Below are 144,179 nucleotides of genomic sequence, written 5' to 3'. Positions count from 1 at the left end.
ATAAACAACAAGCAGCCCTCGAATTAACCCATGGCACCGACGGCATATTGCAGTGGGTGCCCACCCCCATTGCCGCAATGCCCTCAAAATATGTCCTTTACCGACGGCAGTCACTTGCCGTGCCCCTACATGAAGTTGCCGTGGGTGCCCTAGCCGGCCAGCCTTGCCCCTTCATTATAAAATCATTAACAAGTACTGGTTAAAACCAAAAAAAATTGTGGAAAATTAAATCGAAAATCTTGAACACGATCGCTATTTTGACCATCGTAACCACAGAATTGATCATAACCCAGCTATCAATCACAGTATACACAATAGTTTGTTGTCAATTAATATTCATTACCCCTACGTAAGCTTACATAATCAGCCAATCACATCGGCTTTTATACATTATCTGGTTGCTAGAAATCTGACTTCATTTTCTCGATTGGTCAGAGAAATACCTTCAGCCTACTATCGACCAATCAGAAACGCTGTCAGTAACTATTAAAGATTCCTTGTGTAGTGAACAAAATCCGAGCGCTGGGCAAATCAATTATTGATCTCTCGATTAGCAAACATTGACTTCCCATTGCAAACAGATGGCGATCCCCCTTCCGGTATCGTCTTATCTTGTACATGTGAGCCCATCTCTAGATATGTTTTGCACGAAATAGTTGTTATCCCGGCAAATTTGATCAATATTATTACCAAAGTTACAGCTGTTTCGAGTCAGTTTTGCAGCTCAGAACTAGGGATTGCAAAATTTAAGTAAATTAAACTGTTGATTTTTTATTGCTTTGTATTATTTAAGCAGTTTTTTTGAGCAAGCAGGTTAGTTTTAGTGTAAAGTTGAGAGTCGAATTTTACTTTGGTGTCGACTGTCGAATTCAGCTGACAGCAATGCATCTATTCGCTTTTGAAAAATTGCCTTGGTGCCCTTCTCAAATTTTCAACAGTTGCCTTGATGCCCTTTTGAAATATTACAAATTGTCGTGCTGCCTTGCCTTTTCAGTGAAAATCCAAGGCAATTATCAACTTGCCCTAAAAAAGTTGCAGTGCCCCTTCAGATCCTTAATTCGAGGGCTGACAACAAGGTCAAATGTAAGAAACCCCACTGGCTATTTTGGCTGTTTAACATGGAGTTCTATGGGGGATTTAAAGTCATGATATGACCGAATGTCGAAATTACTTTGTTTACCGACAAACACAACAAATTTGGCCGATGGGACTTATGTAAACTTGCAAATATGCCAAAAATTCAGGTTTCAACAAAATTGACCAATTTCCTATTATAAGATCATACATTATGGCTTTTAAGTGCAATACTCCCTTGTGGAAGATTTAGCTAGTCTTCCACAGAGGGAGTATGACTTTCAAATAGAGCAGCTAATTAGAGTGACCATGGTAACTTCCATTTGAAAAATTCCAGAACTGTTCAGAACAGTGAAAATTACAAAAAATTAACCTCACAAAAAACAAACCTGTTGCACAGTTCTATATGGGTTCTATTGGACACACTGCACATCACAAAAACTAGACATTATAAATTGATACAAAAATTTGGAAGTCATACATAACATATTCATTTTTAAATCACTTCATGAGGTAGCAAACATTTGTCATAACTATGTAATATGAAATTATGGATAATTGATCTACATGTACAAAATTCAATCAAAGAGAAGACTCCTTGGTGATTTTATCTTACAACACATCCATGTATACTATGGTCAGCTTATAATTGGTCAAGATTGTTAACATCATGATTGGATATAGAATTGTTAGACTGGTGTGCACACAGTTGGGTTCGGGGCCTATGCTAGTTGCGCTTTGCGTAATGCGTGATTGGCACTTGCATGTGAATTTACATGAGTGCAAGTTGGGACTTTATCAACGTGTGCAGTAACAATCAAACAATTTTTGCCAATTCTAAGCCAAACACAGTATAAAGATTGGTGCTCTTTATATTTGAAGGTCCCTTCCTCATCCCTTTGAGCATGGTGGCATTTTTGTAATCAGAGAAACTTTTGGCCAGTTTTCACACATAAGTCTTCATGCATATTCCCTTTGCAGAGATCGAGATATTAGCATTGTTGTCTGATATCAATGTCCTTATACAATGGAAACTCATTAACATGAAATCTATAACACTAAATCCTGGTAACTCAAAATGCTTTTCAAATCCCAAGCATAAATTTTATATATAATGAAGACACTATAACATAAAATCCAAGGACTGCCTTTTGAGAAGAGCGAGAGCACTTAAATCTGATATAGGAGAGTGATTTTTAGCTCTCCTTAGTTAACCATTCTCTCCTTTCATTCTATTGTAAATGCTCTAAACAACTCTCCTTGAAGGCTCCAGAATGAGCTATTTAATCCTCTCCTGCAAATTCCAAAAGACAGTCCCTGCATAACCTAGAAAAATAAGACCATTTTTTATATCACATGGAGCTGAACCCCAATGTTCCAAGGCAGTGTCTTGGCTACAAATACTTTGCCCACCATATGATTTGGGCTATTCCAGTTGATATGGAAGACATGACCTTAATCTTCCACACAGGCAGCATGAATTTCAAATGGGGTTACTTGAATAGGTGACTCCATTTAAAATCTACACCCCCTGTATGGGAGATTAAGGTTGTGTCTTCCATAAAGGGTAGAGCGTACTAAGTACCATCGCAGGGGTTTGAACCCGCAACCTTTCGCACCATAGTCCAATGCCTTATCTATTGAGCTATCTTGACTGCTATAAACAATTAAATAACCAGACCTCTACAGCATATTGGTTGGGGGTTCAAATAGTTCAAGTATGTGTTGCTATGGCCTTAATTTGTAAATCTGATCTACTTAAATCCATGTACAATTTCCATCAAATTTTTTAATTTCATTATTCTTCACCCAAAACACTGAACTAATCAGGAAGGGTTTCTGTCCATTTTAAGCTGAAATAACGAGGTGACATGAAAAAAAAACCTCACTGGCTATTTTGACTATTTAACATGCTGGTTCCATGGGGGACTTACGTCAAAACACAATTTTACTTGTTGACTGACAATTTACACACAATGAGTTTGGCTGGTTCCATTTTAGCCTTTAGGAGTAAGTTGGGATATGTGTAAAATTATAGGAAAAAATCAAGTTTGGGTATAAAAATACAAAAAACATTTGTAAGATCGTACATTTTGGCTTTCCAAACATCTTTATTATATTATAATTTAACCGCCTTTTTTTTTGCCCGTCCCAGTAATAAATCCAAAATTCACATATCTTGAAAAGATGTGGTCAGAATCAACTAGAATTAAACAAAAAACAAAAATAGTACAAGGCTAACCTCAAATAACCAAATCCATTATTATTAAATCCATTAATCAAACAAGACAACATTTCTGGATGACATTTGTCACCACCTGCCAATATCTTTACAGCCAGCATTTAGCCAGAATCCACATGGTTAATTCTTGTCAACAAAGCTGTTAGAGTGAAAGTTGATTCTTATACACTTTGAGGTCCACACAGTAATTAAATTGGCAAGAACCAAATGATTATTGCAAAATGTGTCAACAAGAGTCACCACTGATTCTCAGACACAATTGTATCCCCTTCTCATACCATCTCCATTCTTTTGTAGAATAATAGATACGGTGTAGCTGTTGTGAAAGAATTGTTGATTGGATGCAGCAGTTGATGAAATTCCTGGTCGCTATAAATGGTTACTCTATCATCATCAAAATGTCCCCAAACTTCTCTACTATTGTCCCGATCAATGATATCTGTGACATCATCATAGGTCTTTGTTACCTGACGGACTGGAATTCTTGAATAGCAGACATAATGGCCACTGGAACTAGACACACCACTGTGCATGACTACGGCAAAGAGGGCGTATTTTTGCTTGCGTTGACGACACTGTTTGGTACACCACTGAGTAAGACACAAGGTAAGAGGTGTTGCCAGATGATCGTTGACTTTAGATATGCCACCAAATGCCAAACTGAAATAGAATGAGTAAAAAGAAAACATGAATCACAATTTACATGACCTTAATTTCCCACACAGGGAGGATTTCAAATATAATCACCCATTCAGGTAACCCATTTGATATTCACACTCCCTGTGTAGGCGACTATGGTCATGTCTTCCACAGGGGGTGTATGGATTTCGAATGGAATAGCCCAATAAATGTAGGTCTTTGGCTCAACACCCACTTCATATTCATACCACTGGAATCGCAATAATGCCTAAAAAACAAAATTGTTTGATTGGCGTAACTCGACAGACCCTAAAAATATTGCAATAATGCAATAGGCCCTACTACCTACCTATCCTATTTATTTTCTTTTTATGTTACGCCAATCTCTTCCTTGCTCTAATGATCCCCCATTTCATTAACAAGGTTAGATGTATATTGGTGCAGACTGCTATGGAGTTGTCAATTGCTAAATGGTCTTGCACTCAATATTTAGACAAGTATGGGTTCTATAAAGAAGAACCCACGGCTATATGTGACACGATCTGGTCCATGTTAGTTAGCCCTGTGATTATAAACGTTTTCATCTGTTTTTCTGATTTTAATCATATTTTAGGACAAGTAACAACAAAATCAACACTTAATTCTGGTTACAGACACCAGGAGATAAGCTTACCTTCCAGCAAATGCACAGAATCGCTTCAGCTGAACAGACAAAACTGGGGGTAGGGAGCCAAACAACATGGTTCTCTCAGCCTCTGTATGGTGACGACATGATTCACAAAAATACTTGTTTTCAGCTGTCAGTTTCTCTGCACAAGCAAATTCTGATAGAGCCCACGAAAGAGAGAGGTTGTTGGAGCTACCTACAATAGATTTTAAAAACCACCTTCAATGTTTAACAGCAGGATTTTGTTTTGTTATGTAGTTTTCAGAGTTCCTTCACACTTTAAAATTGCATGTAGCATGTGTACTGCATAAAAGGCTATACCATTTGAAATCAACACTCCCCTGTGGCAGATTTAGCTTAGCTTTTCTTCTACAGAGGGAGTATTGGTTTCAAATAGAATAGGCAACTGATATTTGAAATCAAAGCATTAGCCAGAGGGGTGTCTTTAGGGTGTCCAAAATGGTCAAAAATACCTTGTTCTTCCTATTTACTCCATTATAAAAATCGGAATTTTAGGGTGTCCAAATTGAAAACAGGGCGTCCAAATGACATCTGGACATCCCTCTGGCTAATGCCATGTTTGAAATTCTTTACATTGCTTTACTGAAGATATGATGGGTAACTGGGCTAAAAAAATTGGGGTCAACAATTCACAACTTCCATTGGCAAAAAATAATTCTGTCAGTACCTTAACAAGTTTGTGCTCCCCAAGCATCCCCCTCCAGTTACGTTTTTTGGTGTGTGGCCTCTGACACCCCTGCTATTGGTATTGATTTATCTCTAATCAATTTGTATCATCCACCTGTTGATCTTACCTCCAATAGCCATTATTGTCAGTCACTTACCTGGAAGCTGATCCTCTTCATCAGACTCAGCCACTTTGTCCATCTTCTGTACAGGCACACTGATATCTTGGAATTCTTCTCTCCTCTCTGTAAACCCCTCACATTCCATACATCTGGTTCTTAACACCAATGAACCTTGAAACATTTTCTCCACCGTTTGTAATTGCTTGTCTACATTACTGACAGTTCCTAGACACTCCACCTCGCTCTCATTGGTTGCTGCTCTATCAGTTTCCTGACACCCACTCTTATTATTGGTGGATGAGGCACTTTCATTGGATACAGTTTTAGTTTCATGACACACACTGTTCTTGCTATTTGTGGATGTGGCTGATTTTGTTGAAAGCTCGGATACAGGTGATTTGGAGTCTGCTTTAGACTTGGCACTTTCTTCTGATGAATTTGGCAAATGAGGTTGACTTTGATTTGAGTTATTATTTGTTTGATTGTAACATACTACTCCATTTGTCTCAGGTTTTACATCAGATATACTTTCACATTTGCCATTCATAAGATGCTGGTTGGTGTCTGTCCCATTTTCAGTTCCATTGACCTCATCATGGTCTTCTAATTTCTTATACCTGATACCATTCACAGGAGTACCATCTTTCTTACTAAAACCAAACTTACTTAGAATTGTAGGCTGGTTGAATGGCACACGGATTCTCCCCAACCCAAGCCGCTTTTTAGTCTTTCCTGAGTTTGCCTTATCTTTTGTTTTCCCATTTGCATCCCCACTTCCATTAACCACTCCTGCAGGATTCAGTTCATCATTACTATTCCCATTGATGCCATTCATATATTGGTCACCTGACATTCCAGTTTTATTTTTCACCACAGAGTCGCTACTAGGAGTCAAAGAGCGTGCTTTCTTTTTTCACTTTTCTTTGTGGAGTTGAATCTTCATTAGACGCTTCTGAGTCTCGTGATGATGATCTTCGTTTCCGTGTCTTTACCTTACCATTTCCATTTACTATTCCACTTCCATTCATGCTTCCACCACTTCCATTTGTTATCGACGATTCAGAAGTCTTTACCTTTTCATCTGCAACCACGGGTGTATTAGTTTCATTTGTTGATATTTTGGACAAGTTTTCAGCTGCTGAATTTTGACATTTTCTATCATTTCTTAGTTTATCATCGGCATTTTTCTCATTTTCAGATTTTTCTGGAGGACTTTTCACAAGAGACAACTTAGAATGTTTGTAGCGTTTGGGATTTTCTTTTTCTTCTTTAGCTATTTGCAGCAGTTTCTGGGATGCATCTTGCAGTTTACTTAGCAAAGAGCAAAGTAATTCTTGTGAATCATGCTGCAAGTAGCCCTGAAACATTGGATTCAGCTCCCTGGAAAATAAACATGAAAGATTCATTTTTATATTAAACATGAACGATTCATTTTTATATTAATTATTATGTTATGTCATTTTCACCATTAATACAAAATTAAATACATAATACACATCTTGTTTTACTAAATGGTTTCCCTGTTCTAGGTTTTCAATTTCAAAAACAATCCCCTCCACATAATGCTGAGGAATTATAGAAAACTTTGTGCCGGGCGATCTGATGCTATTAAATGTGTTTTCAATTTCTGGTTCATTCTAGTCACCTACATGTACTTGTTATATTTCCTGTTACAGTAGCTTGGTTTCAGATTCCCCTCACTCTCTAGCATTCCTCCTGCCCCCTCTCACATTCTTGTCTACCTTCTGTCCCAATCCCCTACTATATCTCCCATTAAAGATATCAAATTCCGCAGTTAGCTAAAGCACTTTTGTACATTTAAGGCCATTCAAATATTTGCTGTACAAATACATCATATTACATTGCATAAAACATGTAAATAACCTGCTCTGATTCTGAAAGTATGAAATGCTATCGTTGGTGCAAGCTCGCATTGCTGTGTTACCCACTAGCACTGTACGGTCCTGTACCAGGCTAAATATGATGGCCATTTGTAAGTAATAAGCATTCCATCTTCCTTTTGATGTTCAACCTTGTCTTTATCAGATGATTTTACATTTGCCAGTTGTCTGTTTTGTCTGTTTCAATAATGCAAAAATCTGAATTTTGATTAATTTTAGAGTCTTCTGGTACAGCAAATTGCTAAATGGGCCTTTAAGAATAAGTTGTGCAACCTACCTGAGAGAATCAAGGACCTCTTCAGGATATATACTCATTTCTTGGTCTGGTGAAGGGTTGATGGCAAATTGCTCTTCTTTAGCCTTCATCTCATCAAACAACTACATTATAACAAAAAAAGAAGAAAATAAATCAAATTAAACTTGATTTTTTTCTTAATTCTGATACTTGGAAGCGGACAAATTTACAGGTATGTTTCTGGGGTTGTAGCTACAGTGGGCGCCAGGCGGTGGTGGGGGAAGAGCCCACCTCTCAGTTTTGGAGCCCACCACTCAGCTGCAATTTTGGCATTAGAGCCAACCACTCACATTGCACAATTTTGTTGAATGGCCAAATATGCAAGATTTTCATCAAATGCTACCCAACACTATAAATGTCCTGGCTACAACCCTGCCGTAATTCTTTTTCCCCTGCAACTGCCAGCACATTCATATACTTAGACATGGTGTAATAAATGTTTACAATGTTGTCTGAAACTGTCATTTGATCACTTCCTTTTTGCTACCTGGATTATGCTACTTGCATTCTGTTTTACCAAAATTGCTCACCAGTGGCAGGTATTTTATGTTTGGGCAATTCCATTTGAGGTCCACACACCCCCTATGGAAGACATGGCCTAATCTTCCACTCGGGGGTAGGGGTGTAAATTAACGGTTATTTGTCTAACCGTTTTTAACTGACCACAATCCGGTCGGTTAACTGTGTAAACGTATGTTTTCGGCGACTTCGAGGAACCACTGGACCTACCGTATTGTCTGTAATAAACACTCTCCCTCTGATAAACACCCCTCCAATTTTTCAATGAAAAATTGACAAAAATGCAAACATTTCCAATATCCAATTCCATGCCATATCGTTTGACTTTGAGTAAGCTTAAAACTTGCGTCAGTCATATCATTGACGATCGCTAAATTCAATTGCATGGACAAAACCTACTACGACTCAAACTTCCATTCATTTCACCAGATTATTGCTTGATGATGCACTTACAGGTGTAAATTTGTTGTATTTACCACAAAAATATCATTAACCACACTGTTCTGTGGCGCCGCCATTATTAGGTACGTGTAAATCCCTCCTTTCTACAGGAGCACCATCGGGAAATTTAACCAGATTTTAAAGGTTTTTTCACTGTTTTCAATTCATTTCCAATAAAAACGCCCCCTTTTGGAAAAAATGCAACGCCTCAGAGGCGTTTATTACAGACAATACGGTAGGTCCAGTGGTTCTCTTTTTTTTAACGTTTAAACGTTTAATGATTTTCCTAAACGGATAGTGCATTTTACGGTCGGTTAAACGTGAAACGTCATTAATAGAGTATGACATGAATACAAATTATCAATTTTCATATTAAAATACAAAACATCTTGAATTTTTTTTTTCTTTTTTTTTTTTTTTTTTTTTTAGGTCAACCATGAATGATCCTAGCATTTAGGTCTAGGTCCGGGACACTACAAAACCAATTTGGTACCGGGCAGGGTATTTCCTGCCGGTAATGTAATCTGGTGTTGATTTCAAATAGAGTCACCGATTCAGGTAACCCCATTTGAAATCTATGCCCCCTGTGTGGGAGATTAAGTTTATGTATTCAACTAGAATAACCCATTACATTCTAAACTCATTCAGGCAAGATAAAATCATATTTTTGGCAATGTTTAGGACAGGATGATTGAAAATACCAGAAGTTAAAAAACCCTAGCTAAAAGGGATAAGATGTAGTTGATGGCTAATGAGTAAAATCAACTGATTAGTAACAAAGGAGTTATGACAAAAAATATCTAGAACTAGGACAAGTTTACCAATTTTACCTGGTTCAACTTGATCACTAGTTGAAGTAACATTCTTGAATCCTGTGACTGCTTCTTTTGTTTGGAGTCAGTTTTGCTTCTTGGACTGGTGTCATCTTCAACATTCTTGGCTACCTCTGCCAGATTCCTGAGTCCGTCACAAAAACCTGGTGTATAACGGAGAGCCTGGAGAACACTGTAAACAAATAGTAATGGAAATAATAGTGTAGTGGTGATTCAACAATCCAAACTTACAAATAATGTATGCAACTATGCATGGATGCAGTAAGACACAGCATCATTGTTGATACAGATTCAATCATACGAGTGGATTCAATCATGTTTTGTCGTTGTTCACCACCAAGTTGTGTCCAGCCCATCTGTGTGGTTTATTCGCTCGTTTAACTGCCTTCATTAAGTAAACCATGCAGACAACATGGGCGCATCATTGCTAACCAGTGCATTACATACATTACTACATGAAACAAGCACATCACATTTCTAGAATTTATTTCCAAAATTAGGGTTGGTATTATTTTGTAGAGTAAAACAAAACAAAACCAACTTTTTTCCAGAATTTCCAGATCAGTCAGATTTATGATGACAATCAAAGTAACTATTTTGTAACCTATATGATTTGGTTATTCAATTTTAGACCTACCTGTTGCAGTTGATGTTTACCAGATTGTTCCAAAAGTCACACAATTGGAGGTAAGGGAAAGGTAAGACCCTATTTTTTGTGCGGAAAAAATAACTTTAGGAATTCATGGAAGAAAAAAGCTCTTACCGATTGACAAACATTCAAAATATCTCTTCAAAATAAAAGTATGGAAAAATAAGCCCTTCTGTAAAAGTTGATACCCCTGAAAAATGAATTTCACGCATTATGAGCAATGCTTACAGGCCAAGTATTAAGTACCAGTAGCCAGCTCTTTTTCCTTGGTGTTTAGGGAGATTCCCTTGACTTAGTTTAGGTAGGGACACAACTCCTCCAGCACATCGAGTTAAAATTCCCAGCTCCCAAAATACACATGGTATGTCTCAGTGCACATCACCATGGCACCGCTGGGTTTGAACCAGCAACCTTCCAATCACAAGTTGGGATTCCGTACTGCTGCACCACCATGCCCACAAATACAGTTTGTCTACTCTGAAGTACAAAGTGACAACGCTCGCGTATACAGTGCGTAAAACAGTGCACAGTGCTGCGTCTCTGCTGAGGTATGTGTGCCTTCAAAGTTGGCACAATGTGTGCGTCCACATTGGTACTTTGTCAGGTGCGGATCCAGAGGGGGGGGCGGAGGGGGCGTGCGCCCCCCGTAAAAATAGCAAAAGTAGGAAAGATGGGGCGCGCGCCCCCCGTAAAAACGGGAAAAGGGGAAAGGAGAGAAAGAGAAAAGGAGAAAAAGAGAAGAGAAAAAGAGAAGCGAAAGGTTAAATTACGCATAATTGAGTAGGCCCGTGCCTAAAAACTGCGCAGTCGGGTCGATTGAAGGCCTATAGGCGTGGGATAGGCCTACACCTGTGATTATTTTAGGCACTTGCATGAAGGTCCTCGGCCCAAAACCACGTGAAAATCATAGTACTGCGAGCCCGCTGATATAAAGCTCTGATAGGCCTATAGTGCAGGGCCCGTCCAGTATTAACCTGGTATTAACACGGAGTCAATACTGACATCAATTCATGCATGCTTTAGTAGGCCTAATTGTGTGTCTCAAGTTTTACAAAGTGGCAGCATGGTCAGTGGACCAGTGTAACATTTAAAATTTTGCAAATAGAATTCGGGCCCTTTTTTGTTTAAAGCAATGATATACGTATACCTATGGTGTTAAAATGATGCACCAAATGGCTTCAAGTGGACCTTCATTTTGCAAAATTCCCCCCTCAGACACCCCTACGTATGCGTAAACAACTGGCCGTTTTCGCTTTTGTTTCGGACACCCATACACTTTAGGCCTATATTGTTCTAAGTAATAACTTGAATGATTAGGCCTACAGTAATAGTGAATAATGGTCCACGAATGGCTTCGATTGTGCCTTCATTTTCACGTTCCGAACTTTATCTGACTAAAATTTTGTACAATAATAGTGTCAAAATTTTCCACCAAATGGCTTCAATTGGTCCTTCATTTTGCCAAATTTTCCAACTTCGGAGGGGGAACATCCACCCTCAGACACCCCCTGCGTAGGCCCTATATGTATAAAGAAGTTACCCTTTTCTTTATGCTTTGGATACCCGGAACTTTATGTTTAAAGCAATTGAATTTATATAATAATATTGAAAACTTGTCCTCGAATGGGAAATAAGCTCTCATGTTCATTCACAAATTTTCCGCTCTTTCAAACTCATATTTCTTACACAATAATAGTGTCAAAATGGTCCTAGAAATGGCTTCAATTAGGTCTTCATTTTGCAAAAGTTCCTCACTTCTAAGGGGGGAACATCCCCCCTCAGACACCCCCCTGCATCGCGCAAGCAATTGAACTTATATAATAATATTGAAAACATGTCCCCTAGTGGGAAATGAACCGTCATCATGGTCATTTCAAAAGTTTTCCGCTCTTTCAACACTGTTCAAACTCAAATTTCACATAATAATAGTGTCAAAATGGTCCATCAAATGGCTTCAATTAGGTCTTCATTTTGCAAAAGTTTCTCACTTCTGAGGGGGGCATATCCCCTCACACACACCCTCAAGGCCGCGCTAGCAATTGAATTTATATAATAATATTGAAAACTTGTCCCTAATGGGAAATGAACCGTCATGGTCATTTCAAAAGTTTTCCATCTTTTCAAACTCAAATTTCAATAATAATAGTGTCAAAATGGTCCACCAAATGGCTTCAATTAGGTCTTCATTTTGCAAAAGTTTCTCACTTCTCAGGGGGCACATCCCCTCAGACATTTCTGCGTCGGCATAAGCTGACGCGATGATCGCTTTCATGCCATATAATTCCTCACCCAATCTCATCCCTATTTTGCGCCCCCCGTATTTTTGGTCTCTGGATCCGCGGCTGCTTTGTACTTCAGAGTAGACTGACTGTAGAGGTAGCAGGACTAATTTTAAACCTACCTATTGAAGTAGCAGGTGTTACCCAGATTATTTAAGCCACAATATGGAGGCGGTAATTCCTGAGGTTCTTCTGACTGGTTTTCAAACCTGAATGTATGGAATTGAATCAAAATCAACTGTGTTAAAATAAATGTATGATTAGATTTAAAAATCAATGTTAAGGTATGTTGTCACTTAAGCTGTAATTGAACTTGTTTGAAATTCTACAAAAATAAATGTATGCACTGCCGATTTTTATAGTTTTATATTCAAATTTAAAAATTTCAAATATTCAAAATTTATTCACAATTTTTGTTCTCACATAAAATTCATAATGTAACAAATCACATTCAATTCATGTAAATATACACATTAGATAAAGAACAAATTTTAAATGAAATAGGCAAATTTATAATTATTTATGAAAATAAATTAGTATTTCACACAAATCTAGAGACAATTGAGAAAAGTGCATATGAATGCAGCACAAAAGCTATTGCAGTTAATATCCATATCCATACACCCCTTACTGAAGATGTGATCTCCCACACAGTGAGTGTAGATTTCAAATCTAGAGTTACCTATTCAGGTAAGCCCATCTGAAATTTACACTCCCTATGTGGTCATATGGTCATAGTCATTATCTATGTGGAACATTATGGTCACATCTTCCATCTTAGGGGTGTATGAATTTCAAATAGAATAGCCCAATATCATAATGAGTAAACTTACAGATGATAGTCATTGGTATCATTTGTGTTGTCTATATCTGGTGGAGCATCTTCATTCTTCTCATCATCATCAGTTATATTGCGATTATCTTTCCTGGTTAACTTTAGTGAAAGTCTAGGCTTCTTCTTGACTGGGCTTTGGGTGGCCATTGTTGTAGCATCACACCAACAGCTAAATACCTTAACAAAATATGGAAATAGTCCCAAACAAAAATGTTTGGTAGACTCATAACCGGTGCGATCTTACCTTTCCGATGTTGATTAAGATACTTCTTGCATCGATCCCGAGATGCGGAAAAAAACCAATAGTCATTTTGTCCCACATAAATGAATAAATAACAAAACCCCCGATCCCCGAGTGGACTCACCCATTCGGTGACGTCACACACGATAATCATCCCTTATCCGACTTGGGCAGCCCTACCGCCAAACTTGTAGGGGCGGTCGGGGTCGGGATAATCAACATCGAAAGGTAAGATCGCACCGGTTATGAGTCTACCAAACATTTTTGTTTGGGACTAGACTCAGTACACCGGTCGATCTTACCGCTTCGATGTTGATTAAGATACTTCTTGCATCAACATCTGAAAGATCGATCTAGCAAGTAACCGACGGATGGAGGTACAAGATTGGCCAGCATCTGATAAGGATCGGAGAGTGGGTAGCATGGTAATCGCGAGGTCAAACTATTTCCCCCCTCACGGCCGGAAACAGAAAGACTACGTGAACAGATAAAAACCCTGAACTGAAAGTTCAGTGGTTAAGAATAGAAACACTGGTTCTTACCATGTTGGAATTCTGATTGTCCGCAAAACACCTGATACCCAACCACCATATTATCTCCGCGAGAATAGCCCTGGAGAACTTATCGCCTGGTCGTTGGTTTACGCTTTTGTAGTAAACCGTGGAAAAGGACGACGGGTTCTTCCAAGACACAGCCTGACAAATCTCTTCTATGGGGACCCCCTATGGTAGGCCCACGAAGATGAGATAGATCTGGTTGAGTGGGCCTTGGGGCGGCGCCTTTTGCCGCCCGAGTCCACCAACACCTGGACCAGCCACCGTGCCAGAGTCTGTTTAGCGGCTGGACCGTGCGGTTCTGCGTGAGTGATAAATAAGCGGTCATGAGCCCTCTTAAGGTTTGTGTTCGGCCAAGGTAGTGCTGTAGCGCCCTCACCGGCACCACAACCTGTCTTCGGCTATTGATTTAACCCTGCCCAATACTGGGAGGAAGAGGGCGAGTGTCGGAATGTACCGCTCATTTTTGCAAGGAAATCCGGCGAAGAAACAGCGTCGCTCCGTTGTTAGTAAATACGGAGGCTGACGTCGAGACTGCGTGCAACTCAGAGCAGCGCCGTCCCGAAGCCAACGCCAGAAGAAAGGCCGCCTTAAGAGTGACGTATTTAAGGGTCGCTTTTGACAGGGGCTCAAAAGGGGACCCTTAATATACCCAAGACTGTGTTGAGGTCCCATGGAGGGACCACCTTCCTTTCGGGCGGGCGCCGTTGAACATACCGTCGAGAAGAAGACTTAGGGACCCATCTGAATTGATAGTCTAACCGCCTTCAAATCCTCGATGAATCGAGAGAATGGCTGACTTATAGTTGGCTATCGTTTGCCTGCTGAAGTCCTGACCTGAACTTTTCTGTCAGAAAATCTGCCACTAGAGGCACAGGGGCTCTAGTGGGAGATGTATTTTCTCATCGCACCATGCGTAGTAGGGAGCCAAACGCTGACTATACGCACGGAGGGTAGACTCGTCTACCCCCGGCGATGCGAGAGAAGCAGCTTCTGATGAAAAGCCTCCCTCCGCCGCAGACGTTCCCTGATAAGGGCCATGCAGCTAACTGCAGGTGCTCTAGTGGTAGACTTGGTACCTCTCCTCCGGCATCCGGAGTAGATTTGGTAACTCGGGGAGTACTCGCGGCTGAGCCGCTAGTAGATCCACCATCGGTCGAAACCACAGGTGTTTCGCCAGAACGGTGCTATCAGAATGACGTTGCAATCCTCCCTCCCGATCTTGGTCACCACCCTTGCGAGCAGTGAGATCGGGGAAAGCGTAAGCAGTCATTCCTCCCCAGTCTCACGGACAGAGCGCCCACGGCGAATGCCTGTGGGTCTGCGACCCTTGAGCAATACACCGGCAGCTGATGATTTCGATGAGATGCGAACAAATCTATCGAGGGGGGGTACGTCACCTCGCAGAGCGTCTGGGCGACCTGCGGAGCAAGGGACCATTCTGTAGGTCCCGACACCTTTCCTCGTGACAGATCGTCCGCGAGGATGTTGGTGACTCCCGCTATGTGCATCGCTCTCAACGTAATCTGCCTGGCCTTGCACCACCCTATCAGGCGAAAAGCGTGCAGGCATAACCGTGGTGACCTGGTGCCCCTTGTCTGTTGAGGTAGGCCACCACGGTTGTGTTGTCTGTTTGGACAACGATATGAGATCCCACGATCACCTTCTCGAAATGCTGGAGAGTTCTCTCCACTGCCCAAAGTTCGAGAAGGTTGATATGGAACTCCGTCTCGTGGCCGACCATAGGCCCGAGACTGAGTCTCGTGGATGTGGCCCCCAGCCCAGCTTTGACGCTGTCGGTCGTCACCACGTGGACGCACCGCTGGTGCAGGAAACCTGACACCTTGAGTCAAATTGGGCTGATGGGTCCACCACCAGAGTTCCTCTCGCGCGATCTCCGACATCGGAACCGCGAGGGATATTGGGTGACGACTGGGCCTGTAAAAGGCTAGAAGGTGTAGTTGTATAGGCCTCATGTGAAAGCGGCAGTACGGTACGAGGTCTACCATACTGGCCATAAGGCCCAAAACCTTCATCCATGCCACAGCGGGTGCCCCGCTCACTCGGCGAAGAGTCGGGCACACCTCGCCATGTTCGTCACCCTCTCGGTGAGGGCACCGCGATCCCTCCTTGAGGTTGATCTGGGCCCCTAAGAATAGTGGGTGTCTGCGTCGGGACCAGATTGGATTTATTGACGTTGATCAGAAATCCCAGGTCCCGCCCGGTACGGACTACTAACTCCACGAGACACTGTGTCTCCAGCGGGGTGCGTCCGTAAATGAACCAATCGCCCAGGTAGCAACACATGTTGACTCCCCTGCGCTTCAGGTACGCTGCCACCGCCCTGACCAGGAGTGTAAACACTCTGGGGGAGGTGGACAAGCCGAATGGCAGGCATCGAAACTGGTAAGTTTGACCCTGTACCTTGAAGCGTAGAAACCTCTGATCTTGAGGTGCGATCGGCACATGCAGATATGCGTCCGAGAGATCTAGCGATGCCGCCCACATACCCTTGATGGGGCAGGCTAGCACCGGCGAGAGTCTCCATTCTGAACCTCTTGGGCCTGATGAACTCGTTCAACGGCTTGAGGTTCAGAATGGGCCTCCAGTCGCCGGTCTTCTTTGGAGCCAGAAAAAAAGTGCTCCAAAACCCCTTGGTGAAAGGGGGGGTAGACCGGGACAATCGCTTGCTTCGTGAGAAGCTGAGTGACCTCTGACAGTAGTGCCCGACGCTGGGGGGCCGTCTGGCGGCACTACCGTGGACCTCTGAATCGTGCAGGCGCACGTGGGGTGGCTGGTAAATTCCAGCCTGTAACCCCCACTGACCACTGACAATACCCAGGCGCCCGGTGAGATGGCATGCCATCTCTGGGCGTAATGCACAGCGGCCGCCCACAGGGGAATCCTGTGGAAGTCCAAACCTGCCGGCATGGACTGTCGACCGCCCGTGCCCTCAGGACCGATCTGGTTTGCCACCCTTAGAAGAACGGCTCTTCTTAGGGGCTTGCCATACGGTCCAGCACTACTCTTGCGCTTCCCAGTTTTCTTGGGAGGTGCTGGAGTAGCCTCGGGCTCGGGTGTAGTCTGTGGTGCTGGCGTCCTGCTGAAGCCGGAGCTGGCGCTGAAGAACGCTTAGAAGACTTCTTCTTCTTGTGCTTCTTCTTCGCCTTACTGCCCTTCCCTTGGTCAGGGCAGCCTCCGACTTCTTCAGAGTGCTCTCATTGGTGGCCTTCTTTGCCCGGTCCTCAACCGTAGCGCAAAAGGCCTGTCCAAAGAGTAGCCCCTGTCCCACCGAGTCTGACTTCTTCATTGCATCAGCAAAGTCGGAGCCGTAAGTTGACTGGAGGGACAGACAGGCATTCTCCCGTCGGCGAGATGACATCCTATGGGCTAGGCCCATAGAACTCTCGTTGAGGTTAGCTGTTAGCACCGCTAACAGATTAACCTCGCGGAAGAGTTCCGACGTTGCCCGTGGTCGCTCGCTACCTTCCTACCGAGGTGCTCGGCAAGCGTGGTAGCGACGCTAGAGACTCTGATAAGCGGCGTGCTCGCCATCGATGAGCTTTAGCTCCTCCTCCCACTGGGGAGAACGACCCGCGCGCCTTGGCCGCCAGCGGCAGGCGCTTGGCAACGCGTCTGGATCCATGTCAGGGACCCTGAGGTAGGTTTCAGTAGTCCTCCTGCGAAACACGCAGTGGAAGCGTGCAAGCACGCGGCGTCGAAGCTCCAGCGAGCCTGACAGCCCCACTGAAACCTACCCTTGAGGTCCGCCGGGAATGCAAGTGCGGGCGACCCTTGTGTGGACGCCAGCTAGCTGGGCATCCTACTGAAAGATGCCCTGGTCCTCCTGAACGGACTCCTCCTGAGGGAAAGCCAGGCCCAAACCTTGGGCCACACGGCTCATCACCTCAGCGGTGTCCGCAGGCAGACCATTGCTAGCGAGTTCCTCACGGGAAGCGGGGAAGGATACCTGAAGCTAGCTGCACAGTCTCATCAGACTGTGAGTCGCTACTGGTTTCATCTTCCGACTCCTTTCCCTCGCCTTCAGACTCTGACTCACTCTCTGATGAGGAAGAGATCTGACGACGGGCATCTGAAGGTGGACAGGGAGGTGTCGCCACCGTGTGGCTAGCCAACTGAACACCAGCAGAAGAGGGAGTACTCCCGCTAGACCCCGAGATGCTAGCTATAGCACCCGGGATCCGCGACGCTCTCGCTGCTGTCGCCCTAGCCATAGCAGTGTGCGGCCTACCCTGAGCTGTATCAGGGTTAGCCACTCGCCGCCGGGTTGGGTAACAACTGGTGGTACTGCTTGCCCAACGCTAGGCGGCACTTGCCACGGTGGTAGACCGTGGAAGAAACCACCCTGCGGCGGATACCACGGGCATACCCTGTTGGTAGCTGACCCTGAAAGGATCCGCCACCAGGGAAACCCCATGGAACGGCAGTACCAGTACCGCCTCCCCCCCCCCCTGTTGCCACAGGGACTGTGGTAACCAGGACGAGTACTGCGGTACCTGCGTGGTTGTAGCGTAGGTGCCCGGTAGGGCTCCCGGCTGCGTACCACTGTACCCATGCCTCACAGCGTTCCCCGCTAGAGGATCAAGCCGTGTGTATGGATACCCCGCTATACTGGCTGTCCCTTGGCTAAAAGGAGCTTGCCTAGTATCACGGGTAGCTGAGCGTGTATACCCCCGATCAGTCACCTCGCTACCTGAATAGGCAGTATCAATCAATGGAGCCATGCTCCGCTGAATAGATAGTGATCGATCATAAGAGGGTAATTGACCCATTGACTGTAATGGATCACCACGCTCTGCTGGCTCTCGAGGACATAAGTGGGTTGTTGATCAGCCAGGCTGTTCAAACTACCTACCCTAACCTCTTGAGCCTCGCCTAAGGTCGCTGTGTGGCGGACCACTCACGGCAGCTATGGGCTGCGTGCATAGTGGCTACCACTGAAGTCAAGCCGTAGCTCGCCTCGGTAGCTGCCACTGTTTGCACTTGGGTCGCTGTCCCGTGAGAGACTGCGAGCCCAACCCCGTATAGCCGCTAGCCAGTCCCGGAGGACAGCCGGCAGCCATTCCAAGGCCCAGGGAATCACTCGGCGGTCCCACCATGGAACGCTGCCGTGTGACAACCCCAGTTGGTTCTGCTAAGACTACACCTGAAGCGTTAGCCCCGGTATCGTCTCTGCTAAACCCATGCGTTTTCATTCGACCCTTGCGGGGAACGAAAGAGCGTGCTGCGTGCCGTGGATCAACCCAGGCAAGCCCGGGTTCCACTGGCACGCTGCGCGTGCTACAGACCGCCGAGGCAAGTCCGCTGCACGCTGTATGCTAGGATTCAACCCAGGCAAGCCCGGGTACCCTTGGCATACTGTCCGTCGCCGGCTACTGCCGCGGGTGCTAGACCCGCTCGTTCGCCAGCAATAGACGGGTGTCCACCTGCAAGAAGCTCGCTAGAGATCTCACTGGTAGACTGGTACTCGCCTGTTAGGGCAAGTACCGCCCTGCTGCCTGCTACTAGCTTAGACGTTAAGTCAGTGCTTTCGCTGGCTGTTAGGCCTTCGGGCTCGCTAGCAGTCCCCGGAGGGTCCGCCTGCTTGCCCGGGACCGGCGCCCCAGAGGTTACCTTAGCGTGGCCCTTGCCGCCTCGCTAGTACCTACCATATCAATCTTACCTGTAGGCTTCTGTTTCTTAGTCTTCGTCTTCTGTCTGTGTCGAAGACCTAAACGAAGCGCTACTTTCTAAATCCTCGAAGTGGATGTCCGATAAGCCTATGCAAAAGGAAGCACACTTATTTGATTTAGAGCAATCCCTGGGGAGTAGCAGAGTGGATGCGGGTCCCACTCTGGCACAAGGGAAGGGCATGATTGACAAGGCCTAGACATTGTAGTAATCGGGAGCGTACAGCACTACCCCGAACACAAGCTCAAGCCCAATAAACAGACCCACACGCACAGTGGCTGACGCTGATGTAGTGGTATGATATAAAAATATATATACAAAGGGATGAAAAACTGAAAACCTTTTGGGGAAGATTTGTCAGGCTGGTCCTTCGAAACCCACGAACTCTTAGCAGTAACTCGTCATCAGACGCGCACTGAAAGATATAACGATAGAGCACACCATAAACATAGCGATAATCACTCACCATACATGTATACACAGTACTGTACAAACATCTATTGTAACTTACTAGTCTGTTATAGTTGTTTTACGTGAGAACAAAAATAAAATGGCGTCCTAAGGGCGGCCATTTTGAAAACGTGTGTCCCGTGATATGAACGGAAACACACATACAAGCTAAGTTTTTGGATCGTTTTGTCACTTTTCTAGCGAAAAATGTCGTCAAAACTATCTCCCTAGCGACTATACTGGTTGGTTTTACCTCAGTGTAACAAACAAACTGTATATCTCAAATCCTTTGGTTAGTAATGATACTTAGCGTTGGTAAAGAAAAATCCACACGTCTATCTCATTTAGAAACCAAGGAGGATAAGGGTTGATTATCGTGTGTGACGTCACCGAATGGGTGAGTCCACTCGGGGGATCGGGGGGTTTTTGTTATTTATTCATTTATGTGGGACAAAATGACTATTGGTTTTTTCCGCACCTCGTTATCGTTGCAAGAAGTATCTTAATCAACATCGGAAACGGTAAGATCGACCGGTGTACTGAGTCCATATGTGTTCAAAGTCTAAATTCTCAACGTTTGAGAATAGGCCTCTACGTATCTTCATGATCTTTTATATTTTATGTCCCTCACACAGTTGTAGTAATTCTACAAATTTCAAACATTTGAGGACTTGTTCTCAAGTTGTAGCAGGTGCCACAGGGTGTCTTTGTTACCGTATAAATTGTTTTCAAATTATAAATGTCGCAAAATATTAATATTGAGAATAATTAACAACCTGTTTGACCTCTCCATTATATTCATACATTGCTCACCTGTGTTTTCATATCATATTTTGTGGTGAAAATGATTACAAATGGTCGAATGTCATAAGGTGGGCATGCAAAAAGGCTCGCGGTGTTACATTTTTCGAAATGGAGTCGCCAATAAAATACTATTTACATATAACTTCACAACCCGTTGGCCTATTGAGATAATTTTTTTAAAAGGTGAGACTGATGCATCACTATGTTGTGAACATATCCAGGCACATTGAACAAAATCCTTTCAGATTTACATTGCCGCTAGTGCGGTACTAACGCTGCTACTTTGCAATTAGCAGAAGAGGTCGATATTGTCCTTCTCATTATTCAACAGTTTACATATTACATTTTACATGCTATTTTTCAACCGTTTATGATGTTCTATAAAGTATAATTCCCTGTGTGAACCTATACGTGGTAACAACTAAAGTACATTAGTCATTACAATCGTGTAAAAACTATAATTTAAAAAAATGTTGAGGGCATTCCTGAAGTAATTTAGTACAAGGAACTTATACGATGTCCTCATTCACAAACTGATACTATCTGTCCATCGTATAAGACTGTTACCGTACGGCAATGTGGTGAAGGAATATTACACAGTCAAGAATAGGCTCCATCATCTTTTGATTATGATCCCTCCCAGTCTCCCGAAACATCACATAACGCAGAAAAAGTAAGGCCAACTTGCCTAGTTTTGCCAAATTTTGGCAAGAAATATCTCTGTGTAATCCTATGTAAGTACCATATCACATCGTTATCGGCGATCAAGGTTTTTTTTCTTCTGAAGTTTGGTTGGTACCCACCACCAGCGTCATGCATGTGACGTGACACAGCTAAAATAATCCACCGGGAATCGGGGATCGTTAAAACGTCAACAAATTTCAAAACACAGAAAGCAGTAAACTTAATGGCGAGCGGTCCGAATTTTGAGCCATACAAGTTTACGTGGTGAACTAGAAGTAATTGCCAAAACGAACAGCATTTTTTAACTAAAAATTGGTACCGTACCGTACATGCGTATGAATGATTAGAGGGTAACATTGCCTACAACATATCAAAAATATTTTTTGTAAATTTTGACCATGTAACAGAAATTACACCACCTGCACCTTGTCTTGTTTAAAAGGCCCATTCAGTGTCAGTGTAAACATAGCCTGCTAGTGGTTTAGCCGAAAGCCGTGTATTTAAGGTGGTTATGGAGGCATTATAAAAGTGCTCTAAGCATGTTTTAAACAGATTAATTGAGTAGAGCAAAGTACACTGATCAATATGCCTTTTGTTTGGAGTCAATCGGACATACGGTTTTCAAAATATATCAATTTATATTTTCTTTGTATCTTATTGTTTTTATCAATAATCAATAAAGTTAATGAGCTAAAATGACTGGAGAAGCTCATTAACATATAATTTTGCCAATATTTTGCTAAAATCCATGCATAAATGTTCAGGGTACTTTTATTTTGCATAATTTTGCCTGAAACTTGGTCAAAGTGTTTCTAATATGTTCTAATGTATTATATAGTGAAGCCGCCCCCCTAATTTGCATATTTGCATAATTAATCAGCATTTATGCAAATTAGCTCATTAATTATGCAAATATGCAAATTAGAGGGCGGCTTCACTATATAATACATTAGAACATATTAGAAACACTTTGATAAAGTTTCAGGGCAAAAGTATGCAAAATAAAAGTACCATGAACATTTATGCATTGATTTTTAGCAAAATATTGGCAAAAATTACATATTAATGAGCAGGGGTAGCGCTAGAGCTAAACACTCCAGTGTCCGCAGGGACCCCCGAACTTGCATAAAATTAAAAAGTAGGGGGTCCGGAGTAGAGTTTGGCGAGTCCGAGTTGCACAAATACAGCATAAGTAATATGTCTGCAATAGCGCTAGATTGAAAAACCGGGGGTCTGCAGGGACCCCTGAACATGCAGAAAATTGAAAAACAGGGGGTCCGAACTCTATTTTGGTGGGTCCGGGACCCCAAAAAGCGACCTAGCGCTACCCCTGTTAATGAGCCTTTCCAGTCCTTTTAGCTCATTAACTATATTGATTATTGACAAAAACAATAGGATACAAAGAAAATATAAATGGATGTATTATGGAAACCGTATGTCCAATTTGCTCCAAACAAAAGGCATATTGATCAGTGTACTTTACCCTACTCAATTAATCTGTTTAAAACATGCTCAAAGCATTTTCTAATTTCTAGAAAATGCATCCAATACCACCTTAAAGGGGCATTTCGTGATCCACAGCCTCATCCCCCCCACTTTTCCCAAAAAAAAGTTGCGATTTTTACACCACTGGATACCTCTGGCTACATTTATACCAAATATAGGTATGCTAGGTGAATTCAAATTTGCCATCAAACTGCATCATTTCATATATCAAATTAAAGCCCTTGAGTAAACAAAGCCAAAACTGAAAACCATTTTTTCATAGCACTTTCCGTAGCAAAGTTACATCTTGTCAAAGATTGACTTTCATCAAAAAGTTTCAGCTAGCAAAATTCCCCAAAACGGCATTTCGGGGTGTTTCTAGATCTTAAGTCTCATTATGATAGCAGTTTTTTTTAATGGAACTGCTATCCAAATCCCTCTAAAATTCCATGTGCGGGTGACTTATCACCATAAAAAATCACATATTTGGGTCAAGTGAAGTATAGAAAACATATTTATGTAGGTTTCTTTCTTCGGGCACTTGTTTTAAATTTCTATGTAAAAATGCATTTACATTGTCGGCGAATTTGGCTGACTACATGTAGCAAATGTGTTAACTAAGGTTTGCCTGGGTTACCTACCAAATATTTCTTGCAGATTAATTCGTTTAGCAAAAATATCGCCAAATTTGAATTTCGTTCTGGTGCACCAGAACGAAATTACAACACATTGTCTATGGAGCAGTGTAATACACATAATCATACATAACTCGCAAACGCAAAATCGGAATCAACTGAAATTTTGGAAATAAGCTTTTTTTTTTTCGTGGCAGGGGTGGAATTTCGGCAGGAGTCCGAGAGTCGACTCTCGCAGAGACTCCCGTAAAAGTCCTATTGCGAGAGTCCATGTGGACTCCCGCTGGGAATGATCAACAGGCCTTAAAACTCAAAGCCTGCAAAATATAAAGGAAAAGTCGCCAAAGATGCAATGACATATGGAAGTGAGAGTATGATGACACATATATATTAAAAACTTAACTTTGTTAGTTTATTTGTTAGTTTGTTTGATTGAATGCATTTTACGTAGACCTACATATAATACCTTTTGGACTCCCGCAAGATTGTACAACGAGAATCCATTTACGGGAATCCATGGACTCTCGCATAAAACTCTCTTGCGAGAATCCACTTGACTCCGATTTACCACCTGCATACCTGCACCAGTGCATGTAACATTCCCTCTGTGCATGCAGCTTTTCACTACCTGCCTGCACGCGTGCATGTACGATTTTAGCGCTAGCGATATGACAAGGCAATATACAAAAGTAAACAAGCAGTCAGTCCGATTTGGAAAAACCCAATCTATTTTTAGCGCAACATCCTGACTTCATTAGAAGGGCTGGCGTCAAATCGCGCAATTGACAATTCCCGATACCCCTATCACGTGAGAACTGTCACTTTTTTCATTGACTTCCCTAGTCTTCTACACAGCCAGTTTGCGCCGGTCTGATACTTGTCGATCCTAACGAACATTCGAGATAGCCACATACAGTCTGGTCCGAGACTATGACTTCCCTTAGGGGCTAGCGTAATGTGACGTCATCCACCAATTCCCGATACCCTCGCACATGTAGAAGCTGTCATTTTCATTTCATTGAAAAAAAGAACCGAATTTAAACCGTGGGAAATATTTGTTTACGTCACGGAAAATAATCATAATAATGTCCAGCAAAAAAGGAAATAGCTCAAAAACACTTGCATCATTCTGAAATTGTGCACCTCGTCGGCGACTAGTTCTAGAACAGATGAAGCCACAGCATCCAGTGTTTTGGCTAAGAAATCGGCGAGTGATCGGCATAAAAATGACAATGACAATGGAGCCGGGAATATTATTACAAGCTTAACTGACAATGATCGTGATTCAATGTGATTTTATGTTTGCTTTAATTTTGGTGCATGCACACTTTTTGCTGTGCATGTAGAAATTTTGGGCTACATGCACCAGTGCAGGTAGGAAAAAATTTGTAAATCGGACACTGCTCCTGTGCCGTGGCACTTTACGAAATTCCACCCCTGCGTGGATATCTACCGGTACTGAAAAATGTCATAAAAAGAGGATGCTAGGATCACGAAATCCTCCTTTAAGACAAAAATAAGGAATTTACATGAATCTGTTACAATTTAGATACTGATATGCTGACAGTATCTGAATTAGCTACATGCATTTGAATGGGGCTTCAACTTAAAAGTTAATCAATGCAATGGTCGATTCATGGATTGGGCTTGGGCATTTAAATGCATCGCGTTATGCCAGTGTACAACGTGTCACAATTTATTACGTGGCTACCTATAATGAGAATTACTTCATTTCAGTTCCTACCTTTACATGAATATTTTGCTGATCGTTGTGACTCTCAAAAACAATCCCAAACTTTTCCCTGTCAAGTCTATGTTTGCCGCCACATAAAGGCCGCCATTGCAATTATGTGAACTTTGACCTAATGATAAAACTTTATCAAGTCAAGTAAACAGAGGGCGGCAACTTCAATATTAAAAGGGCCAGGGGGTGGGGTAGCCAGAGAATTTGTGGCGGTCTTGTTTTTTGTATAAAAAACATTTTATTTTTTTAAAGACACATGTGGGGTCAGTGGTTGACTGGTGATTTAAAATAAACGGCAAAAACTGGACAAAATTAGACAAAAACTCATATGCCTAGTCATAAAACACAACTTTTTAATGAATTGGCAACTTGAATTGAGGCCCGCAGCCATGACCGTCATGCACACTTGAATTTTTAACCCGCGCCGAGAGGGTAACTGGGGGGGGGGGGGTGTTGGGTGTCCTAAGAGTTCAGATACAAAAAAAAAAGCAAACATGATCACGGCCTAGAGCACGAGCGTATATAAATGATGAAAGTCATTGGTCCTTGCCCGGGGGTCCTTGGCCTCGGAAACATGTCGGCCTCTGTCCTTGGCCTCGCTCGGACACCACACACACACACACACCCACCCACACACACCCCACACCCACACACACACACACACACACACACACACACACACACACACACACACACACACTTTACCCCCATCAAAATGCAGATTTTGGTATCAGGTAGGCCTAAAAGTTCATATTTTTCTCATTAATAGGCCTAATAATAAATTGAAATTAGTCATTCCAAATCGGTATATGCCTATTTCCAGAGAAAAATTTCAGTGGTATAGGGGCCTACTGTAGCTTACTGTGGTATACAATTCCGACAGTTTTTTGATGATATCTTCAGAACTACACCGATTTAAAACTCCTAATTTCAATATGTTAATGAGAAAAATAGGATCTCTCATTTGATATCAATTTATTACATGATCATATTGATTTTAGGAGCCAAAATTGGCAGCAACACCTTTTAGGAAAGGGGGAAACTCCAGTGAAATTGGTAGCTATTGCATTTACCCACTTCTGGCACAGAGCAGTCGATATGCCATAACTCCTTTAAGTAGGGATGACCATCAAAATTTCATGTTGCCCCTATTGCTATTGTTGTCTGGAAAGAACTCATCAGCAGAAGTATTTTGGTGGTTAAATGGTCAAAATCGGTCAAAAACTTTTCGAATTATGAATTTTCAAAGTTTCCCATTCTGACCGGTCATTGGAACGAAATAAAATGACAAAGTCCAAAAATAGCAATGGGAGCAAAATTGGTATAAGCATATACCTTTTTATATTTCATTATTTTAAAGGGGCATTTCGTGATCCACAGCCTCATCCCCCACTTTTCTCAAAAAAGTTGAGATTTTTATATCACTGGAAACCTCTGGCTACATAATGTTTATGTACAAAATATTTCTTGCAGATTAATTCTTTTAGCAAAGATATCGTGAAATTTGAATTTCGTTCTGGTGCACCAGAACGAAATTACAACGCATTGTCTATGGAGCAGTGTAATCTAATCTTACTATAAATAGGCTAATGTTGTGTGTGTGTATGTAGGCCTATATGTATGTATGTATGTGGTTTATGTAAAAGGCTCCGTCAGTTTCGATCCAAATGTCGCCAAATTCATACGGGAGATCGAGGAATATACGGGAAATTGCCTCGACTTTATTTGGTTGAAATCGGTCAAGAATTGACTGCAAAAACAGTGAAAATATGGGTAAAAACGGGGTTTTTGTTATGAAAATCAGTTACCAGCCTGCGCGTCACTGCAGCTGGCAGGCAGCGCGTCGGCGCGCGAGCGTAATGCGCACTACGCCAATGCGCGCGTAAACGGCGCAGAGCCACGCGACTTGCGAGCCAGAGACCAGTGGACATGATAATACAGAAAGAAGGAAAAATAAATAAAAATTAAAGGACAAAAAGGTACATGGACGGGTCACGGGATTATGATAAAGATGAACACGTCCGCATACACGCTCTGAGAGGACGTAGGCCTATACGGGAAAAATATGTGTGTTGTATAAACAAAATGAAGCGGTAGACCTATACTATAAAGAAAAATGAAATTAAAATGACAAAAGAGGTAGTACGAGTAATTGACGCGATTCCAAATACAGCGCGCCACCTACGATCACGCCCATGTCTGGGATCACGCCTGGCTGATCTACTTCGCGCAGAGCATCATGGGTAAAGGTCGACATCCATGAGTCGTCGCGTCGACGATAAACCATCGACCCTGGAAACAGAAACGAGTGTTGCTATCGATTACTCAAATTTGCTTATTTACGTTGATGATGATCAGCTGTTGATTCAACCCTCCGACGGTTTTTTTTTTTTTCATTCCTGTCTCCTTTTTAAAGTTAATTTCGACAGTCATGGTTTAGGCCTACCTCTGTTCAGAGTGTTATGCCTATTCCCACACAACCTTATTTTCAAACTTTTCCGAACTTTCCGAGGCGCTTGGGAAAATACTTTAGGCTCTCGTTTACAAGAAAAGAAAACACTTTCAGGTCTTTAAGTAAGTAGGCCTATAATAGACTTGATTAAAAAAATATGATAGGGGATAGGCCTACTTCATGCATATATACTTAAAAAATTTAAACCTTGTTTGTTTTAAGTAAAGTAGGCCTAATTCTCAATATTTAGAATAACGAAATATTCAATACATATTTTAACAGCATGAACAGCGTAAAGCATTTATTTTTTTAATATGGTTTTTTCTGCCTCCTTTATAAAGTTTATTTTTGACAGTCATGGTTTAGGCCTACCTCTGTGAATGTTCAGAGTGTTAGGCCTATTCCACACAAAATAATGGGCATCAATTAAACCCTTATTTTCAAACTTTTCCGAACCCGATCCGAGGCTCTTGGGAAAATACTTTAGGCTCTCGTTTACAAGAAAAGAAAACACTGAAAAATATGATTGGGGATAGGCCTACTTAGACCCTCATGATAATATCCTTTAAATACCCACAATTTTTAAACCTTGTTTGTTTTAAGTAAAGTAGACCTAATTCTCAATATTTAGAATAACGAAATATTCAATACATATTTTAACAGCATGGACAGCGTAAAGCATTTATTTTTTAATACGATTAAAACGTTTTCGAATTTCAAATGTACTCTATGATCGACCATCTACGGTTAAAACTCGATGTCAAAAATGTTGATGTCTCTGATGCTGATCGACCATCTAGGCCTATAAACCCGATGTCAAAATGTCAATTTTCGAGTTTGGGTACATTGTAGGCCTATAATAGCAAATGCTTTTGATGCAAGACAATTTCAAACAGAAAATTTAATCTAAAACGCAAATTCGTGCCTTTTTTATTTCTTGTTTGGATAACTTTTCCCATAATTATTACCATGCGTGATACATGATTAAGATAAAAGCTTTTGGTTTTCAAAAATGTTTTGAACGCTTGTCTTATTTGTATTTTTATTATTGTTTTTCCTAACCTAGGCCTATAGATGTTTTACATTTATAACCTTATAAAGCATTTTTCGAGTGACGTTTGAAACACTCTTTATAGCATGATGTAGGCCTACTGTATGACCACGAAAGGTCGTAGATTTAAAAGCCATTTCCTTCGATATATAGCCCTATAAACAAAACACTTTGGCCCCAATGTATAATGTCGGGAGAAAATATATACTTGCACTAAACAAATAAACCTGTTAATTTTAAAATAAACTCTCGTGGTGCAGTTCTGTCAACAAAATTACATAGGCTCAGCCCCCTCAATAAATTTGGCGCGGGGGCTCGAATAGACCTACCCTTCTGTGTGAATAGGCACGTTTTCATTTTCATTTAGGCCTATAATGGCCTCCAAACTACATTGTTAATCATGTTAAGTTATCTTGTTTTTGTCAAAAAACATCAACTGCAAATTGTCCGTTATTGTACAGTAGGCCTATATCCTTCGCCGTAAATCGATGTGTGTGTGGGGGGGGGGGGGGGTGTCCCGGTTCGCCCCTTCAGTTTCAAATGAAGCAGGCCTAAACAATGTGTTCACCCCTCCAATAAAGTCCATCCCCAGATTTGACCTCTTTACTATAGGTTGAGTCCTTGATCCATGGGCCTGATCCATTATTTAATATGCAAGAAATGTCGATCCTCCGAATTTAAACCTTTCCAATTTGGCCAAAGTCAGTGCCGTAAAGGATGGGCTACACTACAGTTCAGTTCTTTTCATAGTGTTGACTTATAATTTCATGAGAAAGAAAAGGAAAATGGGAAAGATTTTAATCTTTTCCATTTTCTTTTTCTTTTTAAAAAACATGTATAGGCCTAGGCCTAGGTGTTTAAAATTGTCCAATTGAATTAGTCGAAAAGGTTTTTGATTTTTCAATGTTGTGCCGACCGATAATATGACTAAAAAGAAACTCATTCCAACCAACGTGTGTTATTTGGGAGTAGGCCTAGGCCTACATTAAGAGTAAATTTCCTTGGGTTATGAATTATTAAAGGGGAAAGATGAAATAAAGATGGTATGACATGCAAGAAAGCGGAAGTAAAAATAAAATATGAAAAATTAAAAGAAACATGAATTAATATTAAAATCGGACATGACAATTGTCAAATTTAAACCTTAATTGTGACACGATCTGGTTCATGGGGGCCAAAGGAGGCATTTTTGAAAATTGTGTAACCATTACACGTACAATAGACTATCATTTTAAACTGAAAACACCAAAGGTCTAGAATACTTGGTTCTAAAGTTATGAAGTTTTTGCATGCATATTTTCTTGATATAGGCCTACCTTAAAATAATGATCTTTTAAAATTCATGTACTCTTTTGCAGTTTGAAACTTTCTTCATCTTTATTATTATGCTAGAACTCTATGAGGTATTGTTGAAATGCATTAAAGTCTCGAATTGAAATATTAATAAAAAATAAATGTTATTTTTATGCGGTAGGCTATGCCTACAAAGTGTTTTATTGCGATCGTAATTTTTTAATGTTTGATAGTAATATAATTAAAAATACAAATTTAGGCTAAAAATAAAATAAAGACAAATCAAACAATTACAAATAACAAAAACGGCAAACCAATGTGATGCATGTTTATAAGTAATGCCGAGTATTAAGAATCTTTTTAAAATTTACTTGAATTTCTTTGCTGTAGGCCTATCCCGCGCGGCGGGCCGCTAAGCGCCTTCGTGCAAAAAAAACATCATTTTTAGAAAATGTAGGCCGATTACAAAAACGCAACACCTATAGTATGGGTGTTCTTAAGTATGCTGGTGTTATATTATTATCGTATTGAACAAGCAATAAATTCAGAAAGAATTAAAACAATTTATTCTAATAACCAAAATAAAACCTATGCGTTTCCATTAAAAAAGGACAGGCCTAGGCCTATACTTCGCGTTGACTCGCGCGTATCGGGCTGAAAAGCATCGTAAAGTTTAAAAACAAAAAAGGGCGGTTTTAGAAAATGGGATAACAAAAAGTTAACACCTAGTAGGCCTATCAACATCAAGTTTGCGGGTTTTAGAAAAGATATGTGAATATCAAAGTGCAATATTTCACTTCAACACAGAAAGTCTCAAAAAATTTCAAAATGTACTACAAAACATTGTGTTTTTAGAGTAATAATCACAAACATGGTCAGCTATGGTTGATGAAAAAGGATGTCGACCCCAGACACGGAAATGCCAATTTTCACTGCCGTCGTTGGTGGCGCGCTGTATTTGGAATCGCGAGAATTAGGCCAACGGGTTAAATTAACTAAATGAAACGGGAACGAAACAAAGAAGGAAAGAAACTAATCAGGAAATGTAAGAAAAAAAAAGAAGCTATAATAATGATAACAGAATTAAATAAAAACATGGAAACGGGAAATCAAAAGCAGCAAATAAAAAATGAAGCTAAAAGGGAAATGTAACAAATAACATGATTCAGAAAAAAATGGGAACGGGTTTAAATAAATAAATAACATGGAAACGAAAAATCAAAATGTATCTTTTCGATGATTCTACCTGTCCAGTAATTCTTCCTGTTATAGTGAACGCTCCCATATACTCATCTAGCGGGGACCCGCGCGAAGCGCGGGTATCCCGCTAGTCTAGCTTACTATAAATAGGCTAATGTTGTATGTGTGTATGTATGTATGTATGTGGTTTATGTAAAAGGCTCCGTCAGTTTCGATCCAAATGTCGCCAAATTCATACGGGAGATCGAGGAATATACGGGAAATTGCCTGGACTTTATTTGGTTGAAATCGGTCAAGAATTGGCTGCAAAAACAGTGAAAATATGGGTAAAACGGGGTTTTTGTTATGAAAAACTGCAGCTGGCAGGACTGAAGCGCGTCAGCGCCGCGTGCGTAATGCGCATTACGCCAATGCGCGCGTAAACGGCGCAGAGCCACGCGACTTGCGAGACAGAGACCAGTGGACATGATAATATCACAGAATTAAAATGACAAAAGAGGTACGAATAATAGGCCAACGGGTTAAAGTAACTAAATGAAACGGGAACGAAACAAAGAATGAAAGAATCTATTCAGGAAATGTAAGAAAAAAAAGAAGCTAAAATAATGAGAACAGAATTAAATAAAAAACATGGAAACGGGAAATCGCAAGCAGCAAATAAAAAAAGAGAAGCTAAAAGGGAATTGATTGGAACAAAATAGCCCCATGTAGAAGAAACTGCAAGATGCTACCAGGGACGGTCTCCTCCTTGTATGATCCATCATAACAAGTATGATAAGAGACTACAGGCTTTAGGGGGAGACAGATTTATATAAATAAAATGTACCTTTTCAATGATTCTACCTGTTCAGTAATAATTCTTCCTGTTATAGTGAACGCTCCCATTTACTCATCTAGCGGGGTATCCCGCTAGTACACATAATCATGCATAACTCGCGAACGCAAAATCGGACTCAACTGAAATTTTGGGAATAGTTTTTTTCGTGGATATCTAATGAAAAATGACATAAATAGAGGATGCTAGGATCACGAAATACTCCTTTAATATAATATGCAAACATTAAAACAAGCATATTGTGAAAGTATCAAAGGGGGTTTCTTATGAAATGGCACTTTACTAGTCAATAGCATAAATTATTTCTTCAAACCGAGGCACTGAAATCATGCTTTTAGAAAACATTTGCCAAAAATCATCCAAAATGGCCGAAATGTCACAAAATCAAAATATACACTACACATAAAAATAAAATACTACTAGGCCTACAAGGGATTTTCAACATAGGAATCCAAACAATCAAGTACCAACATGCACAGCTTTGTCCTTATATCATTTTGTGTTTTTAACAAAATGTTATCAAATCTCTACTTTGATTGGCAGCTGCATTGATAGCTGATAATGCCCCAGCCATTCAGCAAGTGGCTAATAACAGACCATGCTAACCTTGATAGGCTTGAATGAACACTGACATCTGCTACAAAACCATCACACCAGGGAGCACAGCACTTTAACAATGGAGTGAAAGTCTCATTATTGATTTAAGGCGCGGATTTTTAAAAGTTCAGCTCCTGTGCATGTATAGCAGCATGTCAGTGTAGATGGTATAAATATAAGAAAATGTTTAGGGGTTGAGATCAGGTGAAAAATACATCAAATGAGCACAAAACTTCACATTTATGTTCAGAAAGGTGTCTATTTAACATGACTCGAAAGGTGTATGGAAATTCCAAAGGAAGCTGGTGATTTAATTTGTAACTCGAGATCTACTTGTCCATTTTTTTAACCTTTTTATAGAGGGTATGATAGAGGTAATAATGGCAACTCTGCCCAATTACAGCTCAGTAGGTCAAGGTTTTCACCTGATCTTACTGATCTGAATATTTTGTGCCATTCTGAGCAGTGCTGTACTTGGCCACTGGCAATTAAGCGCACTGTGGCGATGGACCAATTTTGATTCACACTTACAGGAAAACCAAATAAGTTATGTTGCTGTAATTTGCAGGATAGTTACAAAACATAATTGGCATTAACATCCTCAATTTTTACAAAAAAAATCATGAAAAATAAAATGAGCTCAATTTAGAAATGTCTGTGCGAGCAGTGCACAGTTGAGCTCCCTGCATGTTTATGGGAGTGTTCTAATCAAGTTGATGGTTCATTGGTCATCCCTATTATAAGCTTTGCAAACATGAAATGTAGATTTGTTTGCTTTTTAATCTATCATGCCAATCATATACTAGTACATTTCTATCTTGTTTCACCATCAACAATTATTCAAAACAAAATCAGTACAAAACACACATACTTTTTATTTTCAATTTTCTGCTTTATTAATTAACCAATCAGTTTCCTAAATTACTAGACAAATGAACTGATTACACTACATCACATGCAAAATTAAAATTAGCTTTAGCTGTTAGTACAAAGTAGTAAGCTTACACCAATAATTGACAAAGGGATACCCTAAGTATTATCACAGAGCTGTGTGACAAAATGAGACAATAAGAGCGGTAGTATTCCTGTCACATAATTTGACCTACTCAGGCCAGAGTCAGTGATTATGAAAATTAAATTATCATTGTATCTTCAAATAAATTATTTTATAATGCTGAAATCCTACACCTGTCGCATACTTGGTTGTACAGTTGCATTATTTCCCAATATTTTCCCTATGCTTTTTATTGTATTTTGGTTGTTTTTTTGTTCATCATTTTGCTAATATTTCAAATTCACAATTTCAGCCTTTTGGCCTAATTGGATTGGGATATTTCAGTTGAAGTCCATACACCCCCTAAGGAAGACATGACCTTAATCTACCACACAAGGAGTGTGAATATCAAATTGGGTTACCTTGCAATTGAATGGGTAATTCCATTTGAAGTCTATGTTCCCTGTGTGGGAGATTAAGGTCATGCCTTCTATAGAGGGTGTATGGATTTCATCTGGAATAGCCCATATAGAGCATGATACAATGTAACCAATAAAGAAATAAAGTATTATTTAGTATTATGCAACAGATCATACTACCTGATCCAATATTAATTGAATGAACAATATGACATTCTCATGATCACAAATGACATCACACGAAGTGGACAACATGCCCAGATGTCTGACCATTGGAATTATAAGCAATTTGATAATGTTAACAATTCTAATGTACATCAAAAAGAGAATTAACAAAAGCTTACTTTTAACATCTTGCTGCAGTTTATTGATTAACTTAAAGAAGCAATTTTGCACATTTTATTTTACCTTAATTGTTTTTCTTTTGCTTTAGAAACATGAAACATGTATGATGTAATATCGAAAGAATAATTATCATAAAGGAATTATTATATAATTCCATAATTTGAAATTGACACAAAAATTGTATGTATAAAATTGATATCCTAAGATTATTTTAGAAATTTGTTTTTCCAACAATGGCACTTAGTGGACATAGCCTTGTTATACTGTCATGATGTAAAAATATCTAAAATATTTTAGTGTACTGAACAAGGCTGTAAACTTCATCAATCAATTACAGAAAAATATTTTAAATATAAAGTGTTCTTTGCAGCGATTTACTGTATGTTACACAAGAGTTTTCAATTTGTATGTAAAAGATGATGTACATTAAGACACACGATCAACTTTGACACAGTCCATTATCTATTTAATTTGAAAATGCTTGTACATAATGAGACCCTTCAAATCTGGGCCCTTAACATGGTTTATACAAGTCACATACAGATATTGAAAACACCTTCAATGTAGAAAACAATGCCCATTCAGATTACGGGGCACACTAATATTATGTAAATGTTTTCAACAATATCAAACTTGAGCTAATACCGTAAGAAAAATATCTGACATTTTCCGATCAATGATGAAATCAAATTGTTATTGAAACTTGCTATACAGATTGTAGCATGACGATATACATTAACATGCAAAACAATTATTTTACAATTCTCTTCACAATGCCAACATTTTGCTCACTTCAAAACCAGCAAACAATTCAAACCTGCAGGCTGAATTTAATAAAAAGTACAATCCTGCAGGCTGGATTTAGCAGAGTAACAGATGTTACTTTTTTTAAAAGGAGTGATAATTATTTCATTGGCAAAATTAATGAGTAGAACATGTTGTTGGTTTCTGATACAGGTTGCACTGAAACAAAACTGATTAAATATCACTTTCTTACTAAAATACCAGAATTACCCAAGGCTATTCCAGTTGAATCCATACATCAACTATGGAAGAAATGACCTTAATCTTCCACACAAACAGGGTGGATTTCATATGGGATCACATGAATGAGTGACTCCATTTAAAATCTACACCCCTGTGTGGAAGATTAAGGTCATGTCTTCTAGGAGGCATATGGATTTCAACTGGAATAGCCCCAAGTCTAACAGGGCAACCTAAATAACATTTTGAATACACATTTAGAGCTGTTTCATTTGGACTTGGGATAAGGAAACTATATCACATATTATATTTAACATCAAACGTAATTTCATCATCATTATCATGGAAGCTCGCTTACTATTTGGGAACAATATTTAAGCAATACATAAATATAACATGTCAGACAATCTTGTTTCTAGCTTCTTAAAAACTCACATCCCAGCACTTTTGTTGTATATCAAAATAAAAACACAGATAAATTGAAACAAAAATGGAATTGACATCATGCTGTATCCGTCACATGACTTACAAAATAACAGTGCTTTCCTGGATACATTTAAATATGCTTGGTCGGGATGTGATGAAATGGTTTAGTCATCTACAGCTATTAAATCAGGTGTCTTACCAAACCAATTTAAACATAAAATTAAATTAAAGTAGACGTTTGGAGAACGGATTACCATAAGCAAGCAACAACTGGAATCCACAAAGAACTGCCAGTGAGGGGCAATTAATATTTAGTCTACCATCACACTCTCGAAACTAGAAACAATTTATTTGACAATGTAAAGTTACAATTTACAAATATAAAATATAATCAGATAAATATTTAGTAAATGTAATTTCTATGTTACATGACAGATTGGACAAGCAGGCTACACTTTTTACATCTTCTATTTACACAGAAATGGTCAACTCAACCATTATTAAATGATTTGAAGTTAATAATCGTTAATATTTTTTTACAAATTTGATTTTTATAACCATAAAACCTGTCCATTGTTTTTAGTAAATGTACAAAATGTAAATTATCCACATTTAATGTGACCAAGACAATAGTTTATCATGTAGACTAAGATGTTAAATTCCCTAGCCTGTCATGCATTTCATTTCATCAAATTTTATGAAAATACAATGTACCCGACATCCAACTTTGAACAATATACAAGTACAAAACAGTTAGATACAGGTAGTTTACGATATTTTTTATGTATCTCTAAAAACTTGTGACAACTCCAAATATTAACATGTCATTTGAAATGATCATACGGCTGTGATCCACCAACTTCAAGATAGAAGTAAGCACTGTCAGGGCTGTAGCAAGCAAGGTGGCCAAGGCTACTTGAATATTTGAGCAATTATATTGATCTCTTAATAACATTATATCAATTTGGAAACATTAGCTACCCTTATTCTTGGTAGCCACTCAAATATCTTTTACCTTACTACTAGAGCCCTGACTACAATCTATTCATTCGATATGCCTACCCCTCAGGCCTACCTACAATCCCGGACAAATGATGGAACAGTTTGACATGGTTATGTGATATGTGCTCCCATTCAATGTTCCTTTGATCATGTCTCCCTACAGAGTTAAAGTAGTAGTTAAGGGTTCTGACTTCACACTGAAGAAAGCAACAGTTTAGAATGTCAAATATAACAGAAATATGTTTAAATGTTCCAACTATATTATTTTTGACCCGGATTGTAGTTCCACTTAAGTGTTAGGGACGTGGAGTGTTGAGTATCAAACCAGTATGATGTTTGTAAGCTTATACAAGAACATGTGTTAGTCTCATCATAAAGTCAAACTGGTATGCAAATCGATTGAATAGATAAGACCACAAATTTCACTTAATATTTTTGTAACTTGATGCTCGGAACAACGGCGGTATACCTTAAAAATAAAGACCTGGCACTTCTTTGTCATTTTTTGGACATATCAGGCAGAATGTAATGCACTAAGTTTGAATATGTAAAAGTCTTCCTTTTGTTCAGATAATGTAAAATGAGTAGATCATGATTCATACAAGCATATCTTGGATGAATACAACATTATGGAAATCAATCAAGTTCAAGTGTTTGTGATTGCGAACTTCAATTGACATATACTATGAATAACAATGGAAATACAGATTGAACAATGGACTATTCCATTTGAAATGGAATATATCCTGTAAATCACGATTCACAAAAGCATATCAAATCTTGGATGAATACATAGAATCAAATGATTATTCATAATATAATCTGATCCAAAACACTGCCTCTCATTCAACATTATAGAAATCAATCAAGCTCAAGTTTTTGTGACTGTGAACTTCAATTGACATATACTATGAATACGTTGTAACAATGGAAATACAGGTTGAACAATGGACTATTCCATTTGAAATGGAATATATCCTGTGGAAGATTTAAGAAAAGTCTTCAACAGAGGGAGTATATTGTCAAATGTTACCAACTTGGGTTAATTATTTTTTAACCAATATTCCCCTTGAATATGGCTTTACTTATATCTTCCACAACTGGAGTGAGTATTTCAAATGGAAGTTACCCAATTGCCTATTCTATTTGAAACTCACACTCCCTCTGTGGAAGATTTAAGCTAAATCTTCCGAGATTGTAGCTGAATCTTCCACAGGGGAGTGTAGATTTCAAATAACAGTTTAATATCTACATTTTCGTACATCAAAAGTGCTAACAGATACAGTATACACTTATTTTTGGCAAAACGATATAAAGCAAAGGTTCCATGATGAAGACATATGACTATTACTTTTTTAAATATAAAATACACTCTTAGATTTGCCCTTAGCTTTCAAATGATGATGGTAAACAGAGTTGATAGAATGATTAACATAAGGAACACAATAAATGTGGATTTACAAAATCACACACCAATATAATACAGAATAAATTATTACCAATTAATAATGGAATAAATTATTACTGATTGATTATGATTAATAATAACAATAAATCTTTACAATGTTACTAGAAGTTTATCCGCTTAAAACTATACATAATCAACTTAAGCCATTGTATAGCATTTTGTTCAACTGGTTGTTATACATACATGGACCCCTGATGGTACTAGCCACAAGAAAATTTGCTCAAGCCAGATTCAAGAGTAGATACCCCTCGAGTGGTTGGAGGGGCACCACAAGTTGCCAGCCCCCAGAGAAGATAACCTTACACTTCCCACAATGCATTTGTTATTCAGTTCAATTAACATGTAGGCCTATTGATAGTGACAAGTAAGAAGTACCATCATGCAAGATGCATTTTGTCACTATCAACCAATGTTGCACTGACTAGCAAATCCTGAGACTAGTATACTAGTCTCAGACCAAATCAGTAGAGGGAACAAATGCATTGTGGGAAGTGTAGGATATCTTCTCTGGCCAGCCCCTATCCCATTCAGAGGTGGCACCCATCTTCTATGCAGGAACGTTGATAAACTTCTCACTGATATTCTACAACAGAACAGACTTCAGTTAATAATTATATCTTATCCTTCCCAGAATCCTTTGCAATTAACATGATACAATCATACATCACTTCATTTCATCAGATGACACTCCAACTACTTTACTTGTTCCATTTATTTTTAAGTTGAATATAGACTGGCTAAACATGGGTCAATAGTCATGAAATATACATAATTTGCAAGATCTGGATGTGCTTTGTTCATTAAGGTACCTTTTGGTTACTATCGACCCATGTTGCACTAGATAGCAAATCAGTTCAGAAAATTGAAATGGAAGAAATGCATTGTGGGAATTGCAAGATATCTTTTCTGATTGTATATAGAGTTACAAAGCAAATATCACATTACCCTGTAGTTAATTACACACAAGAAATAACGATACCATATTTTAATGTACATACCACATGTTGTAAACAATACGAATCATACATGCATCATCATCATCATCTCTTTCATCAAAACTATCTTATATTCTCTTTGTACAATGGAAGATCTCACTTCAAGTTATATTTTAAAAATTTGTTGTAAGGCAACATACAAGCGGAAAGACAATAGGTTGTCTATTACAGGCTATCCGGATACAAACAAGAATCAGATTTCAACTTATGAGACTTTCTTTTAATCTAGTGGTACATCCACGGAAGCAGCAGAAAGTGTGAAGCTTTATTAGAAGTACAAACAGATTCAATATTTTCTGAAATCAAGCTAACAGAGTCATAAGTAAAGCCTAATAAATTTAAACAGTCTATGATGCTGGAAATCCTCCTATCAAAATTGTAGGACTCCCCCAAGATATGAATAAGATTAATTTTGCATCAAAAGATAAAATACTGGGACTGCCTTTTGAGAGGAGTGAGAGCAATTGCTATTCTACAGCTCCTCTAAAATTTGTATTTGCAAGAGCTATTCTTAGCTCCTCTTAATGACTTGTTAATATCTTTACATCTTTACACTTTAATGGCCACAGGTGCAAACAACTCTTCTAAAGCTCTTCTTGAAGAGACCAGAAGAGCATTCTACAGCTCTTACCTCGTTTTCAAAAGACAGTTCCTGAAATATTAACAAAATAGTTTAAGAATATCCCAAAATCAAGTTGCCTGATGACATTGTTATAAATGGCAACATGAACTTGCAACTATTCATTTAACCAAATTGTTACTAGTTCAGCTGAAGTGGAATTCAAACATTTTTGAGAGTTCATAACTTGTGCATGTAAACTATAATTAGAAAGACACATTTGCTGAAATCGGATCCTTTTTTATTTCGAACACGCTGTAAGTGAACATTCTATTAGGCTATTGTGGTGAGCTAAAATACTAGAAATGCTAAGATGTACTGTGATCTTTAGAATGTAGTAAACCATGATCACTAGGAATGGTGGGCAAGTCCAGTTAAAATCCATTCACTTCCTATTGCAAGACATAACCATAAATCCTACACAGGGGGTGTAGATTTCAAATGGAGTCACCCGTTTAGGTAAAACCATTTGCAATTCACTGCGTGTGTGCGGATGATTAAGGTTGTGTATTCCACAGCAGGTGTGTGGATTTCAACTGGAATAACCCAATACATGGTTGGATTTATAGTGGTTTATAGTAAATATCACTCTTCAGTTTTTCATCATAATTATAACCCTCTTGCACACCGTTGTTTTACAATTGGCGTAAAATAAGTTAGAATAGCACTGTTTTTAGGGTTATGTGTTCAGACGTTTTACAATAGTTTCACTAATTTCACTATTTCAAACACAATTTTATATTTCATTTCTTTTCTTTATATGAGAGAACATCTTGCTTATCAGAGAGGGAAGAGATAAAATGAGACACTTGTAATGTTTGACATTGAAAGTATCCATTGCCATGACAACAGCTGCAATGATACACCATAGCAGGCATTTAAATAATAAGATGACTTTTGGTGTGAACGGGGTGGGGCTTTGTACAAAGGTGGGTACAGGGATGTGCAGCAGATTTGAGGTGCATTTTTAGGCTTTTTGGTGTAACTTTTTCAGAAAACATATGGTGTGTTTTTTTCAAAATTGTATTAAAAATCTGGAAAAAGTGCAGATTCCTACCAAAATAATTTTTAACATAATTGTAAATTAGTACATTTTTGGGTCTACATTTTTAGTTAAACTATAAGTATAATTTTACAATATGTTTTCTGAATCCCAGACCATCCCTACCCGACTCCTTAGAGTGTCAACATATCAAAAGTAGATGGCCCAACAGATAGTCAAACGAAATGCACATCTGTCACCATAACAGATGAATGCATATAAATCAGTTCATAAAAACATTCATCTAGAACACCTAGATTCATCTAGAAATTAAAACAACACATTATACATGACTCATATTCAAGACAGAAGCAAGTCCCAATAAAAGCATTCTGCATGTAAACACCATACCTATCCATCTGGCTTCACATGAAGTGTTGGAAAGTATTGTTACAGAAAGAGAAATGCAAATGAATCAAAGAAATAAACCAAGGGCAAAGCAGCAATCTTTGACCATCATTTGCCAGCAGCAATTGGTGGTGCAAATCACCAAACTAAATCTGATCTGGTCATAACAGTTCACAGTGCAGCAGACAACCCATAGCTCCAATTTAACATTTAAGTACAATTATCCAAGAGACAAAATTGTCAGAATGAATACATCATTCTAAAGCTAGTGAGTCTTCAAGTGTTCACCAACTCACTGTAAATTATGTTCAATTGATTTTGCAATCATTACTGAGCTGCAAGCTACTTGAGCTATGGATCTAATCACTGACAGTGTTTGCTGGTATCCCTAATACACTATAACCTTTGCAATTATTTGGAACTGCCTTAGCACATTTTAAGCAAATCATTCATGATTGATATACAAAATCTTGAAATTGAACAAGCGAGACATACATTAAGTTCCAACAACCTTTGATGTTGAACAAAATAATGATTTCAACCTTTGCTGTTATTTAATCTGAAATAAATTAATAAAATTGGCAGACAGCATGATGGCATAATTTGTATAAGAACAGTCTCTCAACATCATTCATGCTCTGTTTACCAGTACAGTACGTATTACTTTCATAATTTTTCCTTTAAAAAGGGCTGACTTTTCAATGTTTTTACAGAAAAGGGGTGCAACCCTGGCTAGAGTTTCTTTGTGATGTTGTTCCATTTTCTCAGGCTCCGTTTCACTCATTGCAAATACCTATGATTTATAAATTCTGACAATTCTCAAAATCTTTTCCCCTTTATGATCATAATTCTACAAAATTTGCACATAAACTGCATTCATCTGAGACAAATATGCCTGGGCTAATTCATTTAAGTGATTATTGATCATTACATTGCAAAAAAAATCTTGATATTAATGGTATGATGCACTTGTGAAGATCAGCTGTTTACATTATTCAGTTTATAATAATTATGGCAATAATACTAACTAGCTGCATGAAACAACTTGACCTGTGCTTCAGATATAGGTTGACCTACATGTACTCCATGTTATTTCAATTCTGCATTGATCTATTAATAAGTTGAGGGACTGAAATGTTTTTACTTCTCCTTTGTTATCATTGTGTAACAATCTATTTGTATCAAAGTCTTTTTAGATTGAATTTGAAAAAGAAATTGTGAATCAAGATATATATCACCATCACCATAATGGATAATTATATTTTGACACAATATGCTCAGTTTCTTGGCCGTTGGTGATGTTGATAAATTGACATCTTCATGTGATGTAATGAGGCACAATGCGTCACATGTCAGGGAAATCTATTTGGAAGCATATAGCAAAGTAAATAGACAACATGAGTAATAGCTGAACGTTTCAAAACAGCAAACTCAACCAATATGTGTTCAGGTCCATAACCATAACTAATTTTCCAAGGGTAGAGGGTCTATTCCAATTATGTGAACCTTTTCAGAAAATGCTTTCTCTGGGATGGTCTCAAACCTCTCAAAAATACTCTATCAATTATCTTACAACAGAGCTTCTGGGAAATATTTACCATCTTTCCCCATAAAAAGTAGATTTTCTTGATTTTTTGGGGTTGTGGGGTGGGGTGCAGCAGTTGTGGTGGGTAACATATGGAGAATCTGTAAAGTTACAATATAAAAGACAAAAAATTTCCCCATCAAATGTTTTTGAAGCATAAATTGCCAGACGTAGCTCAATTCAGCACCCACATCTAACCATTAGCAACACTACTTTAATCCATTGTCCATTTCTTAGCGTGTTTTTGCAGCAGGTGCCAACAGTCGTTTATGAGACGACCAATAACACCTCTAGCTTTGTCGCTCAAAATGCCTAGCAATAAAAGTGGCAATAGCTTAATGGAGTATCAGTGTATATCTCTATGGGATATTCCAGTTGAAATCCTTACACCCCCTGTGGAAGACATGACCTTAATCTTGCAAGGTGTGTGAAATTCAAATGGGGTTACCTGAATGAGTAGCTCCATTTGAAATCTACACCCCCTGTGTGGGAGATTAAGGTAATATCTTCCATAGGGGTTGTATATATCACCCGGAAGAGCCAATGATAGCTTCACATTTTTCAAGTCATTGTTACTTTAATGCATCATCAATGAGGATGTATGAAGAAAGCTACAAATAGGATTGGATTTTTCCTAGTAGTTGATCTCAGTTTTATGGAGGTATTTTTGTACTTCCAGCACAGTATTGGAAATTTGAATGTGTGAAATGTTTAATATATCAGCCTATTGTCAGATGCTGAAAATCTTGTGGAGGGGTGAAAAAGAAATTTTTTGAACAAAAATAAACAAAACATTTTTCAATAGTGACGTATTAGGCCAAATTATTTTTTTCACATTTTTTGTTACAAAAATGTTGGTAAAAATATGTTTTAAAATCATTTGTTGTTAGAATTGTTTACTTGAAATCGGTGAAAATATTTCATTACGTGTATCAGAACATAGGTTTTGAAAGTTCTAAGCACCACAACATTTCTCAATCTTATTTTGACCACAGACCTAATAAGAAATAGTGCCTAGATGTTTTGACTGTGTTTGAGTTAGGTGGTGCATTCCTAATTGGATTTTAACATCTTATCTTCACAAGCTTTGAGACATACCTTTGTTTTAGCCTTATTGGTAATGCGTCAGTGAGCGTTTTTGAGCATAAATATTAATTAATGTAACAAGCAAGGAATGTTTCTCTTAAAACAAAAATGAGGAAATAATGATTAATGAGTTTCATGTGCACTAACATCAAAGACTTCAATGCCGACCATGGGATCTCTATCAATTTTGAAAATTCTTCTAGTATGTTAACATATCAGATGATCACCCCATTAAATGTATTCATTCGAGCTCTTACACTTAAACATGAATTATTTTGAGGTTTGTGAAATTTGACTAACCCCATTAATTAGTAATATATTTTTTGTCCACACTCTTTATTTGCCATTGAAGGTAGAAATATTTAAAAATATTAAGTAGATTTTAAAAAGATTACCCAACAGTAAAACATTTTAATGTTACATTTTATTGTTAAAACAATTATTTTATATTTTGAAATGTTGCAAAACATGAAATCTCATTCAGCATGTGAGTTTATTTATTAGTGACATTTTAAAGCCCAACTTGATGTAAACAATGTAACCTTTTCTCAACCCACTCACTGTCTCTTCCTATCTATTCAATCTTATGACCCATTTCAGATAACACAACTAAAAAGCCTACTTATCAACCAATTTGTGCCCTTTTATTGCAAGTTTCTATCACTTGTTGGTATTTTTTGTTATTTACTATCTATCAATGATGATAGAACACAAGCTCTGATCGGTGATGCCTGATGCTGTAGTTTATCTCCCAAAATGTGCTACATTCACACACAAAACTGTTGCTTAAAAGTTTAAACAGTGCTGCTTATAACGTGTGAATGACCTAAAGAGCAGTTGTTTAACACTGCTCACAACCCATAAATGAGATTATTCCCACCCCTGCCTGTGTGGCCAAGATTGCCACTAAATCATGAACAGCCATCATGGATGTGCAGTAAAAGGCACGTTCAGACCCGAATTATTACTCGAGTTAAATTTTTTACAACCCGTGATAAAATACCACAAATATTTTCACTAACTCGACTGATTGTCCATACATAGCTTACCCCGACCTTTTAACACGACCTGCTGACGTGAATTTACCACAACCATTTTGTACCCAGGGATAATTTCCGGAAGTAGCGCGCAGGTTCTTAAAGTAAATATGTAATCCGATTGTAAACCAATTCGAGTAAAATTCGCAACGGAAAATGGAAAACGTAATGCAAAACATTTTAAAAGAATTTGATTTAACTGTTGACAAAATATTTTACCAAAATGTTTGCCCAAATATAATGTTTTAAAAACATATTCATGATCTTTATATAACCCGACATTTAAATGCTATTAAAAAGTTTTGTATATTAATGTATTTGCAGGGTCATTAGGCCTACACTCTTCAGCGAAGAAAAAAACGTACGCCTTGATTCATGTAAAGTAGTTTAGAGCAAGAACTGACTGAACGCAGATGGTTAATTGTAGTGAGGTCAAATCTGCAGATGTTTACCTCGACTGTTACCTCTAGTGCGATCCACACAGGCATCAACCTCGACTGTTCCGGTCGGGTTAAGGATTTACCTCTGACTTTTTCAGAGGTAAATCAGTCGGGTTAAGGTCGGGATAAGCTGCCCCGACTACTGTCCAGACGGGCACAAACTCGACATTTACCACGAGCTTACCCCGACTGGGCACTTTACTCGAGGTAAATACCCTTTACTCGAGTTAAATACCCTACGTCTGAACACGGCTAAAGGTGTTAAAAACTGTTATGAGGAATGAGGAAAAATCATTTGAAATGTTTACAAAATAATTGCAGTATATATTTTCCCTCACTGGCATATCCAAGACGGCTGCCATGAGCTTATACCATCATCGGCGCTGTGAGCGAGTGTGCTGTGTGAGTCATGGAAGTGTTATAGTAATTTAACATTCAAGTTTAATTTAACATTAAAGTTGTTTCAAATTGACAACTTATTACCTAATCATAAACAATTGGGCACTTTTTAATATCATAGCCCGTGTTTTATTAAGAGTTTTGGCTCCCCACTCCCCAGTCCATAAACAAAACGAAAACCACAAGTTGCATTAAACTAAATTCATACAATTTGCCAAATTTTCATGAAAATCAGGATTTGAAAAATATCTTTGCCCCATCTGAAAAATGTGATTGACACAGACACAGCACTAACACTAACATTACATATCTAGGCAACACTGTGTCTCCAGTCTATGGTCTGCTATGGTGATTAGTCAATGTTGGGTATTAAATGTACATGACCAGTCTGCTGAAGCGATTAGTTTCATGAGTTTGAGGTATTGGGTTGCTGGAAACAATATCATCATGCTGTCTATTTATTGGGATACATATAATGGGTTATTCCAGTTGAAATCCATACACCCCATATGGAAGACATAAGCATAATCTCTCACATAGGGAGTGTGAATTTCAAATGAAATTATCCATTCAGATAACCCCATTTGTGTGGAAGATTAAGGTCATGCCTTCAGAGGGTGTAAGGATTTCAACTGCAATTGCCCATTTATGTAGTCCTGATGGTATTTATTGTATACAACAATCTTTGATACACAAGATCGGTAAATTAATTCTAAAATGATGTGTAGGGGTGCGTACGTGTTGGTCGACAAACGAGGACACACACCAGATTTTTCACCCTAAACTGTGGACCTACTTCCAACCGAGGACTGTCCTCGGTCTCAAACTGCTGCAAAAGACCTCAAATGCATGCTAGATGCTTTAAACGATATTTGCCTGAAACCGAGGACCACACGTGTAAAAACTACCGTCCGCAGGGTGATGGCTAAAATTCCGTTTCGTATTATACACACAAAAAATCAGCCATTTTAGTCCTCGGTTAGATAGCAAAACACAATGTCCACGTTTGGAGGCAAACACAGACAGGGGTGTGTGTGCTTGTGTGTAAATAAGCGAAAACATACCTTTTGACTTTTTGACATTTTGTAATAAATCTTAATCTTACAAGAATTGATGAATTGAAGACCCAGAAATAATGTATATCCTACCCCTTGCTCTAGGCACCAGCACTGCAAGTAAACCAAACAAGAGATTATTTCTCTAAGGTACCTCTAGCTCATCTTAAAATTACTTGTTACCCAAACTTAATTTGATACCATAAATTTGATACATGCTTACCACTGCAAGGAAATTACTATTTGTAACTACTCAGCTCAGGTAATAGTTCAACAATTTCCTTTTATGATCCATCAATCACAGTCATTCCCTATGGGTAAAGTAATAGATGAATACTTGGGATGCTATAAGTGGTGTATCTTTAAGGCTGCTTTGAGTACTGTTGTATTAGTAGGGGGAGGGGCACAGATGGATGTGGACTTATATCATATCTATTCTGCAAACAAGATTGCCGACCAGAGAGGTACACTGCTGCCCAGCTACTTTGTGGCTACTCTAGACCAGAGTACCAGTGCAGTACCAATCCAGTACCAGTGTGTGCACTACATGCAAATGTGGACTTAACCCTTCTAAAATTAACTTTTTGCAGGCTAATTTTAACAGTTGAACACAAAGTGGTCACTTTGTACATTTGTCTTTATAATTTGGACCTGTTTGGGTACGTCCAGGTTTTTCTCTGAGAAGTGGACCTTTTTATCCAGTTGGGATGAGGAGACGTCACACCCCATAGCTACACGCCTGCATATGCTCTTATTAATATCATATACTAGTATCAGCATTTTTTGTCCCAGTCATGAAAACAAGTCTTGAATATGGCATTTCAATTTGAAATCAATCTAAAGCAGGCTAATGGTTGACAATCATATCCAGATGTGCATGTGTGAAACATAATATTGTTCACTTCTGTAAGAAATTCAACCAAATCTTGTGTACAGTACAACCTTGTGCTAAGAACAAACCTTATATTAGAAATGATAATTAACTTTAAATCTCCAAAATATCACTAGATCAGTACAGTACCCTTTTCATATGGAACTGACTAGGGTTAATTATTTTGAAACATACACTTCCCTGTACATCACTTTACATATCATCTTTTACAACTGGAGTGAGTATTTCAAATGTAAGTTACCCAATTATCTATTTGAAACCCATACTCCCTCTGCATAAGACTTTAGCTAAATCATTCACAGGAAAAGTATTATAGATGTTGAAGGTATCTGCTATTTTATATAGCATGCACCTTTAAATGATCATTCCTAATTTGTCCCTAATACAATTTGAAACCATTTTCTGCCCTCCGGTCACATTCCCTAATAATATAGGTCAACCTACCAAACACACAGCCATTTCAGTGTTTATATCTCTGCTACCACCCCCACTTGATATATAACATCATGGTAATATATAAATTTGTGTCAAATATTTGATTTTGCATCAATTATATCATAAAATTTCAGTGGGTCGTACAGCAGCCATGGTTAAAACCAGCAATTATAATAAACCATCAACCACTATAATGATTGCATTGTTATTTTTGTCCTGCACTTGTTTGACAATATTCATGAAATTATTCCCAAACCTGTGCTAAAACAAACAAAAATTTGTTTAAAAATATTTGTTTTGTGATGGTGATCCCTTGTTGTTAGCTGTCAAATACATTTGGGTGGTGACGACGAAATCAATATATAGGCAGATTCTGCCATAAGAATGAGCTACATTTGGTTGAGCCATCTGCGGCAGTCTACAGTCTATCAGTGCTATGCTTGCATCATGATCACTTCAGTGGAGTGAGTGCATATACTGGCTGTAGGCATACCTATACACGCACGTATGCCCACAGTATTGATACTATCTTCCACACACTATGCATGCTACCATACCCAGCTGTTGTAATGGTCCATCTCGATTTTGTTCATAAAAATAGCAAGAATATCTCTCATAAATTTATGAAAATACATGAAATAAATAAAACCAGTAAAGCCATGCAATATATGGATGGATTGATCTGACACAGAATGCTTCTTGTTCTATTTTTTTAAACATTGTAATTTTTCATTCTGATAAAAAAAAAGTTGGTTATTTGCTCTGGATTTTGCTCGCTATAATTTTTGTTCTAATGATTGTTTATTTTATTAATGGGGATCAATGTATAATTTAGAACTTGATACAAAAAAAAATAACATGTATTATGTGACACAAAATATTAACTAAGTAAACACATATATTTCTGTTTTGTGCATAAATATATACATACAACATAACATAAAATATACAGAACCTGTTAAACATAAAGATACAAGCATATTACAAACCAATATATACATATGCATACGTAATTCTGTTAAGTATATGACCTATTGATGTATGTAAAAATGAATTTATACATGTAATTATTTAATTGCTATGAACAGAATTCAATTTCATGCAGAAAAATCACTGCCTCCTATATGCAGAAATAAGGGGAGTACAAACATATTAAACTGAGATCAGCGTATATGAACCATTCAAAAAAGACAAATCTGGCATTTGATATATGCACAATTTCAACGCTTTAAAGCCATAATATACAATCTCTGTCCAATTTATATTTTGTTATTCTTTGTCAAATATTATGAAATATTATTAGTAATAACTCTCAGGAAAGTTTTCTTGTCATTGTAAGCCCAAATAAAAGGTAAAATGAAAGAAACCCCACTTACTATCTTGATCGCTTAAATGTGGTGTTCTATGAAGGATTTAAGACATTAATTTAAAATTAATCTGTGTTGTCCTACAAGCACAATGAATTTGGCCAAATCCAATAAGGTATAAGTAAGGACATGTGTAAAGATTACAAATATGCCAAAAAATCAGGTTTCAAAATTCATTTTCAAAGACTGTTCATTATGGCTTTTCAAATTAACAAATTAAATTTATGGCTTTACATTTACAAAGTAAGTGCCATAAATGGGTCATTACTTGTAAGAAGAAAAAATGCTTTTACCAGATATTGAGCATAGCCAGTCTGAGGCTAATTCAATAAACCATATATGGAAGGTGTCTTCAGGAAATAAGTAAACCAACTATTTGAATATAAGTATGTACTGATATATATTGTTACACTCTGCATGGAAGATATGTATAGAAGTATAATATAACACCTGGTGTGCTTTATGCCAAACTAATTTTATTTTGCAACATAAAATGGGACACATTATTGCTACAATATTTTGCTACATATACACAAACATTAGTTTGCTGCAACAAATACAGCGTTCAAAGACATTTAAAAAATAAACATGGGTGATATATCTCTGTTGATCAACATTTAGAATAGCTTACAACACACTAAATCAATTTAGTAAACATAATAAAAAATATTAATAACATTTTAATAAACATAACAAAATATTAGGGTATTACTTATATTATTTACACCACTTCCCCATAATAATTTAGTAGATTAGGAAATACCATGGGGATACTGGTAACAGCCCAGATGTACACACATGCATCAACCCTACAAAAATGGGGCTATTTGCATATGGATTAAAAATAATATTACTATTATATACAACTGTACTTTTAAATACAATAAATAAATGAACCTAACCCAAACCAAACCAATATACAAATTAATCAATACAATTGAATGGATATCATTTACTACCAAAATCAATGTACATATTTTATGTGCATCTGTTTTTTACAATATAATATAATACTAGCTTGTGAAGCAAGACCGCATAGAAGTAATTTTTTGGTTCTCATCCAGAGGATTTTTATGAACTGATGAAGGCTGTGTTTATTTGGGTTTTTTACAACTGGAAAATGATGAGGCAATTTTAATTTTTAGATTTTGAGTTGTAGAATAATACAAAAACAGCTTTCAAGTGATTCACATTACTTACTTAATTTTGTTCCTCATCATAATGAATTGATGAAAATTGAAAAGAAAAAAATATAGATCAAATCCAATAAATGATGCGGATGGAAAGAGCCAAAAATGTAATTTTTTACAGCCTAAAACAATACATGCCAATAGGTACTACAATATTTTTGCAACAATGCATTACAAGCAGATCACTTATCATATCAAACGACTAAAGAAATCATAAACTGATGATGTTACAATATGTAATTTTGAATAATTATTAGCTTTTTGAATCACTATGTCACTTGTACTTCATATGTATGTTTACTTTGTAAAGCGCATTAGTCTTATTGGAAATGCGCTCAATAATAAATAAATCTTCGAAATAATAATAATAATAATCACATCACATGTACACAGCTGGGCTCCCAAACAATCCTTGTATATTAATACATCATAATGCCACATTTTACTCAAATGGCAACATATTTTCCAATGTATTATAAATATTTCATGTTTTCCTATCATAAGTTTATCTTGGAAATATTCAATTAGGTTTGCTAAAAAGTAATAAACAATTTAATAACTGGATGACAATAGTAACCTATGGAGTTGTTAGTAAAATTTTTGCAATAAACATGTCATACTTGTATACACTGCAAGGAAATGAGTTGTATATGGCCTTCTCAATTCAAAAACCATACCTTAGGGTATCATAATATTTTACTTCCAACTTTTTTTCCCTCCTGAACCTTTTTCCTCTTATGAATGTGAAAACATAAAAGTGTAACATATCTCTCGCTGCAGCAGGCGTGTGGGGAAGCAATTTACGTTAAAAGCCTACGGTTACGAGCACAGATTACCGCAGCACGGATTAATATTCCGCCAAGATTTCTCAAAGCAAACAAGCTACGAGGGTTGGTATTAGGCCTCTAGCAATAACAGATCATGGGGTTAAATGATAAAGTGTGCTTGTATTACTTGTGTGAAGATGCTCACTATGGTCTGGTTGTGTGGCAAAGGATGCATAATATATATCGCTTGAGAACCATCATAGTTGGTTTTCATCAGATTTCATGTTCATGAATGCATTGAGTCTAATAACTATGGTAATAGGATGTTGACAAATGTAGTATTTGAGTTTTGAGTATGTCCCTGATTGTGCACATTAACAACATTCTATGAAATTGCCTTTAATTGAGTAAATAAATTGCAGGACTAAATTTGGTATCTGACCCAGCTTTTAGCAGCTAGCACCTGCAATTTAAAATACTATATTGAACATATTATTTAATATGATTGCAATGCACTGCTACCATTACCAGCTGATCAATACCACTAAACCTGTCTATAATTGTGCAGTCTGCATGATTGATACAAACATAACGTTTTCAAAATAATATGTCATAATTTGAGGGGTTGTAAGGGTGCAGATGTGTGGGGTGGGTATTGTGGGTAGGGTGCTGATTTATACGATAAAATTGTGTTGTGCATATAGTGTTTTGAGTGTAATACAAATTTGATTGTGGTACATCTTGCAAAACAATTTGCCATATTCACACTATATACTATTTGTCATTCTCTCCTCATTTGTTTGTGTTGTAATATATCCAGGCAAATATCTACCCCACACCCACACACCATGGCATTAAAGAAGCACCCCAAGGCCTGGCTTTCAAGCCTAGAATTATCTTCAAGTGTAAACACCGAACATCTGCCAATAAATAAGCTCATTTCAACAACCCAGAATTACACAGACGATATTACCTACCCCTATTACCATCCATAGCATGACATGCCGAGACATTTATTTGTGCAGTGTAGTACCCAAGTGACCAAAAATGCACTCATCTGAACTTTTTATTATCCAATAATGGATGGCATTGACTTGTGATGTACTTCAGTGAGATCCCGTGCAATCAGCGGCTAGTCGTTAACGCACACAAAGCAGACAAATGGGCGACACAAATATTGGTCAACTTTTGGATAAAATTTGATCAAAATGAATTCATAATAGTTCTAATACCATGTACACAAACTTAAATGTTCAGATTTAAACAAGTATATTTCAGTTAACTAACACCAAAGTATGATCTCCATTTTTCATCTGAAGGAAAAAGAAACATCCCATTTTTGACATCTCTTGGTTGGAAGAGGTTAAGAAGATTCCTCCTCCCCTGACGAGTAATTAAACAGATGTGCGCTTCACAGTTTGCCATACGTCCACCAAATGCATCGTTATTGACTTGACATTTTCAAAATCTCGTCATGAGTTGATGCTTAACTAAAACAACATGTCATGGCAGCTTGTTGGATACTTAATAAAATAAGACCATGCCTGTATCTAACTGTAATTGAGCTTTTATTACAAAAGCAAAATATGTAATCATAAGCTCCCATATAATTTTGACTTCACAAGTTCACATCCACAAAAATCTAGTTTAGCCAACATTCTCCATGATTGGAAATCTGACAGAAATGAGTAATTTGGTATCAAATGTAGGAGGGTGCTTTTCATCGTTTGTAAGGACGCACCTAAAAAAAAAAAGTGTCACCGAGGACACCTACAACCGAGGACATCCATGGTTCCCTATACCTACCAACCAGTGTATTGCAAATACCAAGCATATAAGACCATATCTCATTTGCAAGTGTAAAGTCATGTAGACTAATGGTTGGATAGTAAATGTCAAGTGAGTTCACAGCCTGGAGCCCAGCTTTGGGTGTGTAAGGTCTTTGGTTAGATAGGTATGTAGGGGTGGGGGTGTGTGTGAAGGTAGGGATGCTTGTGTGTATTTATTTGATTGTATGTATGAGTGGCCGGGTATTTCTGAGTATCACTGTTATGCAACCTTCACTTTGCTATCTACTGAAGATAGCAATGTTTGTCTCAAGTTTTTATTTGCCCATGTGTCTTTGCATGAGTGTGAAAATACAAGACAAAATCTTCTCTTTCCTAACTAAAATCTCATCATGCCACTATCATTTCCATTTTCTTTTCTGTTTTGCTTATCTTAATAAAAAATCAAGAAAAGATATTGTGGAATCAAATGCCATTTTAAGCTCCCCATCCATGTTCCCTTGTGGTTTATCATTATCTTCACATCATTTTCAACAAGCTGACATTTATGAATCAAATATGTTGACATAGTACCTGTTAGTGTCTGCTGCATGACTGACAGTCAGCTCATATATCAGTCTCAACAAGAGAAATCCAAACACATGTCAAGCTGCAGCTTGCAGGTGTTTTCTTATGTAATTGAAGTATTGTTCTAAACTCATCAGTGTATATATAAGGGCTGTGCAGTTCAAATCCATGCACCCCATATGGAAGACACAACCTTAATCTCCCACATAGGGATGTAGATTTCAAAAGGAATCACCCATTCAGGTAACCGCATTAAAAATTCACATTCCCTGTGTGGAATATTAAGGTCATGACTTCCATATGGGGTGTATGATTTTCAATTGGAATTGCCCATAGTTTGACAAGTTTAGAGGTCTTGGTGAAGTATGTGCATATATTATGTGTGCATGCATGAGGGTGTTTACTTATGTGCATATGAGTGGTTGATAACATATGTTTAGTGCATATGTACAATGTGTGTTGCATAATAGTAATACTGATTAAAACTTGTCAGGTATCATGATAATCCTTACATGAAGGTAGCTTACAAAAGACAGCTTTTCAAAATGTTCACCAAGTTTCTGAAATGTTCCAAAATATGTTTCATTTATGACAAGATTTAAAATCTGCTTAACCATGTAATGATGCAGTGAATAAGCATTAATATATTCAATACATTTCCACCTGTTTACAACTATCATTCCAGTTATTTTGGTAATAAAGCCTGTGGAGTTTTGTATGCTGGCACCTACATCACGCACACAGTGTCAATGGTCTTCACTTGAAATCAGTGCCACAGGCCAAAAGAGCTTTAGAGGATGATATTATGATTTGAACACTTGTAAAAGGCTCGCATTTCTCAAGAATTGACACATCAGTGTTACCTCAGGAAACATCGTTATTGGACTTTAACAAAATATGTTACAAGAAAATATGTTCATCTCAACAAGAACCCTTGAACTACAGGCTGTCCCAAAAAAGATTAGTACCAGTAAATGCTACAATTTCATTGAAGTTCCTGAATTATTAGTATGATGTTGAAGATTAATGTTTCATTTTGGAATCAACATTGGGCTATTCCAGTTGAAACCCATACACCCCCTGTGGAAGACATGACCTTAATCTCCCACACAAAGAGTGTAGATTTCAAATGGAATCACCCATTCAGGTAACCCCATTTGAAATTCACACTCCCTGTGTGGAAGATTAAGGTCATGTCTTACATAGGGGTGTGTGGATTACAACTGGAATATTCAATTTTAGCAAAGATGAATCTTGTACTGTTCAAAATATTGACAATTATGGGTTAGTTTAAGGAGCTATCTGCAATAGCTGCCTAATAAATACTTGATAATTTGTGTCTCAACACCAGTGGATGAGGTTGATGTCGACAAATACAAATTTACTGAAGGTGCTGAAAAATCAAAAAATCTCCACTTTCGAACCATATAATTTTTTCTTCATAAAATCCCTGTTGACATGTTCAAAAAAGCAAATATCAATATACCTTGCACCATTATACCATCCAAATTTCCCAAAATTAGCTTAAATTTGCATGAGCTACAAGAACTCATTAATGAGCTTTTGTTTGTAAATTGTCGCCATAAAGGGCACTGAATAAAGCCCCATTTTGGTTCTGGAGACTACGTTTTATGTCCTCAAAATCTGGTCCCGAGCCTGCATTTTTAAATCTAGGCAACACTTTCCCACCAAAACAATTATTTGAGTAAGGTAAGCAATTTCATACAAGATTTACAAGGTGAGCAGACAAACTTTACACACAAGCAGGTTGGTAACAAACAAATCGTTCTTATATGAATTATTCATAACTTGTGTGAGCCCGATAGCTATGTTTTAATCTGCTCTATAACTTGATTTTTACAAGTGTGGCATTTGATCGTTGGTTTAAATTTCCCTTGCTGACATTTGCTCCCCTACTTATTTGAAGTGTAGACGACATTAAACATATTTGCCAAACTATCTTTTTTTTTAAAGAAATGTAAAAATGTTATGCTTTTAAATTTAAAAATTATGAAAATGCATTAAGTCAAAACATGATTAATATTAGTATGGTGGTTCTTGAGAACATATATGATATTTTAGAGAAAAGCTTGTAATTTTGCACACTAAGCATGTCAAATGCACAATGGATTCAAATAGGCAGCAAATGAAAGATAAAAACAACATGTTTAGTTCAATTGTGTCCACTGAGATTCCTCTGACATTTTGTGAGGCACAATATTTTGTTGTTGTTATATTACAAGGGAAGCTGTACAATGCAATCATGTCGCCTAGCAACAGAAATATCATGAAATTTATTTGAAATAAAAGAGCCATTGGTAATGATGTTTGAGTCACTGTTATGGAAATGTTTTGTCAATTTTTTTAAAGCATTCACATTTGTTTACAAAAGGAAAGGTTCAATCTTTTTGCTGCAAAATAATTTCTAATATCACAACCTTAATCTCCCACATAGGGAGATTTTTTGCGTTATCAAGTGTGCTGCCAAACACAAACAAATATTTTATTGTTATCATGATTATTTTTGTAAACATATTATGAGGTTTAAACCCACATTGGTATGGTTTTTAAATCAATAGGTCTAGTCTGTAAGAACATTACAAAACATTTAATGATATCATTCAATTTACTATTGTTTATCGAAATGGTTGTTAGTATATAATATCTAGTACCTTGAAAATTGTTATGAAGGCAACGTTAGCTACAGTCAAGGTTATTTATCTTGGAGGAGAGAAGGTACAAAATTGAGAGTCAAATTGAATCAACATGGACCAGATTTAACATCACAGAGTCAAATTTATAGCAAAATTAGCATTTCACATGTGGTGAAACTAAGCAAGATGAGTTCTTGGTAAATTGAACAGAAAACACACAGATTGAGCAGAAAACACACAAATTGAACACAAAACACCCACATTGATCAAAAACACTCAAAAGTATGTATTTATTATATGTTAGTTTTGGAATTTTTGTCTATGAGCAGTAGTTTTCAAGTGGGTAATTTATTGCATTTCAATTAAATTTTTTGTTTGTGTGTGTTTTGTTTCACAAATTTAACTTTTATTGATATTTGCAAATTTGAAATTATGCTTTTGAATTAAACAAACCAGGGAAGAAAATTGAAACTTTACCAGTAATTAGAAATAGTCCACATTAGAAATAGTCCACATGTGCATGCATGCTCAATACTTCTACCAAATGTGCTCCACAACTGATCAACTCATTTTCCCTGATCACATTTCTTTTCATATCTAGTCCTATCAATTTGTCCTGATCTTAAGTCTTTTTCAAAATGGTTGTTGTATAAATGTACCTTGACACAGTCTCTACCAAGATAAAAACCCAGACAGGTAGGAATTGTAGTGTACTGTAATAATGATATGTAGATTACATTTGATCAATTCTATTTAGTTCATCAAATGACAGTGCTCAAAATAAAGCAGCACATTGTGCTAATCCAGATGGAATCCACATACCCCCTATGGAAGACATGACCTTAATATCAAACACACAGGAAGTGTAGATTTCAAATGGAGTTGCCTATTTGGGTAACCCCATTTGAAATTCACACTCCCTGTGTAGAATATTAAGGCTATATCTTCCAATGGGGTTGTCAAGTTTCATCCCCAATCTTCCATGTTTCAACTTCAGTTTGAGCTTGCAAAACTGACATGGCCTTAAGAATTTCGGACTGCATCTGAAAGGCGCTTGAAGATTTTTGAACACTGTCCAGGGAACCATGTGCATTACACTGAACCATGTTAACAGGGCATCCATAGCTAGTTTAGGAACAAATACAAAGCTATCAATAAAATAATATTTGCCTGTACTTTCTAGCCTGTCACTTCCTAACTCCACCAGAGAATCTACTCATTTAAACCTCTTGTCAATGGGTCACTTTATACTTGCATATCAGACTCATAAGTAGCAACTTGGCCAGAATAGTCAATACAGTTCAAAATAAGATATATTAATAACTTGCACTGATCCCTAAAAAACTATAAAATTCTCCTTTTATCAAAGTTTTTATCTTGCAAAATACCCTGCAATCATTTGTGTAATGGTATCAAATCTAAGGGCATTCTGTGGTGGTACATGGTTATAATAGTGATATATAATATTTATGTTGACAATATCATGAATGGTGCAGCACATTCCCATATATGGTGTTATTACAATCGGTACAAACCTATAGGCTAAGTGAAAAATACTCTCCATATCACTGATATATTACACAGTACTGCTGCTGCTACATGAAAGGTAGGGATCTACACACCCCTTCTCCCTCTCCCCATAAGGCAACGGATAAAAACCCTCCATGGGTCTGACCGACCCAGATTTTCCATTTAGGATTTTTGCATGTTAAGTCAGCCATTTTGGGGGCAAAAAGTAGATTTATTTTGACTGAAAAAAAATGTGAACAAAGCAAAAAAATTGCAATTTATTTACAGATGTTTTGGAGTCATTTGCAAAAATGATAGAAAAAAAACAATGCCAGACTGACCCTACTGGAAAGGTCTGTCCACCAGTAGAACAGGGTTTTTTTCGTCGCCTAAGCAATCCCCTTCCCCCATAAGGCCTAAATGTAATCTATAACATGGTCCCAAATTTCTTCTTTGTCCTAGTTTGATATGACACTTAACATATTACAATGAGACACTTATCAAATATGAGTTGGTGACTCAACATGTCAATTGTAGCACCGTTGTAAATACATCGTCGTCATCGTTATCATCACACTGTTCTTTATCTTCCCTGTGATGTCAACTCGTCTTCCATCATAGCTTAGGCATCAATTTACCCCTGTAACTAAAAGATTCCTCCTTAGATGAGTTTCCTTTTTCTTGCTTGATTGGCTGCGCCCATATCTCTTGCATGTGCCACGCCCTTGCTATGAGAAGGTAAAGCAGGCCGCTAACTGTGGTGAGCGCAAACGCCATCCACGCCAAATAAAACGACCAACCGTACTGTAGTAAATAGTCATCAGGAATTGCAAAAGTTCATCCACTTCGTTTGTTTCATAACTAAAACTGATCATGTATAGCGCCATGCATAGAAGACCTGTGATAGCTGTGATGAAAAAACAAAGAAATCAAACAAAAGAACATGGTCAATATTACAATATAATAATGTATTCATGAAAGAAAATAGAATGTTTATTTAAACATATTCAATGTGTACTTTTGAACATCAGTGGTGCAGTTGTTAGACAAAACATTTTCTACAGAAAATCCCTGAACAGCACTTTAATAATTAATGCTGTAAATTGCAAAAAAATAAACAACAAACACTCACACAAACATCATGTCAAAACATCTGAGAGAGCTTGTACAATTCAAAAGGGAAAAATACTTCAGAAAGAATGTAAACAAAACAAACGATCCTCTGAAGCACAACCGCTAGCGATATCAGATCTATGGGAATTGAATGACATTGAAATTTGTATAGCCAAGCGGGGCTGAAAATTAACACTCTCCCGCAAGCCAATGATAGGTAATTTTGCTATCAAACAGGTAAAATTTCAAATATACACATCCATCAACAATTTATATAACAATTTTATAACTGTAGTCGAACTATTAGGCTAGTGATTTTCTCGAGAGCCAGTAACTTTGTTTTAAATTATTAAAAGTTAAGATAAACCTCCACTGCTAAGACAACCAATTCAAACATAACATCTGCAAACAACCTGCTCCAATTGATTCAAGCAACCTTTTTCTTCAAATCCTCCCAAGATGTCAAAATTCTCACTCCATATCATCTACACTGCTATTATGATGGGGACTAGACACACTGGGCATATCCACATGAAGGGCTTTTTACCTAAAACCATATTATAACATTTTCAAACAAAATAGATTACCATTTCTTTGCCATAAAATGTTAGCTTTTACTGTCAGATATATCCCCTTTTATTTTTGAGCCGAACAACTACGGCAAAGCAAAGACAATTGGAATTTACTACCAGCGCACATGTCGCCAATACGTACCACTTCTTCGGTCGTGTTGTGGTACGACCCTTTGTTGTGTATATCACCCTCCTGCACGCCGTGTACGTACTGTGTGTTATAAACATCGTGTATGCGTTAGACTAATAATTCCATCGTAATAATAAAGCGCCGGTTCTGGCGTTTTATTCAAAATCTCGGATTTTGACAAAACTACAGCACCTAGAGTCTTGATTTTTGCAGGGTATATTGGTTTCATAAAGTACAATTTAATTGTGTAAAAAAGGAATTTTAAAAATTCAGTGAGGACGTCTTCCTCAGCAAATGTTATAATATGGCTTTAAGCAATATGGTACTTGAGCAAAACCTTGGGAACATCTGCCATGTTCCAATCCCTAAGTTTTCCCCCAAATTTATACCAAAATTTATCCCCAAGAAATTTAGGGGATTCCACAATTTCCCTGAGTGGTAATCGAGTGATCCTTAAGTGCTACCGCCATGTGAACGATAGATTTTTGAACGATAAATTCTCGTGTGCTGAGCATAACCTATGACCTTGTATTAATTATATTTGAATTGAATCGTGTGGACACGTACCCGGGAACTGACTTAGGAATCCCAATCCTCAAGCACACCGATCCTCAAGGATTCTATGGCTATCTGAACACGACTACCGTAACCAATATTGGCATGTTTAATGACATGCTTTTTACAGTTGATTGAACTGTTATGGTAATCTTTCATTACTGGACTAAGCATAACATATCAATTGCATTTCCAGATGTTGACCTGTCTAGGTTGGTCAGAGCGCACCTACATTATATGTGCGCCGCTATAACGTGCAACATACTATATTATAGGCTATATTAAAAACAGAGTAGGTCTCTATCTATTATCCCTAGAAAAAGAACAGTTATATCTATACAATGTCAGTTGTAACTTTATGTTGTTCTGAATTTGATGTTATAGGCTAACTTAACCAACCTTTTTTATTGCAGTTGCTTGATACTTGTGTGTGGTGGGTGTGTTTGGTTTCTCTGACAAACATTACATTTCACTCATTAAGTGCGGACCCATGGCGATCATGGACGTCCACCATCGTGAAGAGACCAGCAGCAGGCTCTAGATGCTTAATAATGCTTATGGGGTATAGGTCCCCCATGGTAGGTGTAATACCTGGTCCACATTTTGGCGGTTAAATTTCATATCTTACCACAAAAGTTCACGCTTTCAATAGCAAAATGTTAGTGCATAGAGATCCACAGTTATGCTGTAAACTACATAGGAGGCTCATAGGGTCCACGTTTTGTCGGTGAAAACATGTAAGGTGTGTACTGATGAATTGTTCACTTACGTGAGCTATCGGCTTGCGGTAAGGTGTGTAAGGTGTGTGTTTGTTTGTTACTTAATATTATTGTGCTTCACAACTGGAGATCCACTTGATTGATGGATGATAAGTTGTGCATTTTTTAACAGCCTCCATGTCTTTGGAAGCATTTGACCATTGTGGTACTGTTCAGTGTTTCAATAAAAAAAAATCTTACAACTCAATATCCAGTCATATCCCATAATTTTGGCAAAGTCTAACAATGACAGCAGAATGACGCAAAGCTCACTGATGCAGGTATTTCTCTTAAATAGCCAAAACTTAGTGCCACCACAACCTGATATGAAAAGTAGACGAGCATATGGCTTGACAAGATGAAATGTAGCAGAAATTGGATTGGCCTTTTCCACCTGCCAAAATGCCAATGGCAGACAGGTAGCTTGACTGCTGGCAATCCAATGTCATACACACTAAATCTATACCTAATTGGTTGATAACAACTTCACCAGTTTCCAGTTTCCTTTTTCTTTTCTTTTTTCTGCAAAACTTTTCTTGAATAAATAAATGCACCCTACAGAGCTTGCATTTTACAAAGCTACTTTAGTTTCACTGCCAGAATCTAAACTCAAACATGATACCAAAATCTTTTTAACTGTGATTTGCAATGATTTCCACAAACTGAGGACTTTAATGTATCAATTTCTACTACCATAGCCTTAAAATAGGCCTACTTCATATAAAATATCAATGCTTGTATTAAAGGTGAACCTCATTGAAAATAAAGTTATATATCAATGGAAAGCTTACGATGCCAGGAAGCAGAAAAGAATATTTTTTATTTGCCTAACGCACCAGGATAGACATAATCTCCATGCAAAGATTGGATATTGGCACCCCCTAAATTACAAAACTAAATCGTTCAAATTGGGCGCTTTTCGATGATGACGCCAGCACGGGGACACACAGTTACTTCGGTTTGATTGTAAACACAATGTCCATGCATTACTGTGGCATGCATTGGGCCAATGCACGAACTCTGTCATTGTCAACTTACTTTACATGAAAAATATCTTCAATAAAATAAGAATAACATGAAGAAAACATCATGATCAAATCAAGAATGAAGTTCCTGAATAAAGTGTGTGGATTAAAAAATGGAAAAAGTGCTGGCTGGGGTGATTTGGGATAGGCTAAGCCATCCACGATATGCAGGGAATATTACAGTAAAGCACGAAGAGCGAAGATTCGCCGAAGAACCGGAATGAAAACAGATTGCAAAAAATAACTGCTAGTGCTACCAGTTCAGATCGTCACACCAAGTTGAGATGAACTTATCACAATGAGAAAATGAAGGAATAGAATAAGGTACATGTACGGGATTTTTAATTATTTCTTAACTTTACAACCGGTCATGTATGATAGGCGTAACTCGTAGATACACACGGGTGAACTCAGTGACTGATATGACTGAGTCTCAGTCGCCGAAAGTGTTCCGTATCCGCGACTGCACGTGAGGCCTACTGTACTTGCAGACAAAATGACCGATTTGATATTCACATTCTGATATTTCCAACTTATTGCTACTTCATCAGCAAAATTTATACCTGTGAATGTTCCAAATATAAGGGAACGATTGATCAAATCTGCTGAAACACGGCGCAAACTTGTGCTACCGGAGAGACGGCGAAGTCGCTGTGTTTGCCCACCTTGATCATGCGGCTGCCTGTAATTTCTTCAGCAGTAATTTACGCATCGTGTTCGGTAATCCATAAAACATGAATGTTTCACTTTTTCAGTACACTGATTGTAGTATCATTAAAAGAATCGTGACACAAGTGACAATATTTTAATATTGTCAGATTTCAGAATTCCATCAAATAACGGCCTACTAAGCCTAAATTGTATTTATTTTATAATAAAGTATCTGTTTCTTTCAATCGTGATTGTGTGGAAAGAATGTACCGGGAGAATGTATTACCGCAATCCCGACCGCAATGCGCTAAATATGAAAACCTTTATGCGCTGGATTTGATGAAATCGGCGGGTTTTTTTATTAATATTTTGATTACAACAAGACGATACTTTTAAAAATCAGATATTTTAAAATGAATCAAGAATAGGGAATGTCACAAACAAGTTATTTAATTTGTTATTCGATCATGTTTATTCAGTCCATGACATGAACGGTATACGGTAGCAGCAATCATTTGCGCATGGAATTGATCCCAGCGCGAAATTCAAACTCAATTACCCAGTTATACCCAGCCAGTTATGACTGATTTTGTCAAAAATTTACGGAACATTTTCGTGTTGACAATAATTCTATTATTTCTAATATATATAGAAGGAATCAGCAACTTGAAGATTCTTCTCATTTCAAGCTTTATTGTGAAAATCAGACTTGCCGGGCAGCTTGCAAAGTACAGGAAGCAAGTCTTGTTTACATGTTTCCGAGTAGGATCACGTGACTGCGAACCCTGAGCTTACGTCACGAGCATTCTCAAGGTCAAAGACGATTGATTTGGTTGCTTTTTGGGCAACATAAAAAAGACCAAAAATTCAATCATTTTTTTAATTTTTCAGCTTTATTGGCCATCAAAAAAATCGGAAAAAATTATTTTTAATATCCTGATATCATAAGCTTTCCATTGATATATAACTTTATTTTCAATGAGGTTCACCTTTAACAATGGCTGTGTTCGTGCAAAACATTGAATCTGTTTTGGTAAACAAAATGATGGTTTGAAATTGTGAATGACAGAAAAAAAATTCTGCCAGCCATGAAGATTAGTTTAAATATAGAATATGTCACTTTTGAGATTAAAGGTGATCAAGTTATTCCAAGAAGCATGACAAAAAGCAGTACCCAAGACTTTATTATTGAAATATTAATACCAAGTTCAGTAGCAAAAGCTAAGCTATTGGAGGAGTGACAGAATTCAATAAGATGACAAAATGTTTATACTACAAAATTACCTATTTTGCGAAACACAAAAGACTAGCATTTACTCTCAGTTACTCTCAAACTTGTCAAAATACAAAACTTTTCCATTAATTTAAAATTGTGAATCTGGAATCCTATCAAAATATTGCACAGTATGTGCAATAGCAATGGCTTATATCTAATGACATGATAACATAATTTATCGTTTCTTTAATTAAAACAAAATCAATCAATAGTGTCAAGCTTTGCAATCATCATCCTGCACTAATTAATCAATTTTGCATCTGTAATTTAACCCTTGCAGTCATTTATCTTCTGTGTCAAGAATCCTGAAGTCAATATGGCACCCCTGGTTTTCCTAGAGATATTGTCACTTTTTTTACAGAGTGTGATAAAACAAATGCTTAAATGAATAATCTTCCACCCTGTCATCAAGATATTTATCAAGTGAACAAGAATCTACATGCCCTTGGCTTCTAATTAATCACTTGCAGTTTTCTACTGCTAAGAGCTGCATACTTTCAAGCTAATGGTTTGTAGCTGAAAGTTAAATTAATTTCATTCACTTTCTCTCCTAGCTTGCAAATGATCTTATCTTTAGTCATATTAGTTCAGAAATAAATGTCTTCAGTCTTACAGAAATTTCAGTCTTACTTTCAATGTTAGTATTTCACTTTAATGTTTTGCATGCTTGCCATATGTTTCACCTTTAAAAGCCCATGTTTTGAGATTTTTCCCAAAATATTAAGAGTTATTTCAAGAGCCACTGAAATAATACTGGACTTGTTTGTACTAATTTTAATGTACTTTTCATCCTGATTACAAATATGGTCATGATCATGTACAATGCTGAAAAATGTTGTTTAATTTTTAAAGAAAATTTGGAACCTATGTGGAGAGGATTAAACTTGGTATATATGAAGTTTGCCTCTCGATATATAAGAACTAATAGATTTGTGTAGTGTATGGCTGCATGAAAAATAAATAATGTATGCATGAGATGTTGATGGCGGCGCAGTTCTTTAATGCCTATAAAATGCTCCGCAATACATCACAGAATTCATTACTAAACAGTACGCTCCCAACAGAAGTGATCTACAATCTGCTCAAGGCGACAGAGCCCATATTTGCAGGGCTATCTTTAAAGAGAGATGTGATTCATTCCATTTTCATAAGCTATAGGAATTACCCAATCTCCATTCTGTCCCAATACCTTCTCAAAATAATTTGAGGATTGGACGTGTCTTGTCATCTTCAATAGACCACATAATGTCATCTGGTATTACATTCAGTGTGTTGCTGTCTTCAGTAGACAGCACTCTCATCTGGTATCATATTCAGTAACTTGCTGTCTTCAGCAAATGGGGCTTTCTGATATAGCATTGTATGCAGTGTGTTGATGTTTTCAGTAGAAAGCACTCTCTGATCTGGTGTTGTATTCAGTGTGTTGCTGTCTTCAGTAGAAAGCACTCTCTGATCTGGTGTTGTATTCAGTGTGTTGCTGTCTTCAGTAGAAAGCACTCTCTGATCTGGTGTTGCATTCAGTGTGTTGCTGTCTTCAGTAGAAAGCACTCTCTGATCTGGTGTTGTATTCAGTGTGTTGCTGTCTTCAGTAGAAAGCACTCTCTGATCTGGTGTTGTATTCAGTGTGTTGCTGTCTTCAGTAGAAAGCACTCTCTGATCTGGTGTTGCATTCAGTGTGTTGCTGTCTTCAGTAGAAAGCACTCTCTGATCTGGTGTTGTATTCAGTGTGTTGCTGTCTTCAGTAGAAACCACTCTCTGATCTGGTGTTGTTGTATCCAGTGACTTGCTGTTGACTTGCTGTCTTCAGTAGAAAGCACTTTTTAATCTGGTATTGTATTCAGTGTGTTGCTGTCTTCAGTAGACAGCACTTTCTACTTTCTAATCTAGCATTGTATGCAGTGTGTTGCTGTCTTTAGTAGAAAGCACTCTCTGATCTGGTGTTGCATTCAGTGTGTTGCTGTCTTCAGTAGAAACCACTCTCTGATCTGGTGTTGTATTCAGTGTGTTGCTGTCTTCAGTAGAAAGCACTCTCTGATCTGGTGTTGTATTTGCTGTCTTCAGTAGAAAGCACTCTCTGATCTGGTGTTGCATTCAGTGTGTTGCTGTCTTCAGTAGAAAGCACTCTCTGATCTGGTGTTGTATTTGCTGTCTTCAGTAGAAAGCACTCTCTGATCTGGTGTTGCATTCAGTGTGTTGCTGTCTTCAGTAGAAAGCACTCTCTGATCTGGTGTTGTATTTGCTGTCTTCAGTAGAAAGCACTCTCTGATCTGGTGTTGCATTCAGTGTGTTGCTGTCTTCAGTAGAAAGCACTCTCTGATCTGGTGTTGTATTCAGTGACTTGATGTTGACTTGCTATCTTCAGTAGAAAACACTTTGTAACCTGGCATTGTATACAGTGTGTTGCTGTCTTCAGTAGACAGCATTTTCTGATGTTGGCATTGTATGCAATGTGTTGATGTCTTCAGTAGACAGCATTTTCTGATATGGTGTTGCATTTGGTGTGTTGCTATCTTCAGTAGAGCACTTTCTGATCTGGTGTTGTATTTGCTGTCTTCAGTAGACAGCACTCTCTGATTTGGTGTTGTTGTATCCAGTGACTTGCTGTTGACTTGCTGTCTTCAGTAGAAAGCACTTTTTAATCTGGTATTGTATTATTCAGTGTGTTGCTGTCTTCAGTAGACAGCACTTTCTACTTTCTAATCTAGCATTGTATGCAGTGTGTTGCTGTCTTTAGTAGAAAGCACCTCAAAATAATTTGAGGATTGGATGTGTCTTGTCATCTTCAATAGACCACATAATGTCATCTGGTATTACATTCAGTGTGTTGCTGTCTTCAGTAGACAGCACTCTCATCTGGTATCATATTCAGTAACTTACTGTCTTCAGCAAATGGGGCTTTCTGATATAGCATTCTATGCAGTGTGTTGATGTCTTCAGTAGAAAGCACTCTCTGATCTGGTGTTGTATTCAGTGTGTTGCTGTCTTCAGTAGACAGAACTCTCTGATCTGGTGTTGCATTCAGTGTGTTGCTGTCTTCAGTAGAAAGCACTCTCTGATCTGGTGTTGTATTCAGTGTGTTGATGTCTTCAGTAGACAGAACTCTCTGATCTGGTGTTGCATTCAGTGTGTTGATGTCTTCAGTAGAAAGCACTCTCTGATCTGGTGTTGTATTCAGTGTGTTGCTGTCTTCAGTAGACAGAACTCTCTGATCTGGTGTTGCATTCAGTGTGTTGCTGTCTTCAGTAGAAAGCACTCTCTGATCTGGTGTTGTATTCAGTGTGTTGCTGTCTTCAGTAGAAAGCACTCTCTGATTTGGTGTTGTTGTATCCAGTGACTTGCTGTTGACTTGCTGTCTTCAGTAGAAAGCACTTTTTAATCTGGTATTGTATTATTCAGTGTGTTGCTGTCTTCAGTAGACAGCACTTTCTACTTTCTAATCTAGCATTGTATGCAGTGTGTTGCTGTCTTTAGTAGAAAGCACTCTCTGATCTGGTGTTGCATTCAGTGTGTTGCTGTCTTCAGTAGAAAGCACTCTCTGATCTGGTGTTGCATTCAGTGTGTTGCTGTCTTCAGTAGAAAGCACTCTCTGATCTGGTGTTGTATTTGCTGTCTTCAGTAGACAGCACTCTCTGATCTGGTGTTGCATTCAGTGTGTTGCTGTCTTCAGTAGAAAGCACTCTCTGATCTGGTGTTGCATTCAGTGTGTTGCTGTCTTCAGTAGAAAGCACTCTCTGATCTGGTGTTGTATTCAGTGACTTGATGTTGACTTGCTATCTTCAGTAGAAAACACTTTGTAACCTGGCATTGTATACAGTGTGTTGCTGTCTTCAGTAGACAGCATTTTCTGATGTTGGCATTGTATGCAATGTGTTGATGTCTTCAGTAGACAGCATTTTCTGATATGGTGTTGCATTTGGTGTGTTGCTATCTTCAGTAGACAGCACTTTCAGATCTGGCAATGTATGCAGTGTGTTGCTGTCTTCAGTAGACAGCACTTTCTGATCTGGTGTTGTATTTGCTGTCTTCAGTAGACAGCACTCTCTGATTTGGTGTTGCATTCAGTGTTGCTGTCTTCAATAGAAAGCACTCTCTGATCTGGTGTTGCATTTGTTGTCTTCAGTACACAGCACTCTCTGATCTGGTATTGCATTCAGTGTGTTGCTGTCTTCAGGAGACAGCACTCTCTTATCTGGTGTTTCATTAGGTTTTGCTGTCTTCAGTAAACAGCACTTTCTGATCATCTGGAATTGTATGCAGTGTGCTGCTGTCTTCAGTAGACATCACTCTCTGATCTGGTGGTGCATTCAGTGTATTGTTGTCTTCAGTAGACAGTACTTTCTGATCTGGCATTGTATTCAGTGTGTTGCTGTCTTCAGTACACAGCACTCTCTGGTCTGCTGTTGAATTCAGTGTGTTGCTATCTTCAGTAGAAAGCACTCTGATCTGGGGTTGCATTTGCTATCTTCAGTAGACAGCACTCTCTGATTTGGTGCTGCATTCAGTGTGTTGCTGTCTTCAGTAGAAAGCACTCTCTCTGATCTGGTGTTGCATTTGCTGTCTTCAGTACACAGCACTCTCTGATCTGGTATTGCATTCAGTGTGTTGCTGTCTTCAGGAGACAGCACTATCTTATCTGGTGTTTCATTAGGTTTTGCTGTCTTCAGTAAACAGCACTTTCTGATCTGGAATTGTATGCAGTGTGCTGCTGTCTTCAGTAGACAGCACTCTCTGATCTGGTGGTGCATTCAGTGTGTTGCTGTCTTCAGTAGACAGTACTTTCTGATCTGGCATTGTATTCAGTGTGTTGCTGTCGTCAGTAGACAGCACTCTCTGGTCTGCTGTTGAATTCAGTGTGTTGCTATCTTCAGTAGAAAGCACTCTGATCTGGGGTTGCATTTGCTATCTTCAGTAGACAGCACTTTCTGATCTAGTGTTGCATTCAGTATGTTGCTGTCTTCAGTAGAAAGCACTCTGATCTGGGGTTGCATTTGATATCTTCAGTAGACAGCACTTTCTGATCTAGTGTTGCATTCAGTATGTTGCTGTCTTCAGTAGACAGCACTTTCTGATCTAGTGTTGCATTCAGTGTATTGCTGGTCTTCAGTAGACAAGTGTTGTATTCAGTGAGTATTCAGTGTGTTGCTGTCTTCATTAGACAACAATTTTTCATCTGGTGTTGTATTTAGTTTCTTGCTGTCTTTAATACACAGCACACTCTAATCTGGTGTAGTATTCAGTGTGTGTTGCTGTCTTTAGTTGAATCACACATTAATTTTGTATTTTCAGCATTTCAGGTGGTGGCAGTGACATGACAATATTTGCGCCCAAGAATTAAGATTTAGACCTATTCACCACAGAAATATGTCTTGTTGACTCTTCATAATTTGTTTCTGGAGCCATGTTATCATCTTTAATTTTTTTCCATTACATACAAAAAAATGTGTGTTTTCCCCTTTGCCCTTTGATTTTTCCCTGGAAAAATGCTCAAGAAAGTGTTTACATGGTATGCCTACAAAATCAACCTTGATGACCTTTGACCAGACCCCTGCAAGATGTTCCATAATTCACCCCTGGTCATGAGTTGTCACCGAGTTTGAGCCCTGTACCTCTTACAGATGTCCAGATAACGCAATTCTAAGATTTGGCCCCAGAACTTAGTGATGTATTTTGAGCTGTCCCGTGCATAATGTTCCAATATGTTCCCCAGGTCAATTGCAAATCCACAGTAGGGTTGCAAATATACCATATGTCACTCGGTGTGCGACAATTTGTACAGATAAATTTATCACAGGTATTTTTTTTTGTTCTTTATGACCAGAGGAAAAGTTTGACATATCGCACGCGACTCTGTGGGATATTTGGATAAAAAGATAGAGGGTTTGGTGCATAAAGTACAAAAAGTGACTATATCTCATTAACCAATGATCCTACAGAGATGTGACCACTGACTTTTTGTTCCTTATGACCAGAGGAAAAGTTTGACATATCGCACAACTCTGTGGAATATTTGGTTAAAAAGATAGAGGGTTAAGTACACAAAGTACAAAAAGTGACTATATCTCATTAACCAATGATCCTACAGAGATGTGACCACTGACTTTTTTGTTCCTTATGACCAGAGGAAAAGTTTGACATATCGCACAACTCTGTGGGATATTTGGTTAAAAAGATAGAGGGTTAAGTACACAAAGTACAAAAAAGTGACTATATCTCATTAACCAATGATCCTACAGCGATGTGACCACTGACTTTTTTATTCTTTATGACCAGAGGAAAAGTTTGACATATCGCACGCGACTCTGTGGGATATTTGGTTAAAAAGATAGAGGGTTTGGTGCATAAAGTACAAAAAAGTGACTATATCTCATTAACCAATGATCCTACAGAGATGTGACCACTGACTTTTTGTTCCTTATGACCAGAGGAAAAGTTTGACATATCGCACAACTCTGTGGGATATTTGGTTAAAAAGATAGAGGGTTTGGTGCATAAAGTACAAAAACATGTGCAATTTCACTTAGTTGCCAGCGGAAGAAAACGGGAAGATTACAGTGGTTTGTTTCCAGCGGAAGAACCCGAACGATTACAATACCTAGCTGGGGGGTGTAAACCCCCCAGCTAGGTAATGAGTTTTAAAACTGTTCTTCATAGTTGTTTGGTATCATGAGCATATGACTGCAAGTCAAGTAACATGAGACAGCTATGTCAAACACAAGATGACCTATCCTTTCAAGTAAGAATCTATAATTCCCACAAAGGCTTTACTTTAGAGAAATACACTAAAAGCTCTGTAAAAGGTCAAACTTTAAAGAACTCAGGACAAAATAGCTATTGAAGATGTGTCATCCCATTCCATTATCTCCTGTATCTATCATTATTCAGCTAATACAGAGTGTCCCTAAAAGAACTGTATAATTGGAAACATTGTTTGGGGGTATTTTAATGAGAGCATGTTTTAGGCGAGTTACAATATGGGCGAGTTAGGTAATGGCGAGTTAAAAAGGCGAGTTACCCCCCACAGAGTCAGGCTATTTTTAGATATTCCCATGGGTAACACTATGAAGTCCCGGTGGCGAGTTACAGTAACACTATGAAGTCCCGGTGGCGAGTTACAGTAACACTATGAAGTCCTGGTGGAGAGTTACAGTAACACTATGAAGCCCCAGTGGCGAGTTACAGCAACACTTTGAAGTCCCAGTGGCGAGTTACAGTAACACTATGAAGTCCTGGTGGCGAGTTACAGTAACACTATGAAGTCCTGGTGGCGAGTTACAGTATTAAACACTATGATGAAGTCCCATTTAGTGAGTTGATGGAATATTCATCGAGACTTTTATGTTTTGAATTGATAATTTGGTACGGCTAATGTTTGTGGATACATTGCCACCAAGAAAGTTAAAAAGTCGTGTGTTTTTAAAACAATTTTAGATATTATAAATGCTTGGGAAAAGAAGATGAAACCAGCAAAGTTTTCTTGCACATGCATGCATGCAGACACATAGCTTATCTGGTTGTGTAACAACCTTGACCATGCACAGCAGGAGCCCAGTGTGATATTTTCTGAAAATAACCATGTGTTTCTCAAACCACATGCCATCAGTGGCTGCAATGTATTCTGGGGTTACATTTAAACATAGACTATGATTTAAACAACCTCTGAAGTATAATTATGAAACTGACATGAGTCAAAGAATACAAGTATCAATTTTTTAAATAATCAGTTTTTGAATTTTGACCAAAACTGCATTTTTGGTTCAAAATCTTGGACTTTCCGGAAATTCACAACTCGCCACATGGACTTTCCGGAAATTCACAACTCGCCGCGTGGACTTTCCGGAAATTCACAACTCGCCATGCGGACCTTCTGGAAATTCACAACTCGCCGCGTGGACTTTCCGGAAATTCACAACTCACCGCATGGACTTTCCGGAAATTCACAACTCGCCACATGGACTTTCCGGAAAACACTGCAGGGGGTAACTCGCCATTTTAACTCGCCTTTTTCTAACTCGCCTATTTTTTAACTCGCCAATAACCTGTTCTCTATTTTAATGCCCAAAACAAACACAACTGATGTGGCTGATGAATAAAATAGCTAGATTACATACTTTTGACAATTTACCACTCAGAATTTTATAAAAATACTGGATTTCCATTCCAATCTGTTCCACAGATTCAAATATCGATACCTCTGCACAGTAATTGTTACTCCAGCTATGTATAATGTAGATCATTGATTGATACAGGAATCTGTGGATTGAAAATGAGCTATTTTTCGTAAAATTCAATATTTCAAGCTATTTTATTCCTCAACCACATCCACTCATTAGTTCTTTGGTTTGGGCATTAAAATACCGTAAAATTTAAATTTCTGACGACATGGTTTTTTCCAGGGACGCCCTGTATTCCTCCTTGCATGTCATAATATTCTACACCCATCATCTGTGATTAATTATTTGAATATCTGTGCAAGAGGTTAGTAATCATTTGTCACTTAGGTTTATATGGACAGCCAGTCAAGCAGACGACACTTAGACTTAATACTTCACTTTATGAAATGAACAAACCTTTTGCAAAACATAAAATGATGAATTCTACTGTTGCCTCAAATTGAAATAACAATCTCAAGAACTTTGTTACTGGGCATGTTTGTACTTATAATATACTTATAATTACAGATTCACTTTTGTATAGTTCTTTAATGGTCAGGATGAGTTTATATTTTGAAGTCATAAATCTTGATTAGTTGATTAACTGACATACCACAAGTGAGGGTTACACTGTCTGAAATGAGTGCAAAGTGTACACAAATATCAAGTTTGTGTCTTGTGGCTTCTCATAATTTGATTCTGGGGCAATATTATCATCTTCTGCATATTTTCCATTATATATACATGTATACAAAAAAAGTTTTCCCCTTGATATTTCCTGGAAAAAAATGTTGTTTAGCTTTTGCACAATATACGCTACATTGAACTGTTCCCCACAAACTTTACATTTTCCAATCTGACTCCGGAAGTTTGTATTTATCTTCATAGTTGAATGAATATATTCCAATAATATCCTGAAAGCCTTAAATTTTGTGTCATTAAAATTATAAGACAACATTTATTTGTATTCATATAATTTGAAGTTTTGTGCCTACCAACATGTCCCAGCAACATGCATGTCAACCAGTGTAAGCAACTACACTGTTGAGATTTGTGACTTTATCTGAGAAATCATAACTTATTCATATTATTCCTTAAGCATTTGATGACAGGGTATGTCATCTTGATCACAGATAATTTTCTGGCTCACTGCTTTTCCCATGGGACTTGCAACACAATCTCTCTACTTGGGATTCCTTACTCCTTGGCTCATGGTATGATGGCTTTTACTTCACTGAAGTACGGTATGTCAGTTACTTTCTTATTTTATAGTAAGGGGCAAAGAAGATATCTTACTCATCCCAGAATCCTTTGCAACATGATGCATCACCTCATTAGATGACACACCTATTTACTTTGCACATGTTCCCCTTGTTTTCATGTTGAGAATAGACTGGCTAAATATGAGTTGATAGTCAAGAAATAAACATAAATCGCAAGATCTGGATGTGCTCTTCATTGAGGTACATTTCGTCTCTATCAACCCATGTTGCACTAGATAACAAATCAGTACAGAAAATTGAAATGGAAGAAATGCATTGTGGGAAGTGTGATATATCAATATATTTTGCATGATCTGCCAACTTAATAATGTAAGAGTGGAATTTTTTGTGGAACATTAATTTTAGCTGGCATTTTGCACTCAAAGCAGCTACCGTGAAAATGCAAAAGGTGCAAAGATGTTATTTTACATATAAGTCCATGTAAGAAAATGCAAAAGATCACAAGTTTATGAAAGTGACAAAGCGTAAAAAAATGTAGTCTGTCTGTTGACGTAAGAACAATGCTTAGCAAAGCATAACATGTTGGTGCAAGCAGATTTCAGTTAATTATCTTTTCATTCCTTTTCTAGATTGACGTTGATTACAGTTGACAAGTCAAAGGCATTCACAATTTCACACATTTATATTTTTTCGTAACAGTTAAACCTTTTTAGGAAAATGATTTTATGAAGTTAACACAAACATTCCTAGCATTGTTTTTTTCTCATTTCAGACCAGATCTGATGTATGCACTGGCTTTTACATTTAATGAAATATAATTATGAAAAAATACCCCGGGGTTCTTAGTGCAAATGAGGAAAATGCTAATATGAAGTTATAAACACAAACATTCCTAGCATTGTTTTTCCCATTTCAGACAGGATCTGATGTATGTATTGGCTTTTACATTTAATGAAACCTAGAAATATAATTATGAAAAAATACCCAAAGGGGGTTCTTAGTGCAAATGAGGGTACATGGATGTGCGGCAGATTCAGGGTGCCTTATTAGCCATTTAGTTTAGACTCGGGTGCATTTTCAGCTATTTTGGTTTATTGATGGCCTTGATTTCATGAAAATGTGGTTTAAGAAAGGGTGTTTTTTCCAAATTCTTCATTGTTTTTAGCAAAATTTGGGTCTGTTTTTGTTAAATTTGGTTTAAAGTTGGGTAGTTTTTCTGAGTCCCCCCTGCATATCCCCACCCAAACCAAAGTTGAAAACCCCAGGGAAAATATCCCATTAATCCCACAATATGACATTGTTCATAGTCATATTATTCAATTGATTAATAGGGGATGTATGTGGAGGGACTAGAAATAAATTATCACTCAGAATCACTTCAGAGAAGATATCTTAGCCTTCCCACAATCCAACATACTTCACCACCTGCACCTCATATAATCAGATGACACATATTTCTTTACACATATTCCATCCCTGTAAAACATGCTTTTTTCATGTTGAGAATAGACTAGCTAAACAGTCAATAAAGTAGCATAATTTGCAAGATCAGGACAAACTCTTGTTGTTTCTATTACTACAGACCTATGTTGAACTGGATAGTCTACAACTACAAGCACAGACAACTGAAACTGACAAAATGCATTGTGGGAAGGGAAGGGTAACATATCTCCTCTGATATTACTAAGTAATTCAAAGCAGCACAGGCTGAAAGAATCACAAACTAATTAATTATTCCATATGTGCACATTTCCTGCTCATTTACTTCCCAACAGACAGTTGAACAGTATCCAACAGAGAAGAGAAGAAGTGAAATAAAGTTACTAATCCCTTCTGAAAATCACTGTCATGCTCTTACCTTAATGAAAGTCAACTTCCCCTAGGGTGACAACCTCATTATCATTGTCTTTATGCTAGGTTGTTGGGTGAAATTAGCCACAAAATTCTCATAATCAAACAATCCCCATGCTGGAAGCACATCAATTAGGTTGTAACAAATCAGGCATGTTCAAGACAATCTTTTATGCATAGATTGCCGGACTCAACGATACACCAATCTGACATACTTTAGGGCTTGTACAGATTAAAAGCCATTATGTATGATCTTTTAAAATAAGTTTGGGTAATTTTTTTCCAAACCACATTTCCCCATTTTTAGGGTATTTTATAATCTTTACACATGTCTCAAATTAAAATTAATAGGAACCAGTCACATTTGTTGAGTTTTGGATTGTTGCTTTTGTTTATAATATTTTACCACCATCCAGACAACCACGTACACAAATGACCATACATGTATGCTCCCCTGGAAAGACCCCTGTTTTTGGACCCCGCAGCTCCAAAAGACCCCTAAATTGTACTAAAACGGAGTGCTGAAGGACTCCTGATTTTGATTATTTCAGCTCTTAAAGACCCCTAAATTGCTCATTCTTCACATTTGTTTTTCTTTTTTTTCAAGCAATTTTCAACTAGAAAGCCAAAAGACCCTTGATTTTGACCGTTTGCACCTCCGAAAGACCCTCTTTTACCGTTACGCTTTTAGCTCCCAAAGACCAACCATCTCCGAATTCTGGGGAGCACATGCACCCACCAAAAAATTGATGATAAGATGTACAAGGTCTCTTAACTATAATGGTCAGTACAGTGCCAGCCCAAGTCAAATGCCATAATGTCACATTACCTGCAAAATGTACTTATATAAGGACTCTGGCCATATGGTTGTGTAAGCCACAAAGTACAACTGTCATGTCTTGTAACAACCCTAATCCTTTAGTAATATCAAGCCTGGAATCTATACATTATAGAAACACTAAATATTTGATGAATACAGGAGCCAACGGTTATCAAATATTTAACATACAACATGAAAAGCATTAACTATGGCCTATGGTAACATGTTGCAAAGCAAAAACAGAACTGAGCATTATATATATTTGGTTTTGTTTAAAAGAAATCGTTTGTAATATAATATGCTTTGTATTTGGTGCAACATTTTAGTTGGGGTGTAGGCGTGTTTACCTACAAACGAAAACACACACAGGACTTTTCACATTTAAACCATCAACCAACCAGCAAACGAGCACCATCCTCAGTTTGTGGAGGTCTGCAGTAGGTCACAATTGCTTGCCAAATGCATATGAGAGATCCTCTATCATATCAATTGCATGTCGATTCTGACATTCTTGTTTTGATATTAATACGTAAGGTCCACGATTACGGGTGCAAACAGGTACAGGTATGTCTGTGAGTGCATGTGAGATTTGCATGTATGTTTGTGCACACTGACATATCAGTTGCTCCTTCATGTAATTTTACACGAAATTTGGGTTAGGGTTATGATTAGGCTTAGGAATAGGGTTAGGATTAGCTTACACACACAAAATAATTACATGAAGAATCAACCAACATATCCTTACCTGCAAATAAGTACATGATGGTTAGGGTCAAAGTTATGGTTAGGATTAGGACTAGGGTTTAGGGTTAGGATTAAGGTTAGGATTAGGATTAGGGTCAGGATAAGCTTATACAAAATAATTCCGTGAATGATCGACCGAGATTTGCATATATGTTTTTGCACACTGACAAATCCTTACCTGCAAATAAGTACATGATGCCACAATCTGTAAAGAGTACTGTCATCATCGTCCACGCCCCTTGTATACTAGTGAGGAAGCCACAGAATTGAAGGCCTACACAGACACAGGCTACAATGGCAGCAGTCTTCTCACAATCTGAAAAGAACAACATGGTAAAAGCAACATTATAAATGGGCTTAGAGAAAAAAAAACAATATTCTCACCAAATATGTGAGATTGCAACTGCAAAATGTGAGAAAAAACAAGATTTATGCCCCCAAAATTTGTGAACAAAAATATTACCGTCTATGGACTCAATAACCAAACCATTGCATGAGCCGACCAGACGGCACGGACTTTGTGCAGCCTTATCAGTGTGACAACTTTTCAAATTTTGTATCTGTCATTCTTTTTCCGGCCCTCAACAGGTGACAATGTAGGCATTTGACCCTGAGAATACCGCCTTTCTTACAGCATTTGTGATTGTGTAACTACACAATACATTTATCTGAGTGACCATTTACAACACAACTTCTAAATATTTAAGCTCAATCCTCTTTAGCCCTTCTAACACTGTAACAATTTGCTCATAATAGTCTGCTTAATCTTATAACCAATCAGCAGGTACTACTCATAGAGATACCCCTACCCCACGCACACACCCTTTTATGTTTACCACATATGTACCCAACTATTTTATTTGGGTATCTTGCCTACATTTTACTTGACTGGAATGGAAAGCTCACATTTATATTTCAGTGCTTCTTTTCTTACAAGCATGTTTCTTCTAGGCTATATTCACATTTCCACAATGGACAGACTGATTAAACAACTAACAGCAATAAAGCGCATGTGGCATAATGCAGCAGCTCAATTAACTATCGGTTTGCTTGAACAAATTAATGAACACTTAAGACAGTATAGATTTAATGCTAATATCTACTTTGGTCTTATCATAATCAATTGGCCTATTCCATTGAAAACCCACACACCCCTTATAGAAGACATGACCTTAATCTCACACACAGGGAGTGCACATTTTAAATGGAGTCACCCATTCAGGTAACCCCATTTGAAATTTACACTCCCTGGAAGATTAAAGTCATATCTTCCATAGGGGGTGTATGGCTTTCAACTGGAATAGCAGAATCAATTAGCGTAAATGCTTTAATCATTGTCAACAAGTGACTGACAATTTTCATGTTGATTGTATTTCACAATTTACATTTACATGCATCATTAGTAACGATAAGCTCAATTTCACCAAGCAGATTATGATTGATACGCATCACAAGTAATTGGGATTTATTCCAGAAATAGTTAGGAATGGATACAGACTGCTCTGAGGATGCAATTGGACTTGAATTGGCTGCAAGCTTTGCAAAATTCATCTTAGATGCCATAATTTGATAAATAAAAATAATAAGGCCATCTTAATGATAGTTTGTCTCAAAGCCCCTGCATGCATTTGTAAATTCACCCGCTTTTTGCCAATGCAACCTGTCCTCCCATTCCCTTGAAACTAGATTCTATAGGGTTGACATAGCACAGACATGGCAAGCATGGAGCATTATAGGCCAGCATGAAGTGCTGGACTGAGCGTGAAGTGTCACGCTGATGCAGCCTCTCTGGGTAGTATACTAAAGCAAGTCTGTATATTCGGGATAACATCTTCGCTGCTATCAGAGTGTGTGGCTAGTGTTAACAGCTTAATCCAATTTTGCTGTCAACTTATAACAATGGAGAAGGGTTTCTCTAAAATACACATTATGAAGCTTGTTTCAATAATGTTCTTGAACATGCAAGGTTACTGATGAGAAATTAATAATACTTACAATACATTATTTTGAAAAAGTTGCTGCCATATGCGGCTGGACCTGGTGGTTCTGATAAATTTACTAGTCCACATTGTAACGTGGCTGAAAAAAGAAAGAAAAGACAAGCAAAAATTAATTTAACATTCATCTCATCATCTACAGACTGACTGCATTTAGTCAATAATTTGTGTTATTCTAGCTCATGTTGCTATCTTCAGTAGATAGCATTTATCAATCAAGCAATTGCTCAAACAGTAGATTTTTGAACATTTTAGTGTTAATGCTTGATTGATTCATTTGCTATCTACTGAAGATAGCAGGACTAGTAAAATACTCAACAGAATAAAATGCTAAATTGGTTGAGTGTTATCTACTGAAGATAGTAAAACAAACACCAAAATACTGAACTCTATGTGCATCAAATACAAAGTACAAATATATCATTTTTGAAGCTTTGTCATCTGCAGTTGACAGCACGTACTGAAATAGCAACTGCATTTACTGTACTATTATTTTGGCATTAGTTACAGCAGACAATAATAATTGATCAGGCATTTTATTTAGTTTTTAGTATTTTGCCATTTGCTTACTGCATTAGACAATCTACAATTGACATAGCATTCATGTTTTCAATATTTTGGTGCTTTTGTTTGCTATCTTCAGTAGATAGCACTGATTCAATCAACCATTTTGCTGTGTTTAGTTCATATTTGTTTGTCCTGCTTTTTCAGTAGATAGCACACTTTACATGATCTAACATTTGTAAGAATTGTGTAGCGTTTTAATGTTAGCCTTGCTGTCTTCAGTAGATAAACTTCTGACTTTGTATAAGTTCGAGCTAGTGGATTATTTTGTGTTTTTACATCTGTCATTAAGAAATAGCTCAATCATATGCTGCTTTAATATGTAGCTCAAATAATAACAACATCATCAACAAGAATAAATTTAGCAATTGAAGCTGTGTCAGTTATTGTGTTTGAAAGTGCATCGTTTTATTGCATTATATTATTAGTAAACACACTAAAACAAAATATAACCCCATAAATGTACTTTATAGTTCTTGTTATTGTATCTGCATCAGTAAATTCACCACCTGTCCCAAAAAGAGTGACATTTAAAGCTGCTTCCTGGAATGTACTAAGTCACTAAGATTTATTTTTCAATAAAATGTACTACCAATCATGTTTTATGCGAAATAACATTAAACCAATGTGTTGTTCATTCATCTAACTGCTGGGGTTTATTTATTTAATTACCGACGGCCTTCACCCATCGATTTCCTGCAATCACTCACATAGCATGAGTGTCTCAGCATTTTAAATTCCAAACAAAACATCAACTGATTTCATAGTTTGTTTGCAATAAAAATGAAATTTCAATTAGGGTCCACCTACAAAATACACAGAGTAAGTACATCAAAACTAAATTTTAGCTCTACCGTATCAATTTATTGTACAATCACAATTGAAAACCCATGGCCAATGCATGCATGTACATACTTTCAATGTTTATATTACTCGACCATTTTGCAGGAATCAAAAGCCTGGTACATGGTTTTGATGAGAACCAAAGGTTCTCGCAAAAGCTCTTTACGAGAATCTAAACAGGTTCCTGCAACTGATTGCAAATTTGAACCCCTGGTGTTCTATATTTAATGCCTTTTAAGACATTAATGTCTTTTAAAACTTGATCTATTGTCCTACAAGCACAATGACTTGGGCTGATTCCAATTATGTGTAAGTTGTGACATATATTTGTGAATATTCTGAATAAGTTGTGACATGTGTAAACATTGCAAATTATACCACTCCTTAGCCAGGACTCGGCTGGCAAAATGAATATTTCCTGTGATGCAAACAACATTTCACACCATTTTCTTATGTATTTCTTTATTTGGAGAGGTAAAATTTTCTTCTAGATACCATAATTTCCTGGGAATGAGCTTCATAAACCCCCTAATCCCTATTTATCCAGGCAAACACATGAAGCCCACAGTGGCTACTGCACTTTAAAGAAAAAATAATAAAATTAAACCATGTATTAACATTATAACACTGCCAGTACATTTCTAACGTTGTAACATTCACCATGACCCCAGGTGATACCAGGAGATCTTACACTAGCAAGGAGCATAGCTGTGACATAGTTAGATGTATTTATTAGACATCCTACCCCAGGTGTAACTAGGAGATGTTATACTACCACAGAGCATAGCTGAGACATACATAGAAGTATTTACATCCTATACATGAGTACATCCTCTGCATATTTCATTGCAGTAGATAAACAACAAACTGTAAAGAACACATTGTTTGATCTATGAAAAGTTTGCAAATACTCTGGAGGAAAAAAAAAATTGTCTCATAATCAAATATTTTATTTTGCAAGAGGCAGTACATTTTTATTCTTTTATATAATTTCATAAACATTCCGTACCACAAAATGTTGTTTCTCACCAAATCGCAAAATTTTATGTTGTGAAAATAGTATCTTCAATTGTATAAGAGAACCCTGCATCACTATGAAAGCTCTAGGCACTGGAGCTACTCCCATATCAGATTAAGGGATCAAGTATTTTGGTTTAACTCTTACGTAGGATACAGAATCTAGGAATACAACATTGAAAATGTTTACTTGGGCTCAATAATATTTGACTTGGTTAAAATAAAATATGGAGATTTCTGGTGCATGATGTCAACCCACAAGCCTCTGCACACTTAAGGGCTGGGGTATGAACGTTTGGACAGTATTTATTTTAGGACATTAGAGCACATCAGACATATCGAATTGCATTCTGAATACAGAGAATGTCTTTCTGATATCAAATAATTTTGATTTTTGAAATTCGCAATTTAATACACATTTTATGGCAAATCATTAAAATTGATATTTTTGATATTTAACAGTACTAAAGTAAACTTTATAAATCTGATGATTTATACTTAACGAGTATGTAGGTGGGATAAAAAAGTCAATTGAAAATTTTGACCTTTCGTATTGAAGATATGGATTTTTTTTCCAAAACACCAAAAAAAATTAGGTCTTTTTGGGAAAAAAATCCATATCTTCAATATGAAATGTCAAAATGTTCAATTGACCGTCGGCTTTTCCTCCCAGCTACATACACTTTAAGAATATATCATTAGATTTATATAATTTACTTGAGTACTTTTTATATATCAAAATTTGAAAATATCAAATTTTTATAATTTGTCATAAAATTTGTATTATATTGTGATTTTCAAAAATGAAAATTATTTGATATCAGAAAGACATGCTTCAGATTCAGAATGCAATTCGATAGGTCTGAGGTGCTCTCATGTCCCACAAAAAATACTGTCGAAACATAATAAACACTCATCCTAGATCCCTTAACAGAGGCTTGATAGAAGTGTTGTCTTTTACAAAATAAAGTATCATTATCAGTTCAGATTCATAATTTCATAAAATGATATTTTCTGATCTATTTATAAGTAAGAAAGAGCATGTTTATTGTTTATACTGAGCACCTCGCATCATGCCAAGTAGTACTTGTTCAATTTTCTGCCTGCTATTCTTCTTACATGATTTGCTTATCTTGTCACAATATAAATGTTCACACACTTTCCATTTTAAATTCCATAGAACCCTTATAACGGTACAGAACCAACACCAAATTGAATTATATTGGCTAGCTTGAAGCACTGATTCTCTAATAAAATAACACCATCACAACCAATTCGGTCCTTGTTGAAAATAAATGTCTGATGAGGCATTTCCAATAACCTCTAACCCTCCCTTCAAACACACACACTTGCTCACTTCCTGCCAGACTTTCTCAAGATTGAACAAGTATATAGCGACCTGACAGGATTTATACTTTATTCATTACATAATAATCAGGAAAATACACCTGTTCAGAAATTGGACTATTCCAATTGAAATACATGCATCCCCTACATTGCCTTAATCTCCCACACAGGGGGTGTCGATTTCACCCATTCAGGTAACACTTAATGACATTTGAAATTCACACACCATGAGGGGAAGTAGGGGTGTATCATATGGATTTCAACTGGAATAGCCCAATGCTGCAGCAGATTCCTAACACTTAATACAACAATTTGTGTTACTATGCTATCCTGGTACAGCAGCAAATCTGTGTGCTTCATGTATTTTGCAAGGAAACAAGCGTGTAAAGCAATGGGCTATGTAGCCAGTTATCCAGACAGTCTCTTTGATAGCTGGTTTAAAGGCAACTTGTGATATAAAGGAAGTTTTACGAGAAATGCCTACAATATGTAAGATATTGAATTGACATACAATCACTTTTGATCTATCACTTGTATTTATCACTTAGTATGGACATGGCAACACTTTCTAATCTTACAATGGTAGTTACCGAGCCATTATTTTGATATTAATTAGTCACGCTATCTTCAGTAGATAGCAGTTAATGCCAAACAGTTCAGCTTTGATTATGTGGTATTTGCTTCCTGCAGTCACAGTAAGCAAACATTTGTATTTTAATTTATTATTCAGTATTTTAGTGCAAGTCTTGCTATCTTCAGTAGTTTTGTCTACTAATGCTATAATGGCCGTTTCAAAAATGAATGCGGAATGCTTTTTATTTTACATTTTTTTTAAGTTCTTTTAAAACTTAATTTTGAATTAAGATGTCATTTTTGAGTGTTCAAAAGTAAACAGCATCAAATTTATGGTTGATTTACACATTTGAAGTACAAATATCAATAAATTTTCTTTAAAATATGTCTATTTATTCAGAATTTCTATGAATCAGAAAATAAAAAAAAATTTGCCATTTCAGCTGACATGGACACGCTATGAAAAACGGAAGCGTTAAGAAAACGGACACGCACAGGGGCTTTGAGACATAGCTTTTTTAAAGTCCTAAGCCAAAGACAAATATAGCAATTGAAAAAACTACTAACTTTTGAATTAAAGAAACACCAAAATATCAGTTAAAAGTTAACCATTTTGTCAACACTTGTTAGAGGTAATTTGCAATAGGTATCGCCCAGCTGACAGATTGACTTTGAATGCAGCTGTATAAATAATTTGAAGACAAGTATGCTACTGATTGAAGAAGCTGACTTGTCAGCTGAAGAGACTTATTTTTGAATAAAGATATCACTCATTGGTGTCCATATTTGTCAACACTTGTCTAGTATGAGAGATAAGTTGCAATCTTCCTAAAGAGAGATAATACTTCCAATGCCTATATAACTACTGATGAGTGATGACTGGTATGTGTACAGATTGATGGAATCATTTATGAATTGAAATAATATTTGTCAACAGGCTATTATTATTGAAATCAATACCCCCTATGAAAACTATGACCTTAATATTCCACACACAGAGTGTGAATTTCAAATGGGGTTTACCTGAATGGGTGACTGTACTTGAAATCGATACTACTTCAATACTTGTACATGATGAAGTTCATGTCTGCAATATTGAATTTACTCAAATAAATTAAGCTTTAATATCAGGTTGTTTCACTTGAAATCAATACACAGGTTGAGAAGCGGGGGATTCTGATAAAATAATTTTCGCCTATTTTTAATGGGGGATAAGGGAACAATTCATTTTAAATATAGAAATTTAGGAATTTTGGTAAATTTCAAATCCTATAATAGAATTGAAACACTACCATTTATTCATAATATTCAACTCCTGATGGGCAATTGTTATTTAATTTTTACTACTTTGCAGTTTTAAATGCACATCAGTAAAGTCCCAACTTACACAAGGTACACTTGGCTGCTCCTAACTGAATCCACCCTATCCTATACCAATCCATGTTGTTTGAGTCCTGCTCAATACCAGTTGATCACAACATTAGTGGTGGAAAAAACATGTTGAGTCCTGTTATATCTGAACCAGAAAACACAACACAGTCCTTTTTTTCCTTATTTACTGTCGAGAATATTCTCAATTTGCTTCTACTCTATTTTCCTGCTATTAATCAAAATATTTTCTGCATATTGTGTGAAATATTAATAAGAAACCTGTGATTTGCGAATGTGTGTAGACATTGTGAATATAGAAGTGTCATTTATGCCTAGCAGGGTTTTCCCCTAATCTCAGTTTCAATATGTTGCGCCTGTAAGATCTACAAACTAATTATCAATTCTTCATAATAAATTTGTCAAGAACTCATCACAGTCTCCACATCACCATTTCTCGGTGTAATAAAATTGTTGACCCATCTTGCGCCATATTAGCTGTGTTCATATGTGAGGTACTTAACTGGCAATAAGGTTAAAATAGTGTCCAGTTGGGATACGATGTGATAGTGCCCCTAGCCCTGTGGACAACAATCCTGTCAGCTTATCTTGTTTTTACCCATATTTTCACTGTTTTTGCAGCCAATTCTTGACAGTTTTCAACCAAATTTTCGCATTACCGTCTCGGTATATGTCTCAATGTCCCGTATGAATTTGGCGAAATTTGGATTGAAACTAAAAGAGCCTTTAACTTTCATGCATAGTCACATAGATAGTCACAACATTCGCCTATTTATAGTAAGATACAACTAAAAAAAAGTAACAATTCAGGTCTGAACATGCCTAGGTTCACATGTCTTGGTTTCTGGGCAAGTATTCTGTGATATAAGGTGACCTGTCCCTCGTTATAATTACCATCTCCTCCAAGCCCTTAACAAGATTCATGGTGACATTTAAAGCCATAATGAATGTCTTCAAGGGACAGCACAATATATGGTATACTTCTGAAAGGTCTAGACAAATTTGAACAAATGGTGAGACATTATTTTACTTTGAATCTAGTCAAATTAGAATAGGTAGTTTTAAGAGTGTATGTTTCAATCAAGAAAGAAGAAAACCTTCAAAATATGATCAGTTGTTGGCTAACATTTGTACAATTAATCTTGCCGTATAACAAACATGGTTTTATCAGGGGATCCTCATCATTACATGCAACCAATAATCTAATATGAAAACTAACTGCCCAAGGCTACGTGTCTCTTAACTTTCTGAAGTTATAAAGATGCTATATTTAAACTGCAAATACAATTATGTTTACGGAGAAAGACACGAAACCCAATTACACTATCGTCTTAATTCAGGCGTTTTGGGAGTACTGCATGCTTGGCTATATACATTATACACAGTCTGCGCTTAGGCAGCTGAATCTATCAATGCTGTTAATACATGAATGACAATTATATATTTGACTATCATATAGAATAAATGGGAAGATGAATTATATGCCATCAGCACAAGTTGAAGCGCCACAATGGATACATTAATTTTAAAGTAAAACTGTAAAATAAAATGAGTTGATGATAAAATACCGATTCAATATGTGGATGACAGGTTTCTCTACCGGAAATTAAGACCGAAATTCCCTCCATCTACATTGTAATTTGTTATGCAATACGCAATTATGCATATATTGTATTGTGGGAATAAAATTTGGTAAAACTGAGTTTGGTAAAACAGGATCTACATAATACAATATGATACAAAAAATTAACATTAGACAATTATATGTTGAAACATCACTGAGATACCCAGCTCAGAAAAGCTAATTATAAGGTACTTTGCAAAATATTTAAAATACTAATGAACTAAAATGTTCATCAAAATTATCAAATTTTCTCAAATCAATACAGACTTTAAGTATGAAGTGCGTAATCACTTAGTGCAGCTGATCGGATGCTCACATAATGAATGAATAGTCTGCAAAAGTATCAAGTTGACAAGCTTTGATTACACAATGACACCTCATCAAAGGAATTAGGATACGCTGTATATTTTCATTTATAAGTACTGTTTTGTGAGTAACAATCTGAAACACAACAAACCATTTAAGCTTGGGTTTAATTTTTCAAATAATTTTATCAAAAGGGATGAAGAAATGGTCAAAATGCTAGAACTGAGCATAGAATACTGTGAATTTTGTTCATTTTGAACAATTCCAAGTAAAAACGAAGTTGGTTTACTCACGTTTTTAGTGACGTTTCACCACTACACTAGTGGCTTCATCAGACTGGCAACTCATCACATCTGACTGCTTGCTTTTATAGGCAACAGGAGATCCCATTTATGAGATCCCCTGCGGTGACTGCCCCAGTGCCTACATTGGTGAAACTGGTCGCCCATTTGGTATCCGACTTAAAGAGCACCAGAAAGAGGTGGAGAAATTTGAATCTAAGCCATTTACTCGAGCAAAACGCCAATCATCTGTCACGGACATTCACAAATCCGCCATCACTGATCATGTGGCCTCTACAAATCACTCTATCAATTGGGAGGACTCAAAAGTTATTGATCGTGAAGCCGACAAGACCACCAGGTGGCTGAAAGAAGCCATCTGGATCCGCCGAAAAGGACAAGACACTCTCAACAAGGACGAGGGGCCTACTCACTCAACAACATCTTTGACCAACTCATCACGCCTTTCACGGTGCATCCTGTTGCCTATAAAAGCAAGCAGTCAGATGTGATGAGTTGCCAGTCTGATGAAGCCACTAGTGTAGTGGTGAACGTCACTAAAAGCGTGAGTAAACCAACTTCGCTTTTTACTGGAATTGTTCAAAATGAACAAAATTCACAGTTGATATCAACATTCCTAATGAACTTGTTCAAAGATTTGAGCATAGAATATTTTCTTATTATTTCAAAAGATAGGAAATGAAATACCCGAGATAGAACAAAACTATCTAAAAGAGAGAGGGTACATGTATGAGGGCATGGACTGTCTTTTGAAAATGAGGTTAAGATCTGTAGAATGCTCTTCTGGTATCTTCAAGAAGAGCTTTATTAGAGCTGTTTGCACCTGTGGCTATTAAAGGGTAACAAATTTAAATCATCAAGGGGAGCTATAAATCACTCTTGCAAATACAACTTAAGAGGAGCTGTTAGAGGAGTAATTGCTCAGTTCTTGGAGTGCTAAAGAAAGAGATGAGGGAGTGAAAAACATAAGAGAGAGTCTGAAGAGGGAGGATGGGGAGAGAGAACACTTACGGGGAAATCTTTTAATAAGCCCATCTCCTATTGTAACTGCACATGCGCGAAGTACATGTCACGGTAAAAATGAAAGACAGATAAAAAGATTTTATCGCGTCATCTGTCAATCAAACTCGAGCACGGTTTGTTTACAAGTGTCGTGAATGATGACTTGCTGTATGCGGCAGTATAACTGGGCGCCTTATTGTTAATTTTGCACCTTCAAACATACAAACCATCTCAAAAGTTAGGTCTTTATAGTAGGAAACTTTCTTTCGCGAAGGCACCATGTCAACAATGCCTGGAAAATTTGCTTTGTCTTGTAAAAGTACATAATTTTTCACCATTTTCTGCTATTCCTTTTCTCCGACCGGCACCAGATAAATCAGCCTTCCTTTTACACACTATTAACCTGTGTAAACCAATCAAGGATCGTAATTGACAGTGACATCAGACGCAATAAAATCTTAGTTATCACCTCTCTCACTTTCAAAATAGTCATACTTAGTGGGGACATCCCAAGTATTATGGTTCCTCGGCAGTGAGAAAGAGAGAGAGGGAGGGATAGTTTATCATATACTAGGGGTATCCCCTCTCTCACTTTTAAAATAGTCATACTTAGAGGGTTAAAATAGTCGTACTTAGTGGGGACATCCCAAATATTACAGCTTATATAAACAAGGCCTGGGAAGTGAGAGAGAGAGGGAGAGAAGAGAGAGATAGTGATAGTGAGAGAGTTCACAGAAGGTGAAGAAAAATGATGATGTGAAGATAGGAAGATAAAGAGAGAGCATCCTGCACAGCAGCTGAGGAGGTATTATATTTCTCGCACTAACTGTCAATTACTGAAAGGTCAATGATACTACAGTGTAAACCAAACTCTTGATTATTACTATTACTAGTGCACCTGCAGCTGTGTGAGCCCTGATGCTGTGAGAGCACTGGCATGATAGCGATACTGTTTGACCCCAGATGACCTTTGACCTCGGATGACCTCGGTGTAATTTTTTTCATGCTCCCCTCATATGAAAGATTCCACCCATCAAGTTTAAGCCCAATAGGCAAAGTTTAAATTGGGCCCCTACATGACCTTTGACCTCGGTTGACCTCTATTTTGTTTGGCGCATATATTCCCCTCGTATCAAGGATTCCACCCACCAAGTTTGAGCCCGATAGGACAAAGTTTGAAATCCATGACCTTTGACCTTTGACCTCGGATGACCTCCATATGTTTTTCATGCTCCCCTCATACGAAGGTTTCGACCCACCAAGTTTGAGCCCGATCGGACAAAGTTTGAAATTTGACCCCTCTGTAATGACCTTTGACCTCGGTTGACCTCGATTTTATTTTGCGCATTATATTCCCCTCCTATCAAGGATTCCACCCACCAAGTTTGGGCCTGATCGGACAAAGTTTGAAATTTTGACCTTTGACCTTGACCTCCGATGACCTTCAAAACTACCCGGTAAACAGCGCACGCCCGATACCCATCTATGTGTGAAATATCAGAACGATGCGTCTAAGCACGGCGGAACGCATAGCCGGACAGACAGACAGACAGACGGACAGATAACGCTTATGATTATTATAGTATAGATAATATAGATAGTGCATGAGTGCCTGGGGATATAATAACAGGCAAATTATGGAGAAAAAAGAACATACCTTTACAAATCTGAACATAAACTAACAATACCTTTACTGCATTGTTTTACAATTATTTCCCGAAAAATTCTTCAATTTGCCACAATATCCTTATGTACATCTAATATTGTAATCACTTTCGTAACAAAGTGATGAAAAAAGAATGTTTTCAAAATGGTGACTTGCAAGTGTTCTTCTTCTCCGAAACAGATTCCTATTTCTCTCTATATTTCCGAGTAGTAGCCAGTAATTGCAGGCACAGGAAAAGGAAACTCTACCCACGTTGTGTGCAGTGATTGAAGTGCTCATTATACTACTGGCTGGATGTGCTTCTAATCATAGTACACGCCTGCCCATCTATCATCAAATATCATTCAGAAATTAATTGAAAGCTAGAAGCAATGTATATAATGTGCAGTATGATCACTGATATTAGTAAATGGAACCTGTTACATTTATATGTGGTATTTGAGAGATGGAGATGTAGGTCCAACTAGGTCAAAAAATTAAGGGGACGAAAATTGTTTTACAATGCTGGAAAAAGCACGGACAACATTCGTATAGTATGAACAAATAAATGTACTTCCCTTCATAAGGTAATTTTTTGCTGCAAATTCACAAAACATGACGGACATGGGAATGTTGAAACAGTTATGAATTCAATATTGACTGATTCAAAGAATTCTTTTTGATAAGCATTTTACAGGATTGTATAGATGCACATGATGAAGGACTTGAAAGGAAGCATTCATTCAATCTTTATTTTCACCAATTTCATTAAAACAGAACAGCAAACATTAACAAATATTGATGAAGGTAGGTATATACGATGCCAAGGCCTGAGAACGATGCACCCCCTTAAATGTATAACTAACAATTATAATGAAATAAAAACAACAAATATACTGTACTTAAGTTCCTAAAACTTTGGTGGAAATGAATTAACACAGACTGACATAGCGTGATGATTTTTTGCGTACACTGCGTGGTGTACGTCAGTGTGTGCAATTGTGGGTGCGTAATGCCGAAGTGAATGCAACCATGCCAACTCACTCATAATTGGTTAGAATTGTATCCTAGGTCATGCGTTCGCGTCATAGTTTGAAATACACGATATACGATCGCGGTTGGATCAAGTACAGTTGTTGAAAGCTGTGTTCATTCAATCGAAATTCCCACACAGATCAGACTCATTATTTTATAGTGACACAAAACTATGTCAACATCATGTCGATGTTGGGATTTGATTAATTATTCCACAATATAAACATCTGAAAATGATGTTGATGACAGCATAATTAACCAAAATTACCAATGAATTTATCATGTTTATGTCCTCCAAATGCATCATGATCGATAGGAATGAGCATCACTAGCCGTTTACTGGCATGAGTTCCTCTGCTAATTTAGTGTCTAGCCTGATTCAAGCTCCTCCTTGACAATACAGTTTACTCATTTACTAATGACGTCTGGGTTGAGTCAGTCAGTCACTAAGGGATGAATGAAAAAAAAGAAAGAAGAAAAGCGCAGTGATTTATAGTGCGCTATGCACAGGCACAACGCCTAGACATTGACCCACAAGCCTCAGCACACTTTACAGGTTGTCGCTGACCACTATGGCCCCACATCATTCCATAAACCATTAAACAACAATACAGGGACTTTGCTGCTTCAAGAGTGCACACCCTAGACATTCCGCAAATAACCATCGCAACCAGGATCAGCTCCCCGAGTTTCGTACGGGTCACAACAAGACAAATTAGCAGTGAGTTCCTTGTCCAGGGGAATTTCAAGCTAACTCAATGAAAAGTCCTCATTTTGTCATCAAACATATATTTGTAATTCTAAAGGACATTGCATATTCCATTTTCACAGCATCGCATGATGAAATACATGTATACATGTGATGTATCCCTGTCGATTCGAAGGTGTTCCTGTAAGCCCAACAACATGATAGCTCATGCATTTGCGCTGTGATATCACAAAACTAAGCGAAAAAGTTGAACAAAATTCAGCTCTTGCGATGGCCAGAAATCCATCGCACAATGAGAATAGTTTGCAGAGGTCTCATAAAATCTGGCTCTAATCATGCTAATTGGAGTATACATTGGACTTAGCTGGACAAGTCACTCACTATTGGGCAATTCCATTCGAAATCCATGCACCCCCATGGAAGACATAACCTTAATCTTCCACATAGGAAGTGTATATTTCAATTGGAGTCACCCATTCAGGTAACCCAATTGACCTGTGTGGAAGATTACGGTCATGTTTTTCATAGTAGTGTATGTATTTCAAGTGGAACAGCCTATTCCCAGGTGTCATCACCACATCATCATGTCTGACCCAGCAACTAGATGCCATTAAGCAACACACTGCATGTCTAACCATATCATGCTAGGCCTTGCCCTTAAAACTTTGGATATTAGAAAACCTGTGATAATGAATCTCTGTACTACATGTATTCAGAATATATGAACCTATGAAAGCTTTCACACCAGGGATGACCTATATCTGTATCGTTATTTCACAGTAATATGCATTATGCCTATATTGAGCACTTCAAGCATGATGAGAGTAATTCACTGGCTAGCTACAAATTTATGATAACCTTCCAAAAATTGATTCTCCTCTGATATAAAAAAAAAAAAAACTGAAAGCAAACTTGTAATACACTGGGGTTAGAGCTTGCCTGGCAAGGCCGTTTATAGGATTCACAAAATAGGGTGATGGCAGAAATAGCTTGGGCATCAAGCAAGATATATTTGTTCTCACATGAACAAATTTCCATTTTGAGCAACTGTTTTGCGCAATTTTCATCCTCATAAAAACGCTATTTGTTCAGTGTCATGGAATTTTACCAAGATTTATTAATTTTGGTAAAAATTTATAAGCATATGTGCCTATTACGAGTTGCTAGGACATGAACAAATTTTTAGGGTAGTTTGTTAATTTTTTTCATTTACAAATATCTGTACCACAGATATTTGTAAATGAAAAGAAAAATTAGAAAGTTTAACAAGCTACATTTGTACCTTTATAATTTGTTCTTTTCTGAGAAATATGTTAACAGGCGCATCTGCTTGTTAACAAATTTTACGGTAAGACCATATTAATATAAATAATAACATCAATTTTAGTTTCCAATAAACAGGGTGAGCACATTTTACAGGTACATGTTTGCAGTTATTCCATTACTGCACAGCTAGCTGACTGGCTTGACCCAGAAGATGAGAATCTATTCTCATCTTCTCTGCTTGACCAAATCAATAAAAGAGGTCATCCTTTATTTTCACCAGCCCACATACAACAGAGGTCAAATTTCCTCCAAAATTTTGTTTCTGTGAATATTTCTGTGAATGATTTTAAATCTTTGTGCACATAGCATAATTAGGATCATTTAAAATAAGGTTAGATGCAAATCGTTAACTCAATTTGCTTAATTTCAGCACAAATTCTTAAAATACTTAGCAACTGCTACTGTCATTTTTATGATGTAGAACCATGACCATCAATACCTAATTCTGACATTTCAGTAGAATAAACATGTATTCACTTCTCAATCGCTAATGAAGAGGAAACCCTATGCTACAATCAATGGCAATAGTTGGGACAAGGTCTTCTAAGAAATTCCAGGTTAATGCTGCTGCACGAACATCCCAGCAGGCTATTGCATCACTTTCTGCTAAATTGTCTGGGATAAACACAGCAGAGATAACACAATGCCAGTGATAATTGGTTCCCTCAGATTACTATTTTATTGTTTAGTCCAAGTTTGTTTGTTTTTTCTATTGTATTTTTTTGAAATGTTAATAGTTCTAAAACACTATAAATTGTAGACTGATTTCAAAACATACACTAGCTTCCATATTTCACAAATTACAATTTTACTGTATTTTGTTCCGTAAGCATTGCTGTAAATCCACCTCTTAAATATGCAATAATCATGGTAATACTTATGTTAAAAGGTAAATATTAGTCCCAAACAAAAATGTTTGGTAGACTCATAACCGGTGCGATCTTACCTTTCCGATGTTGATTAAGATACTTCTTGCATCAATCCCGAGATGCGAAAAAAACCAATAGTCATTTTGTCCCACATAAATGAATAAATAACAAAAAACCCGATCCCCGAGTGGACTCACCCATTCGGTGACGCCACACCGATAATCACCCCTTATCCGACTTGGGCAGCCCCTACTCGCCAAACTTGTAGGGGCGGGAGTCGGGATAATCAACATCGGAAAGGTAAGATCGCACGGTTATGAGTCTACCAAACATTTTGTTTGGGACTAGACTCAGTACACCGGTCGATCTTACCGCTTCCGATGTTGATTAAGATACTTCTTGCATCAACATCTGAAAGATCGATCTAGCAAGTAACCGACGGATGGAGGTACAAGATTGGCCAGCATCTGATAAGGATCGGGAGTGGGTATCATGGTCATCACGAGGTCAAACTATTTCCCCCCCTCACGGCCGGGAAACAGAAAGACTACGTGAACAGACAAAAAACCTGAACTGAAAGTGCAGTGGTTAAGAATAGAAACACTGGTTCTTACCATGTTGGAATTCTGACTGTCTGAAAAAACACCTGGTACCCAACCACCATATTATCGCCCAAGAACTGCCCTGGTGAACTTATCGCCTGGTCGTTGGCTTACGTTTTTATAGTAAACTGACGAAAAGGACGATGGGTTCTTCCAGGACACAGCCTGACAAATCTCCTCAATGGGGACCCCCCTATGGTAGGCCCACGATGATGAGATAGATCTGGTTGAGTGGGCCTTGGGGCGGCGTCTTTTGTCGCCCGAGTCCACCAACACCTGGACCAGCCACCGTGCCAGAGTCTGCTTAGCGGCTGGACCGTGCGGTTCAGCGTGGGTGATAAATAAGCGGTCATGAGCCCCTCTTAAGGTTTGTGTTCGCCAAGGTAGTGCTGTAGCGCCCTCACCGGGCACCACAACCTGTCTTCGGCTATTGACGAACCCTGCCCAATACTGGGTAGGAAGAGGGCGAAAGTGTCGGAATGTACTTCGCTCATTTTTGCAAGGAAATCCGAGGCGAAGAAACAGCGTCGCTCCGTTGTTAGTAACACGGAGGCTGACTTGAGACTGCGTGCAACTCCGAGCATCGCCGTCCGAAGCCAACGCCAGAAGAAAGGCCGCTTAAGAGTGGCGTATTTAAGGGTCGCTTTTGACAGGGGCTCAAAAGGGGACCCTTAATATACTCCAAGACTGTGTTGAGGTCCCACGGGGACCACCTTCCTTTCGGGCGGGCGCCGTTGAACATACCGTCGAGAAGAAGACTTAGGGACCCATCTGAATTGATAGTCGACCGTCTTCAAATCCCGATGAATCGAGAGAATGGCTGACTTGTAGTTGGCTATCGTCAGCCTGCTGAAGTCCTGACCTGAACTTTTCTGTCAGAAAATCTGCCACTAGAGGCACAGGGGCTCTAGTGGGAGATGTATTCTCTCATCGCACCATGCGTAGTAGGGAGCCAAACGCTGACTATACGTGACGGAGGGTAGACTCGTCTACCCCCGGCGATGAGAGAAGCAGCTTCTGATGAAAAGCCTCCCTCCGCCAAGACGTTCCTGATAAGGGCCATGCAGCTAACTGCAGGTGCTCTAGTGGTAGACTTGGTACCTCTCCCCGGCATCCGGAGTAGATTTGGTAACTCGGGGAGTACTCATGGCGGCGGTGCCGCTAGTAGATCCACCATCGGTCGAAACCACAGGTGTTTCGCCAGAACGGTGCTATCAGAATGACGTTGCAATCCTCCCTCCCGATCTTGGTCACTACCCTTGCGAGCAGTGAGATCGGGGAAAGCGTAAGCAGTCATTCCTCCCCAGTCTCACGGACAGAGCGCCCACGGCGAATGCCTGTGGGTCTGCGACCCTCGAGCAGTACACCGGCAGCTGATGATTGCGATGAGATGCGAACAAATCTATCGAGGGGTGGTACATCACCTTGAAGATCGTCTGGGCGACCTGCGGAGCAAGGGACCATTCTGTAGGTCCCGACACCTTTCCTCGTCCGCGAGGATGTTGGTGACTCCCGCTATGTGCATCGCTCTCAACGTAATCTGCCTGGCCTTGCACCACCCTATCAGGCGAGTGCGTGCAGGCACAACCGTGGTGACCTGGTGCCCCCTTGTCTGTTGAGGTAGGCCACCACGGTTGTGTTGTCTGTTTGGACAACGATATGAGATCCCACGATCACCTTCTCGAAATGCTGGAGAGTTCTCTCCACTGTCTCCCCCGCCCAAAGTTCGAGAAGGTTGATATGGAACTCCGTCTCCGTGGCCGACCATAGGCCCGAGACTGAGTCCCAGTGGATGTGGCCCCCCCAGCCCAGCTTTGACGCGTCGGTCGTCACTACGTGACGCACCGCTGGTGCAGGAAACCTGACACCTTGAGTCAAATTGGGCTGATGGGTCCACCACCAGAGTTCTCTCTCGCGCGATCTCCGACATCGGAACCGCCAGGGATATTGGGTGACGACTGGGCCTGTAAAAGGCTAGAAGGTGTAGTTGTATAGGCCTCATGTGAAAACGGCAGTACGGTACGAGGTCTACCATACTGGCCATAAGGCCCAAAACCTTCATCCATGCCACAGCGGGTGCCCCCTCTGACTCGGCCAAGAGTCGGGCACACCTCGCCATGTTCGTCACCCTCTCGGGTGAGGGCGCCGCGATCCCCTCCTTGAGGTTGATCTGGGCCCCTAGAAATAGTGGTGTCTGCGTCGGGACCAAATTGGATTTCTTGACGTTGATCAGAAATCCCAGGTCCCGCACCGTACGGACTACTAACTCCACGAGACACTGTGTCTCCAGTGGGGTGGGGTGCGTCCGTAAATGAACCAATCGTCCAGGTAGCAACACATGTTGACTCCCCTGCGCTTCAGGTACGCTGCCACCGCCCTGCCCAGGAGTGTAAACACTCTGGGGGAGGTGGACAAGCAGAATGGTAGGCATCGAAACTGGTAAGTTTGACCCTGTACCTTGAAGCGTAGAAACCTCTGATCTTGAGGTGCGATCGGAACATGCAGATATGCGTCCGAGAGATCTAGCGATGCCGCCCACATACCCTTGATGGGGCAGGCTAGCACCGAAGCGAGAGTCTCCATTCTGAACCTCTTGGGCCTGATGAACTCGTTCAACGGCTTGAGGTTCAGGATGGGCCTCCAGTCGCCGGTCTTCTTTGGAGCCAGAGAAAATGTGCTCCAAAACCCCTTGGTGAAAGGGGGGGAGACCGGGACAATCGCTTGCTTCGTGAGAAGCTGAGTGACCTCTGACAGTAGTGCCCGACGCTGGGGCCGTCTGGCGGCACTACCGTGGACCTCTGAATCATGCAGGCGCACGAGGGTGGCTGCTAAATTCCAGCATGTAACCCCCACTGACCACTGACAATACCCAGGCGCCCGGGAGATGGCATGCCATCTCTGGGCGTGTAATGCACAGCGGCCGCCCACAGGGGAATCCCCTGTGGAAGTCCAAGGCCTGCCGGCATGGACTGTCGACCGCCGTGCCCTCAGTACCGATCTGGTTTGCCTCCCTTAGAAGAACGGCTCTTCTTAGGGGGTTTGCCATACGATCCAGCACTACTCTTGCGCTTCCCAGTTTTTTTTTGGAGGTGCTGGAGTAGCCTCGGGCTCGGGTGTAGTCGGTGGTGCGCGTCCTGCTGAAGCCGGAGCTGGCGCTGAAGAACGCTTAGAAGACTTTTTCTTCTTGTGCTTCTTCTTCGCTTTACTGCCCTTCCCTTGGTCAGGGCAGCCTCTGACTTCTTCAGAGTGCTCTCATTGGTGGCCTTCTTTGCCCGGTCCTCTACCGTCGCGCAAAAGGCCTGTCCAAAGAGAAGCCCTTGTCCCTCCGAGTCTGACTTCTTCATTGCTTCAGCAAAGTCAGAGCCATAAGTTGACTGGAGGGACAAACAGGCATTCTCCCGGCGGCGAGATGACATCCTATGGGCTAGGCCCATAGAACTCTCGTTGAGGTTAGCTGTTAGCACCGCTAACAGATTAACCTCGCGGAAGAGTTCGACGTCGCCCGTGGTCGCTTGCTACCTTCCTGCCGAGGTGCTCGGCAAGCGTGGTAGCAACGCTAGAGACTCTGATAAGCGAGCGTGCTCGCTTATCGATGCGCTTTAGCTCCTCCTCCCACTGGGGGGATGACGGCCCGTGCGCCTTGGCCGCTAGCGGCAGGCGCTGGCAACGTCTGGATCCATGTCAGGGACCCTGAGGAAGGTTTCGTAGTCCTCCTGCGAAACACGCAGTGGAATCGTGCAAGCACACGGCGTCGAAGCTCCAGCGAGCCTGACAGCCCCTGAACCCTACCCTTGAGGTCCGCCGGGGAATGCAAGTGCGGGCGACCCTTGTGTGGAAGCGCTAGCTGGGCATCCTACTGAAAAGATGCCCTGGTCCTCCTGAATGGACTCCTCCTGAGAGAAAGCCAGGCCCAAACCTTGGACCACACGGCTCATCACCTCAGCGGTGTCCGCAGGCAGACCATTGCTAGCGAGTTCCTCACGGGAAGCGGGGAAGGATACCTGAAGCTACCTGCACAGCCTCATCAGACTGTGAGTCGCTACTGGTTTCATCTTCCGACTCCTTTCCTCGCCTTCAGACTCTGACTCACTCTCTGATGAGGAAGAGATCTGACGACGGGCATCTGAAGGTGGACAGGGAGGTGTCGCCACCGTGTGGCTAGCCAACTGAACACCAGCAGAAGAGGGAGTACTCCCGCTAGACCCCGAGATGCTAGCCATAGCACCTCGGGATCCTACCCTGAGCTGTATCAGGGTTAGCCACTCGCCGCCCAGCCTGGGTTACAGCTGGTGGTACTGCTTGCCCAGCGCTAGGCGGCACTTGCCACGGTGCTAGACCGTGGAAGAAACCACCCTGCGGCGGGTACCACGGGGCATACCCTGTCGGTAGCTGACCCTGAAAGGATCCAGGGAAACCCCATGGAACGGCAGTACCAGCACCGCCTCCCCCCCCCTGTTGCCACAGAGACTGTGGAAACCAGGACGAGTACTGCGGTACCTGCGTGGTTGTAGCGTAGGTGCCCGGTAGGGCTCCCGGCTGCGTACCACTGTACCCATGCCTCACAGCGTTCCCCGCTAGAGGATCAAGCCGTGTGTATGGGTACCCCGCTATACTGGCTGTCCCTTGGCTAGAAGGAGCTTGCCGAGTATCACGGGTAGCTGAGCGTGTATACCCCCGATCAGTCACCTCGCTACCTGAATAGGCAGTATCAATCAATGGAGCCATGCTCCGCTGAATAGATAGTGATCGATCATAAGAGGGTAATTGACCCATTGACTGTAATGGATCACCCACGCTCTGCTGGCTCTCGAGGACATAAGTGGGTTGTTGATCAGCTAGGCTGTTCAAACTACCTACCCTAACCTCTTGAGCCTCGCCCAAGGTCGCTGTGTGTGGCGGACCACTCACGGCAGCTATGGGCACGTGCATAGTGGCTACCACTGAGGTCGAGCCATAGCTCGTCCCGGTAGCTGCCACCGTTTGCACTTGGGTCGCTGTCCCGTGAGAGACTGCGAGCCCAACCCCGGTATAGCCGCTAGCCAGTCCCGGAGGACAGCCGGCAGCCATTCCAAGGCCCAGGGTATCACTCGGCGGTCCCGCCATGGAACGCTGCCGTGTGACAACCCCAGTTGGTTCTGCTAAGACTACACCGAAGCGTTAGCCCGGTATCGTCTGTGCTAAACCCATGCACGCGTTTTCATTCGACCCTTGCGGGAACGAAAGCGTGCTGCGTGTCGTGGATCAACCCAGGCAAGCCCGGGTTCCACTGAGCACGCTGCGTGTTACAGACCAGCCCAGGCAAGCCGGAGGTCCGTTCGCACGCTGTATGCTAGGATTCAGCCCAGGTAAGCCGGGGTGTAGCAGAGTGGATGTGGGTCCCACTCTGCCACAAGGGAAGGGCAGGATTGACAAGGCCTGGACATGTTGTAGTAACTCGGGAGCGTAAGCACTACCCCCAACACAAGACTCAAGCCCAATAAGCAGACACACACACACAGTGGCTGTCGAGATGTAGTGGTATGATATAAAAATATATATACAAAGGGATGAAAACTGAAAACCTTTTTCTATAGATTTGTCAGGCTGGTCCCTTCGGAAACCCACCGAACTCTTAGCAGTAACTCGTCATCGGACGCGTACTGAAAGATATAACGATAGAGCACACCATAAACATAGCGATAATCACTCACCATACATGTATACACAGTACTGTACAAACATCTATTGTAACTTACTAGTCTGCTATAATTGTTTTACGTGAGAACAAAAATAAAATGGCGTCCTAAGGGCGGCCATTTTGAAAACGTGTGTCCCGTATACGAACGGAAACACTCATACAAGCTAAGTTTTTGGATCGTTTTTGTCACTTTTCTAGCCGAAAAATGTCGTCAACACTATCGCCCGAGCGTACTATACAGGTTGGTTTTTACCTCAGGTGTAACAAACAAACTGTATATCTCGTCCTTTGGTTCGTAATGATACTTAGCGTTGGCAAAGAAAAATCCACACGTCTATCTCATGCAGAAACCAAGGAGGATAAGGGGTGATTATCGGGTGTGACGTCACCGAATGGGTGAGTCCACTCGGGGGATCGGGGGTTTTTTGTTATTTATTCATTTATGTGGGACAAAATGACTATTGGTTTTTTCCGCATCTCGGGATCGATGCAAGAAGTATCTTAATCAACATCGGAAACGGTAAGATCGACCGGTGTACTGAGTCTATTCTGTATGTCCCACACATCACTGCCTTAAAGGTAATAAATAATAATTTTGTGAGTTATTTACTTTCCCATTATGGTAGATTGATGGGATCAGGCTGTACAATAAAACTGCTGGATATTATGCACAAATCAATTGTAGATAGCGGGGACCTACCCGGGGATGTAATTTTGGAAACTGTTACAAACATGTTACAGTCCCGGCTTAGTCCCCCAAGAGGGCGGGCACTATTTCTGTGTACATCCGGGTACATCCCGGCCAAGTCCCCGCCCCTAGCCCCGGGCACCATGTTCAAGTCCCCTTGAGTGTCCCCCAAGATACGACCCGCACAGTTGTGAGTACTCTTCTATTACGTCCCGGGTACACTCCCAGGGTAGATCCCGGCCTGTTTGAGAGGCATTACATCCCCGTACACTCCCCCACTACGTCCCCGCACTGCTGGGACACATTGAGCTGTTACATCCCGGCCAAGTCCCGGCTCGGACCCCGCTATTGCCAGGCCCATGGGGGCCGGGACTACAATTGATTTGTGCATTATGAATATCTATATAAATAAAAGGAAGTCGCTAAATCTTGTCCAGAAGCAGGCTCCGAGATGCTTTCACTTTCAGCTCTGATTTTGTCGTACATCGATCGGGTACATATCGCCATTAAACCATCTGACGTTCATTTTTGCATAACTATCCAATCACTATGGAAATAACAAAAAAAATGATCGGTTGCTAGGCCGTTGAGGTCAATAACCTTATGGGTCAGGTCATGACAGCAAACGCGTCAAATGCAAGCAGTGTCCAACCCGCGCGGTAAGTGGCGAGTCACGCACCTGTGCGGACACGGCACCATGGTTTCACGCGCATTGCCGCGCATGGTATGGACGCACTTAATGTTGGCTTACCGCGCGTAGGCCTGCGTATGTGTACTGACTGCTTCTCTGAGACTCTGAGACAGTGGCGGATCCAGGAATTTGGGAAAGGGGGGTGGGCACATTCGAAGTTTTTGCCGCCACCTTTTTGCATGGCCACGAAGCAACATTGTGCCGCGCGCCGTGCAGCCGGCTGTGTCCCCTTAGAATTATAAACTTGGTGAAAGCAAATTGGCCTTGAAGCCATTTCGGGGGATCATTGAGTATAAGCTAATGAAAAGTGGGTCATTGGGTGACAGATTTGCAAAAAAGTCCACTTTTCAGAGGGAATGTTAAAATGTAGCCAACAGTCGTTCAACTGTTCAGTTTAACCCGAAAAGGTTAAATGTTAAGGGGGTGGGTGAGCCCACTTTAGTGGAACTTGAAAGTCCACATTTTGGAAATTCTGCGGCCCCCACAAATAAATCCTGGCTATAGGCCTAATGTAGGCCTAGCTATTAACAACACGGGCTCGCTTGCAACTTTTAAACATGTTGCTTACATGTTTTATACCATTATAACCCGAAATTGAAACGTTTTCTAGCAACCTCATCTAACATTAATGTTTTATGTTTGTTGGGATAAAGTTAAAGTCAACCATTTTGTCACGAGCTGTTTCAAAAGAAATCTGAGGGATTGAGTGAGTAACAACATTATCACAGGTCTGGATATTCACTTAAAGTTTAGCTTCTTTAATATGACAGGAGCTAACATATGATTATCAAGCTAACATGATCATTACTATACTGGATGAATAATCTACACCAAAACACCATGATTATCATTACCGTTTACCATGTTTACTAAACACTCCCGTTTACTAACCGCTCCCGTTTACTCAACTAGCGGGGACCCGCGCGAAGCGCGGGTCTCCCGCTAGTTGTAAATATTTGCATTCCACTAAATTCCATCACCATCACGCCGCTTTAAACTTGTTAGTCTGTGCTTTTTAACATAGTCATGAAAGACAATCAGGCCGTATATTATGATGCTGATATATTATGACTGTAAGTGTCTACCAGTGTTGTCAAACTTTTCAGGGTCAAGGCATGCCGCATTGGCTCGCTGCCACAGTAAGCCCAATTTCTAAGCTTCCAAAAAAAGAGCCCAATACCGAATATTCAGAGACTCAAAACCTATATAAATTATAAATTGGTAAATTGAAAGGAAAATACAGGTGAATGTCAAATTACTGCCGCGGCCTGACACTGGCAAAAGTAGCCCAATATTAGTTAAGTAGCTCATGCTTTTTTGAGTAGCGGATTGTGCGTCCAAGGCACAGCATTGGCATCACTGGTGTCTACCTAGTCTTGGCTGCCATGCATTTATTAATGCTCTGCATGCTGGCCATGCAATGTAGGCTTCAATATAAAAAGTAAGTTTTGAGATATTTTCTCAAAATATCAAGAGCTACCTAAGAACCACTGAACCAATACCAGGCTAACACATCACCAATTTTTTGGTGGGTATGCTCCCCCAATATTCTGAGATGGTGTGTCTTTGGGACTTGACAAAGTACCAGTAAAAGGGGGTCTTTTGGAGACTGCAAACGATAAAAATCACCTTTTTTACTTTCTGGTTGAAAATTGTCTAGACAAGTTAAGTAAGGAATGAGCAATTTAGGGGCTTTTATGAGCTAAAATGATCAAAATCAGGCCCTTTCAGTGCTGCTTTGGTAAAATTTAGGGGTCTTTTTCAGGGTCATTTGTGTTAAGTACACCCCCAGTCAGTAAGGCAGTCTGGATGTTGTGGAAACATGAAGCCTATAGACCATGCATTTGAACTGTACATGTGAGTGTGCCATAGATATTAAACTATTTTATTTATTTATGCAGCTGTTGACACAACTATTTCAGTGAGTTATTAGTATCTTTGGTTATGTATATGACATCCCAGTATGATATCTATTGGACATTGCAGTCAGTTGACAACTTTTAATATCCATGTTAGACATTGGAATATGTCGCCAATTTGTAATTCACAAACATGCAACATAAAAAGTACAAGTGCAGATGGGTATGTCTTGCAGGTGAATTTATAACATAGAACATCTGCTATATCTTCAGTAGACAGTAATTGTCTGCAATTATTATGATCTGCTCAAATTGAGAAGAACTGCATAATCTATTTATAGATATCTGTTCTATTTTCCATTTAATAAAGATAAACTGAATTTATACTCATTGCTTTTACAGAAAATTTATGATCTACTACAATTCCATCTATTACATGTTCTACTTTCCATTTATTTTATACTCCATCGATTTTACAGAAAATTTATGATCTAATCAAATTATATCTATTACATGCTAGACCCTCCCCTGGGTCCGTGGACTGGATTAATGACTGATAAAGTAGACTATACCAAATACATAAATCCTCTGACTCTGTAGAGATTTGCCTTCCACTTCCCCCAAGTTTATGGGAAGTTTTCTTTCACCGATCCTGGATCAGGCAAGTTTTCTATATATCACGTCCATGGTCTCACTGTCTTGCCGTTTGTGTAAGCGGCTACTTATTCTGACCAATCAATACAGATCTCAGCAAGCAAGGCGATATTTCAAGTGGTTTTCGCTGATAATCTATTGATTATAACCAATATATTATGTGCGCAAAATAAGAGAATTAAGTGGGTCATGTTGCATGCATGTTATGTGCTTAGCGTAATTGACAATGGGGTGGAGCTATCATAATTGGCACAAATTCTCACTGTACATTACACTGTGAAAATTATTTGGCTCAGTGTCAGAGCAATAGCAAATATTTGTTTCAATAAAACAATTAAGATTAATTGAGTCATTGTCAACACAGTGCTCCAGGTGCATTGGGGTTTGGGTAATGTTGAGAGGAAGGTGGTTTTAGCTCTGAGTATTTATAAGCAGATTTTACAGAACTGAGGGGGCCACAGTAGGCCTATTATTGCTCCATTACCCAGAGAACGAATTGAGGCTGTGGGACAAACTACTTTTATGTTTTTTCATATTGTTCTACTTTCCATTTGATAAAGTTATACTCATGTGAAGAATTGTTTGCACTCATTCATAGACCAATAAGAAACCTGCTATCTTCAGTAGATAGCAATATTAAAACAAACTTCTTTGTGCAAAGCTTAAATGTTTCGTATGGCTTTTATATTTGTATGGGCGGAGAGCCATACTTTAATTTTGTTTTGCAATATTTGTTCGCACGTTTAAGGGTTTATCTAGCCACTGTGTAGATTGAAAGTTGCAGGGTATATAGTATGTAATCGAATGAAGAAGTAGATAGATTTTCTATAATAATATGTGTTCAGGAGAGGAGATATTTAACAAAAACAAAAACACCCAAGTCCGTCAAATGCACGAATAAGAATACGTGTATAGTATAGGCCTATCCACCATTGGGGAATTGCCGCAGCTGATTAGAGTCGTTCATTTAAATGCGGTACATGATTAGAGTCGTTCATTTCGTATGCGGTAAATAGCGGGCAATGGGTGTATTTTTTGTTTGCTTTTGTGTTGCTTTTTGGAAACACTCGCGTTCGCTATACAAAGTCGTTAATTTGTTTGCACAGACCTAGACTCCTACACAGCTAATTTGTGTCGGGCGATCCAAACAAACATCGTGATAGCCACATACAGTCTGGCCCGAGGCACAGACTATCAAGTGTTTGTTTACCAGTGACCTTCAATAAAATCGATACTGTAGTACAAACATCCTATATACAGGGTGTCCCTGAAAGAACTGTATCGTCAGAAACTTAATTGTTTGGGTATTTTAACGCCACAACTAAACAAAACTAAATACTTGGTGTGGTTGAGCAATTTGAATTTTGACAAAAAGACGAAATATTAAGATTAGAAATTTAATAACGTGGCATAATCACTGCGCATCATAATTTTTACTTCATTTACTGTATAAAACATACATCTTTTGACTCATTATGACACCAGATTTTTTTTTTTTTTTGAGAAACAAAAATCCTTCCAAACTTTACATAGAGCCAATTTTTTTAAATTTTGGTATAACAATTTAGGGAATTTTGTTTTTGTTTGTTAACGTGTGTTTTAATACGCAATCACTCGGGCACACCCTTTCCAACGAAAAATGAAAACTTTAATCTCAACATTTAATTTTGAGCATGGAGAAAGGAAATAATAATTTCCCTCCCGTTTCTCCCCATTTTCCCCTTCTGTTTTCCTTCTCTTTTTTTTCCTTTTGCTTTTCACCTTTCCACATTTTTTCTTCTCAGACAACCTTTGTTTACGAAAAGTAATCAATTTTATTTAATTTATGACGACACAGCATTCTGTCATCCCTGTCTAGCCCCGCTCCAAAGGTTTGACCTGGTTGTTAAACCGGCGCAGGCCAGATGTCAGAACTACAAATCAAATGCAGCAAGGTAGATGTTGTAATGTGCACATAGCTACATATACCTTGCTGTGCATAGTGAACAGAGCACGTGTATTTTGCTCACTGGCAATTGATACAAATAGAAGGTATCAATAAATGGAACAGTATGAATGGATCATTTTCGAAGTTTATGTTGTGATGAAGTTTGGAGGGGCATCTGAGGTCAAATTACTAAAACTGTTATATGGGCACGAAACTTGGTGGGTATAGTCAACATTTAGAGTCAAATTATTGGAAGGTCATTTCGGTGTCATCCGAGGTCACCCAGGGGTCATTTGATGTCAAATTACTAAAAACTGACATAACAGCATGAAATTTGGTGAGTACAGTCAACATTAAGAGTCAAATGTTTGGAAGGTCATTTTGGGGGTAATCCAAGGTCACTTAGGGGTCATCTGAGGACAAGTGACTAAAATCTGTCGTATGGGCATGAAACTTGGTGGGTACAGTCAACATTGCTAGGAAACTGTCTATACATACAAAAACTTCCAACACACGGCTCGGGTTGTTTTGGTAAAGCAATACCAACACCTGTCGTGAACTCGACTCCACGAGGGGATATCCCATATCCCAACCCGTGCTCTGGGCATCTTGTAAAACATAAACATTACACAGCTGTGCGGCCTATTACATTTCCATATTATTTCCTTCTTTAATCACCCCACACTCCCCATCCACCATCCAGGCTTCGCCCATACAGGGTTCTGAAAAGAAACTCACATTTAAACACAACCACTACCATACCATCACCCAACAACCTTACACACCAACCGCGTATGCCGAAAACCGCGCAACCCGAGAACCGCTCTAGTTACAAATAAATTCATTTGAGTTTGAGTGAATATAATGTGGACATCAGGAAGCTCCTTCCAAGGAAATGTTGGTTTCTGGAGGGAAATATTACCATTTGGAGAAACATTTTGCTTCGCCAAAAACCTAAATGCAAATGAAATTATGGTACATATTTCTATCCGGGGGAAATTTGACTTATCTTAAAATAAACATATTTTCTAGCCCTACATGTAGTAATACTGACCTTTAAAATTAGGAACTTAATTAGGTGATCATGGATCCACCTTTTAACTGTTTAAATAACCGTTTAAAATAAGGTCATATCACTTTTATATTGCCTATACAAATAATATCACAAAATCATTCACATTCTCTACAATCTGTAAACCTATCACTACACTGACTGTTTTTAAGGTCAACCACACTTTTCTCTTTCAGTTTCATGATAAATTGCACATCTACAGGGTCACATTATTATATATCACCATCAGCATTTTATAGTGAAACACCAGCAAGTAATGTTAACTTGAGTAGTCAGCAATCATCATTCAATTCTTTGCCTATCACTCATATTCACTGCCAAAGTAATGGGCTATTTTGCTTGAAATCCACACTCCCTCTGTGGAAGATTGAGACAGTCTTCCACAGAGGAAGTGTTGATTTGGTAAGTAAAAATACTCCAGTTGCAGAAGATATGTGAAGCTACATGTATACATTGTGTACACAGGGGAGAATCTGTTTGAACAAAATTAACCCTAGCCAATTCCATTTGAAAAGCATATTTCCTCTGTGGAAGATTTTTCTTAAATCTTCGACAGAGTGTGTGTGGATTTTAAATGGAATAGCCCAATATATTGGTCTCTTATCACATCTTACCTCTAACTATAAGTATTACGGCTACCTTCAGTAGATATGACTTGCCTAATCATGCCATTTCCTTGTCTCGTAATTACACACATATCAGGGATAGAATTGCCTTGCTGGTAGCTGCTATTGAGATGCTTGAGCAACACATTAACATTCTATTTAATACTGTCTTGGGGAAATGGAGATATATAAGAAATTATACTTCACCAAATTATGACGTTAAAAAATTTTCAAAAAATGTTGTGACAAAATTAACATTGCTAACACTTCAAGATCTAAATGCAGTGGATCCACACATGTAAATAGTTAGAAGGTATGTTGCCACTCTTTATTCATCATAATGCCATCCTTTAGACTACCCCTTAATTTAGTGCTCACGCACTACTGGGTTCTTCCCTTATCTGGTATCTTGGCTAAAATAAAAATACTAAAAATGCAGGTATGATATTTTTTAACCCTAACATACCATGAGGATTATAACCACTGCGATGCCATGATGCAATCACCCTAAGTGTAGACTAAGCCATAAAAATGTTATTAATCATGATGAACGCATTCAGTTGAACTCGAAATTATACTGATATTTAGTAGGCCTACATCAAAATACTAGTATAAAATGGTTATGAAAAAGTTTAGGCTATATAATTATATTTGTGACAGTAAAAAAGTAAAGTATAGGCCCTACGTAGGCTTATATGATTTAATGCAACATATCATAATGGCATAATTATAATGACACTTCAATACTGAACAATTCTAATTTTAGAATCTGCCAGTTTATTATCCGAAAAACCGACTATGGACTTTCACTTTTAAGCAGAACTTTACCCCGGGACTCACACACTGTCAATCATACTTGTTTATCAATAAAATCTAACCACAAGACTAAGCATGGTGGTACAATACGCGCTAGATGCATACGCTCATCCACCAGCACAAAAGCGCCGCATTCCCTAGATAGTTGTGTACCATGTATAGTTATAATGGTACCAGTACGCGTCGGGAGGATTTAAACAATAACGAGATCTGGGCGACCAATCACAAGCCAGATTCATTTTTAAAGATGCATTACATCATCACCAATTTTAGTTAGGCCAGAAATTGGCCTAACTCTCAAGGCAAAGTCAGTAGTCCACTTGGGAAGCTAACAAACAGAGGGCGACGGTGACTGAAAAGATCAGTTGTGAAAATCTATCAATTGTGCACTCATTAATTAAATCAGAGTTTTAAGCTTAAATGTAATAGCCAGAGTAGTGCACAATTGGCAAGTGGACTACGGAGAAGTCTACCCTAAGTGCTATATTCTCAGGGAATTGATGGCTACCGGACGGTGATTGTGTGCTTGGCATGCGAGGGGTCTCAGGTTCGAATCCGTGGGTGCCAAGTCACTTCTTTGTTCATCTTCTCTCCATTTCCTTATTTTTCAATAGCAAAAAGCAGTGTTCAGTGTTAGGGTTTAAATGTAACTGTCTGACTTATGTTTGGTATTATCACCTGTTATTTACCTAAAATATAACAAAGTAATAATATCACCTCTGATAAATTAGAAATAAACCTCCTACACCAGTCATTTTCTTCTTTATGTGCAAAAATGATGAGGACACATACTTTGTAAACTTTGTCAAAAAATTCCAGCATGAATCACAGGTCAAATTTTAAAAAGTCACCCCATTTTCTCTTTTAAAATCATTAAAACAGGAAATGGAGAAAAACACACCAGTAGAAAAGTCACCTACTTTTACGACAAACATTGGCTTATTCTGAGGATTGATGACAAATTCCATTCAAAATCATGGTGAAAATCTTCCATAATCTTGGGCTACCTTTGTGGGTTTAGTAACCATGGTAACCCTGCTCTTAGATGACACAAATCGAATAAGATCAGGTAAGATACATCTAGCAACTATAAATTCACATTTACAAATTCATCAATAGACAAGTAAGATACGATACTTGATATGTGATGCAATCACAATTCAGCATTATAAGGAGGGTTGCCAAAAAAGTTCAGCCCAACTTGAGGGTCAAATCATCAAAAAGTCACCCAATTTTTTTTCTCTTGACCATTAGTTTCTACTATAATAATGATAATAATACAAAACATTTATAGCTAGAACAATATATCAGCAACCCCGAAGAGCTTTACAAAGAAACAAACAATTTAAAGATTAACAACACTTAAAACTACATTATTAAAGTACCTTACAGCTACATACACTATACCAGCCTAAAAACGTTAGTTCACATAGGTATTGGAAGAGAGAGAGGGGAATCAAAAGACAGAAGGCTGGCTCAATGGGAAGAACACCAAACAAAAGACAGGACAGACCAACCTGAGGTCTGATTCCACTCACTCGAAAATAAAATATACAAAATCACAAGCACCAATATAAAAAATCATCCAATTTTTTCATTAATTAATCACCTATTTTTTCATTGGTTTCTATTGTAAGCGAAATATTCAAAAGTCAAGGAGGAAATATTCAAAAGTCGCCCACTTGGGCTACCAAATTGGGAGTTTGGCAACCCTACTTATCAGTGGCACAGGAAAGCCAATCTGTTTTGCTGTCAACACAGATGTGTGCATCAATTGTTCACACCCATTCTCTTGTTATGGTGAATGCACAACACAACCCTGACATTTAACAAATTTTATTTCTTTTATACAATGTGTTCAAGACACAGATGGCTTCTGATTGTTTTGAGATACATACTAATTCTAAAGCTTAAAAACAAACAAGTTTGTTTCATGAAGGCTATGCTCATTTCATCTTTGGAGCAATTTTACCGTATTTAATTTGGAGAAATCCAGAAAAATAATGAAATTTCCCAGCAAAACATGAATGACAAAATGTGTCAATTTTTTCCCTCATACATTTTGTTTTACAAACAATATGAAATCAATAAATCCTATGAAAATCAATGTTTGATTTTCCTAAAACTTACCAGTACAATTTTCATATCTTAACTTACTATGCACTGATTTGACATAAATATTTGTGACTTGAGGCATATGTTACCCTCACTCTAAAAATAGAAAAATAAAATGATAATAATCATTTCGCATTTTGATTTTCAGGGCATGATATTTTAGACAGGAAACAAACTGTTTTTTATGTTTGTTTTTTTTTGTTTTTTCGTTTTGTTTTTGGTATTTTTAAATATTTTTATAGACGCTTATCTGTTCTGAATGGTTTGAATTTAAAGTTCAATTTTTAGCAAAATAGCCACTCAAAGTTTGCATTTCCAGGGATCTTGGAATTTATTTGGATTCTTACTTTTTATGGTAAGGGATTCAGTGTGACCATTCATCAAAATATGGCAATTACCCTTCAGTATCGGTACTTCTCCAACCATCTCCATAGCACATTAATTTGTTTCTTCCTGCATGTGTGACACCTAAAATGTACTTTATGAAACAGAAGGCTTTCGGCTTTTGAATCAAAATAATGGTAGCTTTCTTTCATTTTGAATCTACCTGCAAGTGTGTCCAACAATATGGCTTTCTGCGGTTAGCAATGGGTCAATGCATACAATATTGCAAAATGATTCTATATATAACAACTAAATTGATTGACCTTTTTGCATCCTCCATTTGTTTGCATCGTGGGTCAGTTTGCTAGAGATGCATCTGCAATTTGAAACAAAATTCAAGCACCTTCTACTTGAGCTGGGTACAAATAACTATACCACTCCTACTACTACATGCCTTGTCGCAAGAATATGTGATACTTCTTTCTTTTTGCTTTAGGCAAAGAATAGCCGTTGTGCATATTTTAAGCTTTAGTGGGAGAGCAGTGATTTGAATTTTTGTTTTTAAAAAAGAAAGAAGTGCACTTATAAGTTATAAGGTTAGATTTGCTTTTAAAATGATACTTTAAAAAATCTTACTTACTCTGTAAGTGTAATAAAAAAAGAGAAAATATAAAAAATTTAATTGATTAACAATTTTAAAAAAAGCTTCCCCTGCAAAACAGATAAAAATGTGTAATGTTTTGTGTACATGTACACAAATAGTCCCAAACAAAAATGTTTGGTAGACTCATAACCGGTGCGATCCTACCTTTCCGATGTTGATTAAGATACTTCTTGCATCGATCAAAAAAAAAAAAAAAAACCAATAGTCATTTTGTCCCACATAAATGAATAAATAACAAAACCCCCGATCCCCGTGGACTCACCCAAAAGGTGACGCCACACCATATGATCGCCCCTTATCCGACTTGGGATCCCCTACCGGACCAAACTTGTAGGGGTGGCGGGGTCGGGATAATCAACATCGGAAAGGTAAGATCGCACGGTTATGAGTCTACCAAACATTTTTGTTTGGGACTAGACTCAGTACACCGGTCGATCTTACCGCTTCCGATGTTGATTAAGATACTTCTTGCATCAACATCTGAAAGATCGATCTAGCAAGTAACCGACGGATGGAGGTACAAGATTGGTCAGCATCTGATCAGGGATCGGGAGCGGTAACGATGGTTTTCGCGAGGTCAGAAAATATTTTCCCCAACGGTCGGGAAACAAAAAAGACCACGCGATCACAGACATAAACCTCCTTACTTAATAAGTTTGGTGGTTAAGAATAGCGACACTGGTTCTTACCATGCTGAGTATTCTGTATAGTCTGAAAACCTGGTACCCGTGACACCACCGTATTATGATCGCCGAACAATGTCCCGGTAAACCTCCCGCCCGCCTCTGATTACTAACGTAAACGGAAGTATCGTAGAGAAGGGCGAAGGTGGCTTCCGGGACACCGCCTGCTAGATCTCCTCAAGGGACAACCGAACGGTATACCCAAGATGATGAGATAGCTCGTGTCGAGTGGGTCGTGGGACGCGAAACCTTCGCGATCCCCGGACCCCACCAACACCTGGACCAGCCATTGCGACAGCGGCTGGACCGAAAGGCTCTGTAAGGGTGATGAATGCGGTCGTGAGTCCTCGCAAGGCTTGTGTTCGGAAGAAATAGTGCTGCAGCGCCTTATCGGACACCCCAGCCTATCTTTGGCTTCAGCCGAACCTTGCCCAACCCTGGGGATTGGAGAGGGACGAATGTCGGTATGCACCGCGCCCGCTCAGTAGTCACGAGAACAGAGCGCCGAAACAGTGTCGCTCCAGTGTTTGTGAACACGGAAGCTAACCTCGAGACCGTGTGCAACTCAGCACCGCCGTCCGAAGCCAACGCCAAACCGAAAGCCATCTTGAGAGTTACGTATTTAAGCGCCGCTTTTGACGGAAGGTCAAAAGGGTGACCCTTAAAGTAATCTAAGACTGTGTTGGGATCCCTTAGGAGGATCACTTTCCTTTTGGTAGACACTCGCTGAACATACCGTCGAGGCGTAGACTAATAAGGTAACCATCGGCTATGATAGTCGACCCGTCTCTAAACCTCGGTGAGTGGAGAGGACAGCTGACTTATAGCTGGCCCCAGTGGCCCGCTGAAGTCTTGCTTGGAACTTTTCTGTCAGAAACTCCGAACTAGCAGCACAGAGGCTCTAGCGGGAGAGCTATTTGTCTCATTGCACCAAGCGTAGTATGGAGCCAGACTCTGGCTATACGTACGGAGGGTAGACTTCCGTCTAGCCCCCGGCGATGAGAAAAACAGCTTCTGATGAAAAGTATCCCTCCGCTGCGAAGTTCCCTGGTAAGGGCCATGCAGCTAACTGCAGGTGCTCTAGTGATAGACTGGTACCTCCGCTCCGGGCATCCGGAGTAGATCTGGTACTGGGAGTGCCAGCGGCCTTGCCGCTAGCAGAATGACAATGCAGTCTTCCCACCCGATCTTGGCCACCACCCTCATGAGTAGTGAGATCGGAGGACTGCATAAGCTGTCATCCTCCCCAGTCTATGGACAGAGCGCCCACGGTGAATGCTTGGGGGTCCGTGACCCTTGAGCAGTACCCCGGCAGTGGATGATTGCGATGAGATGCGACCAGATCTTTCGAGGGGTGGTACATCCCTTGAAGATCGCCTGAGCGACTCTGCGGAGCAAGGGACCCTTCTGCTGGTCCCGACACCCTTCCTCGTGACAGATTGTGCGCGAGGATGCTGGTGACGCCCGCGATGTGTATCGCTCTCATCGTAATCTGCCTGAACTTGCACCACCCTATCAGGTGTCGTGCATGCAGGCTCAATCGTGGTGGCCCGGAGTCCCTTGTCTGTTGGGGTAGGCTACCACGGTTGTGTTATCCGTCAGGACAACGGTATGTGATTCCACGATCACCTCCTCGTAGCGAGGGAGGTTGATGTGAAACTCTGTCTCTATGGCCCCATAGGCCCGAGACGGAGTCTCGTGGATGTGGACCCCCAGCCCCGCTTTTGACGCTATGGTCGCCACACGTGACATACCGGGGTGCAGGAAACCTGACACCCTGGGTCAAATTGGGCTGATGGGTCCACCACCAGAGTTCTCTCTCGCGCGATCTCCGACAACGGAACCGCGAGGGATATTAAGTGACGACTGGGCCTGCAAGCAGGCTAGAAGGTGTAGTTGGGTAAGCCTAACGTAGAATCGGCCGTACAGTACGAGCCCTACCATACTGGCCATTAGGCCTACCACCTTCATCCATGCCACAGCGGGTTTTGCCCGAGACTCGCCAAGAGTCAGGCACACCGCACCATGTTCGCCACCCGCCGGGTGAGAGCACCGCGAACCCCTCCGTGAGGGTGATCTGGGCCCCTACAAATAGTGGTGACTGCGTCGGGACCACGCTGGACTTTTTTGAGCTGATCAAAAATCCAGGGTCCCGCACCCTACAGACTATCCACCCCATGAGACCCGTAGTCTTCAGTGGAGTGCGTCCGTATATGAGCCAAACGTCCAGGTAGCAACTGATGTTGACACCCCTGTGCTTCAGGTACGCTGCCACCGCTCTGACCAAGAGTGTTAAACACCCTGGGAGAGATGGACAGGCGGATGGCCGGTATCAAAACTGGTAATTTTGATCCTGTACCTAGAAGCGCAGATGCCTCCGATCTTGAGAGGCGATTGGCATATGCAGATAGGCGTCCGAGAGATCTAGCGATGCTGTTCCCATGCCCCTGATGGAGCAGGCTAGCACCGAGGCGAGAGTCCCCATTCTGAACCTCTTGGGCCTGAAGAACGTGTTCAACAGCCTGCGGGCTCCGGATGGGGCTCCCGTCGCCGGTCTTCCTTGGAGCCAATGGCTCCAAGATCACCGTAGAACGGGGGTAGACGGGACAGTCGCCCGCTTCGTGAGAAGCTGTGTGATCCCTGTCAGTAGTGCCCGACGCTGGGGGCCGTCTGACGGCACTACTGTGGACCTCTGAAATGTGCAGATGAATGTGGGGAGACTGGGTTGCCAGTCTGTAACCCCCACTCACCACTGACCATACCCAGGCGCTCAAAGAGATGGTTTCCCACCTCTGGGTGAAAGCCATAAGCGGTCGCCCACTGGGAGATCCCCTGTGGAAAAACCGCTGAGCCCCCAGGAATGCTCTGCCCAGCTTCCCTTGGAAGAGCGCTTGCTCTTCTTCGGGCTTGCCAGCTGTTCCTGTGCTACCCTTGCGCCTCCCAGAAATGGGTGCTGCAGAGGTAGTGGGCTCTGGTACTGTTGGTGGTGCACGGCCTGCTGAAGTCGGAGCTCCTACCCATGGTAAGGGCAGTTTCCGACCTCTTCAGAGTGCTCCCGTTGGTAGCTTCTTTGCACGGTCCTCCACCGTAGCGCAGAAGCATCCAAAGAGAAAAAGGACCCTGCCTTTCCATCGCGTTGAGCGATTGGAGTGGCAGCCCCTCCCCGGGCGCTGAGTGGACACCCTATGGGCTAGGCCGATGGAGCTCTCGTTGAGGCCAGCTGTTAGCACCGCTAATAGGCTCACCTCATGGAAGAGCTCAGATGTTGTCTGAGCGTGATACGCTTGACGACATCTGGGTCCCTCTCGGATCCCCTCAGGTAGGTCCCGTGGTCCTCCCTGCTACATCGCAGAGGAAGCGTGCAAGCACGCGGCGCCATAGCTCTACTGAGCTCGACAGCCCCACGATATCTACCCGTGAGGTTTGCGGGAATGAGAGTGCAGGCGCCCCCTGTGAGGAAGCAGCAGCTGAGCATCCTACTGAAAGGATCCCTGGTCCTCCTCCATGGACTCCCCCTTAGGGGGTGTCTGGAGGAAGATCAGTGCTGTTGCTGCCCTCGCGGGGCAGCGGGGGGAGGAGACTGTAGTGATGTCACTACTGGACTCAGCTTCCGACTCCTTTCCCTCGCCCACAGTATCCGTATCATGCTCCGATGATGACGGTAACTGAGGACGGGCATCTGAAAGCGGGTAAGAAGGCATAACCACTGTGTGGCTCGCCGACTACCTGCCAGCAGAAGAGGGAGTACTCCCGCAAGACCCTGAGGTATCCGCCATGGCACCACTGGGTCCGCAAGATGCTCTCGCAGCCGTCGCCCTAGCGCTTAGCAGCACGGGCCTACCCTGATCAAGATCTGGGTTAGCCCCATGCCGGCTGGCCTGGTCAACAGCTGATGTTGGTCCTGCGTGGCCATCGCTAGGCGACACTTGCCACGGTGCTAGGCCGTGGAAGAAACACCCTGCGGCGGGTACCACGGGCATACCCGCCGGCAGCTGACCCTGAAAGGATCCGCCACCAGGGTAACCCCATGGTACTGCAGTACCAGCACCGCCGCCCCCCCCCCCTTGTTGCCACAGAGACTGTGGCGACTAAGGCGGTGCTGCGGTACCGGTGCGCGGTATCAGCGTGGGTACCCGTGAGGGTTCCCAACTGTGGACCGCTGTACCTCGCCACACCGCGCTCCCTGTTTGGGGATCAAGCTGTGTGCTGGCGTGGTACCCGCGCGGTACTAGCGTAGGTGCCCGTGAGGGCTCCCGGCTGTGTACCACTGTACCCATGCCTCACCGCGTTCCCCGCAGGGGATCAAGCCGCAGTGTATGGGTACCCCGCATACCGCTGTCCCTTGGCTAGAGGGAGCTTGCCTAGTACCACGGGTAGCTGAGCTGCAGATACCCCGATCAATCACCTCGCCACCTGAATAGGCAGCGCCAATCAATGGAGCTATGCCCTGTTGATTTGACAGTGATCGATCAAGAGAGGGTAATTGACCCATTGACGGTAAGGGATCACCCACGCTCCGCTGGCTCTCGCGGACATAAGTGGGGTGTTGAGCAGCTAGGCTGTTCAAGCTACTCACTGTACCCTCTAGAGCTTCGCCCAAGGTCGCTGTGTGTGGCGGACCACTCACGGCAGCTATGGGCGGGTGCATAGCGGCTACCACTGAAGTCAAGCCGTAGCTCGCCTTTGTAGCTGCCATCGAATCGCACCTGGGTCGCTGTCCCGTGAGAGACTGCAGCCCAACCCCTGAATAATCGCCAGCCAGTCCCTGTGGACAGCCAGCAGCTATTCTAGGGCCCAGGGTATCACTCGGCGGTCCCGCTATGGAACGCTGCCGTGTGACAACCCCAGTTGGTTCTGCTAAGACTACACCCACAGCGTTAGCCGCGGTATCGCCTCTGTTGAACCCATGCATGCTAGGGTTCAACCCAGGCAAGCCCGGGGTACCCTTGCATGTTGCCCGTCGCTGGCTACTACTGTGGCTGTTTGAGCCTGTAGATATGCCTGCAACAGACGGGTGTCCTCCTGCTAAAACCCGTGAGGATTTTCGCTAGAGGACTGGTATCCTCCTGCTACAAACCCGCTAGGGTTTTCGCTGGTGGTTACCGCTCTGCTGCCTGCTACTTTGCTCCGACGTATAGTCAGTGCTTTCGCTGGCTGCTGAGCCTTTGGACGCGCTTAGCAGTCCCGAAGGAACCGCCTGCTTGTCCGGGGACCGGAGCCCCCTTAAGCAGACCTGCCATGACCCATAGGGGCTGTCACAGCAGAATCTACCGATCGACTGGTATCCTCCTGCTGCAAAACCCGCTAGGGTTTTCGCTGGTGGTTACCGCTCTGCTGCCTGCTACTTTGCTCCGGACGTATAGTCAGTGCTTTCGCTGGCTGCTGAGCCTTTGGACGCCGCTTAGCAGTCCTCGAAGGAACCGCCTGCTTGTCCGGAGACCAGAACCCCCTTAAGCAGACCTGCCATGACCCATAGGGGCTGTCACAGCAGAATCCACCGTATCGACCTTACCAGTGCCCTTGGTAGATTTCTTCTTCGTCTTATGGCGATGACGGAGCCTATCCAAATCGTCAAGCTGGAACTCGGAGAGTCCTAAGCAAAAGAAAGACATCTAGAAGATCGTGAGCACTCCCTGTGGGTGAAACAGAGCGGTGTGGGTCCCGCCCGTCACCAGGGAAGGGCAAGCCCGACAGGCCGAGGCGAAGCGAGGAGAAAGGGAGGGGGCACTACCCCCCAACACGCGACTCAAGCCCAGTAAGCAAACCTGAGCACGGAGGCTGGTCGCTAACGTTAGTGGTAAAGTAAGGACTGGCTAACTTTATTACTAAAATGTCAGACGGGTCCCTACCAATCCCCACCGTATGAATATCTGATTAACTCGTCTTTATTGGACGGTAATGAAGACATAACGATAGAGTAATCACCCTAACATAGCAACAATAACCTACCGTACATGAAATACAATGTGTATGTACAAACATCTATTGTAACTTACAGGCTGCAATGGTTGTTTTACGTGGGAAACAAAATGAATGGCGCCAACGAGCGGCCATTTTGAATTGCTCGTGTGTCCCGTGATACAAACGGAGGCACGATATGTAGCTAAGTTTTGGATCGCTTTTTGTCACTTTTTCGCCAGAAAATGCCGTCAAAACTATCCTCAGCCGAACAATACCGGTTTGGTTTTACCTAAGGTGTGAAACTACAACCGTATATCTCGCTTTGGTCGAGAAATTGATACACAGTGCTATGAACAATCGATAGGCACGCGTCTGTGTCAGTCGGAGACCAAGGAGGATAAGGGACGATCATATGGTGTGACGTCACCTTTTGGGTGAGTCCACCGGGGATCGGGGGTTTTGTTATTTATTCATTTATGTGGGACAAAATGACTATTGGTTTTTTCCGCATCTCGGGATCGATGCAAGAAGTATCTTAATCAACATCGGAAACGGTAAGATCGACCGGTGTACTGAGTCTGTATGACATACATATAGCAAAATCCCCACTCAATGCAAATCTAATAATGTGTGTCAATGACTGGAATATCTGCTGCCTGTGATGATGGATAACATCTAGCCTTAGTAAACTTATTAATGACAAATTGACGATGCCTCACACCATTAATTATACTAATACCTTACAGATGCCAGAAAACAATTGCAACAATTTCAATCGCTTTTATATTTGCACATTTTATTGGAGATAAGTTCCGGTCTACATGTACATGCATAGTGCATACACCTGTCATTGCAGTATATTAATGAGTTACTCCCAGGATATGTGTGCGCAGGTCAAACAACCTATATTAATTTACTTCTTATATAGAGCAATGAGGGTTAAATTAAGTGCAAATCAATAGTGTTGTAAGACCTTATTAAGCGTTTCAATGATCAATCATCTGCTTACATACTGATGTATCTTCAAACTGCCAGTGAAACATCTTCAAAAGCATGTGAGCATATTTAAAATGCATCAGTGATTCCATTATTTTCTCTTATTTTTTTATGTTTTGTTTATCAGACCATACACATGTCTCAGAACTGATGAAGATTTTCGGAATTTCCAACTGACTCATACTCACTCAAAATTAGTTTGAAATCCTCGAAAATTTCAATTTGAATTCTTTTTATGTACACATATTTTGGTGTTCTTCTAACTGGACTTTTAAAACATATTTTTACCAACATTTTTTTTGTTAAAAAAATGGGGAATAATTAAATTTGCTAATTTCTCTGACACAAATGAACACTGCAAAACGAAAGTGCACTGCACGATAGTTTAAAAAGAAAATGCATCATCTCATTGTTTTGTATCAATTATACCTGGTAAGGCTGATAACAGTTTGTAATTAGCACACTGAACATGAACCATACATCATTATTACCACTTTACCAGGCGCCATCATGCCAATTGACACTATTGATTTTTCTATGATGAGAGTTGGTAATTTGTAATTTTATTTCACATGGCAAAGTTTAATTGCATTATTGATGAAGACGGAACTGTTGTTTAGTAATAATAGATCTTATCATACAATAATAAAGGGGGTGTTTATATTATTATTAGAGGCAAATTAAAAATTGGGCAAAAAAATCATGAAATACGACTCCAAGATGGTGCTGGGGACTGCCGGGAATGGCAAACAGCCTGTAAGACGACAAAAAAAACAATTTTTTTTAATCAGCCATTTTAGGGACAAATGTATTAATGTTTGTGTGGCTGAACATTTTTTTTAAATATATTTGCAAAAATATTTAGCTTTTTTAAGATTTTTGTGATATTTTAGCCTCCAGAAAGGGTTTTGGTTTTTTTTGTCGCCATATCGGTAAATGTTACAAAATTTATCTGTAGACGATTTTTATGCAAAAATGTGATTTACATTTATTTTATGAACATTCTACTATAATGAATGGGGCATGCTGTCCTGCCCCTATTAGATGTCTCCCCCCCCCAACCTGTGGGATGCTGACCACCCTTTAAGATATTTTGAAAGCTGCCTTGCTCCTCTTGATATGAGAAGCAAAAGCATACAAAACAATGCCCCATATTGTACACGTCCAGTGCGATTACCACATATCACAACGTTTATGCATACAACATTACAGCTCTGTATGTCTTGATCATTTACCAGTGAAAAGTCAAAGTGTCGGTTGGATAGTAAAGTCTCATGGGTATGGTTTGGAGACTTTGGGTGTTTTTACAAGTAGGGATGGGTGTATGTGGTGGTTGGTTGGGTAGAAGGGGTGTGTGTGGAGATTGTGGTGTTTATGTCATGTGTGGAGGGTGTGTTGCTGAGATATGTACATGTACAAGTGTATGCATGCATGAATACCTTGTGGGGATATGTTCAAAACAAAGTGGGTCATTCAGTGGCGGATCCAAGAAATTGAGGGGCATTTTGTGAAAACGCTAAAATTGGGTGTCATTGACTGTAAAAATAACTTTCTGGGCAAAAATGTGCAAAATGTTGTGAAAATTTGCTATTTTAAATGCTATTTTTTGCTACAAAAAATGTAAAAATGTTCAAAATGCGCACAAAGCGAACATAAAAAAAAAAGCAGATTTGGTATAAATTTCTGAATTAAAAAAGGGGGTAATTGGGTGGCAGATTTGCTGAAAAAAGGGGTCTATTGACATGCATATAACGCATGACATTCAGACAATATATATAATGCGAGTGCCCCCCCCCCACCATCCGTACCATACACCCATGAACATGATCATGAACACCCATGATGGCTGTTACATTCACTATAGATTAAAATGAATTGCATGCATGTATAAAATCTGATGAATAAAGATTATTTTACATAAAGTTTTTTTTTAATTCATAATGTCATAGTGGTTGGTATTGATGTAACCATGTTTCATGTTTGCGAATCTAATGAAGACAAAAAAAATCATTACATAATTTCAACAGTGATATTATGCTTGTCTACCTTCATACTCAAGTTCAACACCACCATGTATATTACACTGTGAACAATACCGTGTGGATTTAATAATAACCGATATTTCAATTCAATAACAAGACCCAAGGTCAATGTGGGACAAATGTAGGATCGTTGTGTTGAGTATGGCAGCAAGCCTGTATTATTGATTGTGATCAATGTCAATTAACAACCAAACATATACTATGATCAATATCATATCACTAGAAAAATATGTTGTTGCCAGCGATGATATATTTCTTACAAATTGCAGAGTGATAAAAAATTTAGTAATAAACAATGCTGGATGAAAGCAAGAGCTACTAAACACAGACAGAAATGCCTGAAACTGCTTCAACAATGCCTGAAAATACGTATTTCCTTTTATTTTTGTACAAGGAAGACCAAAACAAATTGCCTGAAATACCTGCTTTAAGGGGGTACTTCACCCATGTGGTAAATTTGTGACTATTTCTGCATTTTTCTCAAAAAATAATTACACACTGGTAACAAAAAGTTATGTATATTATTGGGGCAAGGAATCCAATTACTACATTGAAATTTCAGTGACTCAAGGCAAGCGGTTTAGTATCTATGATAGGAAACGAGGTACATCCTAGCGGTACCTTATTTCTGATCATAAATAACAAACTGCTTGTCTTGGGTCACTGAAATTCCAGTGTAGTAATTGGATTCCTTGCCCCTATAATATACATAACTTTTGTTACCACTGTAATATTAGTTTTTGAGAAAAATGCAAAAATAGACACAAATTTATCGAGGGGTGTAGTACCCCCTTAAAAATGTTACGGTAGGAATGGATCATCATACTACCAAACAGTCACCTTGGTGTACATGGTTAGGGATTTGAATGTGTTCTATGATTTGTTGCTGTTTTTGTTAATTTTGGTTTATTGGTTGTTGGGTGTTTTTTTTTTTTTTTCATCATTAGAAAGAGCTTGTTAAGGGGGTACTACATTGTACACCCCTGGCAAATTTTACTCCTATTTTTGCATTTTTCTAAAAAATTATAACACATTGGTGACAAGTATATATATTATAGGGGCAAGGACTACAACTACTGTCCTGAAAATTCAGCAACTCAAAGCAAGTAGTTATTGATTTATTGATCAAATATTGGTTTTGTTTGGTTTTGGTAGGAACGTGCCGCTGAGATTTTGGAAGTGGACCCATAAATATACCAATTTGTCAAGAAATTTGGACCCATTGATATACCAAAAGTCAAAATTTTCGGCCGAATTTTAACCAAAATTGTCTTAGTTTTTACAAATTTTGGGAAAATTTTGGCTAGATTAAGGAAAAATTGGGCTGTTTTCCGAAAAAATTGAGAAAATTTTGAAAAAGGACCCATTCATATACCAAAATAGGCTTTGAAAAAGGGTCATTGATATACCAGAAGGCCGAAAATGCTACCCATGTTTGCGGCACGTCCCTGTATGGTCATTTGTACTGAGTACCCCCCCCCCGGTTCCCTCATTTTTGACTGTAACTCCACAACTGTTGTCTGTGCTGAAATAACATTTCCATTGCAGTAGTTGTAGTCCTTGCCCCTATAATATACATATCTTACTTGTCCCCAATGCGCTATAATTTTGGAGAAAACTGCAAAAATAGGCACAAAATTGGGTAGGGGTGCAGTACCCCCTTAATGTTATGAGAAAAATAAGCTGATGTACACTATATGTTACATCTGAATTTGATAATTGTGGCAATGCCATGCAACATAAAATGTAAAGCACCTGGTACATAAGTTTTAGACAGACCTGTGATGTGATAAAAAAAAACTAGCGGGGAAAGGTGTGGATATGAATTTAATGCAAAACTAAAATCAATGCAGCTTTCAAAAAGTGTGTATTTTTCTATTTATCAATGATTGAACAGGCCACTTTGTCTCTTTAGAAAGATGACAGAGGTGACATCACAGCTGAAAAACACAGCAGTGATGGCACCAGAATATTTGGGGACTGATATCCACCAAATTGCCCAAAGTAGCAATTATTGCCCCAAAATTTCATATTTTGTCTGGGGTGGGGAAAGTGGGAGGGGAGGGTGGTTATTGGGGGGGGCAAAATTAAAATAATCTGCCATCTACAGGTGAGCAGTACAAGTAACTAGATACTGTGGCAAAAGCCTAACAGGTTGGTGAAAGTAGCCTTCAAAAACAAGACTGTAGCTTCAGTGAAAGTGATAAAAACTTCAAATGGTCTTGTGTTGCCGAGTATGACTTCTTGAACATAATCATACCCGGTACATCATTTGGTAAAAGGTTGCATGTATACAACACTCCCGGACTATCTCTTCTCTCTGCCCTCTTCAACCCAGGCCAGCTCTCAGCAGCCCTGAATTTGTTTTTTAGATCCCTAAAATTTAAGGACCATTCATTTCCATCCTAATTTTGAATAAAATTTAAAGTTTTACTCACTGCATGCATGCTGACAAACCATAAGTTTTAACAAAAAAGACCTTACAATTTGTGATTTATACCAAATTAGCCTATTTAAACAAACCAAAACACTACACATTTTAGTAGCATACAGACTAAATTACAGAGTACCATTCATTTCAAAGTTTTGATAAGACAGACCCTGACACCCTGTCATTATACATTTCAAAGCTATCTACAGTAGACAGCAATTTATACACTATGGCAGCATGAGAGGTCTGCCCAATGGAACAAACCAACATGTGAACATTATAGAATTGCACTGACATAATAGTCCCAAACAAAAATGTTTGGTAGACTCATAACCGGTGCGATCTTACCTTTCCGATGTTGATTAAGATACTTCTTGCATCGAACCAAGAAAAAGAAAAAACCAATAGTCATTTTGTCCCACATAAATGAATAAATAACAAAACCCCCGATCCCCGGTGGACTCACCCAAAAGGTGACGTCACACCATATGATCGCCCCTTATCCGACTTGGGATCCCCTACTCGGACCAAACTTGTAGGGGTGGCGGGTCGGGATAATCAATATCGAAAGGTAAGATCGCACCGGTTATGAGTCTACCAAACATTTTTGTTTGGGACTAGACTCAGTACACCGGTCGATCTTACCGCTTCGATGTTGATTAAGATACTTCTTGCATCAACATCTGAAAGATCGATCTAGCAAGTAACCGACGGATGGAGGTACAAGATTGGTCAGCATCTGATCAGGGATCGGGAGCGGTAACGATGGTTTTCGCGAGGTCAGAAAATATTTTCCCCCAACGGTCGGGAAAACAAAAAAGACCACGCGATCACAGACATAAACCTCCTTACTTAATAAGTTTGGTGGTTAAGAATAGCGACACTGGTTCTTACCATGCTGAGTATTCTGTATAGTCTGAAAACCTGGTGCCCGTGACACTACCGTATTATGATCGCCGAACAATGTCCCGGTAAACCTCCCGCCCCGTCTCTGATTACTAACGTAAACGGAAGTATCGTAGAGAAGGGCGAAGGTGGCTTCCGGGACACCGCCTGCTAGATCTCCTCAAGGGACAACCGAACGGTATACCCAAGATGATGAGATAGCTCAGTGTCGAGTGGGTCGTGGGACGCGAAACCTTCGCGATCCCCGGACCCCACCAACACCTGGACCAGCCATTGCGATAGCGGCTGGACCGAAAGGCTCTGTAAGGGTGATGAATGCGGCCGTGAGTCCTCGCAAGGCTTGTGTTCGGAAGAAATAGTGCTGCAGCGCCTTATCGGACACCCCAGCCTATCTTTGGCTTCAGCCGAACCTTGCCCAACCCTGGGGATTGGAGAGGGACGAATGTCGGTATGCACCGCGCCGTTCAGTAGTCACGAGAACAGAGCGCCCGAAACAGTGTCGCTCCAGTGTTTGTGAACACGGAAGCTAACCGCGAGCTCGTTTGTTTCTCGGCACGGCGGCCCCCGAGCTCTCGACAAACCCCTAGCCATCTTGAGAGTTACGTATTTAAGCGTCGCTTTTGCTACGGAAGGTCAAAAGGGTGACCCTTAATGTAATCTAAGACTGTGTTGGGATCCCTTAGGAGGATCACTTTCCTTTTTGGTAGACACTCGTTGAACATACCGTCGAGGCGTAGACTAATAAGGTAACCATCGGCTATGATAGTCGACCAGTCTCGAAACCTCGGTGAATGGAGAGGACAGCTGACTTATAGCTGGCCCCAGTGGCCCGCTGAAGTCTTGCTTGGAACTTTTCTGTCAGAAACTCGGAACTAGCAGCACAGAGGCTCTGAAGGGAGAGCTATTTGTCTCATTGCACCAAGCGTAGCATGGAGCCAGACTCTGGCTATACGGACGGAGGGTAGACTTCCGTCTAGCCCCGGCGATGAGAAAAACAGCTTCTGATGAAAAGTATCCCTCGGCCGCGCTGCTTCCTGGTAAGGGCCATGCAGCTAACTGCAGGTGCTCTAGTGATAGACTGGTACCTCCGCTCCGGCATCCGGAGTAGATCTGGTACTGGGAGTGCCAGCGGCCTTGCCGCTAGCAAAAATGACAATGCAGTCTTCCCACCCGAGCTTGGCCACCACCCTCATGAGTAGTGAGATCGGAGGGACTGCATAAGCTGTCATCCCTCCCCAGTCTATGGACAGAGCGCCCACGGTGAATGCTTGGGGTCCGCGACCCTTGAGCAGTACACCGGCAGTGGATGATTGCGATGAGATGCGAACAGATCTTTCGTGGGTGGTACATCCCTTGAAGATCGTCTGAGCGACCTGCGGAGCAAGGGACCATTCTGCTGGTCCCGACACCCTTCCTCGTGACAGATTGTGCGCGAGGATGCTGGTGACGCCCGCGATGTGTATCGCTCTCATCGTGATCTGCCTGAACTTGCACCACCCTATCAGGTGTCGTGCATGCAGGCTCAATCGTGGTGGCTCGGAGTCCCCTTGTCTGTTGGGGTAAGCTACCACGGTTGTGTTATCCGTCAGGACAACGGTATGTGATTCCACGATCACCTCCTCGTAAGCGAGGGAGGTTGATGTGAAACTCTGTCTCTATGGCCCCCATAGGCCCGAGACGGAGTCTCCGTGGATGTGGACCCCCAGCCCGCTTTTGGCGCTATGGTCGCGTCACTACGTGACATACCGGGGTGCAGGAAACCTGACACCCTGGGTCAAATTGGGCTGATGGGTCCACCACCAGAGTTCCTCTCGCGCGATCTCCGACACTGGAACCGCGAGGGATATTGGGTGACGACTGGGCCTGCAAGCAGGCTAGAAGGTGTAGTTGGGGTACAGCCTAACGTTGAAACGGCAGTACAGTACGAGGTCTACCATACTGGCCATTAGGCCTACCACCTTCATCCATGCCACAGCGGGTTTTGCCCGAGACTCGCCAAGAGTCAGGCACACCGCACCATGTTCGCCACCCGCCGGGTGAGAGCACCGCGAACCCCTCCGTGAGGGTGATCTGGGCCCCTACAAATAGTGGTGTTCTGCGTCGGGACCACGCTGGACTTTTTGAGCTGATCAAAAATCCAGGGTCCCGCACCCACGGACTATCAACCCCATGAGACCCGTAGTCTTCAGTGGAGTGCGTCCGTGATATGAGCCAAACGTCCAGGTAGCAACTGATGTTGACACCCCTGTGCTTCAGGTACGCTGCCACCGCTCTGACCAAGAGTGTTAAACACCCTGGGAGAGATGGACAGGCCGGATGGCCGGTATCAAAACTGGTAATTTTGAACCTGTACCTAGAAGCGCAGATGCCTCCGATCTTGAGAGGCGCTTGGCATATGCAGATAAGCGCCCGAGAGATCTAGCGATGCTGTTCCCATGCCCCTGATGGGGCAGGCTAGCACCGAGGCGAGAGTCCCCATTCTGAACCTCTTGGGCCGGAAGAACGTGTTCAACAGCCTGCGGTTCCGGATGGGGTTGCCGTCGCCGGTCGTCCTTGGAGCCAATGGCTCCAAGATCACCCGGAGAACGGGGGGGAGACCGGGACAATCGCCCGCGTCGTGAGAAGCTGTGTGACCCCTGTCAGTAGTGCCCGACGCTGGGGGCCGTCGGACGGCACTACTGTGGACCTCTGAAATGTGCAGACGAATGTGGGGAGACTGGGTTGCCAGTCTGTAACCCCCACTCACCACTGACCATACCCAGGCGCTCAAAGAGATGGTTTCCCACCTCTGGGTGAAAGCCATAAGCGGTCGCCCACTGGGAGATCCCCTGTGGAAAAACGCTGAGCCCCCAGGAATGCTCTGCCTAGCTTCCCTTGGAAGAGCCCTTGCTCTTCTTCGGGGCTTGCCAGCTGTTCCTGTGCTACCCTTGCGCCTCCCAGAAATGGGTGCTGCAGAGGTAGTGGGCTCGGGTACTGTTGGTGGTGCACGGCCTGCTGAAGCCGGAGCTCCTACCCATGGTAAGGGCAGTTTCCGACTTCTTCAGAGTGCTCCCGTTGGTAGCTTCTTTGCACGGTCCTCCACCGTAGCGCAGAAGCATCCAAAGAGAAAAAGGACCATGCCTTTCCATCGCGTTGAGCGATTGGAGTGGCAGGCCCCACCCCCCGGCGCTGAGTGGACACCCTATGGGCTAGGCCCATGGAGCTCTCGTTGAGGCTAGCTGTTAGCATCGCTAATAGGCTCACCTCGCGGAAGAGCTCAGATGTTGTCTGAGCCGCTTGACGACATCTGGGTCCCTCTCGGATCCCCTCAGGTAGGTCCGTGGTCCTCCCGCGTTACACGCAGAGGAAGCGTGCAAGCACGCGGCGCCATAGCTCTACTGAGCTCGACAGCCGCATCGATATCTACCCGTGAGGTTTGCCGGGAATGAGAGTGCAGGCGCCCCTGTGAGGAAGCAGCAGCTGAGCATCCTACTGAAAGGATCCCTGGTCCTCCTCCATGGACTCCCCTTAGGGGGTGTCCGGAGGAAGATCAGTGCTGTTGCTCCCCTTGCGGGCAGCGGGGAAGGAGATTGTAGTGATGTCACTACCGGACTCAGTTTCCGACTCCTTTCCCTCGCCCACAGTATCCGTGATCATGCTCTGGATGATGACGGTAACTGAGGACGGGCATCTGAAAGCGGGTAAGAAGGCATAACCACTGTGTGGCTCGCCGACTACCTGCCAGCAGAAGAGGAGTACTCCGCAAGACCCTGAGGTATCCGCCATGGCACCACTGGGTCCAAGATGCTCTCGCAGCCGTCGTCCTAAGCGCTAGCAGCACGGGCCTACCCTGATCAAGATCTGGGTTAGCCCCATGCCGACTGGCCTGGTCAACAGCTGATGTTGGTACTGCGTAGCCATCGCTAGGCGACACTTGCCACGGTGCTAGGCCGTGGAAGAAACACCCTGCGGCGGGTACCACGGGGCATACCCAGCCGGCAGCTGACCCTGAAAGGATCCGCCACCAGGGTAACCCCATGGTACTGTAGTACCAGCACCGCCTCCCCCTTGTTGCCACAGAGACTGTGGCGACTAAAGCGGTGCTGCGGTACCGGTGCGGTATCAGCGTGGGTACCCGTGAGGGTTCCCGGCTGTGTACCGCTGTATGCGTGGTTCCAGCGTAGGTGCCCGTGAGGGCTCCCGGCTGTGTACCACTGTACCCATGCCTCACTGCGTTCCCGCAAGGGGATCAAGCCCGTGTATGGGTACCCGCTATACCGCTGTCCCTTGGCTAGAGGGAGCTTGCCTAGTACCACGGGTAGCTGAGCGTGCAGATACCCCGATCAATCACCTCGCCACCTGAATAGGCAGCGCCAATCAATGGAGCTATGCCCTGTTGATTTGACAGTGATCGATCAAGAGAGGGTAATTGACCCATTGACGATAATGGATCACCCACGCCCGCTGGCTCTCGAGGACATAAGTGGGTTGTTGATCAGCTAGGCTGTTCAAGCTACTTACTGTACCCTCTAGAGCTTCGCCCAAGGTCGCTGTGTGTGGCGGACCACTCACGGCAGCTATGGGCGGGTGCATAGCGGCTACCACTGAAGTCAAGCCGTAGCTCGCCTTTGTAGCTGCCACCGAATCGCACCTGGGTCGCTGTCCCGTGAGAGACTGCGAGCCCAACCCCTGAATAATCGCCAGCCAGTCCCTGTGGACAGCCAGCAGCTATTCTAGGGCCCAGGGTATCACTCGGCGGTCCCGCCATGGAACGCTGCCGTGTGACAACCCCAGTTGGTTCTGCTAAGACACCCACAGCGTTAGCGGTATCGCCTCTGTTGAACCCATGCATGCTAGGGTTCAACCCAGGCAAGCCCGGGTACCTTTGCATGCTGCCCGTCGCTGGCTACTACTGTGGCTGTTTGAGCCCGTGAGATATGCCTGCAACAGACGGGTGTCCTCCTGCTAAAAACCCGTGAGGATTTTCGCTAGAGGACTGGTATCCTCCTGCTACAAAACCCGCTAGGGTTTTCGCTGGTGGTTACCGCTCTGCTGCCTGCTACTTTGCTCCGACGTATAGTCAGTGCTTTCGCTGGCTGCTGAGCCTTTGGACGCGCTTAGCAGTCCTCGGGAACCGCCTGCTTGTCCGGGGACCGGAGCCCCTTAAGCAGACCTGCCATGACCCATAGGGGCTGTCACAGCAGAATCTACCGATCGACTGGTATCCTCCTGCTGCAAAACCCGTTAGGGTTTTCGCTGGTGGTTACCGCTCTGCTGCCTGCTACTTTGCTCCGACGTATAGTCAGTGCTTTCGCTGGCTGCTGAGCCTTTGGACGCCGCTTAGCAGTCCCGAAGGAACCGCCTGCTTGTCCGGGGACCGGAGCCCCTTAAGCAGACCTGCCATGACCCATAGGGGCTGTCACAGCAGAATCCCCCGTATCGACCTTACCAGTGCCCTTGGTAGATTTCTTCTTCGTCTTATGGCGATGACGGAGCCTATCCCAATCGTCAAGCTGGAACTCGGAGAGTCCTAAGCAAAAGAAAGACATCTAGAAGATCGTGAGCACTCCCTGTGGGTGAAACAGAGCGGGTGTGGGTCCCGCCCGTCACCAGGAAGGGCAAGCCCGACAGGGCCGAGGCGAAGCGAGGAGAAAAGGGAGGGGGCACTACCCCCCAACACGCGACTCAAGCCCAGTAAGCAAACCTGAGCACGGAGGCTGGTCGCTAACGTTAGTGGTAAAGTAAGGACTGGCTAACTTTATTACTAAAATGTCAGACGGGTCCCTACCAATCCCCACCGTATGAATATCTGATTAACTCGTCTTATCGGACGGTAATGAAGACATAACGATAGAGTAATCACCCTAACATAGCAACAATAACCTACCGTACATGAAATACAATGTGTATGTACAAACATCTATTGTAACTTACAGGCTGCAATGGTTGTTTTATGGGAAACAAAATGAATGGCGCCAACGAGCGGCCATTTTGAATTGCTCGTGTGTCCCGTATACAAACGGAGGCACGATATGTAGCTAAGTTTTGGATCGTTTTTTGTCACTTTTTCGCCAGAAAATGGTGTCAAAACTATCCTCAGCCGAACAATACCGGTTTGGTTTTACCTAAGGTGTGAAACTACAACCGTATATCTCGCTTTGGTCGAGAAATTGATACACAGTGCTATGAACGATAGGCACGCGTCTGTGTCAGTCGGAGACCAAGGAGGATAAGGGACGATCATATGGTGTGACGTCACCTTTTGGGTGAGTCCACCGGGGATCGGGGTTTTTGTTATTTATTCATTTATGTGGGACAAAATGACTATTGGTTTTTTCCGCATCTCGGGATCGATGCAAGAAGTATCTTAATCAACATCGGAAACGGTAAGATCGACCGGTGTACTGAGTCTTGGCTTTTAGTGTTACAATTAATACAAAACACTAATCACTGATTCTAATACTCATTATCCAATATGATTATGAAAATACATTTTATGGTTGTCCAGTATTGTGTTATCTTACACGGTACTTTTCATTGTTTTGGTGTGCCCACAAAATACAGGACATTTGTGATGGTCAAACTTTTTTTTTTTAATTTCTCTTATGATGGTACTTACATACAAACATTCAGCTTTAAGAACACTATGCAGTAAAAATCAGATATTTTCAAAAAATGTTGGCAGACTTCAAAAATGATTTTTCTTAATACTTTGTGTGTGGATGCACCTTGGGTCAGAGTCTACAGGAGTGACAGTCATATCGTCTCTAAACCCATAGTTGCCATGGCAACAGCGAAAATGTCAATTTGCCCAATTTTCAGCATTTTTAGCATTTTCCCATGTAGCAAAATGTAGAAATATCAGGTCAGATTTGAGGATGAAGGAAATCATGTTCAGTACCCTTCTTTTATACAGTGAATGAGACATCCTTCCTCTCTATAAAAATCATGTAAACACAAACAAATCTTTTTCAGAAATGGGTGAAACTATTATGTAAAATAGGGGTGTTTTTCATTATTTTCGGCAATGACAAAACTTGTGTTGGGAAAATTGATGTAACCCCCAAAGTAACACTTTTCTCACAATTATCTGTTCAGGGTAGGTTGATAAGATGTTGGTCTAGTAATATCATGAAAAAAAAGTTTTGGTAAATTTCATACGTGGGAGCAGTGTTGCCAGGAAAATTGCACAATTTTCAGGTTTTTAATTTAATATATTATGAAAAATAAGGCTTTTATCCACCTAGGGATGATGATGCATTTTTATGATATTAGTATGAAGACATCACCAACTGTAGTGCATGAGTATCAAGTATTTCTGCCTAAGTGTTGCCAGAAACCTCACTTTTTGACGTTTGAGATTGTATTTAAAATGGAAAATGCTGATTTTAACAGACAACTCTCTTGTTAATTTTATGCAACACTCTAGTATTGTTATTTGGATTAAGTGCATGGTGTGACATGATTTGCATTGGTTTCAACACCAGTGTTGCCAGTAGCGTTGCCTTTTCAGGTGCTGTTATAAAGTAATTTTCATATGTGGGAGCAGTGTTGCCAGGACAATTGCACAATTTTCAGGTTTTTAATTTAATATATTATGAAAAATAAGGCTTTTATCCACCTAGGGGATGATGATGCATTTTTATGATATTAGTATGAAGACATTAAAAACTGTAGTGCATGAGTATCAAGTAGTTCTGCCTAAGTGTTGCCAGAAACCTCACTTTTTTGACGTTTGAGATTTTATTTACAATGGAAAATACTGATTTTAACAGACAACTCTCTTGTTAATTTTATGCAACACTCCAGTATTGTGATTTGGATTAAGTGCATGGTGTGACATGATTTGCATTGGTTTCAACACCAGTGTTGCCAGTAGCTTTGCCTTTTCAGGTGCTGTTATAAAGAAACAGCGAAACCAGTGTTGCTAGTAACATTGTCTATTCAAGTCAGTTTACAGGATAATGACACTCTTACTGACAAACTTACAGAAAAGGAGGTTTTAACAGCACTGGTATACATAGTATACACAATTTTTTCAAATCGTGAAGTATAGCGGGTCCTGGACTGCTATTATTAATATGTCAACAACAGTATTGCCAGAAAACTCACTTTTGTATTATTGAGGTTAAATTTACTGTTTAAATTAAGTGTAGTATACCTTACTTTGCTCACTGTGATTTCAACACCTGTGTTGCTAGTAACATTTTCAGTTATTTTGAAACAATTGAGAAAGCTACAGAAGAATCTAAAGAGGTGACATGGTTAGCTATGTCTGTTGCAGTTCATACACTAGATATGATGCAGCATAGTACCCTTTTTCATCTCATTTGAAGACTCACATTACGGAAGATACAAGATTGCCAACCGACATTTACAGACATAGTGCTTAAAAACATTACATGTTTTGAAATTTTTCAAAACTTTGTTTGTAACTAAATAGGAACAACTTTCCACAAAGCTTTCAATTTTCTTGATATACGGACGTTTAAGTGTCGATGTTGAGGTATATGCATATGTCCTTAAGTTTTGAAACAGTTTGCTTGATCAGACTCTTTGTTTTTACAAGTTCACAAATATTACACGGAAAAACAGTGGCAGGATCGACGGAATTATATAAATAAACATTGTTATTCATCAGGTTCGCTTTCGCAAATAATAAAGGAGACAAGAAGAAAAAAATGATCCCGCCTGGGAATTGAACCCAGGACCTCAGGGTTACTGAGACCACGCCTTAACCGCTTGGCCACGGGAGTTTCATGATTAGGCTGGTTGAAATTGAACTCATCCAGGTTCGCCGTCGCAAATAAACTGAAAAGGTTACAAGCAACACTGGTGTTGAAATCACAGTGAGCAAAGTAAAGTATACTACACTTAATTTAAACAGTACATTTAACCTCAATAATACAAAAGTGAGTTTTCTAGCAATACAGTTATTGACATGTCAATAAAAGCAGACCAGGACCCGCTATACTTCACGCTATACTTCAATGAATAGACAATGTTACTAGCAAAACTGGTTTCGCTGTTTCTTTATAACAGCACCTGAAAAGGCAAAGCTACTGGCAACACTGGTGTTGAAACCAATGCAAATCATGTCACACCATGCACTTAATCCAAATCACAATACTAGTAGGTATATCACCTCAACAATAATCGCAGCAGAAACGCGTTATTTAATGTTCCTACATTATTAAGCTTTATTAAAGCATCAAAAATCAAAAAACAGAATTGAAATCGGTCAATGCATTGTGATGTAATGTCAATTTAAAGATGCTCATAGATGGAATGAAATCCTGCCACAAATGGCTGTAATGACAAAATTGGCACATTTCGAGATTTTGAAGGTTTATTTGGACGCTTGCTTGGAAAAACAGCGTTAATTTAAATAGCACATGTTAAATGCCTATCTTTCCTGACTTCGTTACAGAAAACAAAATAAAAAAATCCATCATTGAATAATTATAATAAATTAATCAAATATACTATTTTAGCCATTTCGGCCAATCTGCAGACAAATTAAATCTCAAAAAATGACTAAGTTCAGCTTATTAATATGCAAAATTGATGCCAATAGAAAACCGTACATGATATAAAGGAGCGGTTTTTTTTGCACACATATGTATACAAAGTTCTTTCAATTGATGACAAAAATACACAAAAAGTAATTAATTATGCAAATTAGGTAATTACAGCTAATTATGTATTTATGATATTATTATGCAAATTAGGCATGAGTAATTTTGGTTTTTTTCAATATTTAATGAACGTCTGCTCATTCATCATAAATCTTTTAAGTATGATCCTGTTATGAGGTTGAATAAATGAACTGCAGTTAATTATTTAAAAACAATACAAAAAAATTAAAAGTTTGACATTTTGACGGTGTCTGGAATATAATTTTCATTTTTACTGTAAACATGGTATGTGTCACCATTACTCAAAGCCAAGTCCGAAAAGTAAAAATTAAAATTCAGTTGCAATGAGACTTTAAATTAACATTTTGTCATCTGGATTAACATGGGAGGATAATCGGTAAAATGAACAGCAATTTTACTGTACAGCGTATACAAAAATAGTATGGCCTTGGACACACACAATGGCTTAGAGCTATTGTGGTTTGGAAAATACTCCCTAAAAAACATTGATTAATGTTTTGCTTCAACTGGTTTTAGGGAAGTGTTTCATTTGTTGTCACGGAATTAATTTACATGCTAAGAAAGATTAGTATTTCAGCTACATGGTGGTAGTTCCTTTACTTCAGTAGGCCTATATTTACTGATTTATGAGCGATCTTCAAAAATCCATAAAAACAGGCAGTAGTTCTTAAACAAAACAATTTTTAATTTGGGGGGGGACCCGATGGTAGCCTCGGGAAGGCTTCACACACCATATATTAAAAATTCAAACAATTTGGATAAATGAAGCATATCAAGAAATTCATTTATCGACATGGATGTTTTCTAAAATTGGCCAAATTTGAAGCGCGCCCTTTTCAATTCACTGTTATGCTTGCATGCACAGTGTAGCAGAATTATTGTGCAGCCACTGTGACATACCTAATACTAGAGTGTTGCATAAAATGAACAAGATAGTTGTCTGTTAAAATCAGCATTTTCCATTGTAAATAAAATCTCAAACGTCAAAAAAGTGAGGTTTCTGGCAACACTTAGGCAGAAATACTTGATACTCATGCACTACAGTTGGTAATGTCTTCATACTAATATCATAAAATGCATCATCATCCCTAGGTGGATAAAAGCCCTTATTTTTCATATATATTAAATTAAAAACCTGAAAATTGTGCAATTTTCCTGGCAACACTGCTCCCACGTATGAAAATTACTTTATAACAGCACCTGAAAAGGCAACACTACTGGCAACACTGGTGTAGAAACCAATGCAGATCATGTCACACCATGCACTTAATCCAACTAACAATACTAGAGTGTTGCATAAAATTAACAAGAGAGTTGTCTGTTAAAATCAGCATTTTCCATTGTAAATAAAATCTCAAACGTCAAAAAAGTGAGGTTTCTGGCAACACTTAGGCAGAAATACTTGATACTCATGCACTACAGTTGGTAATGTCTTCATACTAATATCATAAAAATGCATCATCATCCCCTAGGTGGATAAAAGCCCTTATTTTTCATATATATTAAATTAAAAACCTGAAAATTGTGCAATTTTCGTGGCAACACTGCTCCCACGTATGAAAATTACTTTATAACAGCACCTGAAAAGGCAACGCTACTGGCAACACTGGTGTTGAAACCAATGCAAATCATGTCACACCATGCACTTAATCCAAATAACAATACTAGAGTGTTGCATAAAATTAACAAGAGAGTTGTCTGTTAAAATCAGCATTTTCCATTGTAAATAAAATCTCAAACGTCACAAAAGTGAGGTTTCTGGCAACACTTAGGCAGAAATACTTGATACTCATGCACTACAGTTGGTAATGTCTTCATACTAATATAATAAAAATGCATCATCATCCCCTAGGTGGATAAAAGCCCTTATTTTTCATAATATATTAAATTAAAAACTGAAAATTGTGCAATTTTCCTGGCAACACTGCTCCCACGTATGAAAATTACCAAAACTTTTTTTTTTTTTTTTTACTAGACCAACATCTTATCTTCTTACCCTGAGCAGATAATTGTGAGAAAAGTGTTACTTTGGGGGTTACATCAATTTTCCCAACACAAGTTTTGGCATGGCCGAAAATAATGAAAAACACCCCTATTTTACATAATGGTTTCACCCACTTCTGAAAGTGATTTGTTTGTGTTTACATGATTTTTATAGAGAGGAAGGATATCTTATTCACTGTATAAAAGAAGGGTACTGAACATGATTTTCTTCATCCTGAAATCTGACCTGATATTTCTACATTTTGTTACATGTGAAAATGCTGAAAATTGGGCAAATTTACATTTTGGCGGTTGCCATGGCAACCAAAGGTGCAGAGGCGACATGAATGTCATTCCTGTTGACTTTGACCCAAGGTGCATCCATGCACAAAGTTTGAAGAAAAATCATTTTTTGAAGTCTGCCAACACTTATTTGATTTATACAGCAGACCAGTCTTAAATACTTTTTATTTGATAAATATCACGCATCACATTCAAAAGTTGCTGATAAAAAAACTTTCAAAAGATATCGCTCAAAAATGTCATAATGAGCATTTCAAATTTTAAAAATATTTTTTATGTATCCTTCTGTTTTCACAACAGTGTTAAAATAAATCAAGTTAATAGTTCTGAATTAACTACAGGCCAAAATACATGGAACAGAACAAATTGTTGCATATAAAATTTAAAAGTGATATGACAGTAAAACTAAAAATAACAATTTCTAATCATGAAAAGCTAATTAGCTTAGAATTAATTTCAAACTATAAAGTAGATTTTCTCCTATTTCATATTTTACTAAAAATACAACTATACCCCGTCCCCCATCACCTTCAAAATTGGCCAGAATATGCCTTTTAAAGGTGCACATAAAAATAACAGAGTATAAACTGACCAGCAGATACCAGTTGTAGTCCTACTATAATTCATGGCATATTGGATGGCCTAGGGGAAAGTTAGCCCATATTTGCAAGACTATCCTTGCCTTCAAGGTGAAAGAAACCTACTCATGTTACCCTCAGGCCATGATCTGGCCTGCTGTCAGATGACTCAGATCGTACCCAGGGAAAGATGACATTGCAATATATGCCGTTTATCTAGCTAATGAACCTAAATCCAAATTTATTTTATTTTGGAGAGATGATTTGAGAAATCAATTTTTTTAATGTTCTCTGAATGTTTGAATAGCATTATGGTACTAACCCAGGGATCTTCTGGCGGGCTCGCTGGTACCTGCCCGAGATTACATTACCCAGGTAGGAAATTCCCTGCCCAGGTACCTCCCAAAAAAAAAACACCAAAAGATGATTTTTTTTTTGGTTACGTTATTTTTTTTTCGGGTTAGGAGTGTCTCTGGACCTAAAGTTAAATGCTAGGATCATTCATGGTTGACCTACAAAAAGAAAATGTTAGTGTTTTAATACTGTAGGCAAAGTGGCAATTTGTGTTAAATGTCATACAAATACACATACATACTCTACATTAATTAATGATTTCAAAATAAAAAAACATGTTTTTGATGTTTTTAGTTTTTTTGTTGACATTATCAAATTATACATTCAGAAAAAACAGAAAATTTGACTCTGAAGTGCCAGAAAAAAAATAATAATGTGCCAAATTTAGAGGGCGGGGTTAGCGTATAGCCTTTTGACTTAACAAACACCTGTAGACAAACAAAAAATGCAACCCACTTTGCCTTTTTTCCAGCAAAAAATAATACAATTTACTGATAGTTAGCTCACCAGACCCAAAGCAAATCCAGTTTGTTGGGGGCCTGAAAAAATAGGGGGTCCGAACTGTATTTTGGTGAGTCCAGTACCGTACCCCCAAATCTAGCCTAGCGCTCCCCCTGATGACAGGCTATATCCACCCCGGTGTGTAAATTTAACTTAAGATTTGTGTACAAAGTATAGGAAATGTGGGCAAAAACTGGGTGTGTAAAATTTTATAAATTTGGGTGTGTAAAACACTCCCTACACGACTGGCTGCCTAAGCCCTTGCCCCCCCGGGCAGCCTCCGCCCCAACACAATGATCCACTTTTCAGGGTAAAATGTGGTCCAAATTAGAAAGACAAATTAACAAACGAACCACTTCAAATAATTGTAGACCTATTCAAAATAGCCACACAAATTCAATGCAATTTACGGTGCAGTGTACACATTTTATTACATTATTAGGTAAAAATCACACTCTGGAAATTCCACCCCCCCACATCACAATCGTACTTACAATCTGGTAATGTCTCTGGTATGCCTATCGGTTGTGCAGTGGCAGTTATTCCAGTGGATGTATTACTAGTATAAATTTCTGTCGTATTGTCATATGTATACAAAAGTTGACACATTCTCCATAGTCCACGGTTCCTAACCAGGCTCCTAGGCGGGTCTATAACAGATCCATTATGTGTATAAAAATCCTGAACTGGTCCTCGAAACGTCGAGCAAGTCCAGTAGTCAGTTGACAGTGCTATAGTCTGTAATAACAGCGACACGAAGCCGGTAAACAAGGCCACTAACAATGTGGACGTTTTAGATATTGCCATTTCACTCTTCACGGTCATGTACACTTAAATATCATGTCCAATCATCATCAATAAGTTGTTCAATTTTCAGCCGTCAGTTTCCCTAGTCATGACATATTCTAACACAAGAAATCAACGGTAAAACGTATCGTCAATATTCAACGTAAACTTCGATCAGTCGAGTGACAAGCCAGGATAAACACGGCCTCGAAAGTGCTGATTTTATAACGAGTGGTACGTGTAAAGAATGTGAAACACTCTAAACCGGTGCTAAACAAATTGCTCAACAATTAAATGGAGTATCAACAAGTTTTGAAAGCATAAGTTGTCCAACATGATTTTAAAGCAAAATTTATTTTATTTATCCTTATTCGGGTTTCAAATTTCTTAGTTTGAACCTACAGCGGTAAATAAAGGTAGCTCCTTACCCGGCTAGTTAAGACGCTATTACATATAATGCACGTTATAATTCATGCACCTGTTCCCAGTAAAATCAATCACGTCAATCAATAACAACAGTATCAATAACGAAAGGCTCAAAACTGGAGAAACCTGTAGAAAGTGGAAGTGATTGGTCAGAGTGATGCACGCCCTCAGTTTGTCAAATGCACTGGTGGAATCAGCTGGAATCTATAATAGTAGTAAGTAGTAACTAGTAACCGCCTTTGCCTGCTTCTGCCGAGAAAAAAAACCGTGTAGCCTAAGGTCCGTGAATGGGGAATAGGGTCCCGGGATTGAGCTAGGAATGAGAGCAAAAAGTAGGAAGTCACCACGGTACTTTCCATGGAAACTTTTACCAAACCGACAAAGTCTCCACGGAAGAAAAATCAAGAAGCACAAAGTCACCACGGATATCGATCGTGAAGGACGCTATGGTGTCTTTTGAAATGTCCACGGAAACTATTACCAAACAGGCAAAGTCACCACGCTGATCGATCGCTATTTGCATAACAATGAAACAGGAAACGGGGGTGCTGGATGAGCTGACCTTTGACTGTTGTCACAAGCAAGCTTAATCAAGTTAATTAATTAGTCGGGTGGTGGAGGAAGTGGAGGAGCTCTGTGTAATTCCAATGGGAAGTTGGTGTGCATAAAGAATTTCTGCACTTTGGTGCATCTAACTTAGTACAACTGCATTTTCATAGTGTTAATCTTAATTTTAAACTTAAGCAATTAAGGATTTAACAAGCTTATGCAGTGGAATATGTGTGTTATGCAATTCCGTGGGGTTTAAACAACATTTTAAGGCATAAAAAGGGAAAACTCGAAGACTGTAACATGTATAAAAATAAATTGCATGATTTATTATAAGATTGTTTTTGTTTGATGTTCAAAGTAGGGGAAGGTGGGGCATAACGGACCCCGGGGCAAAACGGACCTAAGGTAAAAATAGGCCTTGGCAATACTGTCGTCTATGCAAATTATATTGAGGAACACAAGTATAGCCACGCAGATTTACAACAAAAATTTGATCTGAAACAATCTACTGACATGACATCCGAGCAAGATCGAGTCAAAAAATTACAACCTGTCTGACGTAAGATATGTAGATGTTTAATGTGCGAAAATTTTACTTCATTAATATCGGATTCCCAAATAATTGTGTATATTGTAAACATTATAGGTACTAGCTTTGAGCTGTATGTACTGCATGGTCTATATGCTACAATGTATTATGCATGCAACCTATTCCTAAAAAATCGGGTATGGGGCAAAACGAAACCCCTAGTGTGGGGCATAACGGAACAGGGTTCCGTTTTGCCCCGGGCGTTTTGCCCCACAGATGGGTTCCGTTTTGCCCCAATTGGACATAATACGTCTTCACTCAAGGAAATGTAGGCGTTATCTAGGGGCCCACTTGAGCATGGTAAACACTTCGCTGAAACATAGGCATATTAAACTAGGCATACAGATAGAATTAATGATTAAAAGTTAACTTACTCCACAGAGATGGGTAGGCCTACTTAATATTTCTTTCTAATCAAATATTGGTCATACATGTTATAGGCCTACTAGGTCTATAAGACGTTAACCACTCACTCCACAGAGATGGTAGGCCCACTTTAATTGTAACTGAATATAGGCATACATATAACTAGGCCTAGGGCCTACCGATGGAACTGCTGATATAAGTTTACACCCAGGGTGCCGTTTTGCCCCATAGGGGGGTTCCGTTTTGCCCCGATAGTGGATCAAAACGGTTTTATTTTTTTAAAAATATTTCTTCATTTTTATAAAAAATTGTAAGATTCAAGTTATATTGGTTAATGGTATATTAAAGCTTAATACAATCTTCAACTGAACATATAATTTTTACAGTCATATTACTTATGGTGACGTCACAGAGCATCCTCGAAGTTAAGTGTTCCGTTATGCCCCACCTACTTAATAAAATAAGAAATTAGAAAAAAACCTTAGAAAATCAATATTATTTGATATCAGAAGAATTCAATTTGATATGTCTGATGTTCTCTCATGTCACACAAAAAATATTGTCAAAACGTTCATACCAGAGCACTTACCGGGTAATGCAAAATTTCCTTTGGCTAAAACTGGCATTACTTTTATACATATAAATATCTAATTCACATATAGGGTGTTCAAAAAAATCTGGCATGAGTACGGGTCCGGGGACATTGGAAATTGGGACCCGAGTACGGGTACTACAAGTCTGCCTTGAAGTAAACTTTATATTAAATCTAATGATATGTACTTAAAGTGTATGTAGTTGGGATGAAAAGCCGACCAAGCCGATCAATTGAAAATTGTGAACTTTCAAATATACATTTTTTCCTGAAAAGACCTAATTTTTTTTTTGTGTTTTTGGAAAAAAAATCCATACGGTATATCTTCAATATGTGATGTCATAATTTTCAATTGATTGTCTGCTTTTCATCCCAGCTACATACACTTAAAAGTAGGCCTACATATCATAATCATTAGCTTTATGTTTACTTTACAATCCTGTGTTCTACACAGTGCATTTATCTAATTCCAATCCTGAGGGTGGTGTAACTCAAAGCTCATGAAGCTCATACGTATTGGTCTGTGTGAGAAGGTTTTCTAACTTAGACTTTTAACTTCACACTGCCATCACTAACAACGCGATATAAATGCGCTATAATTTTTGAGAAAAATGCAAAAATAGGCACAAAGTTGGCCAGGGGTGTAGTATCCCCTTAAGCATTTCAGTCCAAAGAAAATATGCAATAGCACAAAATTTAATACAAAATTTAAAACATGCTCCAAGTTCACTAAAAACATATCAAAATCTTCGTCTGGGCCTAAAGATCACAAATATGTAAGTAACATCTGTGCACATAGAACATAATAATAGTTACTAAATTATGAAGCTCAGCATGTCTAAGATCAATTCAATTTGCATGTTGTACAGGCCGGTTGAAAAATGAAAGTTGCTCCGTTTTTTGTTTAAGTGGGGGCAAACTGTTCCTCAAGTTCAAGTGATTCAGGGAAAGAATATAGTTACTATGTAAAGTTCAGAAGAGAGATGATAAATAAATATTTAATCCTATTGAATCCAACATTATTTAACTCTTTGCCGTGTAACATATATATGGTAGATAGTGCAAACTTTTCATTTTCTGAAGCCTCTAAGCTAGATGAACAATTTGTCTTGATTTTTACTAAAGTTGGAGCAACTTTGGACCCATTCACAACAAGCAATTCGAACTTGGACCTTTTGTGTCCCATAACTTCTTAACTGTAGATTGTATGCGCACAAACATTTCTGGGATCCTTGGGATGGATGAATAATTTGACATCTTGGAAAGTGAATTTGGTATCAAATTTCCCCCCTCCCTATATACTATCCTATTGGGTCTTTTTGAGGGTCACAGTCTCAAAATTCTGCCTGGCAGACAATTGAATCAAATTCAGTATACCCAATTTATAAAAAAATAAGCTGGTTGTCATCTTTTACGCAAGATTGCTGGTTGGAACACGGTCTAGTAGGCCAATCAAATTAAGATGAGTAAGGGGTTAAGGGTTTACTTCGAGTACTGTTAAATATCAAAAATATCAATTTTTAATGATTTGCCATAAAATGTGTATTAAATTGCGAATTTCAAAAACCAAAATTATTTGATATCAGAATGACATTCTTCGTATTCAGAATGCAATTCGATATGCCTGATGTGCTCTAATGTCCCCAAATAAATACTGTCCAAACGTTCATACCCCAGCCCTTAACCCATCAATAATTGCAACAGAATCCATTTAATCACCATTCATTTCAAAAAACATTATTATTAAAGAAGTCCCCGAAAATCCAAGTAGTGGAACAGTACCTAATTTGCATAAATCCAAAATGGCTGCTTATACAGGGGTGGAATTTCAAAGTTGATCAAATCCTGGTACTTGCTGTTAAAGTAAATTCACACCAAACCTCAATCCTTTGTGCACCCTTTTAAGGTTGGTCTGAACCCTGGAATTATGGAAACTTTTGGGCCTCATAACAGAGCTGTCAACTTTTTTGAATTGCTTGGCGTGAGACAGAGACGCACATTTGGCGACTCCAATGTTCATTTTGACCCATGATTATGAGCCTATAGTACACTACCCGACAAACACACTTTTACAAAAAACGTTAAAATGTCCGGTTTTATAAAGGGTATAAAATCGTTTAAATAACACTCAAAAACATTTTTGAAAACTTGATGCAAACATTCTAAACAAAATACTATTTTAAAGTGTCGTATTTTTGCCCAAAATATTTGCCCAAAATATATTGCGGCTTACATACCGTACTAGAGGCCTTGCATAGCCTAAACCTTGATTATGCGTATAATTATTTCACTATTATAAACGGTATTTTGTAGGCTTACTTAACTTAAGGGCTGGGGTATGAACGTTTGGACAGTATTTATTTTGGGACATTAGAGCACATCAGACATATCGAATTGCATTCTGAATACGAAGAATGTCATTCTGATATCAAATAATTTTGAATTTTGAAATTCGCAATTTAATACACATTTTATGGCAAATCATTAAAATTGATATTTTGACATTTAACAGTACTTGAAGTAAACTTTATAAATCTGATGATTTATACTTAAAGTGTATGTAGGTGGGTTGAAAAGCCGACGATCAATTGAAAATTTTGACCTTTCGTATTGAAGATATGGATTTTTTTTCCCAAAACACCAAAAAAATTAGGTCTTTTTGGGAAAAAAATCCATATCTTCAATATGAAAGGTCAAAATTTTCAATTGACCGTCGGCTTTTCCTCCCTGCTACATACACTTTAAGAATATATCATTAGATTTATATAATTTACTTCGAGGACTGTTATATATCAAAAATTCGAAAAATATCAAATTTTTATAATTTGTCATAAAATTTGTATTATATTGTGATTTTCAAAAAATTAAAATTATTTGATATCAGAAAGACATGCTTCGTATTCAGAATACAATTCGATAGGTCTGAGGTGCTCTCATGTGCCACAAAAAATACTATCGAAACGCAATAAACGCTCATTTTAGATCCCTTAACAGTTTCATATATCATGATATGCATATATGGTCGAATCCAACCAAAAGTGTCCACGGGCCAAAAATAAAAGTCCGAAATAAAAATGTCTCCACAATTTTTTCCTTTTGCCCATTGATTAATGACATATTGGCCTTATAGG

General features: G+C 39.7%; 2 protein-coding genes across 2 annotated transcripts; both read right to left on the bottom strand.

The window, feature by feature from the left end:
• Positions 1 to 1,211: 1,211 nt before the first annotated feature.
• Positions 1,212 to 25,560, bottom strand: LOC140157789 (ubiquitin carboxyl-terminal hydrolase 1-like). Its single transcript, XM_072181038.1, is given in 9 exon segments — positions 1,212 to 3,976; positions 4,629 to 4,818; positions 5,468 to 6,322; positions 6,324 to 6,811; positions 7,610 to 7,710; positions 9,418 to 9,592; positions 12,471 to 12,557; positions 13,182 to 13,360; positions 25,472 to 25,560. Coding segments are annotated over 8 exon segments (2,433 nt in total). The 5' UTR covers positions 13,331 to 13,360; positions 25,472 to 25,560; the 3' UTR covers positions 1,212 to 3,588.
• A 33,357-nt stretch (positions 25,561 to 58,917) lies between these two features.
• Positions 58,918 to 138,745, bottom strand: LOC140157779 (uncharacterized). Its single transcript, XM_072181031.1, has 4 exons — positions 138,232 to 138,745; positions 79,175 to 79,258; positions 77,358 to 77,495; positions 58,918 to 59,218 (listed from the first exon to the last, which is right to left on the bottom strand). The coding sequence occupies exons 1-4, from the start codon at positions 138,560 to 138,562 to the stop codon at positions 59,040 to 59,042; spliced, it is 732 nt and encodes a 243-aa protein (XP_072037132.1). The 5' UTR covers positions 138,563 to 138,745; the 3' UTR covers positions 58,918 to 59,039.
• Positions 138,746 to 144,179: the final 5,434 nt, after the last annotated feature.

The sequence above is a fragment of the Amphiura filiformis genome, chromosome 1 (assembly GCF_039555335.1).
Source record: "Amphiura filiformis chromosome 1, Afil_fr2py, whole genome shotgun sequence".
Classification (NCBI taxonomy): Eukaryota; Metazoa; Echinodermata; class Ophiuroidea; order Amphilepidida; family Amphiuridae; genus Amphiura; species Amphiura filiformis.
Note: the sequence above shows the minus strand (reverse complement) of the source record. Positions and strands in the feature narration are given on the sequence as shown.

What these genes read in the sequence shown, in the direction of transcription:
- LOC140157779 (XM_072181031.1), bottom strand. Translation starts at nt 138,562, where the DNA reads ATGACCGTGAAGAGTGAAATGGCAATATCTAAAACGTCCACATTGTTA. An exon ending in ACCAGAGACATTACCAGATT is followed by an intron (nt 79,259 to 138,231) that starts GTAAGTACGATT and finishes TTCTTTTTTCAG; the next exon opens with CCACGTTACAATGTGGACTA. An exon ending in CATCATGTACTTATTTGCAG is followed by an intron (nt 59,219 to 77,357) that starts GTAAGGATTTGT and finishes TTTTCATCACAG; the next exon opens with CTATCACAGGTCTTCTATGC.